The 139,599-nt window shown below is 43.0% G+C and overlaps 3 protein-coding genes across 5 annotated transcripts; 2 read left to right on the forward strand and 1 right to left on the reverse strand.

The window, feature by feature from the left end:
• The first annotated feature begins 12,338 nt into the window (after positions 1-12,338).
• SGPP2 (sphingosine-1-phosphate phosphatase 2) lies at positions 12,339-45,702 on the forward strand. Of its 2 annotated transcripts, XM_032119903.1 has the most exons (5): positions 12,339-12,591; positions 26,100-26,258; positions 36,956-37,135; positions 39,310-39,399; positions 44,854-45,702. In XM_032119903.1, exons 1-5 carry the CDS (start codon positions 12,379-12,381, stop codon positions 45,394-45,396), a joined length of 1,185 nt encoding a protein of 394 aa, XP_031975794.1. In that variant the 5' UTR covers positions 12,339-12,378; the 3' UTR covers positions 45,397-45,702. The 2 variants fall into 2 exon arrangements, with proteins under 2 accessions (XP_031975794.1, XP_031975796.1); XM_032119905.1 differs by lacking the exon at positions 36,956-37,135.
• Positions 45,703-52,984: 7,282 nt separating this feature from the next.
• On the reverse strand, positions 52,985-90,000 carry FARSB (phenylalanyl-tRNA synthetase subunit beta). The gene is made up of 17 exons (XM_032119762.1): positions 89,899-90,000; positions 88,856-88,911; positions 87,800-87,954; positions 87,210-87,282; positions 86,821-86,936; positions 86,234-86,384; positions 85,150-85,258; positions 82,840-82,910; positions 81,460-81,521; positions 81,322-81,373; positions 79,781-79,842; positions 79,173-79,380; positions 78,671-78,751; positions 75,687-75,779; positions 73,508-73,625; positions 68,135-68,287; positions 52,985-53,264 (listed from the first exon to the last, which is right to left on the reverse strand). Exons 1-17 carry the CDS (start codon positions 89,954-89,956, stop codon positions 53,113-53,115), a joined length of 1,770 nt encoding a protein of 589 aa, XP_031975653.1. The 5' UTR covers positions 89,957-90,000; the 3' UTR covers positions 52,985-53,112.
• A 979-nt stretch (positions 90,001-90,979) lies between these two features.
• Positions 90,980-114,067, forward strand: MOGAT1 (monoacylglycerol O-acyltransferase 1). 2 transcript variants are annotated; one of them, XM_032119438.1, is made up of 6 exons: positions 90,980-91,169; positions 101,141-101,319; positions 101,714-101,915; positions 104,519-104,693; positions 108,233-108,432; positions 111,417-114,067. In XM_032119438.1, exons 1-6 carry the CDS (start codon positions 91,076-91,078, stop codon positions 111,569-111,571), a joined length of 1,005 nt encoding a protein of 334 aa, XP_031975329.1. In that variant the 5' UTR covers positions 90,980-91,075; the 3' UTR covers positions 111,572-114,067. The 2 variants fall into 2 exon arrangements, with proteins under 2 accessions (XP_031975329.1, XP_031975330.1); XM_032119439.1 differs by having other exon boundaries at positions 101,144-101,319; positions 111,417-111,613.
• Positions 114,068-139,599: the final 25,532 nt, after the last annotated feature.

Here is a 139,599-nt window from a genome sequence, read left to right on the forward strand (position 1 = left end):
GTGACATAAAAATATGTTAATCTCTTAATGTATATAATAGGAAAGATGCAGAAGTAGATGCAGGAATACAATGTTTGACACCACTTTCCCCCCAGAAAAGCCTTTCTTGTGTTGTAGCTGCTAAATACAGTCCTATTTCAGTTGCCTCAGGAAATGAGAAATGTGTGAAGGACAGACCTTCACTGACCACTCACCTCTGCTTTCTCTTTTCTCCTAGGTTAAGCTTTAAGCTTCTCCTCCTCACCCGATGTTGACCTGCAGACCTAAGCACAGACACACCCTCATTGGCATCACTCTGATTCCAAATTATGCGACAGGTTTATTGGCAATAAAAGGATGAGGGCTTAAACCTGGGGGTGATGCATAATTTCTGATGGGAATAATTTCTCGTTGTTCCCATCCATTTCTTTTCCATAATGTATTTTCATCACATTCCAAACAGGAACTGCACGACAAGCTTCTGTTAAGAAAGGGTGAGGAACCATTTGAAATTGTGAGGGTATGTCCAGTAGGTGTATATCCTTCTCAAATAGCTAAGCTTGAACAAGGAGATCCCCACAGACGTGCTATCCATAGGAAACCCAACTCAGAAGTTTAAGCTGATGGCAGACATGGGCTGACTGCAGTTTGGGCAGAGGTGACTCTGGCTTCCCTGTGCACACCTGGGTTTGATCCAGCCAGTGGGAATATTGGGATGGATTGTTTGGGCTCCAGAGCTGTGCACCCCTTGGTCCCTTGGGGTGCAGAGCAGTGACACACACCAAAGGAGCCCCCATCTCTTGTGGTGGGACACTTTATTAATGGCTCCTTGGAGCAGCAACTGTGTTAGGGCAGATCTGCCCTGGGTGTTTGCAGGGATTTAATGAATCTTTTAGAAAACAGTATTTAAATTGGAGCAGTCTTCCAGCTTGTCTGCAGCTTTAGGTACAAATGAATTTGTATAAAATTTACCTTCTCCTAAGATAATGACGCTTCTTCAAACCCTTTGGTGATGATATAACTGAATCTAGAATCCAGGAATTTGATTCTTGGATTTAACTGTTGGGATTTTTTCAAAAAGGACCAAGCTAAAAAGAGAAAAAGAGGGAAAACCTCAGGGAAGTCCTTTGTTTTAGCCAGCACTGTGTTTTCTGCACTCCAGAGTAATAGTGAAAATTTAATCCAACATCAGGTGCTGATTTAGGTATCGGTGTGGGGCTAGCAGAGCCTGTTTGGGCTTGTTTGGAACAGCAGCCTCTGCAAGGAGAGAGATTTCTGCAGAACAGGGCATTTTCAGATGCGGAACTGCTGTCTCTCAGTGGCACCTTGGAGCTCAAAGTTACAGTTGTGTTGGCCACAGTAAAGCAGCTGGGTGGGAAAAGATAAAAACAAAATGAATAATTATTGTTAATGGTGATTAGAGTAATTAGTGAATGCCAGCATGGCTATTAGCTCTTGGGCAGTTACTTACTGCTACCCAAATATCCTTGCATTGCACTGACACAGTCTGTGGAATCACTTTAAAAGATTACTTAGTCCTTTGGGAGCTCTGTTTAGAAAACACAGTACACATTCCGGTCACTGCTTTTGTTACAGGATATCATTAGTAACCTTGAGTTAAAATAAGGGTGGTTATCGCTGAAGTGAAATCCTGAGCCAGTGAAGCTGGTTAAGATTTTTTGTCATCAGTGTCAAAGTGGCCAAGTTTTCGTCCTTGATAATGACAAGAAAATTTTTTTTTTAAGACAGCTTGGAAATAACTACTATTGCTCAGACCACAATATTATGCATATGTGCTTGAATCAATTCAGAATGAGAAGCAGGTGAAGAATTTGGAAATTTTTGCATTCATACTATTGTGTATATTCAGATATTAAAAATATAATTTGTTTGTTTTGAGCTGAAGTGAGCACATGGAAGTTGGTTTGTTGGGGTTTTTTTTGTGGTTTTTAAATAAACTTTAACATCTTCTCACAAGAAGTAACAAATTTAAGCATCACTTGACATGAGCCTAAAACCTACCCGGATCTTTGCAACCCTGGAGAAGCCCAGTCTCTGCTTTTAAAAGAGATATTACTCAGAAAAGCAAAAACCAAGCATTCGGGGTGAATTAGGAACAACTCTAGATGACAACAGAAAACACTGTTTTGTCACAGTATCAACCACATACCGAGCACTGTGTGTGCTTTGGTGCCTTTCCTCTAGGAAGGAAAATGTTCAGGCAAGAGCAAGAGGGAGCAGGGGTTGGGAAGATCTTCCTTATGAAGGAAACCCGACAGACCAGGACTCCACAGCCTCTGGAAGAGGTGGCTTAGAGGGGATACAAGAGCAGTGTAATTGGCTCTGCTGAACAAGCCAAGTGGCTCAGACACAGTGAAGAGATCCCAGCACTACAGAGGGATGGAGACTGCCAAGGGGGATGCTGCCAACTTCTGAACTCGCCCTGCCAGGGGTGACCGTAACTCTAGAAGGAGAGGGAGATCTGATTTGTTCCTTGGCATACTCCTACTGTATTGTCCCTGCTGCTGGCCCACTCATTTTCATGGTATTGGTAAGGAAGTTGCAAAGTTTGATTCTAATGGGTTGATTAGATATTAAATATTTTGTAGCAAAAACAACATACTACTGGGATGTCTTTCTGATGGGGGTGAGAACTCAGGATGTAACCTTTGGAGAGAAAACTCTTCAGTTACCTAAAAATGTGTTTCTAACTGAGTCAAGAAAGAGATTCCTTAATCCTAATTTGAAATCTAAATTACATTAATTGAAGAGTGTATGGTTCCTGAGTTTTATGAGTAAGAATAACTGAAAATTGATTAAATTGCCATTTTTTTGTTCACAATTGTTTTCCCCACAAAAACGTTGACTAGATTTGTAGACCCAGTAGTAAATGCCAGTTTGGAAGAATTCCACTGGATTCATTGCAGTTATTCCAGTTATACCTTCCTTAGCGAGTAAAGAATCAGGCCCTGCATACACAAGTTTCCCACTTTTAGACCTGAGGGAATATAATCAGGATCCAGGCTGAGTTTCCATTACAGATCAAGCCTTTCATATGAAGATTATAAAATCAGTAAAAAACAAGCTTAGTTTGGCAGTGACTTCAAAAGAGACCTTTGGATGATTTTATCAAAAACAGAAGAGAAAATTTGTTTTTCCTGCTAGAAATCAACATATGTCTCATTTTAGGAGATGTGATCTATATTGACTAGGGGTTTTTGTGTAGAGAGAAAAATACCATATTTGAGTGAATTTTTCTTAGGGCCACTTCAGGTCTCTGTAAACATTTCTGCCCTCAAAAATCTTATCCCATAATCTCAGAGAAACATTTTTACCCAATGTATTTAGATCAATATTTTTGGTTTATTTATTTATGTTGTCTTGTCTCTTTGACTGCCTGAGGCTTCAAATAAGATTTCAGAAGTTTATCCCAAGTTTCTGTAATAATTTTGCAGGAAGCTTGAACATTAAGAGTTGTGGTTTGGATTTGTAGATGCTAATGCAAGAAAGCACCCAAGGAATGCAACTTCTCTAAACTCTTGCACTGCAAGAGACCTCATAACCACTAAGGAAGGGAGTTAAAACCTGATTTTCTCTTCAGCCATTGCCAGGAAAGCTGCCAGCCAGATGGATAATCTGTGGTGGATGGTCAACAGTCATAGTTTAAAGTTCTCTGTATGTTGCCATCGCTTTTCAAAAGTGCATATTCCCCAAATGAGCGCAAATATATAGAGTGATAATGGCATGGGCATTGATGTCTTCTCTAAAACAATCACTGGATGTCTCAAGTCTTATTGGCTTGCACAGTGTGTGTGCAAGAGCCATGGTAAATGCTGCCCCAACATCCATCCTCCCAGTCAGAGGGTGTAGCAGCTCCTCTCAGGTGTGGTTGAACACCTCTCAGATGACATCTGACATTAAAAAGGTTGATGCAGAGGAAATATTTTACTGAAATAGATAAAAATAATATTAAAATAACCATACATGTAGTTGATAGTATCGGCATTAAAGGGAGATAACAACGTATGGCCATATTTCTCTCCTGCAAAAAAAAAAAGCTCAAAAAACCCCTTAGCCTGCCATTTGGTGGTGTTTAAATACATTTCAACAGCAAAATGTTTGGTCTGGAATGAGGTATAGTAGAAAATCACTCCTACTATAAGTTATTAGAGGTGAAACATCATTTATGACTCTGTTCTGAAGAGGGATGAGGGAGCTGCCTAGGCAAGTCCCCTGCTCAGTCTGACTGCCCCCAATTCAGTGATGTCTCCACAAAGAGGTCTCTAAATGGAGCTTAGCTCTGTATTTCTGTCCTCCATATGGGCCCCGTTTCCTGTTTTCCTTCCACTAGTCCAAAGATGGTCACATTTTTAAGGGTTTGCAAACTGCTTCAGAAAGGGCAGGACAGACTCGAGCTCTGGAATCACACTGGTCACACCTGAAAGAAACAGTCAGCTTCATTTATCCACGTGTAAGAACAGCAGTGTCCCTGCTTCATCAGAACCTGAGTAGTCGTTGCTAGAATCAGGGCAAATTCACAGAACATTAAAGGTTTTTCCCACTGCCCTGTACAGTTAATTTCACAGCTTCCACTATTTGAAGTGGCTAACTTGTATTATTTTTAATGAATCAAAGCAAATGCTGTCAGAACTCCTAATGGTTGTTTCTATCTACTATACCTTAAAAAATGTGCATATGTATCCTTCCTGTTTTACTGCCAGTCAATCAATGTTACAGCGCTGACATATGGATGTGGGATTTTTTGCTGTCTTTAAAATAGGATCAATGGCATTAAGGTTTGTCATGTAAATAGTAGAAATAAAGCAGAAAAATCCAAGAGCTATTTATGGTTTTAGGATGACATCTGTAATGTGGGTGGCATAGAATGAAAAGTAGAGAATTTCAAAGCTGTTCATAGTTGAATGAATTGACTGAGCATATATTTTTTAGTGGTTTAAAAGGCATTAGTTATACAAAGTTCATGCGTGCAAACAAAATTAATATATGAACTAAGGATAAAATAAATCTATGAACTGGCTGCACAAATCTCAGTCCATTTCTTTGCTCATTTTCCACTCCCGCCCTTTTTTCTCTGGTCTGTTCACTCCTGAACAGGCTTTTTGCTGAAACTCATAAATAGCCTGAAAAACAATAATTTAAGAGGTCAGCAGCTCCCAGCAAAAGCTTCTGTTGCCCTTGACAGGATGCTTTTGGTTGGCTGAGTCTCTGCAGGGACCAAACAATCCTGATGGCCAGGTTGATCTGCCCTGGCAGTGCCCAGCTCCGTACTGCAAATAGATTTTAGAGGAAAGAAAAGAACCCTCCGTCTGTTGCATTCCAAACAAGTGTTTGGCAGCAGTGACTCATGCTGCCATAATGCAGGGATAAACATTTGGAAGACATAAAGCTGCAGCTTTAGAGATGATGGCAGGAAGTTTGATCCATGTAAGGCGCCACAAAGGAGAAGCTCTCAAGGGGCAGGGCAGAGAGGCACCTGGCTTTCAAATCCATCCTCTGCTCTGAACAGGAGGGAGAACCATGGTGAGCGTGCTGTGTACAGAGGGCATTTGGAAGTGGTCTCTGACAGGGGAAGATAAACCACTGCTCCCCAGCACTGGTGAGTATCAATTACTGTGCCCCAGAAAAGCCTCAGGGTTAAAATCAGGAGCTCCTTTCCCACAGTTTTAGTTCAGTTTTGTATGCAGCTGACTGCTCAAAGGCAGCACACTGTGCTCAGGCTTCCTGCTGTGCATGTGGGCTGGGAGCAAACCTGATTTTCCCAGAATAATGGCTTTCTTGAAGGGAAAGGCAGTTGTAAAAAGTAGGGTATTACTCTGTATTTGATAATAATTACTCGAGAATTGTAATCTTGTCTCCATTTTTACAGTTGCTGAATGAGGATTCATTGAAGAGCCCATGCCAGGAGATGTCTCAGAATAAAGCAAGCAAAGGGAAAGCATGCTTGCTCAGCTGTGCCCTTCCAGCAGTGCTCTTGACTCTTCAGCAAAGGTGTGCTACCAGCCTGACCATTTCCAGGGGAGCTGGTTGTAAGGATCTGGAGCTGGTCACCCTTAGCAAAGACCCTCCCAGACGCTTTTACAGGAATGATTTACAGAACCTGCTGAATTCCCTTGTCTTTGTGCCACCCCTTCAGTGCAGGCACTGACTGTTGTAAGCAGAGATCACCAGATCATGGGAGCGGCTGCAAAAAAAAGACTCAAAACCCTTTCCACAGTTTCAACTACATTGAGGCAACACTCAGCTCAGAGAAAGAGAAGTTTTAACCATTTTAAGCCTAGACTGTCATTGAGACAATAATTTTTTTTTTCCAGAGGGCTGGTATATGGTATTTTCAATAAGATAATTAGACAGGTCAACTCTTAAGATAGTTAAGTTTTTAAAAATTCTTAGGGGTTAAGTTTGTCATTTCAATACAGCATTATTAATTCTTCTGCTGCTGTTGTTTCCAAAAACACTGCAATAGCAAAGGTCTGGCATAGCCTACAAATAACCAGAAACATTGAGAATACCTCTAGGAATTTCACAGTAGATGTGCATGCAATTGAAGTGTCCAAGTGATATGGTGCAGAATAATTATTTAAATAACATGCTAATCTTTGCTGGAAATTAGCAATACCATTTCAAGCAAGGCAAATCATAAGCAATTACGTAGAATTATCTGGTTACTTGTGCTGCAAACAGAAAAGTCAATTATTTCTACTCAAGACAGCAGCCACAGCTTCAGCACATTCCCTTTCTTGCAGTTTCTGGAGATGCATTCATCTTCCCAAGTTCTAAAATTTGCTTTGCTTTTGCACTTACGTTCTCTAAAACTGAAAATATGACCACACATATATAAAATAACTGTATTATAATAAAATTATGTGAGAATTATTAACAAATGGGTCTACAGTTCCATTTTCCTCCATGCCTAAAGTCAATGACCAGTTTGGACCCCAAAGGACTGATGTATTTAACACACACTGTGTGCTGGAGCTTTACATTTTCAGACCACCTGTGCAATGACAATTGCTGTGTGTTCAGTGCATCAAAGGCTGCAGAGGTATCACAGGTTCCAATCTTCCTGTATCACTCAGCTAAACTAATGAAGGTATTGGCATAGAAAACATTTTCTCTTAGTCAGAAAAGGCCTACAAAACATGCAGACTTGAGACCCGTTACAGCTGTTCAGGCTCCTGTTGAGTTTCTTTCTTTATTGAGCTTTCTTGAATTTTTTTTTCTAAAAACATTTCTTCAAATTGGATTTTATTTAACCTTTGATACGCATTAAATCAAAAGCAAAAAAATCAGGTGCTGTGAAAACCACAGCTCTCATGTGCTGGTTTCCAAGGGCACTTCCTACAGAATTTTTTCATCTCTCAACCATATTTCAAAATCTTCTGTTCTTCCAGCTAATCTGAGAAATCTCCATTTTGTTGCCTGTGAGGTTAGTGGGTGGCTGGGTCTGACATTCAGTACTGAAAGTCTCAGATCCAAAATAATGTGTTCAGTAGCTTGTCAACTAAGTAGAATGAAAAAGCAGAAGTCTTACAGAAAACTTTCATATACTTTGTGGTATTAAAACATAAAAATTTAAATGGTTTATTTCTCAGTATAAACAATAAAAAATGCAAATTGACAAAAAATGGTGAAGGAAGATGAAAGTAAGAGTTGGGCTCTAAGTATGCTGAGAAAATGACTGAGGATAATGAAAACACTGAGATGAAGTTGAAGAGAAAATTTATTCAAACCTGTTTAAATGCAATGTGCTGTGGAACTCCATGAGTTGGTGGGAATTCTGTATTCACTGCATGGCCAAAGGATCTCTGTGTCTGGGATTTCTGAGTGCCACCCCTCTCTCTGGTACAGCCCACATCCCACTGCCAAGTTCAGTGGTCCCAGGTCCCAGTGTGCTGACATTGTAGCTCTGCCCTGCCAAATCTTCATCACCCCTCCAGGTATCAGAGATACTGCCAAGGCCTCTTCCCGGTACCAGAGACATCTCATCATGCAGTGGCTCTCTGCCTACTGAAGCAGTTTCAGTGGAGGCTTCAATTTGTTCATGTTCCTGTCACTTCAGTAGTTTTTTGTTTGCAAAACTGTGATTCTGACATTGTGTTTGTAGCTAATAAGCCACAGCCTCCTCAGAGGGATCTCAGCCGAAGTAACTCTGAGTATGATCCTCCACAGTGAAATGTGGTTGCTGTCTGTAGAGTGACAGTAAAAGTTGTGCTCATATTTTGCTCCTCCAGACCCATTCCCTCAGCTTATGAGGGAAAACAAGGCTTTTCTGGCTGTCAGGATTGCAAACTCAGGCTGACACCTGAAAACTGAGCTATGTTCTCCCAGCATCATCATCCACCCCCAGCCCTGGAATTTGTATTTCACTCTTAACTTTGTTGATGCTGAAGGCAAAATTACCCACCATCATGACAATGACACCCATTGTTGTTAAGGAAATGCCTTCAGCACAAGGCATTATTCTCAGCTTTCTCAAAAATTATTCTTTGTATTCTCGTCTTTCCTTCTTTTCCTCAGCCCAGGGGTGATTTTCTTCCCTTGTGAAAATGTAGCTAAATACTAACCAGCTATTAATGAGATAGTTTGGCTCTGGATGAGGCACTTTCACTAGAAAAAAGCTTTAAATGCTTTTGTTGCTATTTATAAACTTAGAGTTTATAAATAACTTCTTTTAAACACTCTCAGAATCCTAGTCATCTAGTCTTTTGCAGTGACATTGATTCCACTGGTTTTACAGAAAGTTGCCTTTCTAAATTTCTGGAAATCTGTATGGGCCACACAAAGTGTGGGACAGTTCTTGAATTTTTTTATTTGTTAAATCTGGAGGGGGGAGGGGGATTGTTTCTAAAGCAAATATTTCAATAAGCCATATCCTGAGTATTTTCCTTGCCCATCAGAAATAATGGGAGGTAAGTCTCAGACAAAGGCCATTAGAACATTGTTCCATAAAGGGAATAGAAGATGAATGAATCATACTCTTGCTTTAAGCAAGAGTAAACAAGTCATTCTGTGAGCAGTAGAAATGGTAAAATAAGGTTCCTATAGATTTTTACATTTTTACATTACTAGACATTTTCAGTCTTCTGCCCTTGCTTCTCTCCTCAAATCCTTCATCCTCTCCGTGGCCCAAACACCTCCCACTCATGTGCTGTGGTCCTTCCTATGACCCTCTGCTCCATCCTGGAAGCTTGTCAATTTCCCTCTGCCTGGTCCCCCCACAACCATGCTGCTGTATCCTGCAGCTGTGTCTGTTTGGTACTGGATAGACAAGAGGTGGAATTGCCTGGAAATAAGTGTGTCCTGACTGGGGTCATCAGGCAGCTCAAGCTGTGTCTCTGCTATTCCACTGCAATTTTTCCCTAAAACCACAGGAGCGTGAGTCTGGGGAAACCTCTGTTCCTGTAATCAGTGTAGTTTGTATTTGCCAGTTGGTTAAAAAATTGGTTGAGGGGAGGTGTTAGAGGCAGTTTGATCAGATTGATCATTATCTTCCTAAGAAAATGTCCAAAAGCCATTAATGAATTTTCTTTGTGTCCTAAACCTATGAAAATGGTGAATGGTCTAGCAGGGAAGCCATGTGAGAAACAGCTGAGGTCTCTTGGCTTGTTCATCCTGGAGAGAAGACTGGAAGGAGGCCTCATCACAGTCTGCAGCTTCCTCACCAGGGGAAGTGGAAGGGCAGACACTGATCTCTGCCCTCTAGTGCCCAGTGACAGGACCCGAGGAAACAGCAAGAGGCTGAGACAAGGCAGGATTAGGTAAGATACTGGGAAAACAGTTTTCCCCCAGAGGGTGGTTGGGCACCAAACAGGCTCCCCAGGGAAGCAGTCACAGCACCAAGCCTGCCAGAGTTCAAGAAGCATGTGGACATTGCTCTCAGGCACACGGTGTGACTCTTGGGGCTGTCCTGTGTTGGGTCAGGAGCTGGACTTTGACAGTCCCTGTCAGTCCCTTCCAAGCCAGGATATTCTATAATTCTGTGAAACTGGACCTGAAATGTTTCCTTCACTCCAGAAACCAGTCTGTATTAGGAACATAACTCCCACAAATCCCTTCACTTTCCACAGCAAAAAAAAGGGTCGCAGACTTCCATTATCAGCTCACATAATACTTGTAATTACTCATGTTGATTCCAATACATGGAAAAGGCATATCAAAATTAACAATAAGTAGAAATTTCCCCCTTATTTTTCCCTTCTATTAAGTTTAGAGTAAGTTTGATTAATAAAGCTTGAATTCTCATCAGCTGAATGCTGACATGCTCACTGAGATGCACTCCCACTAACCTAAGTGCGCACCTGAAGAGGAATTAGGGAGAAGATGGCTGTGAATGGTTAGTTCTATTTTAATACCTATATTAAATTAATACTGGGAAGTATTATAAGGACATAACTATGTAGGCAGATCAGATAAATATTGACTTGTGGTTGACAAAGAGATGATTTAAAATACCCACTGAGTGCTGGCCCTGGCCATGCATTTTCATTCCTGCTTTCCTCTGTGTTCCTGGGTGAGATCCTATCCCACTGGCATCAGTGGCAAGGCTCCCAGCTGCACCAGCAGGGCTGTAATTTTACTCTTCAAATTAACATGTTACAAACTTTTGTACATGTTGTCATATAGGTGGACAAAATAAGAATGAAATAGTTTTGAAGACTCTTTCTGTAACACAGCGAAAATAACCATGAAGGGACTATGATTTGAATGCATCCAGCTTTACTGAAGTCAGTCTGTATAGAATGAATTAAGCATATTGCTTAATATGCAATTAATGCATATTTTAAATTAAATGCAATTAATGCAATTTTAAATTAAAAGTCCATGCTTGTGGATTTTTCACATATCCAAGAAGCAGGAAAAAGAAGATAAATGTTTCCCAGATACTTATGAGTGCACCTAGTAAATTTTACAGCTATTAAAAAACAAACCCAGAAGCAAACAAAATAGTTCCCCCAAGTAAAAGGGTGCAAACACATAACCAAGTGGGCTCAGGCTGCCTCCCTCTTCAGTCCCTTTGAGCTGGTTCTGCTGACAGAGAAACCCTCTCATCACAGCCAGGGCTGAGTGTGCACATACCAGCAGTGAGGAAAGCACCTGAAACATCCTGTCACCTGGAGGCTGGGCAAACCTCTAACGATAGAAGATTGTGTTTGGAGAAGATAAAAGAAAACGAATCATGCAAACAATTAGATGAGATCTATGAAGTCTGCCGTGGCATGTGGATGGGGGTGATGGAGAGCTGTCCCCGGGATTCCTCACAGACGCCACATGGCCCATGGCTATGGGCTGGCCTGGCCCCAGCCCAGGCTGGGTGATGAGATGTCTCTGCCATCTCGAGAGCAGTGGCACTCACAGGGCCTGGGTGAGCATCTCCTATGAGCAGCCCAAACTGTGGCACAGGGAGACACTGACTTGCTAAAAAGCAAAGGAACACAGCTTTGGTTTCCAAGAGCTCTGGAAAGAAAAGCCTTCATGCAATCTTGCATAATTTGGGATATTTGAGAATGAAAAAAACCCGAACAAACTTTAAATGAGTCTATGTTGAGCAAATGATGATTGTGCAATCCTTGTACAAAATATATATCTGGGAATAGAACTGGGCTGTTCGAAAAAAAAAAAATGCACTGATGGAACTAAGGTCCTAAATGTTTCAAAAGTGGGAATCAGCAAGGACCACCTGTGGAAAGGTTTGTAGCCCCAGAGCTTGAGGGGCATCTTCCAAGTGATAACTCCTCTGTTTCTGTGGGAAACTCCGCAGCTGTATCCAAGGGAGAAAATATTTAAAGATATATCCTTATAGGTGTACGTGTATGTGTGATGTACACATGTAGGTGTGCAAATAATTGGGAAAGGAATTAAAAGCTGATTCCAAAACTGGACAAAATGAAACCAGGGACAACTCAGGGCATATTTTACACCCAATAGATGAATAGACAGGAGATGAGCCCATGATGAGCCATGGGCATCCATGTCTAAGTGTTTTTCCCCAAAGATCTCGGTGTGATTCAGGGCATTCTATCTTCGAGTTAAAAAAGCACCTTGTGGTGCTTTCTTAATGAAAGAGAAACAGATTATATTCTTCTCTGTTTTTCCTACCAAGGCCATCACGGCAGGAAAAACACCAAAGAAAGGAACACGCTGAATGTCCTGTCCTCGCCAGGAGGGGCCGCGGGGTTGGGAGCCCGGGAGGGGAAGCGCAGGGCCCGGCCGGCAAGGGGCGCTCCCGGGCGGGGCAGCGTACCTGTGCGGGGCGGGTCATGGCACCTGTGCCGGGGGCGGGGCGGGGCGGGCGCACCTGTGAGGAGGGGCGGGGCGGGCGCACCTGCCCGCGGCCGGCGGGGCGCGCTGGGGCCGCGCTGCGCGGAGGCTGGCGGCAGCATGGCCCGCCTGCTGGGCACCCTGCGCTGCTCCCAGCCCGTGGCGCGCTTCCAGCGCTCCTGCGGGCTCTTCCTCGCCGGCGACGAGGGCGGCGGCGACCCCGCGGAGGGGCCCCGGGACCGCGGCGCCTGCAATGGAGCGGGCGCGCTGCGCTGCCCGGCCGGCGCCGGCCGCGCTCCCCCCGGCGGGGTGCGGAGCGGCCGCGGCCCGCAGGTGAGTGCGGCGGGGGGCCCCGGCTGTGACTCAGCAGAGCCTCCCCCGGCACTGTGCGCGCAGGGACGCCCCGGGAGGGTCTCTCCGCATCCCGCCGCCTGCCCGGGCCGGTGCTGGGAGGAGGGAAAAAGGGTTTGGGCTGCGAACGGGGAGCGCTGTGCAGTGCCGCAGCCCATCCCGGCCCCGCGGGGGCGGCGTCTTTGGGTTCTCCGCGCTCCCCCATGGTTGACGCCCCCGGAATGGGGCGGTCGGTGCCAGCGGGAGCTGCCTGTAGAGGGGCCTGCGGGACACCGCAGCCTCTCCCCGGGATGCGGCTGGGAGGGAGCAACTCTGTTCCCCGCGGGTCTCTCTCCGTGCGGGGCGCACCTGCGGCGGTGCTGGGCTGTCCCCGGCCCCTGCTGTCCGCATCGGGTGGAGCTGTGCCCGCAGCCGGCCCCGCCCGGCCTGGGCTCCGAGTGGCTCGTCCCTGCTCAGTGCAGCCGAGGTGCCATGGAGCCTGGCTCAGCGCCCAGCGCTTCCCGCTGGCCAGGCAGGTCGCGGCGTTTCCCGGCACGGTCTGTAATTCCCTTGCGTATCAGAAGGGAACAGGGAAGATATGATGCAACCCATGTGTACAGGTCGGACGACCTGCTTTTTCTCTTACTGTAATGACTTGAATTCATTAGCAGATCGCCTTGTGGTGCCTTTTGGAAATCAGGTGTGATAATGGGCTTCCAAACTCTACCTGCAATATAAACATGGACCAGCCGTGAATGTCACAACTCTACCACTCCTTCCCTTTCATACTATGTTGCCCTTCCCTGTTCCACATCCAGTGCCCAGATTCTCATTTCAAGCATCTAAAATTCTTCCTTAGCTGCTTCTTGATTCTTTCTCAACTAGATGTTGCTCAGTCTGTTCACTTCTGAACTACAGTAAGCTCTATTTCGGGTAAATTATGCAGATAATTCACTAAAAGATTTATTATCACTGCTTTCTTTTGAACAACGACGTAGTTCACGTAGCAGTGTTGATACTAAAATCCCGTCGAAGTTAATGCTCCGTGAATGTAGCTGTTCACCTTGAGCTATTGTTTTGGGTTTCACAAAGTAAGGCACAATTACTTTTATGTGAAGGGTGAATGGGTTCCAGGTGAGACTCCGTGAAACTTGGAGATAGTAGCAGAAGGGTTTGTTTCTGCAGAATTAGGACACTCACTTCTGAAATACGAAAGCTGGGTTCAAACATCCCCAAAATGCAGATGGGAGTAATGGCTTGAACAGTGTTTCAATGAAGGACTAGAATTATAAAAGACAGGGTCTCTCTGTTCCTTTTTATCGAAACTGGAAATGAAAAGTCCACTTTTACAAGGAGGGTCTTCTGCAACCTGACAAGAAATGTGAAAAGTGAATTTGGATCTCCCTTAGGCTAAGGCTCAGACCCCCTGCTTTGTTGCTAAATGACCTGGGGTTACCCTGATGTATCTGCAAATAAGCAGGTTTAGGAATTTCATTTACATGGGAAATTCCTTGCCCATAAATTCTCTATGGACAGTGGCATTTTCTTGCTGTTAGCTGCACATGTTTGCATAAAGGTGCTAAAGTGCTGCTCCTGCATCTCCCTCCTGGTGACCTTGTGTGGCTCTGTGCTCATCCATCCCTTCCTGAAACTTGGGAGTTTCAAAGTCCTTGTCAAGTTGATTTCTATGAGGTAGTAACTTTCACACTGCTTTGTCTTTACTGTCACGACTGTCTTCAAGGTTCTCAGGTTCTCCCATGTAAGTTCTTGGACAATCACTAAGGTATACCTGTAAAAACAGAGTATATTGCATGCAGTGAAGATGATGTGAATGGCTTACTGGATGATGGGACTGCCACAGCTCCATCTCTCCAGAACATTCCCCCTTTCTTCAGTGCCAGGTCTCAGGTCCCTGCATCTGACATGGGCTGGATTGTGTGCCAGGGTGGCCCAGCTGGAGAGATTTTGGGGAGAGGGAACTGAGGGCTAGTAGCTGGTGGCAGTTTGGGAGGGGATGGACACACCTGGTAGGGGGAGATGCCGTGGAGAGAAAACAGGGTGCCTCAAGAGGGTAAAAAGACAGAACAGCTCTTCCTCTGGAAGAAGGAGGCTTTTAATTATTGCATACATTTGTGCCAGAAGTGCTGCTCGTGATTCTTCAGCATCTTCTTTAACCTGGAGATTAAATGTTAAAAGAAAAAAAAGGCCACAAGGCCTGATTACAGTGGTCAGCAGCAGCATGAGTGGCTGTGTGTCTGAATCTTTGTAAATCAGTCCTGTCTGCCCACAGGAGTTGCCATGAGATGAGACACGGAATGAAATGCTTAGATGTGAGAGCTGTGGCTGCATGTGCTTCTTAAACATTGAATCAGTCACCTAGCTCATGTTCTTGATGTTCCTTGGTTACCAGACCATTTAGAAACACTTTTTAATACCTCACATGAGAACTCTGGTATCTGTGGAAGATACAGAATGGTGCTAGTCCAACACACTAACTGGGTTTATGTCCTGGCTTGGACTAGGCATTGAATCTATGGGCTTTTAGTGGAGAAACTGACTTGGTTTACTACTACAGAAGACAAGAGAGAAACTGCTTGTAATTATCCCGTCTCTAGCTAATACTACTTTCTTTTCTGTGCTGCTTTCTATTATTAGTTTGTTTCACAAGGAATTTATTTCTGGAACAGCTTAAAAGGTATCTTTTCCCGACACTTTGTATGAAATCCTCAAGTTGTGCTCTTAAAAACACCAACTTACTACCTGAACCCTTCTCTGGTGTCCTGTGAGCGGCCAAATAAAGGCTACATATTTTTAAAAAGTGGAGCTTTGCTTATCTCTAATCTCCTGCTCCTGAAATTGATAGCCTGAATGAAAGGGAACAAAGAAAAAAAGTAATCTTCTACTCAAAGTTCTTTGTAGAGATTTGTTTGCCTTTCTCCACTCTTCCTTTCCCGGATGCTTTATCATCTCAAGATCTGTCTTCCTGCCTTTGAGTGAGTACAGTTCATGTTTACATTGTAGTTATTCCTTAACCGTCAGAACTGCTCCGAACTGGAGCAATGTTTACAACCTGCCTGATGATGATTAGTGATTGCATGGTTCTTGCTCGTGCCGTAGGTGAGGAGGATAATAACCAGGATAACAGCCAGGTGATGGTAACAGAAACAGAGAAGGTAGGTACAAACTGCACGTTCATCTCAGCACAGTCCCAAAAAATGTCGTGAATTACTTGCAAGATATAGATGAAAACACTGCTTTTGCTGTGATGGGATGGCTGGTAATTTGAAGCATGCTTGCTCTAGAGTCTGAGTCAAGGTCTGTCTTCTGTGGTGATTCCTTGCAATAGATTTTTTCATCAGCCTCAGAGTCTTGCATTTTCTTTTAAAATTGTTTTGCAGGCTTACTTGGTTTCACATTGTGTCTCTTTCCGTGCAGCAGTAAGTTGGTGGTAGGTTCAGCAGGAGAAGCAAACCCTTATGAAAAAAGCCCAGGAACCCTGCTAGGAGGACAGGCAGCAAGGCATTTCTGCCTCAGGTGCTAACACTTTGTCCTCCTAGAGAATACAGCTGAACTTTTGGAAGCTCCTCCATTTGGAGCTGCAGCTGGGGAAACATGAGATCCGGTTTCTTATTTCAATGGGCTGAGCGCAAGGCTCACGTTCCCCAGCATCACTCCTGTGTTCTGGTACTCCATGTTCAGATCTCCCCTACCTGGTGTGGTTGCCAAGGGAGCTTGACCGTCCTGCATGTGTCCAATTTTTGGTTTAAGGTTTAAACCTCTCTCCAGGGAGCAGCCTGGCATCCCCTCCAGAGAACAGGCTGCAAAGACAGGTGTGTGCTGTTTGTTACCATCTCATCTTCAGGATCTTGCTGCAGAAACACCTGAAGCTAACAAAAGTTTGTGAAGCTGTGCTGATTGCAATAGATATCCTGTGTAGTGCCTGCTGCTGAGAGAGTGGCTGCTGGTTGGGTGGGTGCTGGCACAGGGGCACACGAGGGGCGGTGCTGGCACAGGGGCACACGAGGGGCCGTGCTGGCAGCCTGAGTCCTTACACCAATGATGATGATGTGCTTCATGACTTAGTGCTTCCTGGCTCACAGCCTGAGTCATCTTTTTGGAGGCCACTGGACCTTGTAATGAGGAGCTGTCAGGATCCTAGGATTAATTCCAGTGCTTGGAGGTGAGCCACTTACTTCTTTATAATTCTGCTGAATGTCTTGGGCCATTAGTTCAGATATCAACCAGAATGATAAAATCTAATTTGCAGTCGTTTTTCTCCTTTGGGTCTCTGGAGAACAGGAGTAGATTTAACAGATAAGAAGACAGAGAAAATGTGTTCTGGGAGATTCCTTTGGACAGCCATTTCTTTCACTTTGCCTTGTGTTTCTGCTCTGCAGGGAATGTGTATGGGTCATCTGGGCAGTGGAAGGTGACTAATGACTGCTATGGCAAGTAAATCTGAGGTCTAGAAGGTACAGGTAGTGTTGTCTAAATCATGAAACTTTTGTTTAAAATGTCTGTTCACTTTCCTGATTTAAAGGGTTTCATATCAGTTCAGTGTAGTTAGCACCTGTAATTTAGTTTCCCAAGGTAAACTCCTATTGGTCTAGATGTAATGCTTTTAAATGGAGCTAAATTGCTGATTTATTACTGTTTTATTTTATCACTAAATTTTGGAATATTTATTACTAGATATAAAAACAAACAAAAAATGTGTTTAATCTTTCCTTTCGAAGACAGCTGGCAATTGCAAACCACTGTTAATAGGGTTCCGTGAGCCTGTGGGTTCTGACACACAGGAAGTGGTCACTATCACCCCAGGCCAGGTCATTGTTACCCCTTTGCAGCTTGCTCCACTGGATGGCATTATAACTGCTTACTTATATCCACCAGTTTAATGAGGTGTATTGCCTTTAGTGTTTCCCATTACCATCTCCCTTTGCAAAGGGAGAGTGTTGGGGTACTTTATTTTACAGGAGGAGTCAGTGTCAGACACCTCAGTTGTGCCACAAGAGTGAAGCCTGGATGTTTGCAGGGGGAAGGGCCCAGAGATATTAGTGAGGAACGTGTTCCCTGACAAATATACAGCCCACCCACCAGGATGAGTGGCATGAAGCAGAGGGCAGGGTAAACCAAAGACTGAAGGAAGGGTCTAGGGAGGAGAAGGGAATCCTTATGGAAGGGCAGCTGACCCCCATGTCACTTGCAGGTGTGAGGTGCCAGGGGGAGAATTGAACTGGCACTGACTGAAGTATTGAAGCTTGCAAGCACCTGCCAAATAGTTCCTACAGTGCTGTGCCAAGGGGGCTGCAGCCACAGAGTGGCTCATTCAGTGGGGTAGGAGATCCAGCAGAGATCCTTGAAGCAGCAGTTGCTGGCAACATCAGGTTACATGTCAGTCTCCTTGTGTGTTTCTCCATCAGAAACAGAGCTGACATTGGCATGGCCTGCACTAATTGCAACTAATAATGAGGCAGCAAGTGAGTTAAGAACATCTTATCTGCAGCTCTTCTCCCAGGGGCAGGCTGGCTGCTGAGGTGTCCTCCCATTTGCCTTTCCACAGCCACAGCTGCAATTTGAACATGTCCCTTCCTCCTTACAGGGGTCTTCCAGGCTGTAGTTAATTTCTGAAATAAAATCTTAGAGCGAGAACAAGCTCTTTGCTCTGAAAAGAAATGTAACAGTGAAGTCCTGGTTCTCCATGGTCATTGGCCATTCCTGTAAACTTCTGTTGGGTTGGACTAGGTTAGGTTAAGCTTCTGTTGAGGATCTCGTCAGACCTGGTGTGCTGAGGGAAAAGCGAGCGAGAGTCTTCCCATTCCTCCCTCTCAGTATCTCTGCAGAACACCTTGGGTATCCAGCAACCCTGGTAACACCCTGACTCATTTGGTTTTGGCAGGAAGCCAAAGCTAAGAGGTGGTGGTGCTTGAGGGAGATGGGTAGGTGTGTGGGCAGGGGGGCCATCTAATGCTGTGCAATTGGAAAACTGCTGTTTTGTGGCACATCCTTCTACCCAAAACCAGTTTTAGTAACACTGTACCTTTGGAAATATGAAGTACAGTTGAGTTTCAGAGGAATCTGATATCTATTTTGAAGCTGGAATCCCCATCTTTCTGAACCGCCTGTAATTTGCTTTCTCTGTTTCTTAACTTGTGTTTTCCTCCCTCTGTCCACAGACACTGGTGCTACCTAATCCTTAAAATACCTTCCTCAGACATTTCCAGGTGTAAGCTCTGTGTTGCACCTCACAAAATTGCAGTCTAATTCTCCTAAATTAAAATGAAATTAAATAGACCTGTTCTTCCACTGTAAAACAGGCAGGAAGGAAGGCTTTTCCTTCTGCCCTTCCCTTTCCTGCCTCTCTTGCTGTATTGCTTCCATACTGCATGAATTGGCCAGTTCTTCCTGGAATGTGGGAGGATGCTGAAGTGCACGAGAAGCTCACCCACCACATCTGTCAGGGCAGCTGAAACAGTAGTGTCCAACCTGCCCAGCCTCTGCCTGGCGAAGCAGGGCTCAGGGAACGAAGGAGGTGAGCTCCTCAAGGAGAAGTGCACAGCCCTATTTATGCTGGTGTTGTGCAGCTTTCTTGGCAGGAAAATGCTGCCAACACCCATCAGTGATTCAAAACAAAAGTGCAAGAAGTGGACGTCTCGGGAGTTATTCCAGCAATGGGAATGACCATAAGAGGAACAGCTTTCCATAAAGAGCAGGCAAGGAAATAAACGCAGAGGCATTCCCCTCCACGTCAGAAAGGTGCGTACAGGTGTGTGCTCAAAAGTCTGAAGATCATGGTGGAAGGCAGACCTGTTGGAGTTGCTCAAAATTACACTGCGAGAAAAGGGGTGAAACATAAGTCTGATCCCATGACACCACTGTGTGGAGAAGGTCAGATTGTCTTGCCTTTTTAAGAGCAACAAGCAAAAGCTCCAAAGTATATTAGCTGGTAGGTGTGAGGGTTTGACTAGATGATCTTTAAAGGCCCCCTTTCAACCCAAACTAATCTATGATTCTCTGAGTCATGGATGTCAATTCTCCAGGCATCTGCTAAGAAAGGAATATAGGAAGTTAAATGGCCTGTGAGTTTGAGTGCCACGATGGAGACCTTTTGATGGAAAGTGATGAGAGTCTCTTCAGAACAGGTTTCATAGCCGTGTGGAAATCACTAGCTGGAGCTGTAGGCATGAGAGGCATGATGACTGTGAGATGAATTTAGAAGAAGCTGCAGTTAGGCTGGAGGATGAGAACAGAAGTCAAATAGTCTTGTTAAGCTGAAGGTATGGTTGAAAATTTACCTCTATTCAAGAGGTGCAGATACTTATTGAAGAAGGTGTAGACTCAACGGTAGAATGGAAGACAACAGATGTGGTAGAGATTTCTTGGAGGAAAAAAGCTGATATCACAGGTTTGACGTGGCTCACTGGTGGCAAACCTCTGAAAACTGCCCACAGAAGGAATGACATTGTGCAGGACTGTTCCTTCAGCATTGCTGAAGTGTCACATCTAGTCTTTGGGCTCTGTAATTCAACACAGGCATGTTAGGTGCTGTGTCTGGAAAATGCTCAGTATCCCCTGTAAGAATTACCAGGTGATTAGGGAGTGGAAGAGAGGACAGTTATGTCCTTTTTGAATGCTTATAACAACCTTCTCCTGTGTCAGCCCTCCGAGGAAGGAGACAATTTGTTCCTTGTCTGCAGTAGATAAGAAAATAGCCATAGGTTTAAATTTCAACAAGAAAGTTTCAGTCTAGGTGGCAGGAGAGCAAAGCACTTGGAGATTGCCTGGAGCAAGCAGTGGAGTTTCCACCTCTGGTTCAGTAAGGACAGGTTAGACAAACTCCCACCAGAGTGATGGGAATGTAAGCCATCATCCTTGGTGGGCAAGCTGGACCAGCCTTGGTTTAGGTTGTCTGTCAGGAAATGTGAGGCTGTCCGTCCAGTGACTGCAGGCATGTTCCTTCACAAGCAATGTCAATCTCCTTAGCAGCCACTCCCCCTTGTATCTGAAAGAGACTTACTTTTGTTTCTTGAAGATGGCTTTCATTTAGGAAGACAACATAATCAATTTTTCTTTCCTTGATTCTTCCTATTAATTGTCTAAACAAGTTCTCTGTCAACTCTAGTCTTACGTTATTCCACTTTAAATGACTTGGCAGATTCTGGTACTTCTATATGTGTTCCTTCAGTAGAAGGAAGGAGGCTAATCATGTTACTTCTAGAGCAAGATAGAAATAAACCCTATAATTCACTCTACCTCCCAACTACTAATCAGAGTGGAAGGGAAATAATAATAAGATTAAAAAATGAAATCTTCACACATCAACTGAGGTGTCTTAACGGTGTTCTGGACCCATTGCAGCTTCAATGTGCTGGGTGTGTGTTGATGTACAGATGTGTGTATCTGTCTCAGCTGACCGTCCTTTACAGGCTGAAGGGGAGACTTTGGATGAACACATGCTGATGTAGAATGTGGTGGCTGGTGTGAGGAATTAACTGGATGAGCATTGTGCCCAGGGGGACAGTGTTGGTGGAGACCTGCATGTACCTTTCCCATTTTCTATTTGACTGATCTGAGCCTTTGGTCTGGCAAAGCATATCCCCTTTTAGCGTGACAGCTGTCCCTGGTGCTGGTGGCTGTACAGCACTGCTCTGCTGGGGTACCTTGCTGAGGGCTTTATGTAAATGGCCTTTTTTGGTACTTCGAATGAGTTAAGAAGTTGCGGAAAGGATTCTGCCTGGTTTTTAGGCTCCCTACTGGTTCTTTACCTGAGACCACTGAAAGTGCTGTGACACTCTGGCTTGAAGCTTGAGCATTGCTACATCTCATGCAATGATTGTCTTGCTTCTGCATCAGCTGATGGTTCCAGGCCACATCCCTGCTCATTATGCCAGGAGTGCCTGCTGCTGCCATTGTTTGCACAACAGCTGGGAGCTGGATGTGTCCTCTCTGTGTGCTGGTCAACAAGGACTTGCTGCCAACAGCAGAGATGGACAAAATTTTATGGCATTTAAGAAGGATTTTCTTGTGATTTCTTTTTGTCTCCACCTCCACATTTCTGAGGGTTTGGTTGGCTCTAGGTGTCCCTCCAAGAACACTGTGTAAACCTGGACAGCTACTGAAAACTGGCTGCCTCATGTTCTGCAGAGACTAAAAAATTAATTACTTGTTTTAAAGCATTTAAACAGAGTGGGAATCTGCACATATGTATGAGCCTGGTTAGGTGTATTTTTCATGCCTTGGGGCTCCTTGTGTGTACTTTGTGGGCTGTGTGCTTTTGTCCTGCCCCTGCTGTCTCCTGACACCTCTGCAACCCATTCCATGACTCTGTATTCCTCCTTTGCTGGCTCCCCCTTCACCTTACCATGGGTGCTGTGCACCCAGCAAGGGGTTCATGGCCACACCAGGATCTCCTACTGGGCCACAGCCCCTGTTTCCTGGCCACCCTATTCCTTCCTCATGGAGCCATGGGTTGCAGTGTTGGTGCTCCCAGGAAAGGTGAATGCATAGGTGCTGGAGTGTTACTGGCTGCTCTTGGCTGCTTGTTGGATCTTCAGGAAACGCTGAATGTGTGTGACATGAAGCTGTGCAGTTGGGTGGAAGAGCTGAAGCCTTTGATAATGAGTTTTGCTTTTTATTTTCCAAAATCTAATTACCGATATCTAATTTTTTTGTTTTGACTTGACAGATTCCTTTATTAACTGGGTAGAGTTAATAAAGTGATGTAAAACTGACTGCTTATGCCAAATACTGCAGTCCAGAAGACTTTTTCCCACTGGTTTTACTCCACACAGTGCAGTCCTGTGGGGCTGAATTGTCTGATTTATATTGTCTTTGTGTACAGCAACAACTAGATTGGATCTTTTGGCTTTTTCTTTTGTGCCTGATTTTTGGTGGCTTCTCTTATTTTCTTTTTTTGCCACATTAAAAATCCTTAAAGTGATAAGTATGTAATGTGATAATTAGGGGCTTTGGGAGGGAAATTCCTAATCTTTTGCAAGGCAATTCTGTTGGAAGGGAAGAAAGGGACTTCAAGAACTTCAATTAAACATGTACATCTTCTGAAAGATCCGAAGTAATTGAGAGCTGAGAACAGAGTGCTGGTTAATGGGATCTCTGGGTCAGACTTGGAGCCTTAGAAGTCTGATGCTGCACAGCTTGTCTCTAGAGACAGGGCAGGAAAAGCTGGGGCCTGTTTTGCTCTCTGACAAGAGATCTCCCAGAGTAATTGTGAGGAGTGGTATCTTTGCACAGATACAATAAAAATGTACTTTTAGGGAAAAAAAAGTATTATGTTAGTGGTTCAGCTGCTGTTCCTCTGCTTCAGCCTTGAAGGATAAACATCACATATACACATTGTTTCTAGAATGATGGATTCCTCCTATGCTGTGTCATTGTGTGTTATTGTCTCCCCAGAGCCAACATAGTGTTGGTGTGCCCTGCTCTGCTGGCACTGTAGGAATGTGTTGGGGATGTTCCCATGCTCCAGGGAGATTGGGTGGGTGCTGTGGCAGCACCTGGTGTGGGTGACCCACCCCTGTGCAGAGACTGCAAATGTGGCATGACCTACAACAGCCATTTGCTGTGCCAATACTTCAGCTGAGTAGTTTATTTATGGAGACTCACACATCCATGAGAGTTTCTTGCTGTCTGAGCACTTGAGGTTTTTCAAAATAGATATTTTACAGCTGATGAGAAGGGCCATTTTTGTGGAATTACCCGTCTTCTGTGTCTTTTACTGTTGAGGCTTATTACATCTTGCTTCTGAAGTGCTCTAAAAATTGTGACTTTACCTACAGCTTTAATCACTGCCCATTAAAACCTCTCTGATCCAGGCTGAATAGCAATGGAGATGGAGGGCTGAAAGGACTTCAGGGATTGTGGAAGTCATCAGGTCATTGGAGTGCATTAAGAATAACCAAGTCTAAAGATAGGAGTTACTTAAAATTAGAGATTGAATAAATTTCTGGGAATGTTGAAGATGTTCACACAAATAATAGTGATGGATTTTCCTGCACTGGGGTTAGAATGAGAATAAAAAGGGAAGACACTTCACAAAGCACTGCACTCTGCCTACTCCAGAAATAGTGGGTGTAGATAGTAAATGTGAGCCAACTGCAGTCTGAAGGTGCGTGGAGGAGACTGCTGTACTTACAGTGCTTTAGGATCTCAACAAGTGCAAACATCACTTTATTACCCCGCACTACCAAACATCAAGTGCATTGATTCTGTGGCACCCTGTGTGCCTGACCTGTGGCTGTTAGCATTGTGTCACAAACAGGCTCTGTTTCTCCCCTGCCACTCATTGGCTGCGCACAACTGCTGGTGTCGAGTTAAAAAAAAAAAAAGGTGTTAAAAACCCAACCAAACCAGTGTGTGTGTGTGTGATTTCTGATAGAAAAGGAATGGAAGAAAGAAAAAGAAATGTTTTTAAAATCATGTGGAAGGACTTTTTTAAACTCCATATTTCTTTTAGAACCTGATAAACCATACTTTTCTGTTACTGGAATTAGAAAGTTTTATCCCTCATCCCATGAGGCTGCAAGTATAAAAGCATTACCTTAGGGATGTGTCTGATCCTCTCTGAGCTAAAGCACAAAAGCACATAATTCTCAATACCTTGGAGACTCATGTTTAATTGAGGAGTTAGCGGTGCCAGAAGAGGGCTTTCTGTGGGGCCGTGTTAAATGTCACCAAATACAGTTTCAGGATCTCAGGCAGAAGCATTGGTGTTGCTAATTGCTCTGGGGGTGTTTTCTAAGTGAGAGACTTGAGACACGCAGACTGATTGCTCTGTCGTGCAGCCAGCTGCAGCATAGAGCTGTTATCCTAGAGGGATGCTGGGAACTCATCTGTGACCTCTGTGACTGGTGGATGGGGGAACACTCTTCTGACCCTGGCATTTCAAAAAATGTTGACTCATCTTTTCTGTTTATTGATGCAAAAATCAATTTAAGTTGTGGGGTTTTTTATGATAGTTGAATGGATGCAACTTCTTTCCATCTTGCTTTTGTCATCTCTGTGCAGCTTGCCTCATCTCTGCGCAGTTTGCCTCATCTCTGCTTTAAAAGCAGATGAAGAGACTGGAATTTCTAATAGCTTTTGCAGTGAGTCACAAGTGCATGTCTAGAGTCCTTAGACAATTTTTATGTTTTCTCACTAGCACGTAGGATGAGAGTTTCTCTTTAGTAGTTACATAGTCAGCTCCAAGCACAACAGTTTTCCTATTTGGAGAGTTTTGCAAGCTTATGTCAAAGCTATATCTTAACTTACTTTGTCCACACTGAGACCTTCATGATCCCTTCTCAGTTCTCATCTTTAGGAAGTTCTTTCATCTTATATTTACATAGCCAACATTCATATTTTTAATTTTTTGGGGGAAGATGGAGTGAGACTAGATTGGCTCCTTTGCTCCTCCCCTGAATCAAAACTCCTGTCTATCTATGTCTGTCTGTCTATCTCCTTATTTCCTGAAGTGACAGGTGTACCTACAAAACGTAGTTCACTTGTCTGTTGCTCCTGCTAACAGGGTGTGAGGCTTCTCAGTGGTGTCCTAGTCCCAAATGGCAGCAGCAGCAGCAAACCTTTTCTAGACACATTCAACAAGTGGCCAAAGTCATGGCCTAAGCAATGTGTGCTGTTGTACGGCCTCCCAGATCTGGAGGGCTGGGTGTCACCTTTTGGAAGAGGGAAAATGAGCATGTTAGGTGGGGTACATCTAATGAAATAATCTAGCTGCCAAATCCAGAGACCGAACAAAATCTCTAGCTTACTAAAATGAATAAAGTGCCACTGTTTGCAAGGTATCTGCTGGTAATGCTTAAATAAGACAAGATGGTGGTTTTTACTTAAAGATATTGGAGTGAAAATCTGGTTGTGACAGGGCAGCTCTTTTCTCTGCCCATTCAGAGCCTTGTGTTCCCCTTGATCTGCTTGTGCAGCTGTGGTTGCTGAGCCCAGTCCCATGTAAGAGGGGAATCTTCCAGCTGTGGCGCTTCAGTGTGGGGTGATCCCATGAGATCCTGCCGTTGGGAGCCAGGGGCCAGAGACACTTGCAAGAACTAAGTGTTGTGGGCTGTTGTCAGCTGCACCTGGCAGCAAATTTTAAATTAATTGGTCCAGTAATTGCAGTTTAAGTCTTTTATCTCAAAATGCATTTCCAGGGAAAGCAGTGGTGGCTTTGTCTACAGATGTAGGAACTTCAAACTTAGCACATCAGTACCTTTTATGAAATACACCTGATTACCCTGGGGGAAAGGCTGATCCCATCTCTTGAAAGTCTCTGTCCATGTGACTGCTACCTTAATTAGTCTGAATAGATTTCTGCTCTGCAGGAAATGTAGCTGCACTATCACTACAGGCTTCATTCTAGTATAAAAGTTGAACTTCATTTCTTAACACTTGTTATAACAAAATGTTTGGTTTAAGGACTGGGAACTGCAGCGGTTAAAATATTTTAAATGTTTGTGATATTTTTCCAAGTCACTAAAATGACGAAATTCTCTAATTTCCAGAGTTGCACACAGAAGTATATTGTGAAGAACTACTTCTACTACTACTTGTTCAAGTTCTCAGCTGCCTTGGGTGAAGAGATTTTTTATATCACTTTCCTTCCATTTACCTACTGGAATATAGATCACTCTGTGTCTAGAAGAATGATCATTGTTTGGTCTGTAAGTATATATATTCTTAATTTAAACCTTTATTCTGTATCCATAGCAAATGAATATTTGAGAATAAGAACAACCCTTCAGACAAAAGAAGGACCAACACTATTCATGTATAACTCATGTTTAGGAAGCAGAGGCATTGCAATACCAAGACGGGAGGCAAGAGGCATCATCTGACTCAGGGTTTCTTCATCTCTGCCACATCTTGGACTGACTTTTTTTCCAGCACAGTCACTGATTGAGCTGCTTTTGATACAGTTTGCACAGAACACTTGGGAAAACACTTCCTTCCCAATGTGTCATAGTATTTTAGGGATCATTTTTCATCACTTGATAAAATCTTTCTCTTATTCTCATTTCTTCTGCCTAATTTCATGTAGTTCTGGCTTGGTTGAATTACTATAAACCTGATAGTAAGGGGATGTGCAGGCTGCAGTGGAAGAAGCAGGGTGCTTCTGCAGTCACTTGAGGGAAAGATCAGGTTATCTGTTGGAGGCTAAGACTTAAAAGCATTGATTTTTATTAATGTGAGAGCATTCACAAACTAACTGACTTTGGCAGTGCTTCAGCCTTCACAAATGTGGTTTGGGGTATCCAGAATAATGTATTTCCATTGTAGCACCAAAAAAACAGGAGATAACCAGGCACTTTCAGGCCAAGTCTGGCTGCTTTGTCACTGCCATTGCTCATCTTTGTATTGATCAGATATTGCTGCCCAAATAAAACCTTTTTAAAACAGAGAAGGGAGGCAGGGAGCACCTCTGCCAGGTGGCAGAGCCTGGAGGTTTAGCTGTCAATCTACACTGATTCAAGAAACTGAAGCTTGGTATAAACTTGAATATGATATCCAAGTCTTTTTATTTACAGTGAAGCTTCTCCATGAGCTAGTCAATTCTGGTTAATAATATTCTGTCTTTTGACCAAGTAATATCATAAAAAGTAATAAAACCAATTTGAATTGGGTCATACCCTTCAAATGCACCTGGTCTTGGACAGAAGGCATCAGTTGCTCTGTGCCAGTAACCTTAGTCAATACATTTTATAAAGAGAACATGAAAAATAATTTGCAGATGAAATTTAGAAGTAGGTGGACACAATATAACTAGAGCTGGCTTTTGGCCAGAAGTACACCTACAGCTTCTGGAAATGTGCCACAGAAGATGAAAATTGGTAGTCACTGCCTTCTGGGTTTGCATATTGCTCAAAAAAATGAGCCTTTGGAGTTCTTTACATGCATTTCTGCAGACTTGCCTTGCCTTTTCCTTGCAAGGAGTTCATCTGAGTATTGGCCAGATCTAGTCTGACTTAATTAGTACGTGATATTACAATAATTAATATTATTTTTCACTTACTGAGTTGTGGAATTGCATTTTATACTGAAAAGGGGAAACATTTAAATACATGGGCTCGTGACAATCTGTATTTTTAAAACACATTAATTGTATGTAATTGTGAAATGGCTAAAAATGGTTGTGCAGGCCATGTGTTATTGTCATGGCATGCTCAGCTGGGGGTGTTTCTTGCTGGTGAGCAGGGACTGGCACTCACGGTGCTGTAAGTGGTGTTGGTCTGTCTTACAGAGTCATAAAATCATGGAACAGCTTGGGTTGGAAAGGATCTTAAAAATCATCTACTTCCTTCCCCCCTGCTGTGGGCAGGGACACCCTCCACTAGACCAGGTTGCTCCAAGCCCCATCCAGCCTGGCCTCCGATGCCTTGGTCCTGGATGTGACATTTGGCTCAGCTGCCTGGGAAGTACCAAGGTATCAGAGGGACAAAGCTGTGCTTTAACTAAATGGGAGGGTTTTGGTGATGGAGTTTTGAAGAAATGCTTTTGAATGAATGATGATGATGTGAGGCTATGAAGAGCTGTGTTAGATGAAAGTAAAAATCCAGGCAGTCTCTGACAACAGCTGCAAGTGGAAGGCTGGGAAGAGCATGAAGGGATAAATGCAGGATCCAGGCACGTTCTGCAGAAGGCTCATATCCGTCTGGGGAAAGGAGCTGGTATCAAAGGGAGAACTCTAAGAGAAAGGTAGCAGTAATTCCCCTTTAAAGGGCATGCTCAGGATCTGGAGAGGTTGTTGGTGAAGCTCTTCAACAGGGAGAGAGAGTGGACCAGCAATGACTTTTTCAAGAGCCTGGTGCAAAGCACACGGGTACATTGGGAACACGGTTGGCAGGGATGATGGTGACAGAAAGGGTGACACCACTGGCCAGGAGAAGTGGCCTTATCTGAGAGCTCTGGAGAAACAGAAGTGGTGCTGAGGGTGGTACATTTTATGCTGTTTCCCACTTAAACCTGTGAGTTTCTGCTGCAAGTTGGAAACGACAATATCAGTGTCCTGGGATGAATCAGGGGAGTTTCTTCCCTTAAAAATTAAAGCAGCACTAATGCTGTTTACAAAGCCTTCCTGCCATCTTATCTGTAATAGTTTATGTGGAGCCAGTCACCTCCATTTGAGAAAGGTAATTTCAAATTGGAGCAGGGCCAGGGATGATTAAAGAACAGACTATTTTCTGAGCAGAGACTGAAAGCTTGAATAAATCTCTAGCAAAATGAAGTTGGAGAGAGGATGGGGCTGGCTGCAAAAACCATGGGAAGGAAGGAGCTTCTTAAAATGAAAGTACAGTCACAAGAAGAAACATGCATAAGGCAGTCATAAATAATTTCAGTTGAAGCCAAAGGTTGTGAAATAGCTCTAGAAGGGTGAAGGTCAGTAAGAAAAATTATAAAGAGTATGTTTCAGCAGCAGTAGAGGGGTGGACTTGGAACCCTGGAATGTCTTCTCCCTGGGTCCTCAAAGCCAGTTGCCTGTGCTTTTCTGTTCAGGTGGATGGCTGTGGGAAATGCTGACTGTTGTTGCATCCAGATGCTCTGGCAGCTTAAAAGCAGCATGTTGTGCTTCCATGGTGCCCTGCCTCGGAGGATTCAGAGTATATATGCAGGCTTTACCTTTGTGGACAGATGGAGGAAATAACTGTATGAAATCTCTGGGCAAGGTGCTGAGTCAGCAATGAGGGTACCCTGGTGTCTTTGCTTCTCTTCTCCAGCAATTTGAAATCAAACTCTTGAAACTGCACAGGCGAGGCTTTGATGCCTGTGACTCTTTCAATTTCAGCCAGAAAGTGCAGAGACAAAAAATAGCTTTCACACAGGCCCTAAAAGTACTTTAAATATACTCCACATCTCAGCTCAAGAGGTAAAAGATCACTTTGTTTCTGTTTGTTTGGTTTTTAGTTTTTACTCTGCTTCAGGTTTAAAAGCTTTATTTTGGTGTGGAATTTCAAAGGCAGAGACCTGGAAAAAAACTTACTGTTTCAGTTTGCTATTCAGCATGCCTGGAAATCTCATTTTCTGGTTGTGTGGGGTTTTTTTTTCTGCAGGCCACACCTCCTTATAGCCTATAAAATTTTAATTTATGCAATATAAATAAAAGCTGGCCAGCCTGGGCTTTGTTGGGCAGGTGTGGAAGCTTTTGGCATGTGACAGTGATAAGCTGCTGACTCAGGGGTAGGTGGCACCTCTGAAGGAAGGCAGAGTTTGGGTGTCTGGTCATGCCAGGCTGTGCGCGCCTCTTGGGGCTCCCTGAGCAGCACTGGGTGGGGACATCTTCAGCAAGTCTGGGAAGGTCCTGGGTCTGAATCCATAGTAGTTTAGCTTCCCATCTTGCTTTTCAGAACAACAGTTTTCTAAAGGCTGTCAGCACTTAGTTACTCAGCAACGATGAGCTCTGAACTCCCTCTCAGGGTAACCAGGAGTTTCCTAATCAGCAGGAGTTTACCTGCAATTGCGGTGCCACTGATATTGCTGCGCAGTGATTGAAAACACACTTGGAAACAAACTTTGGGTTTAACAATTCTTATGTATTTGTTAGTTTTAGTGCTTTTGCAGCATTCCACTGGAACAAGCCTGGAACTGCTGATAAACACAGTCACTTGAAAGCCAAGCTTTTTAAAGCACCAAATGTTGCACTGCACAAGAACATGTAAAACTGTATTCAGGCACATAAGTAACTACATGTCAGAATACAAAAATAAATGGTGTATGCAAGCTGATAAAGTGTTGATTGAAAGGGAATTTTGCAAGAGCTGGTAGCTGTACTCCACCCTTGAAGGAAAAGTGCCAAAAAGGCTTTCATAACTGAGACAAGCTGTGAATCATTTAAGGTGAAGTCTAAATTGGAAACCTTTTGTATTTCAGTAGAACTTTTAGGTGTAACAGTTTGCCAGTTTTAGATGTTAGATGACAAACCAGATCAGTACTTTTGCCTGCTACCAGGAGCCTGGACCCAAATTTCTTTCTCTAAGCCTGTTATAAGATAGTCAACTACCTTATAGTTTTGTCTAAAGGCTTCTTTTAAAGACAGAGTGCATGTGTTACAGTGTTGGCTGGTTCTGCTTCTGGAGGCTCAAGGTTCTACTAATCTTGTTCTGGTGTTGTGTTTCTGAAGCCTGAATTAAAACCAAGTCCTCCCTCCTTACGTGTGTGTGTGTGTATAAGTATACGTATATAACTTTTTTAGGAAGCTGTCCATGCTGTCTCTTCCCTCTCCCTGCCTCCTGCTGCCCCTTGCTGTGATGTGAATACTGTGCTGCTTGTGGTGGGCTGGAGACCTACTTGCTGGCTTTGCTGCTTCCATCGTGGCTGAGACAACCCAAGGATTTGAGCATCCCACCAGCTGAATGCGACCTTGAATGTCCCATTGATCCCAGCCAAACCCTTGGTATATGTGAAAAGTTCCTGTGCAACCAGCACAAGGTTGGTGTATTTTCTGGAAAACAGTAACCATGCTGGAAATGGCAGGCCCTGGAGCTCTCAGAGCCAGCTACCCTCTCCCACAAGGTGTGTGTGCCTCGAGGAAGATCCCAGCCTGGCTGCTGCTGTTGGCACATGGGGAGGAGCCGGGTGCTTTAGGAGGGGACAGGGAGCAGGACGCAATCTGAGAGTGGCTTAGGGCCCCCAGGCTGGGAGTGCCTGCCCTGCAGGGCTTCCTCCACCTGGGCTGCTACCAGGGCAAGGGGCCAACGGTGCTGCTCAGTGACTTTCATGGTGTGCCTTCCTGAAGCCAAGCCTTAGTTCCTGACATTGACTTGGGGGTAGGAGGAGTATCTCCGCAAGAACACGCTCTTCCTTGCCCTGCTCCTCTTTCACTCTGAAGCAAGTGATGCTTGAGAGACACAGTCACAGCTAGTATCTGCTGCAGTGTTTATCTGGTCACTTAACTTGGGGGATGCTGAGAATAGAACAGTGCAGCCTGGATGCTTGGCTTAATTTCTGTATGGTAAATCAAAGTCATACCTGCCTCGGCAACCACATACAGTCTTTGCTTCTGCTTGACTAATCTGCAAATGCTGGTTTATTAATAGTGCATCCTTCTTTTTTTTCTCCAGTATGCTTGGTCACTCCTATCAGTGCACGGTGCTTGTGAAAAAACCCCAAAGTAACATCACTTTCAAACTGTAAATTTCCTTTCTGGGAAGATGACATAGTACTGCAGGCCAGGGTTTCTAGAGCCAGATTATACAGTTTCTATTTTACAGCTAAACCAGCAGATTCAAAGTCAGGCTGCCACACTGTGAGTCTTGGGGAAGTTGTTGTCAAAGATATTTGACTGTGTGTCTTCTCTAGAATTTTGTCTTGTCCTTTTAATAGATCAATAATGAGAATAAGGAGAGCTGTAAAATCAGAAGTAGAAAACAAATATGATCTGGTTTCCTGCTGTTAGCTGAAATATTACAGGATACAAAAAGAATTGTTCCTCCTGATCTTTTTATGCCTGTGGGAGGGTCAGGTGTGTCCATCCCATGCAGAGGTTGTGGCAGGGGAGGAATGATGGAGGATGTCCACACACAGCACACCTGCAGCACTAAGCCTGTTTCCTCAGTCCTGTCAGGCTCGGGGTCTGGGCAGCTGCCACAGGAATGTTCCACAGGGGAAATTGCACCCTGCAGCACCGGTGCCATACCTTGGCATAGGGAACTGGCTTGGCTGTGTCTGTCTGCTCCATGTGTGTCTGCACTGTTATGGTAAATCTGCTTTTGGAGCTCTTGCTTCCTGTCACAGTAGTGCTGCGTGAGAGGAGTGAGGGGAAACCATTGCAAATGCCAGGCAACACCTGCAGGTGAGAAAATCCTCCTCTTAGATGGTTGATTTAGACACCAGAGGTATGGGAATGTCAGGGAAACAGGTCACTTCATGGTGCTCGGAGGGAGGGGAGCAGCCCCTCACCACAAACGGAGCTTCTGTAGATGTTGGAACAAATGAATTGGTATTCACACCTGTGTGGATGTTAATGCCTCAAATTTGGTTCTATGATTGTTCACTAAAGCAAGATCTGTTAAAACACAAAGACTTGTCTTGTTTATCCTGATGCAAAGGCTCAGGTGAGGAAGTATTTTTGGAGATAGACCATATATATGACTCAGAGCAAATCTCAGAAAAGACTACAGAGGCTGTCTTGCTGCTATAGCAACTGCCAATTGCCTTTGTGTAGTAAAATGTAATACCGTTGGCCCAAAGTGCCAATAAAGCCTTGCCTTTCCTTCACCTGGAGTCCTGGCTATTGCCCTCAGCACAGGCCAGCCCAGCTATAGTGGTAGGCACCAGAGTTTGAGGAAGGTCTTGATTCTAAGGTGCTTATAGTTTTGGGGGGGTTTTATTGCCGATTACATTTGTTGCAAGGATTTAACCCGTAATCATTTCAGAATGATTTTTATTGCATTGGGAAGGCATGGATGTGCATGAGAGAAGGGTGGGGGTGGGCACGGCTAGGTCAGTCCCACTGGAGCTGCTCCTGCCCTGCTCCTGCCCTGCCCCGTGGCACAGGGCTGTCCCCAGGGAGGGCACCCCACTGCCCGCCGCACGCAGGTCTGGCAGATGCGCTGTTTGCTTTGCCGCGCTGTGAGCAAGGAGCCCGAGCAGAGCCTGGGCGGTGCCGTGCTCCTCCAGCCCCCGGAGCCCGAGCAGAGCCTGGGCGGTGCCGAGCTCCTCCGGCCCCTGGAGCCCGCACGTAGCCTGGGCAGTGCCGTGCGCCTGCAGCCGCTGCGAGCAGCCCGTGGGGTGCAGGTGACACAGAGCACCACCTGTGCTGGGTGGGCTCCAGGGGTGCACCTGCCATCATTCTCCTCTCGGGAAGCCTGCCAGCTCATCTGGTGGGGGGTGTTTTACCCCACCCACAACTGCTGCTTCTGCCAAATAATCCAGGACAATTGGTGTAAAGTTACGTGCACGGTACCCAGGTAAACTAAAGGCAAAGGTCTGGTGCTTCAGAGATCAGCGCTTGGTCTGAGCATATTCTGGAGTCCCCGTCATGTTTTATGGAGGTTGTCTCATCTCTCCTTACTGTCTATACAATGTGTTTTTAAAACTTAGAAGGGTCAGAATTAATTAGGGGTGTCAGGAAGGGGAGTGTGTTGTGAGGATGCCTGGTATTTTCGCTTACCCATCCCACCTCCAGCATTCAGTCTGTTTTTCACCATCAGAGGAGTCCTAGCATAGCCTTCATTTTTGAGATGACTCATTTCCTTTTCTGCAATGCTCTTATGTTCTAGTGCTAATAATACTTCCACAAGTGGAAGTCATTATTATAGAGGACTGCTGATAAACTGGTCATCCTACCTTGCCTCTCAGATGGTATCACAAGTGGCAGCCTCAATGTTTTATGTTCTGCCCGAGAGAGTAATTTTTCTTTCAACCCTGGAATTTAATTAACTTAGAAACATGTGCCTGCATCCATTTGGAAACTGATGGCATTAACTAAATAAACCCACACAGTAGGTTTTTAAAAGACGTTTGTTTCCTGAGCCTTTGTTTACTGTGAGCAGTCTGGGGCAGGCTGTTCACTGTCTCCTCTGTGCTGTGTGTGTCTGTAGGAGCAGCCAGGTGTGTGCCACCTGCTGCTGATAATAAGGCAGTAACGTGATTCATATGATGAGGGATAAAGGCTGCAAAGTCACCAGCAGTCACTTTTCCTGGCTCTGGTGCTGACTGTAAGTCTAGCACTCTCTGACATGTGCTGTGCTGTAGAGAGAAGGATGAAGGAATGTGACTGGCTTTTTCCTGGACTTGTGAATCCTGCCATCTTTCTTTTAACATGAAGCCCTTTTTTAAATGGCTGATGGGAGAGAGAGAGATGCAGTGTGTCTGGTGACAAATGTGGCAGTGGGTGATTGTGTTGCTGTTCCAGCAGATGGCTAACACCAGTATGGGAAGGATGTTATTTTAAGCCCCCTCCTCTGCTGGTGGAAGCATGAGAAGCAGAAGAGCGAGCCGTCTCACACAGCAACTGAGCTTTCATGATAGACACCAGTTAACCTGATCTTTGTATTAAAAAAAAAAAAAGAAAAGGAAAAAGGTTTGCTTTGTTTTAAAGAGCCTCCTCCGCCTATGTCTAGCTACATTATTGTAGCAGGTTTGGTTTGTAACCAGGCAGAAACACCAATTTAGTGTAGTGGCTTGGTCCAAAATACTCATTACTATTTACCTTCTGTGAGATAAGAATTAGGAGAAAAACAAAGCAGGCACCAAGAATATAAAGAATATAAAGAAGTTTATTAATAGACCTAAAATAAGGAAAAAGAAAAGGGGGGGGAAAAAAATCATACTACACCTTCAGAACTCTTCTCCTCCCCCCACCTTTCTCCCTTTTCCCACTGACAATGTAAAAAGACAACCCTTGAGATGTTCAGTCTGTTTACCACTTCCATAATAACCTTGTTCAGTTCATTTAGGAAGAGGAGTCTCTCTTGCCCATGCTATGAAAACATTATCACAACGAGGCAGCCACCTGGGTTGGTTCTCTGCTCGCATGTGAGTCCCTTCCCACAACTTGCAGCTTTTCCCACAACAGCTTTCGAGGGTCCACTCTTGAATTACTGGGGTACAATTTTAAGGTTGAGCCGTTCAGGAACAAAAGTTCTCTTCACCCATCTCTGGGAGCATTTAACCTCTAAGAACAGAGGCCCTTCTCCTTCCCTGGGAGCAAAGGGTCTTCCTCATCTTCATCTCTAGGACTATCTCTGGGAGCATCTCTAGGAACTGAGGTCTTCTCCTCTTCCATTTGGAGCAAAAGTCCTCATCACTTCCATCTCTCCCTGTTCAAACTTCTCATCAAATTACAGCTGCTTCAGCATCTGCTTATCTCAGCACAAGTGCTTTTGCTCACAAGTACAAGTTGAACGCTCCACCCCCCATGCCTTCATGAAATTACAACGGGTACTCTGATACATCATAGCTTTACAACAGAATTTCAGCTTTAAGCATCTCCTCTTTCTTCTCCCTCAGGTTTTCAGCTCTTCACAGCACTAAAAGGGTTAATCTCACCCAGGCCTTGCAGCTGGAATGTGGCTTATCGCTGTTGGTTACATGATCTTTTGCCGGACAGCAGTGCAGCTTTCAGCCGGATCTTGGCCGCACTGGAGAGGGGGAGCTGAGCCGCTCCAGCTGCCCACAGCAGGGATGTGGGGGGGTTCCGCAGGTGGAACAGGGCCCATCGGCTCCAGGATGGCCGTGGCCTGGCCCGGCCGGAGCAGGGCCTGGGCTGGGCCCGCCGGCCCCCACACGGGGCCCGCAGCCACCTGTCCCAGCACTGGAAACGAGAGTGCTCTGCCTGGGGTTTGTCTATTCTTAAGTGTGGATCACAGAGGCAGTCACAATTTTAAGTGGCTTAAAAAATTGTCCATATTCAAACTGGCCATCTGATAGGTTCTGTCAGGTCACAGAAGAAGCTGTAAGCACCCCTTTGCAAGAACATCACTTCTGAGACTATGCTTGCTAACCCATGACAATTATCTAAAGGGGGAGGAGGGTTACAACAGAAAGCAAATACATCCTACAGGACAGCCTGGCTAACTTTTCTCAGATCTTGCCACTGTGGATGCTGAGAGCCTGCTGCCTTCAGGAAGAGGGTGCTAAGGAGCCAAGGATGTCCTGGGCGTGGCTGGATGGGCAGCACCTCTCAGGGATACTGGATAGCATTGCCTCTTGCCTCTACTTCCCTTGCTGACCTGAGAATGCAACACTTCCCCCAAAAGTACCGTGTTGCTGTGCTTGGAAGCTAATTAATGGAGCCCTTGCTTAAGCCTCTGGTGTCCCAGGCAGGGAATAAAAGCCCTTTACTGGGGAGTTAGGCAGGAGAACTGGTACCTCATGTTGCTTGTCCAGTTTTCCCTCTGCTGCCTCTGCAACGATGCCGAGGTTGTCATTTAATAACCACAGAGGTGGTGCATCCCAGCAGGGCTCCTGCAGCACCTGGTGCAGTGGGAGCTGCTGGGAATAGGGGAGCTGGTGCTGGACGCAGCTGGGCAAGGCAGTGATTCAAAGGTGGGGGTGGAAAAATTTCTCTTACAACAGTTTTCTTACAGGAGAGGGGTTGGGAGGGTTAGGGAGGAAACTTAAACTTCTCTGGCATGGGGTGGGAGCCAGCTGTCTGTCTCACACTGTCCTGTGTTGCTGAATCTCATCAGCCAACCCTCCTCTTGGTCCCACTTCTGCTCAGGTTACCACACAGTGCAGCAAAACCACTGCTTCCTTCGCTGACTGAGCTAATGGAAACCCCTTTAATAATTCAGGGGATAAATTCTGCACTTGGAGGGGTGGATTCTGCAGGAAAAAGCACTGAAATGCAGGTGGTTCTTGGGTGGGCTGCATGGGGATTGCCTGTGCTGACTGACAGCCCTGTGGCCTTGTCTGTCCCCAGATAGTGATGTACATAGGCCAGGTCTCCAAGGACATCCTGAAGTGGCCTCGGCCCCTGTCACCACCTGTTGTGAAGCTGGAGATGAGGACGAATGCAGAGTATGGGATGCCGTCCACCCACGCCATGGCAGCTACAGCCATCTCCTTCTCCTTTTTCATTGCAACCACAAACCAGTACAAGGTAGGGGGTACAAAAAGAAAACAAAAGAAGAAAAAGAAAATACATTAAAAAAAAAAAAAGCATGTGTCTGCTTCCAGTAAGCCACATAAAGCTTGCAAATCCAAAGCTGTTGCCACTTCCAGAGGAGCTCTGCATTTATTTTCACAGATGCGTATTCTTTTCTGTGCTTACCTGTGGCTGGTCAATTACAGACACAGAAAAAAATTTAGTGGAAATATCCTTTCTTTTGCACAGACTCCTCTCGGAGCTGCTGTCAGGCTGCACTGCCCTGCTGTGGTGTGGTGGGTCCACTGTGTTTTTGCACGTGGGGTGACCATGGAGGGAAGGTGCCAGCATTTTGTGCTCACCCCATGCCCACCAAGTCAATGCTGCACGTTGGGACATGCTGGCTCCCAGGGCAACCAAAGGAGCTCTGTGTCACCTGGTTTCTGTATGAAAGGAAAAGCATCCTTGGAAATCCCCTGGCCCTAGCCTGGGTTAGACTAACAGCACACAGCATGACTGGAAAGCCTGCTGTCAGAGAAATAACAGCAACTTCGCTGCACTGGAGCTGTGGGCTGCTTGGGGAAGTCTCATCATTTTTCCTCACCATCTTTCTAAGAGGTTTATTTCCTGAAAACTCATTTCTCCATGATGATTATTTTCATTCTGTTTTATGAATCCAAGCATGTGTTTCCTGTCCTCTAGCAATAATAACTTCCTGGCTGCATTGTATTTAAGAATGTTTCTTAGCCCCCTCAAGGAATAAACCCATATAACCAAGAGGGCTCCTGCTCCCTGTGTGGTAACTGGTCAGAGCAGCTTGACAGTGGAATGGGGACAAGGAGCCATAAGAGGGAATATTTATCAGTCCTGGAAGGCCAGATCCTCCCATGTGTCAGAGCTTCCAAGAAGACCTGGTCAGCATCACCTTCTCCTCCTCAATCTGCAGGTGCCCAGTGGGACATGCAGCTCTTCACAGGCTGTCTTGTGCTTCTTGGAAACTGCCACGAAACAATAAAGCTGCTGTCAAATAATTAAATTGTTTAATTGCCTCTATTAAGATGGAAAAATCTCCCAGTACATTATGCTGCTATCTTCTCAAGCTGCCCTAATCATCAATTACTGATCTGGACTAGCTCCCAGGCTGCCTGCTGAGGGAGGAGTCAAGTGGGTGTAAGTGCTCCAAAGGCTTAGAGAAATCAGGAAAATTAGTGTTTTACGAACTGGGAGCGATATCTGCAGCTGGGTCTGAGCTGTCTATTCAGGGGGCTGGAGTATGTTGGGGGAAAGGGTCAGAAGAGAGCTGTTACGCTTAGAATTTCCACAGAAGCATTTTTGTGCTGATCTGTGGCCACCCTGGCCAGTCGTCAGCTTCTGGCAGAAGATGGAGACTTTGTGTCAAATTGGATGAGTTAATTGCATTTATTTATATTTTGAGTTGGTTTATTTTTTTACAAAAGATCTCCCTTACGGACTGAAAGGAGCCCAGCAGCCCACTCAATTTCAGGATTTGAATGAGTGCATTAAGGGCTAATATGTTAAGCTTATTCTTTACCAAATAGGTTTTTTTTTCCTTTTTAAATGTTGATTTATTTAAATGCATCTTTCCATGTTTGTAGGCTACTCAGAGAGGGCATTAAGCAAAAACACCTTCATAAGATGACTAAACCTTTAAGTGTCACAGGGAAGAGCAGTCCTGACTGCTCTAATAGCTGGACTGTGGTTTCAGCCCAGACATTGATTCTCCCCACTCAGCCCACGGCTCGAGGACTATTGATCACACTTCTGGTCAGACTCCGCAGCTGTCACAATCCCCTTGGCTGAGCTGAGACTGCAGTGCTACCTCAGGCATGGCTTGTACAGCATGCTGTGCCTTTTTTCTTAAGCTCTTTAACACTAACATGGTTTTTGCAGATAGGTATTGTAGGGAACAATTCTGCAAATACCATCTATTTCCCACACTTCCCCACACTGAGACCAGATCTTCCAAAAGCAGGCACCACAGCTAATGAAATGACCTTCTAGCAGGGTTGCATGTTGACTGGGGCAGGGGGGGAGGTGTCTTGTCTCAGGTCACGTTAATCTCTTGGGGAAAGTACAACTCAGGAGCCGCTTCTCGCATGAGATCCTTATGTCAGTCCAACTGCTTGGTGTAATGTGTGTATTTAACTTATTTTTTTCCCTTTTCACAGTATCCATTCGAGCTTGGCCTGGTAGCAGCGTTTGTGTTTTCAACGTTGGTGTGTCTGAGCAGGCTCTACACAGGGATGCACACAGTCCTGGTAAGGATGTGCCTCCAGCTCTGCTTTCCTACAGCAACTCCCATCTCCCACTCTTCAAGTGATACATGACGTGCCTTGGTCTGCCCCTACAGGAGTAGATGAGTTGTGCCACTGAATTTCAGGCTGAGCATTCAAAGGAGCTGTGAGGAAACCCTCGGGCTATTGATATTTGAGTCCGCAGGAAGTTTATAGCATGGAGAGGCTGCGGTGTGCGTGGGCTGAGGGAGCCAGGTGAGGTCAGGGTGGCATCTCAATTGGAGCTCTCCATTTCGAAATTTTAATTGCGAGGAATGCACTTGGGCAACTGACGCTGCTCCTTAGCTAAGCCCTTTGTGCAATAGTATCACTGTTTTCAGCGAGAAATGCTCGGGGCTGGTTTAGACTGGGAGTGCCGGGGAGGAATTGCAGGTTGGTGAGTCACAGGTGAGCTGCCCTGGAGGGGCTGGGCAGCAGCAGGTCTCCTGTCACCATACAGGCACAAGGCACTTAAAAATATTATGACAAGTTTCTTGTTTTCAGCCGGAAGGAAATTAATTCTTAAGGGACTGAGATGCACAAATACTTTGAAAATAATCATAAAATATCGGTGACTTTATATGATAGACTTGCTGGGCACAGTTGCTTAGAGACATCAGTCCTGCTTTAGGAACAGATTTCAGTGTGCCTGTGATAGCTGGTTCTTTCCTGACAAGAGGAAACTTTATTGATTTGTTATATATAGTGGTCAAAAGGGTGGCCCAGCTTCCCAAGTATGGACAAAAACTCCTGGCTATTTCCCCACAGGAGTTTGATATGTGTTGTTAGTTGCATATGCATAAAAAATTGAATCTTTTTTACTAAGTAGTAATTAGGTTTGTAATGAGACTTGATAACTGTAAGAAAGGGAGCCCTCATGAGATTAAGGTTAGCTATAAAATATAGCCTGACCTTCCCTTTCAGGACCAGTGGATCAAAACAATATCTTACATCGAAGCTGCAGACACCCTTTCTTTGCTACTGACATTAAGTCAATCAGTAAAAATTCTTTGCATACTTCTCTTGCTGGCCATCATAATGAAAGACCCCTCTAAATTGAGATGGATTTTAGGGTAAAGAAGAAAAAGTCCTTTGTGCTTTTGACATGATAGGAAAGAGCTGTAAAATAAAATTTAAAAAAAGCTTCTTAGCTGAAGTGTGAGCAATGCTGCTTCTCAAAAGGGCAAATGTCCTTGGCTGGGGTCTTCACCCCATGTGTGCCATGGTGAGGATGGAGCTGGGGAAAGGCCCAGTGACCATGGCTGCCACATGCAACCCCTCTCTCTGCAGCAGCAGCTTGTCACCCACAATGACGGGCTCTGCTGTCCCACCTGCAGTGATGGTTCTTTGGGGAAGAATTGCAGTTCAGAGCTGTTTCTGACCTTTTGTGGGATGGGTCCTGCCCTGAGCTGTGATGTCATAGGGCTAAGGCACAGCAGTGCCCAGCCAAGCCATTGGCTCAAAGAGCCTCTGGATATTTAACTGAGGCCTTAAAAGAAAGAATATAATTATGTATTAAGTGGTCATAGCATTTTAATAAAGCAAAGAAATGGGTAACAAATATCCATGGACTTGGTGTAACTGATTTTTCCTGTTTGAGGTACCAGAGGAGGAGTGACAAGGACAGTTGCATTGTGCTTTCCTGCAGCTCTGTTGCAGAAGCTCATCTGCTGTAGTCTCAGCTCTACAAATCTGTCTGCATTTCAGCACTGCTGGCCTTGCTTTTGAACGAGGAGTGGTATCAGAAAGCACAGTCATGTCAGTAGAAGAGATGTTACCATTAAAGACTTTCTGGGGAGACAGTCAGCTGCTATGGGGAGCTATCTGCAACCTTCCAGCTGTACCAGAGCTCAGGGAAAAGGGGTGTCAGTAATGCACTTGCACTGCTGACAGGTAATTTAGTTACAACTACCCTTCTCCACCACCTCAACATCAGAATGTCCTGTGTGTGTGTAAAAACAGGGGAAAGGCAGAGTCCTTTCTTTTAGGTCTTAAATGATGGAGTCTGAGGACCTGGTAAAGAAGGGATCTGGAGTTACCTGGAAAAGGCAAAGTAAAAAAAAGTAAAAGTTTGGACACATTTTGAAGCAGTGAATCTGTGGGTTTTTACAGGTTATTTTTGAGAAACAAAAAAACAATTGGAGACGATATGACTGGTAGTTGTTGTTTGCTTTCTTTCCCCAGAGAGCCGTATTTTAGAAAATATTACTTTGCTTTCCATTTAAAACATTGGCCCAATTTTTGGTCCCTGCCTCAATGCAGTGAACAAGTTTTCCTATCTCACAGCTGCTGGAGCCATTCCCTCCAGAGCTACAACTGATGTGAGAACCTCACTGGCACTGCAACTACTCTGAGTTACAAGCAATAATGCCCTGTGCTGGCCAGCATGGTCGCTTTTTTGCCCCTGAGATATACCCATTCCGTGTTGATGCGTTTATTGCTGGAGGTGGTGTTCTGGAGCTCCCACCCTGCCCCTTTGACGGGCTGTATTTCAGGCTTTTTCACGCTACCATTAATCCTGAAATTATCTTAAATATTTTAAAGCTGATAAACACACAGCGCATTCACAGTACTTCACACGCTGTGTAGTACAGTCCTTGGGGGATGAAATAAAGTAACCCTTAGGAGTGGAAACCAAGTAAGATATTTCTGTTTAGGAGAGTGAACAGTGTCTCACACTAAATGAAAATGTAGAGGAATTTACAAAAACGCAGAATAGGAAAAGTGTTATTTTTGCTTGGATTGGCAATATCAGGGAAGCAGATATTTGGCACTGTGTGGGAGCAGAGCTGAGCTGCATAGCAGCGGAGGGGCTTTAGGGGAGGTAGACGGAGTCTGGGGAGGACTCGTCTGTGCTGAGGCAGCTGGAGCATCCCAGCAGGGCAACAGGAGGTTTTAAGTTTTGCTGGTAGTACTGCACCTTGAGCAAAATCCCGTGCCTGCCTTTATTTAAAAATTCCTTGATAATTGCAGGCTTGGCGAGACGCTAATCTGTTTACACAGGCAGACAGGCAAGAATGTGCTTCCTGGGAGTGCTAAAGCAGCTCCCCCCCCAGGGAAAACTCAGGTCCTGCTCCGGGGGACACAGCAGGGAGAGTCCACAAAAGCAGCTTTTCTCGCAGAAATCAGAGCCATCTTTCCTCTTCCCATCTTCTCCTTAGTTTAGCAGGCAAGGGGGGAAATAATTCATTCTGCACTGCTAAATGTAGGTGTTGTTGTGGATCTTGCCCACCTCCTCTGGGTGTTCAAAAGATCAAACCTGCCCATCCACATCAGGACTGAAAGGAGTCACCACAGACAGCCGTGGCATGTGCTGAGCTCTCCAGCAGCTTCTAGTGAGGAATTTCCAAAATGAGAAGCCCACATATTGGTGGATAGGGGAAAAAACAGAATAAACCACTGGCCTCCAAACTTTTTTGTTCAGTAAAAAAAATCTGAATATGCACCCCCTATATATATGTATATATATATTTACTTACAAATTGTATACATGTACTACTGTACCAATACATACATTATAAAACACATACAAAATATACTCTAACAAACATAAGATAAGGATGAAATAAGCACTACTTTTAAAAAATGCGTATATGTTGTTTTACTGATGAGTGGTGCAGAAAGTATGTTCTCCCCCCAGCCCAAAGGGTTGCCTGGTGCACCCAGTTTGGAGACCACCGGTACAGTGCCACTGGTCAGGGGCAGAGCTGATTGTCTGGGTCCTGCTTGAAACCTCTAGGAGCCATGTTACTGTACTGGGGCTGAATGGGAGGATAATAAAGTTCAGAAAACTCTAACCAGGTTTGTAGGTAGGGACTGTTTGGAGCTGGGTTAGGAACTGCTGCAGTCAAATCTGACTAAATCTGGGTAAACCTGAGCAAAGTTTTCATGAGGGAATGTTAATGTTTGGTTACATTTCTTTAATTGAAACAGAAAAGCATGTGAACAGCTTTTGAGTTTTGCTCCTTGATCACCTTGATCAAGTGTATCAAGGACTTTTTCTTCTAACGTGAGGTGGACAAACAGCTAGGTGGGAAATGGAGGTACAGAGCGGGGATGGGATTTCTGAGCATTGGTGCTGGGAGCAGCCCTCAGCTCTTTTGTGTTGAGGCAGTTACTTAGTGTTGGGCCAAAACATGTTTTGTGTGTAAAGGTATCATCTAAGAATTGATATCAAAACATGAATTACTGTGAAACTTTGACACATAATGGTATTTTACATCCTAGACAAGTTTGTGTATTCCCATGGCTAGCCTCATGTTTTGGATGAAGGAATAAATGGAAATTTGTATTAGGAATATGCACAATGGCTGTAGGACTTGCTTAAAACCAAATGTTCTGTGAATCTAATGCACGTTGTAAACAGCTGAAGTTCAGCCACACAGTAGTCATGCATTTACCAGAAAGTCATTAAATATTTCTGTTGTGAAAAAGTCCCCTCATTCCTGCCTAGCTCAAAGTGAAGTTCACATAAATAATTTTCAGACTGTGACCAAGCATGGTAGTAGTCAGCTGCCATGACTCGTGAAAAAGATACAATCTTAGAAGAGGACATTCCTGTCTGTGACTAACTTCAGCTTTTGCAGAGCATTTTGTGGCTGTTCTAACACTGCTGCCTCTTGTGACACTGGAAGGGCAGCGTGGGGAAACTTGTTTTATTGTTTTTTACCTGGCTGCTCTCATACAGATGGCTTTTGTTAGGGGTTACCTCCTGTCTCCTTTCTCAGCTTTGTGGCTGACAACAATCAAGTTCTCAAAACACCTTATTTGCCTCTGTTAATAAATTAGGGTTTAACTATGTGCTTGCTTTGGGCACTGTACTGGAAACCGGATTTCAGAGACTTGGGCAACAAATTTCTCCTTGCTGTATCCCTGCCTGGAGGTGCCTCCCTCCCACTGCTGGCAGAAACCATGGCACATGCACCATGTCCCACAGCTCTGCACTTTCCATCCCTGGAGCTTGTGTTCCTGGGATGGGAACCTGTCTCTGACAAAGGACAGCATCTTCCCCTTTATGCAAAGCAAGCAAGGGATAATCACACTGATGTGATGAAATCGCTTGTAGGGTTATGGGAGGGAAAGGGTTTGTGTGAAGGCAGCTCACTGCAATATTGTCCCTGAGATGGAGTTGTGCAGGTGCCTTTTCTGAGGTGGAGAATTGGTGGGGAATGCCCTCAAAACATGAGAGCAGATGAGGAGGAGAATGTGTGTCCACAGACACATGCTTATGCATAAGCTAAGGTTAGGTTCATGGACTGTCACGTTTTATTTAGCACAGGCTTCAGGTTGTCCCTGCATGGAGGTAATGGCATCACTGAATTCAGGGCGTTCCTCCACTACTGGGCCCCACCAATGCAGATACTGGTCTTTTATGATCACCCAAATACCCAGTTTACCTTCCAGATCTCACAAAGCCTATTAAATGTGATTTATTTACAGGATGTGATCGGTGGAGCACTGATTTCGGCTGTGCTGCTCATGCTCTTGTATCCTGCATGGGACACGATAGATCACTTGCTCTTAACCAGCCCCTTCTGCCCACTGTTTTCCATAGTTGTGCCTCTTGTCTTATGTTACAACTACCCCAAACTAGACTATTACAGCCCTACCAGGGGAGACACCACTACTATCTTAGGAGCAGCAGCTGGAGCAACTGTGGGATTTTGGTTAAACAACCAGTATGCTGCTCCAGCCTACACCAGCAAAAGTTTTCAGCCTGGATTTCCTCTGGTCACCAGTACCATGGTGCTCGTGCTAGCCAGGTTCTTCGTAGGGATCTTGGTTGTCCTGCTGACACGCTGGGTCATGAAGAGCGTGATCCTTGGCTTGCTGGGCTATCGGTACAAGTTCCCCATCCGTGACCTGGAAGCCCAGAGACGCCTGGAAGTGGAAGTGCCCTATAAGTTTGTGACGTACTCCACCGTTGGCTTCACAGCCACCGTGATTGTGCCGCTGCTGCATGAGCTGCTGGGACTGATGTGAGCACAGCTCCTCCTCACCGAGCCACCTGCGGCACCCGTGCTTCGGGGACACAATAACTCAGTCCAGGCTGGTGACTTGACCGAAAAGTGTTTTGTGCCTTTCTGCACTGGTGTGGTGGGTTTGGCTCTGGCTGGATGCCGGGTGCTCACCAAAGCTGCTCTATCACTCCCCTCTCTCCAGGGAGAGAAAGTATAATGAGAGGATCATGGCTCGAGACAAGGGCAGGGGGAGATCACTCAGCAGTTTTACTGTCACAGGCAAAACAGACTCGACTTGGGGAAATGTTTAATTTATTACCAAATTAATCAGAATAGGATAATAAGAAATAAAACCAAACATTAAAACTACCTTCCACCTACCCCTCCCTTCTTTCTAGGCCCAATTTCCCTCCTGAATTCTCTACCTCCTCCCACCCACCATCACAGGGGGATGGGAATGGAGGTTACAGTCAGTTCATCATTGCTTCTGCTGCTCCTTCCTCCTCAGGGATAGGACTCCTCACACTCCTCCCCTGCTCCAGCGTGGGATCCCTCCCAGACAAGACAGCTCTCCAAAAATATCTCCAAAGTGAATTTTTCCCATGGGCTACAGTTCTTCATCCAGCATGTGTCCGCTGAGGGGTCACAAGTCCCACCCAGGAGCCTGTTCTAGTGTGGACTTCTCACACCCTTCTTATGGCATTACCCTGCTCTAGTGTGGGGTCCTCCACTGATTGCAGGTGGATCTCCATTCCCCATGGACCTCCATGGGCTGCACCATGGGCTGCACCATGGGCTGCAGGGGAGTCTCTGCTCTGGCACCCAGAGCACCTCTTCCTCTTCCTTCTGTGGTCTTGGTGTCTGCAGAGTTGTTTCCCTCCCATATCTTCACTCCTCTCTCTGCCTGCAGCTGAGCAGGTTTTTCCTCCCATCTTAACTGTTATCCCAGAGGTGCTGCTACTGTCACAGATGGGCTCAGTGGATCTGTCTGGGAGCTGGCTGGCATTGGTTCTGTTGGACACATTGGTTCTGGCACCTTCTGAGAGAAGCAATGCTTGTAGCTCCCCCCCGCCACTACCATGCCCTTGCCACACAAACCCAAAATAACTGACCTGAAATATCTGACCTGGAAGAGTCCTGGGAAGGCCTGTGCACAGATAACTTTGGGTTAGAAATCACCGACCCCACTGTGTCCCCACTGTGTCCCATAACTAGACACGCTTCCCCCAGGCAACTGAAAATGACAAGCACACAGCCAAAATGCCTGCCAGAGCAGCAGCAATGGCTCGTTTCCTGTGTTGGGGTTGCTGGGGAGCAGGCCTGTACCTGCTCAGCTGAGGGCTGCTCCTGAAGCAGCAGAGCAAGCTAAGGAAAGGCTCAGGTTTGGGGCATCGGGGAAAAAGCAGCTGGTGGGGTGGGGAGAGAGGTGTCCAGCCAAGAGCAAAGTGCCATCGTTGGGCAGAGCTCATAGTGTCTTCTGATGGCACTGCCAGACCAGGCTAGTTCTGTGGGGATGGTTTTACTCATTATTACAATAAAAAAAAAAAAAACCAAAAAAAAACCCACAAAATGTAAAAGAGAAGGAAAATCTAACATAAAATGTTTAATGTGCTTTGCAACAAAGTTACCTTGGATATTAATAAGAAAGCCTCCACTAAAGGATACTTTGCCTACAAACAACTGAGCAGAGTTATTACCACAGCATTCCGGCTTGAACTCAGACTGTTTAACTCTGATTTAGTTTTCCTGGCTAGGGCAAAGGAAAAAGTCCTTCCTGTCGTGCAGAGGTGACAAGTAGCGTCCATAAACTGCGTTGTGGAAGGAGCTGAGTAGTGACTCTGGTGACTACAGCGCATGGCAATGATAAGATGCCATCATTTTCTGCTGCTGCACAGCATTACAGTTGGTCTTCCATGCATCCTGCAACACTTGTAGAATAGCAGGGCGGCATGTCCATAGGAAGGTCGTCCCTATAACTCAGGCCGCTTATTTAAAACAGAATATATCAGCTGTTGGACCAATGAGCTGTTGAGAAATACAGCATTGAACGTGGTCTTCTTGGCTAGGAAAATGTACCGTGCTATTGCTGCAGAGCTTCAAGTATGGCCCCCGTGCCTTGCCTGGCAGAATGTACAGTGAGAGCCAGCTTTTTAACCATGTCCACTTGCCTTCCTGGCTGCGAGAAAAATGAACCTGAAGAATGTAAAGGAGGTGCTTTGCCATCCATTGACTGCTTGGATAAACATAATCAATTCCAAAACTGTGGCTGGGAGTTCTGTCTGAGGAGTGCAAGGTGTGCACGTGAAAGAGCTGCACCACTTTAAACCCAGGCTATCAATCTCCAGAAGAAACGCAGGCAGAAATTTTAACCAGTTTTAGATTTGCTCAGGCTGTGGATAAACTGTTTCATAACAGGTTGTGTGGACTTTACACATGCATGCAAACAGCTCCAGCGAGCCTTTCAGCAGGGCACATGCCCGCTCACACCTGCCCCTAGGTGAGTGCTGAATGTGAGCCACCATAGCCGTGGGGTTCCATCCTCAGCCTCTCTCCCTCCTGTCACAGAAGCGCTGCCATCAGGTTTAAAACACCTTTAAACCCCTTGTGCTAAGAGTGCTGCATGACACACAGGTGCAGTGCACAACCAGAGCCCTGAGGAGGGGCCATATCACAAAATTGAGAAAAAAACTTAGCAGCAAGCTGAGTGTTTAAGCTGGGGATTGGAATTACTCCTGAGAAAGGCACAGTTTGACAGGGAAATTCATGCAGCTTTATGTGTAAAATTTCTGTTCTGATTCACAGCTATTTTATGCTATGAAGATTTTATAAAATATATATAAATGCTGCACAAGTATTTTTATAGTATTCACTTGCATGTGATTCATGCAAAAAATGCAAATTCTATTTCGTTCAAATTTTAAAATAAACCTATTTTGCAGAGTTTGGTGTCTGTCTGTTCATTTTGCATCCTCTATTGATACTTGTAAATGACTGATGTAAAGGCAATGAGTCCCAGCTAAAAGAGCTTCCCAAGTGCAAGCACCCACCTCTCTTCCCAAGCTGTCCCTCTTGTGGCTCTTTGTCTCCTCCTTGGTCTAGCTCCACACTTTGGCTCCTCCAGAAGGATCCTGCTTTTTAAAAAACATTTTAAAAAAGTCTACTGGTCTACTAATGACTATTTGTTACAACCCTTGCAAATGGAAATGAGTGAGTTGCATGTAATTGGTGCTGGGGGACTTTTGGCCACTGGAATCTCCTTCACCTGCAATATCTACTTCTAGTAGACTAAACAGTTAACTGAAAGCCAGTTTAACATGTGCAAAGATAGCATGACAACTCATGAACTGCAGAATATTTTGCGTTAGTTGAGGTACCTAACAAGGTTTTGTGGTCAAAATGTGTGTTTGAAACCAGGTAGGGCCACATCCTCCCCTCAGCATCACATCCTGCCCACAGCTGATCAGGGTGAGCCCAATTGCTGCAGCATCCCTGGGCCAGCTGGGTTAGGCAGGTGTGTCAGCTGGGCTCTGTGCTGAGGTTGTGCTCATGGGATGCTCACAGGACCACAGACACTCCTGCAGGGCCAGGCTTGGAGAGGCAAGTATTCTGACAAGGTGAGACACATCACCCTTTCTGTAGTTCATTAACCTGAAGCACCAGCTCCTCATTACAGATCTCTGTGTGTCTTTGCTGTCTTTGGAAATGCTCCCCACCTCTTCATCCCTGCAGTGAAGCTGCCTCTGCATTTCCAGGGTGGTGGTAGAGAATGAGGTTTTGTGGTGGGTTTGCTGGCCATGTTCTGTACTTTGTAACACAAAGGCTCCAACTGAATCCTCTCAAGTAAGCACACTTGCATTTTAGACTAAAACACTGCTTTTGATGTGAATGGAGTGGGAGGTAACTTCCAGAGTATCACAGCCTGGGCCGTTCTCTTCTCAGTACTGTCTGTGCTGTCTGTCCTGGTCCAGCGCTACAGCTCTCCCTCCTGTGCCTGCCCACAGCCGGAGGGGTGATGCAAGACAATCCAAGTTTCCTTTGTTATGCTGTCAAGAGGGATGTAGCAGGCACCCCACTCTTAGCTTAGTCAGCTCTGTCCTGCCTGGAGGCTGCCCTCTCCTGGCCTGCTTACTTTGCAAATCGCTTTCTGGGCATGCGGTGCCAACCCAGGCTTCCTCCTGTCTGGGGCATCTCTGTGTGCTGGTGGCCCAGTGCAGAACCAGCTACTCTGTCAGACGCCACAAGGCTATTGCACTTTTTGGCAGGGATTAGGAACCAAAGCAGCAAGCACTGAATTTCCCTGCTTTAATTTTCCAGCAGTAACTTTGTCATGACCCCAGTCTCCTAACCCATCCAAGTTCCTATGCAAAATTGCAAGCAAGCTTGTGCCTTGCTTTTCTGGATACAGTTGATGTAATCTAGGGAACAGAAGAAAACAGTCTCAGTTTCAGTTTTGACCCTTCTCAGCTGCGTTACAAGGAAGAGTTAGAAAACATGGGTGCCTCTCTGAACAGGGTGGACGTGCAGCTGGGGAGTGGGTGGGATCTTGCACAGTTGCTAAGCCATGAGTAAAGGAAGGCCCTTGCTTGCTGCCAGTTCCTGCTCCTGTCAGATCTTCCCCTGCTGTCTCACTGTCTTCCCACCTTCCCACTGTCCCACGGCCACCCCGCTGCCACCCCACCCTGGCAGCAGGCTCGGTTTCAAGGTCACCGGGCGGTCAGAGGTGTCGCGTGTGCCAGGCCATGATCCCCTGGCAACCTCCTGGCAGCGCTTTTGCTCAGTCTATTCCATACTCACCTGCCAAACCAAGGATGATTTAAATTTCAAGCAAGCACAGTGCCAGCCTGGAGATGGAAACAGTCCCAGGCATCACCTTTCCATAAACACCCTTGTGCAATAGCAAGGGTGACCTGCAGGCACCGGGGCCTGTGCCGGGAGCTGCAGCCAGGCTGGCTCAGGGTTCTGCTCTTTGGAAAATCACCACCAAAGCACAGCAAGGACAAAACCAGAGCTCGTGTCCAGCAGAATGAACCCAGCAATCACCCAGACAGCACACTAAACCACCTCTGATCTCTCTGTCACCAGCTCTCCAGACTTTTCTGCTTGTGTTCAGATCTCCAGCAATGACCCATTACCCACAGGCAGCAGGAGCAGGCCAAAAGTAATCCATAATTGCAGAGCAGTAGTTAAAAATCCCACTTCCAACTCTTGTCTAAAAAGAAAACCCAAGTTCAAAAGATGTTAAAAAACTGCTCAGAAGTCCCTACCAGCAGCAAAGGTTTCCTTTGCCAGAGCCCATGGCTACAGCAAAGGATGAAAGCAAATTTCAGTGCTCACAGTGGCTGGCTCCAGCATGAAGCTGTGTGATAACTACCTCAAGTACTGCACACAGCTATGAGCAGGCTGTAAATACCACATAATTGCTTTGGAGCTATGAAAGACAAAGCCTCGCAATAAATACACCAGACTTATATGAAGTGTCCCACTCATCAGGAATCACAGTTAATCCTGAGCACAGCACTACAGCAGAGCTTGAATTTCATTGCAAGGCTGCTGGCACCACAGTTAACTGGAGGGGTCAGGGACTCTGAAGAGGCTTTTTAACCATTTTCTTGATTCTCATTGTCTACTTCTAGCAAGTAATGGTACCTACCTGGGACAAAGCTCATGTTTTTGGAGCATTTAGCTGCCAATGCAGGAGCAAATGGTATGAAAAAGAAGAGATCCCTAAAAGCCTCACACACATGCCACCACAGCTCAAGCCCTTAGTCTCAGCTTAATCTAGTTTTTACACTCAAAGGACAGCTAAATTCTCAGGAGAACTGGGACACACAAAGAGTTAGAAAATCTTGTGCAGAGAAATATATTTAGTGCACACAGATATGCCTGCACTCTGCTGCAATGCAAATCTGCCTTATTGTCGTCCTAATCCCCATGCATGACACACCAATAAACAGGGGGGGTTAATACTTTCCATCTGCGTTACACATTGCTTCCCACACTGCAAGCCTGCCTGGTTACAGTTGTGTGGGCATTGTGGAGAGAGAGATCCTGCAAACGCCAAGCTGCCTAATCTCTTGGGAGGTTTAAAATGTAAGCTGCAGTTTTCTCACTCTCCGTGGGCACCGGAGTCAGTCATGCAACGTATGGTGATAGCTATATTCTCATTTCACGTCTGTCATGCAGAGATAATTAAAATCTACACTTCCATCTGAGGGGAACCATAGGGTTTCCAGATGGGTAACTGTAGTGCATTTTTCATACTGAATTATCACTTGCACCAAAAAGCATTGCCTGTTGCCTTCCCACCTGTTGAGATTATTGATGGGGCTGCCATTGAAAAGCCCTTGTGGGCCCAGTGATAGGGGTCTGTGCAGCTCGTAAAACTACAAGCTTACCTCACCACTGCACATCCTTCTGCTCAGTGGGGCAGTCATTGTGACACCCTTCTCCAGCAACTCCCAGATGTCCACTCCTGGACAGGCCCCTCCTGGGATCAGGGTCCATCTGGCTCTCACAGCAGAAAGAAGCCACAGTGCATAGGCCTAATACAAAATACTGGTGGCTGTTAGCCAGCAGCATTAGCAATGGTTATAATATTGCAAAGGAGGGACAGCCAGCCCCACAAGCCAGCCAGTCAAGAGCTGCTCCAGTGTACTGAGCTGACCACCCACTTGGTGACATTCCTGCAGAAAGGAAGGATCGGGCATCACTGTGCTGGATGGAGCTTCTCAGTTTAACAGAGAGCAGAGGCACAATGCACCAAGCTGTGACACAACTGCTGCCAGAAAGCCACCTAGAAGGAAAAGCCTGATCCATGAGAGGTTCTCATGTACTGGCAGGGGCAGAACTGCCAGAAAAAGAACCCTGCCCAAAAGCTGCGTGGTCCTGCTACACAGCTGGGGTCCAGAAAGCCCTGGTGGGGCTGGGCGTGCAGCAGGCCCACGCTCACTTCTGCAGACAAACATGCCAGCCTTAGGCAGACAAAGGCTTTGATAGTTTTCTGCTCCTCATGCAAAAGACCACTGGCATATGCTCTTAAATGCATTTCCCCATTTGGTTTGGAGCTTCAAAAACCGCCAGGCTGACATCAACAATGGAAAAAGTTTAATTCCACCCCCTCCCCTTTCTGAATTTAGAATGATAAAGGACCAACAGTTATGTCTGGAGCGGGGAAGCAGATATTACACACATCTTGCTTACAAAATAGCTCTGGTTTTCATGAAACAAGTTTATTTTCCTCCCCCAGCCATTGATGAGCACATGACAACCGTACAGAATAAAAGCTCAACTCCTTAGTTCTGCTCACATTCACTCAACATTTGCTCTAATCAATTATCTTATTTCATGCAATAAGAAAAGAATGAGATTCCTGTTATGCAGCCATAATCAGTTACAGTATGAAGCTGTGTCTGTGGAACGTTTCTGATTTTGAAAACTAATCATGTGCTCTGCCATTACATTTCTCTTGTAAAGCATTGGGCTTTGACCCAACTCATTTCTTCCCCCCTGCCCTTTGAAAACATTGAGGGCACAGCCTAGTCCGAGATCCCACATTCCTTCCCTGCAGAAGCCAGCCAGATCGCACTGTAAAGAACACATTTACTCACGGAGACAGGATCTGTTTTTCTGGTTTATTGGAACATAAAAGCATAAGTGGATGTCCCCTGGGAGGCAGACAAAAGAGGAGAGGGTGCTGCATGTGACAGTGGACGGCTGTCGGAGGATAAAAGTCACGTCTTCACACGAAGGGCTCAATATTGATCTCCAGGGCAGAGCACGGCATGGTGAGCTCAAACTTGGTGATAACATCAGGGTGTACGACTCCAAGTTTCCCAATGCTTTGACCTTTGGCAAAGACCTCAGCACAGCGACCAGGAAAGAAAGCAGTGCCTGTAAAGAAAGAGAGAAAAATCAATATTTCTTTGGGCCGGAGGAGTCAATAGGCATTTAACATGCAGAACAAAGCTCTCAGTATTAAACTGTTCTCTGGGATGAGATGCTAAGAAGGGGCTCTCACTTTCTTGCATTAAGAGTTGTCATGATTGATAGAGAATGAGAAAACACTAAGTTAAAAATAAAATGTAAAGCCCAAAGCGTGGGCATTTTTCACACTCCAATTGTTTTGACTAAATTCCTCCTGCAATGGAAATTAGCACAGCTGAGTCAGAGGGCTACTGAAATGAAGAACCTTTGCAGCCTTTAGGCTATTTAACATCTGAATGTCTCCCACCTTAGTCTGTTTAAAGAAATAAAGCTTGCTGTCATCTAGAGGGTAAGTAGGCATGTCACCCTAGATTGCCTGTCACATAATTAAAAACAACCTGCATTCCTCATCTGGAGAAGAACTTTTTAAGCAGTTTCCCATACACCATAAAACTGTGAAACAATGAATACTCAAAGGAAAGCAAAGACCATCTTCCTCTCACCTCAAACCAAGTCCCAATATTTAAATGTTACATGGAAGTTTTTCTTCTAAAAAATTAAAATTAGTTAAATTTGCCATGAAGAACTTGGAGCAGCTGTGCAGACTTTTTCATGTAAAGCCTTTCCTACCTGGGAATTTCCCTGTGTGTGGTGGCTCTACCAGCAGCGTGTTCAAGCTTGTCTATAGCAGCTACACTTGCACTGTTTTGGCCTCTGTCCTGAGGTGAGTGGCATTTTTACCTGACAGCCTTTCTAAAGACAAACCCAAACCAAGCCAGCAAGTTGCTCCTTCTGAAAGCACCACTTTCCGAAGGAGTGTGAGGAAGCAAGGCACCATCTGTGGGACATTCAGTGAGCGGTGCTGCAGGCAATGCTGTGATATCAAAGGGGGAAAGGGGAGAGCATGAAACAATGCCACTGCATCCTACAGATTCTGAATCCTCAGAAAGCTCCTCCACCCTGTTTTTAATGCTGCTGCCTTCGGTGTCCTCTGCAAAAGGATCACAAGAGTTCCCAGCAACTTACTCTCTGGTTGCTCCAAATGCTACTTAAGGTTCAGGATCAGCCCAGGACATTTTACTGTGTGTACAAGGAGCTACTTAAAAAGGCAATAAGGGTCCAAATGAACCTCAAACCTCAGGAACATTTCCATGAGACTCTTATCACTAGTGGTCAATCCCAGAGATATATTCTCTGTTAGTTCTCCAGTGGAAATAATTCATTTAAGAAGTGTTTCCCATGAGGTTTGTAGTTGTAACTTGCAGCTACAAGAACAGCAATTAGGTCTTTTTCTTGCCCAAGTTGCTGCATGTGCAAATTAACTTCAATGTCCACTTCAATTTTGGCTACCTTGTGAAATCTGACCACAGTAGTAAATGACCACAGTAACATTACTTAAAGGCTGTTTTAAAAAATATTCAGAAGCAGAATCTTTTAAGTTATCCAGTTCCAGTCCTAGCTACAAGCACAAACCAACTACTTACAATGGATGTACAACAGTGACATTACCTCAGCCTGGATGCTACTGGCACGTGACTCTAGCCAAAGAGACACTTGCCACTGCCAAGCTGCACTATTCAAAACAAGATGAAACAAATTTAGAAAAGAGTCAAATGTCACACATACAGATCACTCTGCAGACTGTGGGTGAAAACATAACCTAAAAATAAAGTTGCCTTTTACTTAGTGGTAAAGGCTTTCCTATTTGTAAATAAAGCTGGTATTGTACCAGCGATGGGAATAGCACACAGAGGCTTTTTTTTAGACACTTGACTGTAAGCTTGAACTGGCACAAGAGCAAGAACCAAGCAGAAGTTCATAATGTTGGCATGGTACCCCACTATAAATCTATAGGAAAAAAGAGCTTTGACAATAGCATCAGTTAAAAGCTGTGAGTCTGACTTGTTTGTTCTTCTGAGCTTCCTTCTGTGTAGTCTTGGGAAAGTTATTTTATCTTCTTGCACATCTAGACCCAGCTATGTCATGAGACTTTACTGTTTTTAAATTTGTTGTAGATATCTGATAGGGTCTAAAATAATACTGTACTCAGTCAATCTAACAAGGGCATTTTCCCAGATCTGTGCCACTTCCCATTGTGTGAAACAATGCTGTTTTCACACACAACAAATGCTCTGCTATCCAGGCATCACCTCTTGTCGGTCTCCCAGTCCCAATGAGTTCCGAATACGCTGCTCCAGGCTATGGCTTAGACACTGAGCAGCATATTCAATCTCATGCAGCAACTGATGCTGGACAATTATGTTACTTTTTTTTGCACTTCCTTGCAGCAAAGAGGGAAATATATAATTAATATCAAGGGGGAACATTTAGGTCCCCAAAGTTCAGGAAATGGGACCTTCAAACCACATCTCAATTTCTAGTTAAGCTGACCCTGAAATGTTGGCTGCTTCACCAGTGTGCCCCATGTTTTGCAGACATGGCAGTTACAAGGCATAATTCTGTGGCTGGAAAAGATCAGACAATAAGCAAATAAAAATGAAATAACCTGTTAAGAACTTTAGACCCCCCATCTGTCCTGCCAACACATGGCTCTTGCACCAAAGAAACAAGAGCTGAGAAACAGGTTTACAGAGAGTTTATGAACTCTGGTTAATAATGGAACTATTATTATGGTAATTGGCTGCACTACAGAATGCTTCAAAGTATATTCCTGCCTGCCAAAAGGGCCTCTAGACTGCATCCCACAAGGGGGAATCTAAAGCCTTCCTCATCTTAGTGACTCTTCCTTTGACCACACAGGTGGTAAAGGAAGGAGTTTAGCTCAGACATTGGACTGAGTGGTGTTGGTCCATGTGCCTCTGCCAGGGCACCAGAATTTGGAGCAAACCTAAATGCCAGTTAAAAAAATTCAGACATTGACATGGAAGCACATAAAGAAGGAAAAAAATCTCAGAAGAAACATGAAAAACCTGAGCAGAAAGGGGGGAAAGAGAAACAAGCATTTGCAGCTGGGGGAGAGCTTTGACTGAGGGACCAACCACAAGCACAAAAGGAGACCTGAGCTAGAGGAACCTGCTGTGCTGGGGCAAGACACAGGCTTGCATGAGGACTGGGCAACCCACGGAGCAGGGCACCAAACCAGGGGGGTCATCAAAGTAACAAGGAAACAAAGGTAAGGACTCTTTTCATCCTAATTTGTGTGTTTCTTGTATTACCAAGTAAATACAAACTGTGATTAGGATTTCTAGCAAAGCTTGTGTTACAGACTGGGCAGTGTTATGTGACTTCAACTCTTGAACTAAAAGCTTCAGAGTGAGGGTCAAGGCTGTATGAAAGATGTACTGAAGCTACTTGCACGCACAGAGAATCAGCAAAAAGTGCACACACTGTTACCCTGTCTGTATAAATCACACCAGAAGCTGAAGCCCAGTGCTCTTAAGCTTCAGTAAAGCCTTGATGCCAAAAGGAGCCTTTCCAGAATCATTGGCAGCTGTGACCTGCAGCTTTTGAGGAGTTCACCATAGTTTGTCCTGCCTGTCTATGCAGTATCATCAATGTTAGCATGGCTGTGGAGGGCATGGTCTTCCTGAAGAAACTCTCTCTAGTCAGGTAGGCACAAAAGCACACCTGGAGGCCCCACTCTGAGCAGGTGTGTTGGGAAGGGACTGTGTTTGCTGCTGGTGCAATTATCCTGAAAGGCTGCTGCTGTAGGTCCAACTGGTTGGTTGTACCATCAACTACATTGAGAGTCAAAATTTATTTAAAAACTGTAGTTTACTGTACCTTCTGCTTTAAGAATAACATATTTATCACTCTTGACATAGTAAATCCTTTCTGCTCTGCACACAAACAGTACTTCATAAACTTCACGTTGAAATCTAGTCAGAGATTGCATTGTCCTTGCTGATAGAGATGCAGACAATGCCAGAGGAAGCCCGAAGGTCTAGCAGTGGAAATCCATCTCTTAGTATGTCAGGTGTGTAAGTGGTGGTTAGGACAAGGGGTGGGGTGAAATCCAATATGCCTTCCTAAAGAAGGGATGCCAAAGCCAGCCCTGTCTTACGCTGACACACTACACGCAAGGGAAAGACAAAAGCTACTTCTCATGGCTGCAAGTAAGAATTTCTAATGCTCAGTGATGTAGAAATAATACCTTTAATTAAGGCTTCTGTAGCATGTCCTCAAAATCCATAACTGCCTTTCTGTATTCAGGCAACAGGGCCACTTTGATTGCTTTGGGGTAATTCTTTGGCCAATAATCCAATAGAGCATGTAGTCTTTAGCACATTTTCTGGCTAATTGACCCTCAAAGAGCTCTGAGTTCCCTGCACTCTTTGTTGTCAAACACCTTGCACAGTTTCTTTCTCTACCTCACTCACCCTTCCTTTCAAAAAGAAATAGATTAAAGTTGTATTATAGGCCTGCAGTTGCACTAAGCCTTCAAATCCACTTGTTTGTTCCCGTAATTTGAAGGAACACTGGAAGCTGAAGCTTAAGAAGGTAACAGAGCAGAGCTTATCTGGCCTCAGTGGTCTTTCATCTTAATTCTCCTCCCTTTAGTGACTCCAGCTGCCCTTTCACTACCTCATCCTGACTCACCTGGGGAAGCATTTTGCCTGTGCTACACTGGATGGAATTCAGTTCTGTGAGGTTAGAAGTTGGGTTTAAGATGAGGTTCTTCACACTTTTGACTGATTCCTTCTTTTGGCAGATAATGCAGATCAAATGCAGAGTCAGGGGGCACTATCACACCAGGCAGTGTGTTAAAAGGCAGCCACCTCTTTCTGCCCACACATACAGCACAGTAAGGCTCCCAGAACCTCATGCAAACCAACAGCAACCTCAAAATCATATCTTGTTGTGGAATGATTTACCTTCAGCTAATTCTTACAATCACAGACATCTTAAATCTTGCACGATTTTTGGAACATAGTGAGAGACCAATTGCTCTCCTAAGCTGCACATTATCGGCAGTTCTTCTCCCTTATATTCTCAAGACCAGAAAAACCATACTTTGGGATCAGTGGGATATTTATTAATTTCAGTCTCTTGATTTGTAAATCCTGACTAAAGCTGTGTCAGAACAACTGCCATTCCCCAGATCACACCTAACAGTAGTGACACATCAGGAACTTCAAATTAGTACAATTAAATTTAAGGCATGTGCCTTAATTACCCCTCTTAAGAAAATAACTAGCACTTGACAAAAGTCACAGAAGCAGTATCTGTGTTATGTGAATGAATGTGTTCTTGTCTAAAGGGCATCTTTCATTCTGATCTCCTCCTCTGTTTTTCCAAAAGCCTCCTCATATAGGGCACAGCAGAAGAGGGTGAAGTGACAATCAATTATTTACTTGGACTGCTACACTAGATATCCAAAAATAGAGTTGAATATTAGAATTCACTGGATATCCAAAAATTGAGTTGAATATTAGAATCCTTGTGCAGACAATAAGGCTGGGAACATGGAGAATCACCCACAAATTTGCAGTGGTCAGTCAGTTAATCATCTTCTCCTCTTACACCTAAGTCAATGGCTGAGTTTTCATTAGTTTGTATTTTGTGAGGAAAACTTACTCTTCTATCTTATAAGAACCCTCATATACTACTCTATAAGCTGGATCTCTTTTTCATTCTTGCTGTGCAGTGTCCCAGGAGCTTTGACAGAGGGTGTTTGGTGTTGCTGAATGTCAGAAGGTGGTTCAAGAATGCAGTAGGTTTGAGGCATCTCTTTATTCACCTGTGCTATCCTCAGGATTACAGCAGCCTCAGACACTTAAAATTATCTGGCTAAAATCACTGTGCTCCTGCCTTTCCTAATGGAAGGTAATATTTGGGTGGATGCTGAGGCTAAGGAATGCAGACATTTTGGGTCACTGATCTGGATAACAGCATGTCTCTAACTCAGTGCTGAGTTTATCTTATTAAATACTGTGTGCAGAAAAAATTAAGTAGGAAGCCTAGAAAGAAATCTATCAAATTCCATGTATTTCTCTAGAAATCAGTATTTGTGTATAAAGCTCAAAAAATTTGCCTTTGTGGGGCAGTTGTGAGAAACAGCAACTTTCCACTGGAGCTCAGTTGCATTGCAGAGTTACCATTATACAGCTAATCCTTGCTGTTAGGCTGGTTTATCTGATATATCCAGATTTATCTGAAATGTTATACTTTGTCTAAAAGTCACAAACCTAAGCTGATATTATGTCACAGCTATTTTGTCTATAAAATGAAGGAATTCCTAATCCCAAATAAAGCTCTTTTTTTTTTTTTTGGAAGATGTCTGGCTATTTCACTTGAGTTAGAGAACACTAAGCTTTGAATATTAAAAAACTTACTTTATTTGTGTTCCATGAATGTTTTTATCACTCTTTGGATATCTAAAAGAATGATTCATTCTTGCAAACAACAGAATCTGTCAGAAACTAGCAAACAATAAACCATATGCTTTCTGGCAGGGGGTATAACATACTCTGTGTGCACAGCAAGGCAGCAGGTTTTAGCTTTTTAGGCTCTGCTTTCATACAGGCACTGGAGAATAACAAGAACCAGCACTAGGCCAGTCTGCAAGTCTGCTTTAGTGTGTCACGTTTGGTTTGCATGTTGTTTAATCACTCCATGTCCTAGACCAAGCTGCGCTCCCCTCCCAGTGACTTGACTGAGGTAACCAAGAGCCACCTGACACTCTGCTTTCACAGCTCCCCCATTTCATGCCTTTCAGAAAATGACTTGACAAACTGGCATGGAATACTACAACATGAAACAATGAATCTCAGCAGTCACTGGAACTGTTAATCACTTAGTTTTAGCAACTAAGACTTATGTTGCAAATCTGTTCCTGGTGGCTGAAGCACACAGTGGCTCCAGCAGGAACAGAAATGCCTGAGCTGAGTGCAAGCTCAGCACTTTTGTGTATCTGCTCTTTTCTAACATATGCACCACAAGCAAAGACGAAGTCAGTTCCTCCACCATGGGCAACAGAAATCTTTGTAGCCTGCATTCACATTGATCTAAATGTTTGAGCCAGTATCTTGTAAATTCATGTTTAAAATGTTATTGCAGAAATAAAAAGAAGAAAAATTAAGATTAAATTTGAAGCAGTACCCCTCTGCCTCCATATCACAGTTGAAAAATCACACCAGACTGGAGAACTGCTAAACTATGAAGTATAACATTGACATGCTCACATTTGGTGGCACTAATATCAGTATGGTAGTGAAAATGAATGCAGATGCATGCTCAGTTTGCCTCCAGCCACAGCAGGCTATGCAGGTGAAAACAGAATTGAAGGATGGAGCTGTGGGGATGGGCAAATGCAGCATTTCTCCAGAGAAGCCAGACCTGCCCATGCCCCTCAATGCTTAGACCCCTGCCCCTGCTCCCTGAGAAAGGAGATGTGCTATTGCTGCCATTTCTGCTACTGCCTTGGATGAATCACTTCTTTTATAAAGAAGGCTTTGCATTATGGAAATAGAGTTGATGATTAGGAAATAATTTTCTATTTAAAAATGTAAAAAGTTGGAAACTACCTAAATCTATAATTTTACAATGCAAAGCTGTGCCAGACATTTAAAATTCTTGATGCAAGGAAGACTTTTATCTGTTAAGGCTTGTTATGTGATTAAAAAGATAGTTGCCTTTGGGGGGCAAAAAAAAAAAGGAATTAAACTCTGAAGAGGCCTCTCCAGTAAAGGAACAGCAGAAGAGCAAAGAGTTGTCAGGGAGAAGACATTGATACCTTGAGCTGGAGGAATTCAAATGCCAGTGATTTAGATGGTTCTGGGAATTGGCAAAAACTGATAGAAAATGAAAACCCTTAACTGTCAGGAGAAATGCTGCTACTCCGTGGAGCATCCCTAACCTGTCAGAATAAAATGCAATGGGAAGAAAAATACTGTAATCTTTAATAGTTAATACTTGCAAAAAGAGGCACTAGAAGAGAGCTTGACACTAGAAGAGAGCTTGTGTCTCTTTTCAAATTGACGTGACACCTTTCCTCACAGTGTTTTTGCAGTTGCCATAGATTTTTTCCCCCTTCCAACTACAGGACACATACTTCTAAATGAGTCAATTCAAAGGAGTTTCTCTTCTAAAATAATCTTCTGGATTTGAGAAACTAATACTTTCTTTGTTCTCTAATTGAATTTCTTTTAGTTCATATGTGGGGAAAAAAAGTGTGTCAAACATAATTTGGTGATGAAAGTTTAAAAGACAAAGAAGTCTAAGCCTGTCAAACCTTTTATTATCCCATGCTATGCTAAAATAATGTACTTTAACTCACACACCCTTCTGGGGATAAGGGTGTCAAGAAAGAACATTCAAGAAGTTTCAGAAAAGAGCTGAAATGACCACAGGAATGGAAAAAGCCTGTCTCAAACTCACATCTGAGAGCCTCTTTTTCATACTAAAAATCAACAATATAACACAAAGCTAAGGAAATGAGATCTACTTCTAAAATTAAACTATGGGTTTTCCCGCAAACTGTGTGCTGCTTGACCTACCTGCATCACTTCCAACAGCAAGGCACCTCTGAGATGTCCAGTGCCAGAGCATGCTGGCAAATTTTGATAAACCAGGTTTCTCTGGAAACACTCCAAACACTGTAGACTCCCACCTTGGCTACAAGCAACTCCCCTGTTTCATATCTTTCCTGGGTACCACCTTGGGTATTAATGCAGTCAAAATCAAATTCGAGGCATTAATACCAGAGTGGTAAGACACTTGATAGAACAGAAATAAGCTTGGCATAAATTTATAGGGATTTAGTTCCTATAAATCTGAAGACCTGCATTACATAAAGGAAATATAGACCAGAGATAATAGACAATTAAAGGAAAATTAAGTGAGCAGCCACACCCACTTTATTAGATAATTTTGAGTTGTTAGAACTGTAGTTCTTCATGTAACTAAGCTCCCTTGATGCTACAGAAAAATCTGTTCATGAGGAAAGGATGAGAAATTAATTAGATCACAAAGTAGTGGCCAACATTGGAAAAGCAACAAGAACTAATGACATCCAAGTTTGTAAGATGATTTACAATTATGCCATCTTAATGATTGGTGCTGGAACTTCTGAAACTCCTTGCAGAATTAGGGTAATACATTTAAAAGTACTAAAATTGGTCAGGTTAAAAAAAAAAAAAAGCAGCTGTCCTTACCTCAGTATTAATTCATGAAGCTTACTGGGAGATAGGCAGGGGACTGAACAGAGAAACAGGAGTGGAAGATCATCAAGAACAATTCATTTGATAAATGAGTACTACCAGTTTCACAATAAAAAAGGGGAACATTTTTGGCTAAAAGCCTACCCGTATTTAGTACTGAAGTGAATGTTGTCAAAAATCAGAAAAGCTCCTTAGAGACAAAAATGAGGAAAATAGCTTGCACTTCAGAAAATGTGAATAATAACAGTGGCTGAAATTCATCAAGGAACTGAAAAAATTAGGGAAGATTAATTACTGACTGCAATAAAGACAGCATTCAAAAAAAAAAGACTAAAGAATATTGGAAACAAATTGTAGGTAGAGTACTTTCATTTACTAACAAGACTGGCTGAACTTTTATGAGACAGAAGTGTATTAAGTTTTCAATAAATATTTCTTTTCATCTGGGGTAAGGGCGGAGGTATTGTTGAGTAGAGTAAGGTGTTGCCCAGTCCACTGAAAAAAGGAAGAATATGCCTGGTTACGTCTACCAGGATTAGGATGTTTCTGAGACACCAGGAGTCTCAGGCATCAGAATTGTGGTGCAATTCTCAGAGCAAATATGCTGCCTGCTGCTATTAACTTGGAGTAACAATACTGGGAATTCAGCAGTACTAGAAAAATGTACATGTGGTGCCAGTATTCCAGGGTGGATGATCTAAGTTGATCCTCAGTGATAAAAAAAACGGTGGGAAATTGGCAAATGTGAAATAACCAGGAGTGGAATACAGTGAACTACCAGCTGATGTGTTTTTATTGAGAATGGATGTTTTCAAACAAATGTGATTATCTACCAAACATGTAATTTGAAAGACTATAAATATAACGAAGAGGATGCAATAGCACCTATAAAGTATCTATTTTTGAATGCCAGTTAAGTGGACTAAGAATTGTCTGATACCTCCCAGCATATCAGAAATGATATTTGGAGGCCTGGTAAAATTGGCCCATTCCCTTTAGTTATCTATGAGTAAATAGACAATTATTGACATTTGTGACCAGTGCAATGGCTGCCAAGACAGGCAGCTGAAAGGCCAGGATTGCCATTAAGAGCAATCAAGCTACAATTTCTTAAAATAAGCCAGGTATTAATAATGCTAAGCTCAATATGAGCACTAAACATCTGTATATATTTCAGTCTCCCAATTTAAGCTGACCACCAGAGATAGATGCTGCAGTTCAGTTCCACACATCTAACTTGGAATTAGTCCCAGATTTCCCTCCTCTTGTCTTGTGAATTGAGGTTCACAGCTAAATCTTCTTTTAAAGTTGTTTATTGTGTAATAATTATTATAAAAGCAAATGTTTATTGATGTTCTTAGTTATGGAGATAATTATTACACCTCTAATTTCACAGCTAAACCTTACTAAATGAGAAGCTATTACTATGATTTACTGTGGAATTAAAATTTTCTACACTTTACCACACCTTTCATTTAATTAAATAAGGGCAGTAAAAAGAAGGGAGTGCAACTTCTGTTTTTTTGGTTTTTGTTTTGAAAGACAACTGTCAGTTACTGAATGAAGCATGAGTTAGTATGCATTTATGTACATATTCATGATGAACACAGACTGACTTCCCAGCTTTGCTAAGATGATGATTACCTTAAAAGAATAAATGGCATGAACATTTAGTTAAAAAAAATAAAATTCAAGAGTTAGCTGAAATCCCTGAGAATCAGTAATGTAGAAAACAAACTCATGTCACAAGAGGTTGACTCTCTTTAGGGGTTGCTTGTTTTCATGAGAATGCTACTTCAGTTTTGTTGTGAGGACAGTGGGGCAGACAGGGGAGCAGTAGCCATGCACAGATTCCCCATAACATTTTCTGTGAACCTGTCAAGTTGTTTTGTTTTTATAAAATAGGGATATTATTTTCCCTTTTCAAAGAGTTTGTGCTCAGTTAAATTCCATGTGCAAAGTATGGAGACTCTTGAAAGATACTGCAAAACCAGGGGCTTCTTCCTTAAATAAGGGACTCTTAAGTGTTACATTAGGAGTGAAGATAATTACACCTTCCACTTCACACCACTCCTTTGAAGACTGTGATATATAATCCACTGTCAGTATTTCCTAAGCCCTTCTTTATTCTTTTTAGCCTAAGTAAGGCTTTATTATGGACCCAAACCCCATGATTAACATTATCCCTGTGATTGTTTTCCTAATTTCTGGAAGAAAATTGTCATCTCAGATGGTCATCCAAATGCACAAGATCACTAAAATACTGCAGAAAACATACCCATTCCTGATTAAAACTTGAAATTAAGAATACCTTCCAATATAATATTCAGAGTGCCTCTAGTTTTCAGGTCAAGGGAACTGAAACCAATGAAAGTGAACTAAAAATTAAATAATTTTATGACATTACTTGAAAACATATGACCGAATTTGTTGTCCCTACCCGTATTTTTATATTTTTAAAAATTTGGTTTTATTTGTTTACCTCCTAATCACATACATCCATACTGATATTCATATTTTATTAGTGGTATGGAATAGTTAAAGTCTCAAAACATGTATGCATATTTTTTTTTATTATGTAGCACATACAAGTTTGAGGATTGATCATACTCTTTTCCATCTATATTTGATTATGGATGCCTGTGCCATAAAACAAAGAGAAAAATCAGAAGGCTTTTCTAGGCCAGTAAGATTCACTGTCAAAAAGGTGCATTTTAAAGCAATAGAGAGCATTTCAGAATTCTGTCTTTAAAACTTAAATTTTGTATGTTTAGCGGTAATAAGAAAATAAAAAGGTTCCATTAGTAACTTTTAAGAATCTGGAAAGCATTGAGTGTCAAACTTATGTTGAAATCTTCAAATTCAGTCACTCAAAAGCCTCTCTTCCTTAAGGCTGCTCTAAACAGCTCTTCTCCATTTATTACCTAGCTCAGATTACACCAAAGCATAGTGCAAAGGCCAGGGGAACATCACAATTTCACCCATATTTTCTAGCATCTGTACTTTTTTCACAGGTGTTGCTAGAGAGGCAAAACCACTCTGACCTTAAGGTCAAATCACAGGGCACTTAGGTGTTGGCAGAACAGAAGGAGCTCAAATAACCATGATTTGCACATATGGACCAAGCAGGACTATAGCACAGGCATTTCATTTTCCAGAGGGAATTTGGAAAAGTGTCAAATATGTGCCCAATACAACTCTATCTATCCTCTGCTGCTCATTTAAAGCAAGATTTTATTCCCTGTGTTATTTTTCAATAATCAGTGGAACTATTTTAATCAGTTACACAGGGAGTAAAAACAACTGGCCTGGCCTAAACCCCACCTTTACACTGTGTTGCTTACTGGTCTCAAGTTCTGTTTAAGATTATGGACAGAGACAGTACCTCTAAATCTCTCTAAATCAGAGCCCTAGGATAAACCCATTTCTCCCTGTACAAATCTGTAATTTGGCACAGGCAATAAACCAGCTTCATGCAGATGCATCTAAAAATCTGTGCCATGTGTAAAGTCCTGATTTCAAACCTCTGAAGTAACTGGCATTGTTCTTATGAATTATTTCAGTATCCTGAGGTCTCTAAGATGTTACAGGGTATCTTTGTTTCACTGGGCAGTTATCTTACTCCATCATCTGCTGACATCTCTCTCACACATGCTTAACTGACAAATTGTGAAGCAAGTTAAAAAAAACAAAAAAACCCAAACAAATAAGCAAACCAACCACTAAAAAACCCAAACAAAATTCTCCAAGTTACTCTGACTTCCAACCGTCTCTGCAGTGAAGGTCTCTGGAGTTAAGCTGGTGCAATGACACTGCATTTGCTATAGCACCATAGTATAAGCCATCTGCATTGATACTAAGGTTAAATTCCAAAGTCAAGACAACTGCAAGGAATCCATGTGCCATCCCAGGAGAGTTTCCGAATCACTGGTGGAACAGAAAGTAGTAGATGCTTTTCTTTTCTTTTCTCTCTCTCTCTCTTTTTTTTTTTTTTTTTTTTTTTCCCTATAACCAAAAGCCACGAACTGCTTGTAATATATTGCACATGACAAGGCATAATCCACCCTCTGCACTAAATGTGTTGTGGAGTAATGTTATGGGAATGCAGGGATTTTGAGTGAGCATTGTAAATCTCAAAGCATCAGGAATATTGAGCAGCACTAATATCTAGAAATAACTTCTTGCCTGTGCTAGGATTATTTTGAGGTCTTTTTCCAGTTTCTTGAAATCAGCTGTCATGTTACAGCACAGAATATAAAACACTTGCAAATATTTTTCAGTACTAAAGTAAACTCTTGATATGTCTATTCAAAAAACAGCTGCAGAAGAGTTTTGAATACGAATAGGACAGTTCAGTTTGACTTCAATGGCAGCTGAGTACCCAGCTCCCAGAGGCTCTTCAAACTCCCCACTACCACACCCCCCTTACAAATAAGAGGCTTTGCTATTACATGTTCTGTGCTTGATAGAATTAGAACCAGAAGTATAATTGTATTAAACATTCTTCTGGTCAACCTGGGAATCCTATTAACGATATTCTAACAAACCCATTGAGAGTCTGCCTAAGTAATACTGAGCAAAATAGTACTTTCTCAAAAAAAGGAGGGAAAAAAAGCATCAATATGTCTGACACAAGTGTGCACTGAAGTGCCAGGAGACTACTTAGCTCAAGTGCTCTGTTCGGCATCTTGGCAGCACACCACAGAACAGGGAGACACCTGACAAATTTTCATTAAAGTTCTATGAACAGGACAGTTAGGTCAGGCTGCCAGGGACCCTGTGTCAGTGCCACTGTTCCAGGAAGTGCAGAATGGGGTGGCACTTCTTCAAGCTGAGTCAGTTTGAGTCAGTGTCTCGTATCTCTGAACACCACTTCATGACATGTAAGTAGAATCATAGTTGCCACCCCTGCAGCCTTGCTTTTCTAGTCTGTATTTTCTACACTGTTATTTTAGGTAGCAGAATAGATGAGTTGCTGGTGCTGCTCTCTTCCATCAACCTATGTTCTTGCAATGAAGGAATCAGGTCAGCCTGCTTGCTTTCTCTCTTACATGCACAGGCACATACACAGAGGAGATTCTGCACTTAAGGATGTTATTTTTAATTCATGTGCAGCTCACCCTGTATGGAGAAGGAAGAGGGCTGTTATACAACTATCTAAGCAGCAGGATCAGTCTCAAAGATAGCAGGTCTTTGAATGAAAGATATATGAGGCATACATCTTCACATGAATGTGTAAACTAAAGGTACCTGTAAAAAAAAAAGCTATAGATAAAGCTAGAAACTAAAAGATAAGGTGTAAGAAGTTGCCTTTTCCAGGCTCTGTTAGTCGAGGAGAATACAGTCAACATCTGACATATTCATCAGTTCAGTGAATTCCTATGTACCCTTGCCATCAGCAGATTAAATCATTATAAACAGTCCATGAAATTCAGGGTATATGCTGTATTATAAATTCCCTTAAAAAGCTGTGAACTCACAAACTACATTAAGCTACTCAGGACAGCTCACAGAAAGACAGCAATACATTTTACAATCAGTGAACACAGTGCCTTCTCACTATCATTCCATCATGCTGCAGTATGACAGCACATATAATGATATTCATCCTTAGTCTCTACTGCTGAGAACAACCAAAAATTCTCCTCAGGTTGTACGGGAACATTTAAGTTCCAGAACAACTTCTGCTGTACACGGTAGTTCTTTCTTCCTTACCTTCAGCTGCCTTGATGGTGTAGCCATTCTCTTCATTTGGTGGCACCTCCAGGAGCTGCATGACCCTGTCCAGCAAACCATGGATGATCTCAAAGCCCGGGCTTTTGTTGTAATAAATCGCACATAAATGTCTGTAGTTTCTTGCCCCTACATCTGCAGAAGAAGGAAGCAATTATGTTACCTGGGAAACTTTATCACACTTCTAACCTTGCCTTTTGCATCACTTTTCTTCTGTTGCCCTGTGAGGCACTTGTGGCTGAAAGGAGAAATAAGTATGTAAAATGGCTTCTCTGACAGACCTGTCACATAGCCTGAGGAAATAATGGAATTTATTTAACCCACTAGACTCTCAGCCAGAAATGCAAAGAAAGATATAAAGTACCCTATGCCTTGAGCAGGAAAGAGGTTTGTTATATGCAAGTATCTTCTACGCAGTGACAGGTACCAAGCATAAAGCTAAGTGTTAAAGAAATTTAAAACAGACAAGCCAAAATGCAAATCCCCAGTAGGCATGGAGAAGCTTGTGATGCTGGTGGGAAAGCTAAATATTTATAGAACTCGGCTGTAGAACAACTACCAGCACAAAACAACCAGCCCACAACCTGAAATGAGTATAATAACGTTAGCATGGTGATCTGTGAAAAGACCTTAACACAGAGGTTCCCAAATCACAACTGTTGCTTTTTGGGATCATCTTGGACATCCCTGCAACCAAGTGATTATGAAAAATGTGCTACACTGCACAAACTCAAACAGTGACATGAGTATCTCCCACTTTGGACAATTCCTTAAGTCAAAATCCTGCCTTATGCCTTCTGGTATTATTGATTTCAGCAAAGTATGTTCCCCTTCTTTTAAATTTTCAGAATGAGTATGTAGCAGTATGTTGCTATCCTTGTACCTCGAGGCTACCCCATTGCAATGCATACTGCCTAGGACTAGTGTGGCCTGCTCTTGAGGCTTTACTCATTGTGGATTTCAGCATTTTGATCAAGTCAACAGGAACCAAGCCCAAAGGAAAAAGAAAAGGAATGGGTTTTTCAGGTAGCACAGTTAAGTAGTGAAACTTCTTCACCACGGTATTTTGTGGATGCCAGGAGTTTGCACAGCTCTGAGGAGGCAGATGAAGTCCATAGCTGATAAATCCACTACTTCTTACTACAAAGAACCACATTTATGCTGGGAAGTCCCTGAGCTACTCCTGGCCGTAGAGCAGGGGAGCCCTCTGGCAACAGCATCCACTTGTACTTGCTCACCTGCTCCTGCCCTGACAAGCACTTTTAGCCGTCAGTTAAAAGTTAAACTACAGTCCCAGGGCATTAATGTCTACCACATGAGAAATTAGAGATTAAATGAAATTTACATCTTGTTTATTTTCTCCAGCTAAACAGTAACAGAAAAATCTGTCAGGAACTAAACAGGAAAGCATCTAACAAGTGACCAGAAATACACAGGTTAAAACAGACAGTAAAAGGCAGGAGCAGAGCCTACACACAAAATGAATGCTCAGCCTTTTTGAGACAGAACTCATTCAAAACTTCTAGGGCAGCTACTTGGTACCACAGCTGCAAGTTCTCTCATCAGTCACTGAAAGCTGAACTTACTGTGGCAGTAAGTCTGCATTTGTCACTCAGCACTTTTTCCCTGTCATTAATAATGTGCAGTGTTAAATAATGCCGGAGAATGCAATCCTGAAGTTAAAATGGCAACACAGGAAAGTAAAGGCTACAGAGAAAATATCAATAAATGCAGCATCTGATTTTGGGTCTGAGCACTCTGGCTGCTCTGCCCCTGTGTCACATGTGTCTCTGTTTCCCAGCTCTACTGAGATACCAATCAGTAGGCACTCATAGATGGTCAATGATTTATTCTCATGTTGTATTGAGCAACAGAATAGAAAAAAAGTATTTTCCCTAAGACAGCACGTTCTTTGGGCTACAGGTTCAGTAAAATGGTTTCCTTTTTTTATGAGTAATTATGGTAGCAGAGTTTGTGACAACTATCTGAATTTTAATTTCATTATGATTAAGATAGTGCTGCCTTCAGACCAAGCATCAGAAATAAACATACACAACATTTTTTATACCTCATGCTTTCAATTTTAGAAAACTTTGGTAAAGGAAAGGTTGCTTTTTCAAGTGTATTAAAACTTACTCCTTTACAGAGTTATATCACAAGAGAGGAAGTTCATTCACTACAAGTGATAGGAAGAAAAAAAGATCTTGGGAATTGTAGGCACAAGCTGGCAGATGTTAGAAATGCTTCAGTTCTTTATAACTCACTTAGGAGCTCTCATGTCATGCCATGAAACATTTCTATTTTTCAAACGAGCCTGCCAATTCATTCACTGTCAACCTAAATTATATATAAATATATTTGTGTGTATATACTTCTGAGACTTCAAAGCACTTTCTGGGGATGCTGCTGGAAAACAATCCAAAGGATGGGCAGCTGCTCAGGAATATGTGAGCCAAAAGAGCACAGAGGAAGATAAAGCAACCTAGTACACTGTTCCTTTCCAGATTAGAGATACTTCAAAAAAATGACCTGGTGATCAGAAAGGGGGACACCTGCTCATGCAAAACTTGTCTTTTAGCCTCCAAACTATTTTCTGCAGATAACCAACACTTCCAGACAGTTGGAAATATGCTTCAAAAGGTGGCAGCAGCTGTGTTCACAAATGATGTAAATTGTGCTAAATGTGTGCTACCATAAGCTTGCCAGATTCTCCAAGATCACTGGTCAGAGGTGATTTTCTAATGGATTAATTCCTTTTATTGTGGTAGGTGAGAGGAAGGGTATTCTCTGTTAGGCCTGGTGGTAAAGGTGCTGACTTACACCGTAAACTAGTGTTAAGTATCCTACCAGAAGTGATTACCTAGTGTTACAAATTAACCACACAAGTGCTGTGCAACATTTCCTTTGCCTGAGAAAAACCGTTTTTGCTCAGATTTGGTTCCATTTAGTTATATTACATCTGCCACACATTTTTCTAATTTAATATATCAAACCTTTCTGCCAGATAAGTCTGAAGAGAAGTATGTTCAGTTCACCTTGGTAAGCAAAAGTTCTGTGTAAGAAGGTGCTTTATTAAAACCCAGTGTGTTTTAAAGACCTAGGTTCATTCACACATGGATGACTGCAAGATGCCATTTAAAATAGAGTTAATGTCAGTACTCTTTTGACCCATACTTTTGAAATTATTAATTGGAAATTCTGCATGCCAAAATCATGAAATAATAAAATTAAATTAAGTCAGTCTGATGACATAAGCCTTGTGCAGGAAATCTCATTCCATATGTGAGGACAACCCCATATTTTTCAGTTTGCAGTTGCCTTTCTCTGCCTCCAGCCCCCCCCTTCAAAATGGTTATTAGGCAAGTTTAATTTTGGAAGTCAATTTGGGAAAGACAGTAGTTATTCTAAACATACCATTAAAACCCATTCCAGATACTGTTCACAGTCTGTAAGTGCTCAGTCCATGAGAGGGCTGCCCAAGAGCAGAGAGCACAAAGCTGCTGCCTTAGAAGTCTTTGTCTGTTACAATGATTCCCATCAAAATGACATACACCACAAAATCATTCTTTATAAAACTGTTAAGCAGCCATCCACATAAATGAAAGCTTTCAAGAGCTACACTCGACACACATGGAATAAAAGTAACAATTTAACTCACAAATTTTATAATGCCAGAGTAAATGTGCTCCTTAGTCCAAGATAAACAGCCCCACTCTTGGTTCTGAAGAATGCTGATGTTATTCTGCCATCTGTTCCACGTCTTTTGCATTCTAGCTAACTGCATGCCCAACAAGGAATGAGCTGCACCACTAAACTGTCTGTATTTAATAAAAAAAGAGCCTACATGGTTTGCTAAAACTGCTTGTTTTGCTTGGCAAGGCTCTTTTTTCCTTCAAAAAGGAAAAAAGGTAATCTACAAATTAAATTCATCAACAAAGCAATTTACTTGCCATTTTGTTTATGCCTTGTATAAACCTTTGTTTTGCAGATCCCAGATACTTTAAACACAACCACTAAAATCTGAAACCAGATAATGAAACAACAGAACCATTTCTACCACTGAATTTGAAGTAATGTCAGCTTTTTTACTGAGAGGAAAAACTCCATTGAGAATTGCAACTCTTCCCAAAAGTTGTACCTTGTGCACTCCTTTTCCCTCAACATACCCTAGAGAAAGAAATGAATCAGTAAAATTTAGGCAAATTTTTAACATTTAAAAATCCATTTTTACAGTTTGTTTTACTGTGACATATTTTTCCAGATAAAGGTAATTTAAAATTTTGATCATGTACAGTGAAATCAGTGCAAAGAGGCCCCAAAACACAGGAAGGATTTCACTGAAGCTTTTGGAAAATGAACAAACTGCTTTGGCTGTTTCACGTACAACAATTAAGGCTACAGAACAATTCCAAGGCAGCCACGCTTTCTTAGCATAGCTGGATCAAGTGGAAAGATAAGGCTATTATTTTTACTAATGAGAGAGGAAATTTTATACTGTGGAGCTTTTTATTTACGGATACAGTTTTTTTACACAGACTTGCCCCATTCTCTACCCTCTATCTCTGCTATCAATCTCATTCTTTGTACTGGTTATCAGCTTCCCAGAAAATAATTTGGGAGAACAAATACAAACAATCTTGTTTAAAGATGATGGAAAAGGGATTCACGTTGAGACACGCTGACCCCAAAATCTTCCTCCGAATAACTGTTTTCTGGGATAGAATCTGCCTATAAATAAAAGCTGCTCTTCCCAGGCTCGAGACATTCTGCTTTACAGCTGGCACGGCCCTGCACATCACTGAGACTGCAGTGGTCTAAACAGGCTCTGGAACTGTAACAGCAGCATGCCTTCGGTATTTCTGCTTTCCAAGGTTTGTGCTACTTGGAAACACTACCAACAGGTAGTTTCTCTCATAGGTTACATCCCCAATAAGAATATCAATTACATTCCTGATAAGAATACAAAGGAGCACTAGATTAAGAGCAAGAAAAATAGGCACATCAACAGAAGCACTTTAAATCAGGTTGTTTTTTGGTGCAACATTGTCATGTGTTTATCCTTGCAGATTTTCAGTATCTGTGACAGATTTTAAGGAAAATTTAGATGCCTATTCTTGCACTTTTGAGAGAGTATCTAAAATAAACCACGTTTCCAGCCACTCTAAAATCCAGCCTGTTACACCAAGCTCTTAAATCTTGTGCTGTGCACATTAATAAAAAATCCCAGTGTAGTATGGAATGACTATTATTATGGAAATGTCTATTTTTAAGGAAATACAGATTTACTTACTATTACCATTTGGTATGTAAATGTATTTCCATTATCAAAGATTCTGAGGAACCTTCTCTTCTTACCTGTATTAGGATCTTTTACTACAATGTCAGAAAGCTCAAAGAGTTTGAGAGGCAAGGGCATCTTTCTGTTGGCAGCAATAGTTTTCAGCAGCCCAGGAAGGAGGGTTGTACGTGCCACCTGCAGGACAAACAGAGATGCTGCAAATCAAATACCTTCAAAAATATCTCGTGGTTTTTTTTTTTTTTTTTGTCCATTTGTAACAAGAGTTTAAAAGTAGTCAAGTGCAAATACTGCACTTATCTCTTATGTTTAAGCAACTTTGACTGAGAATTATTAAACATGGAAATGTACATTCTCTCCATGTTCTATATACTGCATTTTCTCAGAGAGTTTCTATGTGAGCTTAAGAACCCATACCATTTCACAGGTGCTTGAATTGCAGTGCAGAGTAGAAAAATAATACAGAAAGTGAAAAAAATTCACATAAATTTACTCACACATACAAAAGGCAACTTCTAAGTGCAGTTTGGGAAATATTAAGTGTTATCTAAAATGTTATCTTTATACTACAGGAAAATACTATGTAACATTCAGTCATGGGCAACCTGAAATCTATAGAAAATGTGTTCAAAGAACCAAGCAAGAGACAATCACACCTGTGAATGTATCTGTAAGAACAGTAATGTTTCCTGTGTTTTCCATTCAAACACTTCCTTTGAATTGCACCTTTTTTATTTGTCAGACTAGAAGAGTCTGATTCAGTAAATCTAATGTAAGAGGGGTGGCAGTGACTGTCTGCTCCTTAACTGCAAGTTAAAAGTCATCATTTGCTCACCCACAGTTACTTCTTATGCTTGGTCATGCAGCATTTCTGTCTATTTATCCTACTTTTCATAACCCATGAACAGTTCCAGCTGCACACTCAGTGTAAGACGGTCCCTGGCATCACCTTGCCACCCTTGCTGGCAGAGGACAGGGGATGGGGAGAGCCATCCTGAGAATCTCATCACAGCTACCATCTAAAGCTGAAAGTTTATAGTGCCTCACAAACAGCGATCCTTCCCAAAGTTCAGGGAGGCCTATAGATTTTAAAAGATTGAAGCTATTTTTGCCACAAGGAATTATCCATCCAGTAATAACCCTGCTTAGGAGCATTGCAACGGCAGAGGCCTGCCATCTTGCAAGAACAGGAGTCTGAAATTGTATCTGGCTAGAAGGGCTGCCATGTTTTCTCTTTTTGGTCACACTCTATTGTTTGTTGGTGGTACATTCTATACTGCTTGCTGTAATCTGTAATGGTCCAAACAGGTTCCAACAGTGTCTTGCACAACCGCTTATTTGTGGTACCAAGTAAAAGGTGTGCAAAAATTCTGTTCTTGAATCTCAGAGCAGCAGAAGACTGTCATCAATACTAGAGATAAGATGTAGAATGGTATTTTAGAAGCTCAGACAAATCAGATGTACTGAAGAGCTTAAGTGAAAAAACCCACAAATCACAAAATATTAATAGCCCACAGACTTCTGAAACTTTTCAAAACCTTTCTGAAGTGAGTTTACATTTGTATTTCTTAGGCTAGAAAGAAAGAAAAGGCCCTCTAAATTTACCTTCCTTGTACACTAAAGAAAGCATATTAAAAAAAGCAAAACAGCACTCTTGAAATACAAAACTTATGGGTGCACTCTTCGCTATTTTCAGAATTGTTGAGAATACCATACTTGAGCTCTCACTTTCTGCTCTAGCTAAGATCAAATGATCTAGAAAGGGGTATTAAAATACTTCAAGAGCACCACAGAATTGAAAAAAAAAAACCAAACCAAGAGTAACAATGATCAATAATAAAAAAAACCCAACCCAAATGTTTTCTACTCAAAGCTCAGGAAGTTTAGAGATTGCCAAGTCTAATAGTTCCTTTTATGTTGAATAGGTTTTCTAGATGAGGCAGTTGATCAACCATCTGGGATTTCCTGCAGTAAGACTGCTCAATTTTGCCACATTGTGCCACACAGAGCATGGTACTTTGCTTTCTTGAAAAGCTGATAGTATTTCACACTGGAAGAGAGATTTCTCAGTGAAGGAGAAACAGCAGATGACATGTTCAGCACACAAATATACACAAGCTCTTTAATGCAGGAAATGGAGCTTATAGTTTATAAATTTTATTTCGTGTAGGTTCCTTTCCCTCCTTTTTAAATATAGAATCCATGACAATATTGCTTTCAAGATATGAATGATCTCACCTGAAATTCTGCCGTTTTGGGGTTTGCTATGTGCACAGCGTTTGTTGCAGAGATATCCATGCCAAGTTTATCTGCAATATCTTCTTGAGAACACTGAAAATGAGACAAAAACCCATCAAGGTCAAGTAGTTTATTTTAAAAAGACAGTAAGCCAATGATGAAATTTGATATCAAGAATGAATAATGGAATTGTAGCACTGTCCCATAATATATGCTCTCACGTGTAACACTCGTAACACAAATCAAGCCCTAGTCTTAAGACTAAGTAGGCAAACAGATTTATTTACAAATGTTAATTACTAACCAAAATAAAGCTGGGTTTTAAAAAAAAAAAAAAGCTAGTGCCTATTTAGGCTTCTGTCATGGACTGCTGTCATTTATTTTAAAATCAGGCTCAGATTCCACACCCTGACTTGCAGTGGGTGAAGTATTTTGTTCTGAAAATAGCACTTGTAAAGGGACTGGTATCTGTTCTTTCACACAAAGTAAGACAATCCCTTGAGGGAAACTTCCAGAAAGTAAAGCACTGTCTATGAAAAACAGGTCATATGGCCAAGCCTTCAATTTTCAGAGCTGCGTAAGATTCTTGCAGTTTGCTCATGTGTTGGGGTTGGAATGTTTTTAAAGCCCCTATTCTAAAGGTGTATTTTTAAGCTGGTCAGTAAAACAATATGCATTCACTTTATCAGGCTCAGCCAATGTCTGTGCGCATACTGCAATAGATGCTCCGTCTAAGATCCACACTCAGATTTCCAGAATTTACAACTTTATTAGAGTAATAAAGAAACCAGTAGCAGACTAGGCATGTAATTGAGGATTTGCTTGTGTACTGCAGTCTCCCAGAAGTGTTCCCTTTGCACTGGCAGCACTCAAAAGGTATGTTGATAGACTAACTGTGAGAAACATGAGCAAATGATACCATCTGAAAAAGTTGATTATTGAATAACAAAAAAATTCCAAATAACACAAGGAATGCTGAACTTAGGAGGAGAGAACTGTGTTAAACAGTTTTCAGATGTGTATCTGAACTACAGCATGTTACTGTGATTTAACTAAATGCATTCTGGCTAAACTGGAGCTCCTCACAGAAGGCAACGTTATTGTGTACAAGGGTAATTTGGGGCTCTAACCAAGAAACAGACTGAGTGCATAAATATATAAGCAGTGTTTGTCATATAACACTGGGGTACAGAATTGTAGCCTAAATTATAGTTATCATAGTCATAAGCCTCACACTGGTGTTTTAATAAAGTGCTGGGGACACAGCAGGCTGTGGGTTTCATCCTGCCACAGCAGAAAAAAAATATGAAATGTGATATCATGATACACTGCATGACCTTCAAAAATTCTGCTGTTGCAGCTCATAAAGGTTCTCAGTTGTAGCAATGTAATATATTAAATGTTTCAAGCATATTACCTATTTGGTGCTGAAAAAAACGAACTGTATTAAGAGTAAGGAAAAACTTTATAAGTTTGATTACATGAATTATTTCTTCAACATGGTACTACCACAGGTCTGAATACCTCTGTCAGATATTAGCACTGCAGGAGGTAATACTACTTATTGTCCTGGTTATATAAATGAGTTAATAACCAAATATTAAAATTGGAATATATTTTTCAGAATGAGACCAAATTTTGCTTTTGAAGCTCTGTGAAATCTGAAGGTATTAAAATTTTATTTAGTCCATTTATATTACCAAATTTGATAGCAATAGCTGAACTTTTCAACTACCAGAAGTGTTTTAGGAGCCTGAAATGCTGCATCTTAAAATATTTGAGTAAATTATCAAAAAAATAATCTGTGAGCAGATCATTCTCTCTTTTAGGAAATTGTGTACTTTGAAGGATTTTTACCTCTGGCCATCTAGTAAGTTTTTAGGTTCAGGAAGAAGTTGAGAAATTCCACAGAGATTTTAATAGACTATGTGATGGTAGCTCCCCATATGCTAAAATGTACACAAATTGGACATTTAGGCAAAGGCTTTGAGCAGATCTTGCAATAGAAAGGATTTTTAAAAATGTGTAATATATTTTCAATAGCTGACTATGCCAGTCTCCACGTATGGACAGTTACCTTACACGTTTGGAAGGCATGGGAGCGTACTTAACTTTTTTGGTTTTAATCGTAGATCTCTGACAGGTTCTCTGTTTCCTACCATACATTCTATTGTAGCACAACAACCCTGCTGTATAATTTCCACAGTACAAATTATGTCAGCTGTTAGAACAGGAGTGGCACTTGCTGCTGCAGAGTCCTAATTTTTGGTCAAAGACTATTGGCATGGCTGTAATAATACCTAAAACCAGCGATAACAAATGTAGATAAAAAATATACAATTTTTATCTATCTATCTACTTGTTACCTATATTCAAAACCCTACCTGTGGTGACATTTACAGAGGATGTCCCCTTAGGGTCCGTGAATTGTAGCTTTTTAATGGGTATTCTTAAAATAAACTCTTTGCAGACTGAATTATCTAATGCAAGGAACCGTGGGCAAGTGACAATACTAAAGAAAAATATAGAAACAGGGAAATCTCAATACACTGTAGTAATACCCACCAGCAAGTACTAAATGTTCATGTTGGTTTTCCATTTTCCAGATTTCCATTTTCCATTTTCCAGATTATTGAACTATGATGAATTTCACATCTGGTGACCAAAGTCTTGAGAGAGATTTGCTATCTTACAATTTCATCCTATCAAGTTAAACTAAAACCAGTCTTCTTCAGTAGCTATTTCCTTCTCTATACTTAGAACTAAATGCCACATTAACAGTGACTCATTTCATTTTTCTGACCTACAAACTCACCAAATACTATACTATGATTCCAAAGCCCTAGTAAGCAATCAGCTGCCAAAACAGTACTGGGTGATACTGGTACGTTTATACAACATATCCTCAGACCATCCTCTGCAGTTTTGATTGCATCACTGTTCCAACATGCGACTGAAAAGAACATGAAATCAATGTAATATACCAGGGCAAAAGTGAGTGCTTCAGTGAATCCAGCAGCTGCCAAGTCCAGTCTCAGAAGTTCTGCGAGCTTATTGAGGGGGAGCTAAAATGAAACAAAACAGTTTTCAGCTTCCATCTAAAAGCATTTTGCTATTCTTTCCTGAGGTGGTTCTGCCTGTTACATGATGGTGAATTCACTAAGGAGGGAATGCTCGTGTGCTTAAAATTTTTGAAAGCATTAGCCAGCTGCCCTTAGGCTTGCCTGAGGAAATGAATCTCCCTGTTAGAGATTTAATACGGGCTCCCTACTTAAACCCTGTCTTTTTTCAAGTACCAGCAACCACTGGTCTTAGGCTTATTCAAATCAGTGGGGCATCTGTTTTGTATCCCATCCATGGTAAATACTTCTCAAGGCAAAGCATGTCAAAATATTTAATTCCTAGGTTCTGTTTTCCCCAAAGCCCTTCTGGCATGCAGCAGTCATTTACTGACAACAGAGCATTCATTTGAAGGGGCAATCTTACTTGATTAGCTATGGTGTACGTTTTCGGAATCACCATCTGAATGTTGTTATAACCATAAGCTATTGCTGCATCTTCTACGATATCACAGGCATGGATAATGTCTGCTCTGGTAGGAGGGATTTCAACCTCTATATGGTTCCCATTCCCTGTGACGTGTGACTTCAAACACATCCTAGTCAGCAGCTTTGCCAGGCTTGATGGAGTTTCCCTGAAACAAAACAAGAGAGTGGTAATTTATGGATTTTGCACTGTATTGACTGGCTTTGTAAAGTAATCAATGTTCCTTCTGCATTGCCTCATATCCTGAAGAATCTGCAAGTGCTTTATGGACTGTACACAGTCTTAGCATTCAAACAGAACCAGCTCAGATTCTCACTCATGAGATGGCCATTTTTCTTCATAACAGTTGTGTGAAGCCGTGAAGAATCATTCCCTGAAAGCAGGGGAAGAATTAGAGTCGATCTAATTACCCAAGATAACCCCTGAATTTTTGATAAATTAAAAAAAATCACATAGTCTAAACATTTTTAAAACAATGCAATAATCAATGTCTTCTAGTACCTTTGTCATGGTTAATATAAACTATGTTTTCATTAGCAGTAACCCACCTGATTCCTATTTTCTTGTTAATGTATTCAGGTTTCACCTTCTCTGTTCGATAAGCCAGCTCCTAAAAAAAAAGACAAGGATTTTAAGCATACACCGTGCCTCCATTTCTACCTAAGAGGATTCAATCTTAGTAATCTAGCTTCTAATTGCTATACTAAAATGACACCCACAGAAGACAAATGTGGAATATTAGACTAAATTTAGCATTCTAAAGTTAACAGGATTGTTGAAAATATACTCTAGTATGTGATGCAAAAGCTGTTCTTGGTTAAGCTGGAAGGGTGAATGCAGCATGAAATCCCCATTATTGAAACTTCCGATAATTTCTGATATATGCGAGCAACAGAGTCACTGAAAGTTTCTGGTGACCAGTTCATCCTAAGTCAAAGCCCTAAAGCACAGAATGGTCATGCATGAGATCTCATGGTCTTGTACAGATCAAATGACTTTTAGGATGAAAAAGAAAGAAAACTTTCTATTTCTTTATTGGCACACAAATACCTACCAGTATTTTACTTAGCAAGTGTGCAACATATTTAAGGAAGTTATTTTGTATGTATATAAGTATTTCATGTGTTTCTAAACTTATTGATATACAAATGCTTAAAAACCATAGCATCTGAAACTTTGGGGATTTTTTTTTTCTCTATTTTATCTAGGGAAGCTGCTTAGGTTACTGGAGAAATTTCTATTTTGTTGGCTATCTTTTCAGGATTTTACATCTTTCCTCTGGTGATTAAAACTGACATTGTGAAAAGAAAAAGCTAAAATGACACTAGAAAACCTCTCAGCAAAAAAAAGTCTGTACTTGCTTGATATATCCGATTTTATGAACTCAACCAGATCTGTCTTCAGTTACTTTCAGGAAACAGGAGGAACTGCTTTCTTTATACTTATTAAGAGAATAAAAATGTAAGACTCCATTACTGCAAAGAGGTCTGTCTGGGGCTCTGAACTGCACTTGAAGTCAACATTCGGCCTTATAGACCTCTACATAGTTGGTGTCTGTAAAGTGAAAGACTGAAAAATGCAGTGTTACAAGGTTATTTTAACTGAAGGGCATTAAAGCTTCCAGATCTGATAAGTACATTATGCTGAGGCTGATTTCAGTTGTCCATAGGCTTTAAGGCTGAAGGACCTCTTCCTGCATTAATTTTTCCCGATTTGGAACATGTAGGTTTTAAAAGCTTTAGACACAGATTATGACCTTTGATTGCAATCTTTACTTGTTTCTGAAAGAGTTCCTATCACATGCACTCTAAACCATAATAGTGTCTTTTTAACCTCATCATAATTCAGTGGAGCTTCAGAATGAGTTTCCTAGACAAGGAGAAGCTGGAGCTGGAGTTATTTTTTGTGGGGTTAGAGAAGGCTCTGGCTCACTAATACAGAGATAGTGCCAAGCTGGGTCTTTACACTACACCCCAGAACCAGCACATGCTGCCACTGCAGGAAAAAACCACAATGTCACTCTTACTAGACTTTGTGTAAATAAAGCCCTCTCCCTAAGGACACAGATACATCCTAATGCTGTGCTTACCGGATAGATGTGGGTCTTCCCATTGGGATAAACCACTTCTGCTGCTTCAACACTGAAAGAGACAGAAAAATATAAGTAAAAATGTTTTTAACACATGGCCCAAATGTAATGTCTCTCTGTCTGGAGATTTATACTCACGTGAATGGCTTCTCACAATATTCACTGAACATTGTGACTATAATATCAAGAACAATTTTTGCCTACAAAACAAACATAAAAATCACATTGAAATCTGCCATCTACTGTGTTCAAGTAGACAAAATATCTTAACAAAGAAACAGGGAAAATATCTCATCTTACACCCTCTTCATTCTATTCTATTTAATAATCACCAATTTCCCAGCAGTGTAGAACACTAGATCGAATTTTAAAAAACATATTCCTTCTGATGAAGACATTTGTGCAAAACTTGAAAATCTTTGGTTTTCAATGTTCTGAAGGAATTGTGTATCTTTTCTAAACTCTGTTCTTTAGAAACACAGGGGGTTTATTACTATTTGGAGCCGGGTCTTCCTAACTCTCTGTCTTATTAGTCATTTTACTAAAGTTCAAGTGAGAATGGAGAGGTTGAAGGACTGTGCATTGTTTAGCAATACATTATCAAATAATCTTGGTTTTTTGGTTATTTTTGTTTTACTGTTAATATTTTAAGAGATTAGTATAATGGAACATAATAATGAGATTCAGATGAACGTCTCAATCTACAAAGGGTTTTTTTTTGATGCCTAACAGTGTAATTTCCTTCATGTAAACAGAACAACACTATATTTATTTTTACTATCAAGACAAGCATTAGCAAGAAACAGTTATTTATTAGTTTGTTTAGAAGCCACTTCCCAACACGTAAATTTATTTGTGTTGTTAACATGTCATTATGTAGTAGGGTAAGTTAAAAGCAGTTTTGCTCTTAAGCATCAAGTTACACACTTTTGGGAAACTATCAATGAATGCACAACTTATATTCAAGAACAGGAAATTATAACTCCTAGGCTCTCATGCTTCAGCTTTGAGTTACAGAATTTGCATACGGAAAGACTTGAATTTAGCAATTATTTGTAAAGCATCCCTGCTTGAAAAAGATAACTAAGTAGAAAAATTGTTTACTTTTTTCCCTCAGCCCAAATTTTCAGTAGGAGACAAAATGAATCTTTACAAAGAGTATTCTGCCAAAACAGGCAGTCTTAGTAAATTTTACTCTTTTCAAAGTCTTTCAGATTTAGAAAAAGTGTTCGACAAGGACAAACAGTCTCTAATTTACTTGAATTATTTTCTCATACAAACTGAACACTTAGTGTCAACATAAAGATACAGTAAAATCAAAATTCAGTGGAAACACAATGCTATCTATAGAGCAAGCCTGAAACTGTGTCAAGGGAATTCCACAGTCCTACAACTTTTGTATTGGAAGGTTGGCTCCATACAGGAAATGCTGTGTTGTTGTAGGTCTTTGTATTGGAGCTCTATTATCCAAAGGGAAAACAATTATATTAATGCATATTAAAAGCTGGAAAGATTTACCTTTGTAATATCTGTGCCTGTACATTCAATAAACACATTTCTGGTATTTAGGCTTATTTTTGTATGATCTCCTAAAACATGTGAAAACAAAAACATGTTAAGAAATATTAGTTTTATTGCAGTAACACTGATACTCATTTTGTGTCAGAAAGATCACTGTCATCTTCCACAGCTTTAAAAAAACCACTGTCTACTGCACCAACATTCAGAGCTGTTGGCAGAATAGCAGTTCTTTTCATTTTTTAATTTAAGAATCAAATAAAAGGAAGAAGACAGAACAGACACTCTGACTGGGTTCTGCTTTACACTGCAAGAGACAGGCATCTACAGGTATCCTGGCACTCAGCTGGAAAGCCAGCAAACAGAACAGTGGCCATCTGCTGTTTAGGAAAGGGCTCTGCACTGCCACAGCAACCCATCTTCCCTCGGTTTAGTCTCACATTTGCATCAGATGTGTGATGTGTCATTTCCTTGGGCAGGAATAAATGAAATGGTTTTAAAAAAAGTGATTTAGACTAATGACTATCAATAGCCATTTTGTGATGTCCTGACACTGTCTGCTGATACACTACACGTTACTCTACGGTTGTGATTTAGGTCCTCTATGGGTCTCTTCTAGGCATGAATTTGCTTTGTGTGTACTGGGAGTTATGATGTGCGCATTGAAGCGCATCCCTGGTGCACTCAAAATTTTTTTTTAGTGTCTCTTTTGAAAACTGGATGCAAAGTCCCCCAGTAGCTGGTTCCCTACAAAAGTGGGGTTTGTTAGTAAGCCACAAGCAATCTGGAGCAGCTGTACAGAGATCTCATTCTGCCTGTTAGGTACGGATGGGCGGTGCACACCTGGAGTGAATTCCATTGCTGGGAATCATGCAGGAATGGGCGTGCACAGTCCTAGAACTGTTGTGGGATCATGCCAAATCCAACCTCTTTGTCCTTTCTGCCTTTCCTTGCACCATTCATTAATGAACATGCACCGCACCAGAGGCAAAAGAAAGCATTTGGATATACATGGGAATTCCTGCTTCCTTTGTTTGACCCTGACTTAGCTTCTCTGGTTTAGTTTCCTATCTGAGAAACTAGGTCACAGATAGACTGGAAGGTAGGTGCACCAGAGATCTCAGGACTGAGGGATCTTGTACTCCCTTATAGATGTGCTGTGTCTCTTTGCTGATGGAATGTATTCAGCATCTCTGGACTTGCTTCAAAGCAAATACAACCCTTCACTTCAGTGCTTGTAGATAATCCAAACAACCCATACAGATGTTTACATTGCACTGTCTGTTTAAAAAGGACCTCTAACCTGGAAGCCTCTCTTAGATACTGTTCTCTAAAGCACAGGAGGGTGCTAAATTTAGCTCAACCTTTTTAATTGATAAAATATAAACAATATGCTGTGCTTATACATGGAACACACCCAAGCTGGAATGAGCCTAACAAAGAAGGATCAGGCACAGTGGTTGACACCACCTTCAATTCAGAACAGTTTTTGTTACCAGTTCCTGCCAGAGAGTTTGAGCTGCCTTTTAAGAAGATTTGGGTTAGCTGGATAAAGGTCTATTAGGAAGCATACATCCAAAGAGATTATCACTGCAGATCCATTGGTCAGTGTAGGGAAATTTACTGATTCCTGACATATATTTCAGTATATAGGTATAACGAAATATCTTTCTTAAAGAAGTAATTCTTGTTATGCCATTAAACGGCTTCAATAAATGTAGTTCTCAAAAATCACCCACAGTTTCTTTTGCATTCAGAGGAAACCCATGTTTAGAAACAATGCAAAAGAAGTCTAGACCAATTTATTACTTTTAAGCCATTAAACTCTCGGGAAATCACTTGTGTGATAGCAATAGGGTCCATAAAAACTAGTTCACATTGCTGGTAAGTTCCCTGCTGTGACCTCATAAAATGGAGTACAAAGTTGCAGTTACCAGTTACAGTTATCAGTTTACAAAATAACCTCTTGCAGGCTTCTTCTAGCTAAACAAAATGCTTTCCTAACAGAAGTTCCCGTCACAAGGTACTTCGTTGAGTTGCAGAAGGGTATGAGAAGCTAAATGCAGAGGTTTGCAGTAGGACTTTTACATCCTTCTGATGAAGATGAGAAAAAGGAACACTAGCTGCCTAGGGAGGGAGCAAAAATGTGACTACCTTTAAACTGAAAGAAGGAAAGAAGACTATATGAAATTGTGAGTGAATCAGTTAAGAAAACATAATAATCGCTATTACACATCAGTGTTTCTGTCAGACATGAATTCACACACAAAACAGCAGTAACAGTACAAAGCAGTCACAAATTAATCTTACCATTGATGATTGGTGGCATGGACAGAACAACCCCATTGCTGTCATAAATGACAGGGTAACGTGGCTTGTTTTCAATCAGGTGCAAATAGTGCCGAAGGTGGCTGTCAGTCTGGAGAAACAAAGCACAGCCTGAATTTCACTTCAGCTCACAGGTGAACTTCCACAGAGCCACAATCCTTTGCCGAGTGATTAAGGGGAATTTTGAAGGTGGGAAGAATTGGGTTAGAATTAGGTATTTTACTAGCAAAGGGTGTTTGCTCCCAGCAGCAGGAAAAGCTTGAAATGAGAGAACTGCATTTTTGGTTTTCTTCAGAAGTATTGAAGATTATTTATGGATTCTCTCAAACATGCATAGTCCAGGCAGTCCAAATGACACCCCTGTTCAACACAGCAGACAAACATTGCCAATATCCTTAGTCTACAGGAACTCTACTTAAAAGTGATAAAAATTAGCACTACAATACTTTTAGTTATAAATTGCTGGATACTGACACATTTATACCTAAATTTGATTCAAATTTTACATTTGTTCTAATGACATAGGTATGTCCTGTACCAAAAAATTTCCTTTTAGTCTCTCTTGCTTCTGAGCTCTCTTACTCTTTAGTCAGAGATACTTGAGGATTTGTCTCTATGGCCAGTACGTGTTCCAGCAGAGCTGTGTATTGTAATGACAGTGATAAATAGTAGCATTTTCAAATACTGTCATTGGAACTGGCCCACAAAACACTGTCAAATCAGACCTGATAGAATCTTTTCCTAGCATTTGCCTGGTTTCATCAGGATGCTGGGCCAGGAGCAGTGCCAGACTTTACTTGATAAATCAGAAACTTACTACCAAACCCACTATTCTAAGAGTTGCTCTTAGCCCCAAATGTATCTTTCACAAACAATGAAAATAAAATATTACCATGCATTTCTCATGATCAGCAAAATACGGAATGTTCACTGGCTATGAAGCTACAGAAGATAACTGTGTTTTATTTGTAAGAACAACTTTTAATAGCAAGGTTATGAGAGATATTTAGCCTTGGAAATTTATCTTCCTACATTTAGTGCAACAAGTCTGAAAAATCTCACTTACCCTATACAGATCCATAATTTGTGAGGCTGTGTACTCCTTGGATTGATTCAAGGGCTTAAATTTAATTTCAGAAGGTGCTTTGGCTGTAAAAGTAAATGGACCCGAGATGGTGTCCAAGTCATGGGTACCTATTGCTACTAACGCTCTTTTCCTAGAAAGAAAGAAGGCAAAATAATGTTTTTACTAGTAATACTTGGAGTTTCTTAGAGTATGATGCTTTACACTTCTATGCATTCACAGAGCTTACTGAAAAAGTAGACAGATAATTTTGTGAAGCCTAGAAATTATTTCACTAATAACATTTTAATAAATATTATTACAAACTACAACACTAGCCAAGACAAATCCAATGGGAATGTTGCTAAACACTTCTGTCTGAGCTGTTGCATGATCTAAAACAGCTATTTATGTTGAACAATATTAGCAGCAGACAGAACAGGTAAAGAAATGAGAAGGATCAAGAGAGGTGCTAGAGAAGATTTTCCTTGCCATAACCATAACACCCCTCTGCAATGGGGACGTGCAGTCTCATCATGTGATAAAAAGATACACAGGCACTATGTACTACTTTAAATTTGAGCACTAACCTGCAAATATTTTGGTGCAGTTTCTCTTGGAGGTCAATGAAACTGTCGTAACGGTCCTTGGTAAAAGTTATATTTCGGATGACGGCAGCTACAGCATGAGGCCGGATCTGGGCAGTCTGCAATTTACAACAGCAGCATGCACATTTCAAGTGAGCATCTGAAACTTTGATTTGATCTGCTAATAGGTTCACCCAAAACAATTTGTCTATTGTTCCTCCCACTCCTCTTTCCTAAGAATAGATCACAACGAGCAGAGATATTTAAATTTCTTTAGCTCTTGCTCTGCACACAAGATTTCCAGTCTCACTGCTCTTACAAAATCATACTGATATGGATCTTGCTGCTTCAGCAACTCTCAGTATTTAGAAAGGTGCAGTAAACACTTTTACCTGTTCAGTGATAATCAGCCTCTGACCTTCACCCTCAGCTGGTATTATCTTTTCATATCTAGGGAGATTTATCCTAAAACAACAACAGAAGTAAGTCTGTAGCTGAAATGCAGGAAACTCTAGAAATGTAGCAGCAATTATATGTAGAAAACTTTCTTGGTAATGTTTCTTGGCATGTAATTAGTTAACTGTGCAAAACTTGTTTTTTATGGGATGGTAAACAGATTACTGAACTAGAAAGGAAGAACTCAACAAGTTATTGCAGAAAAGTGAAATAAATTATTTGGTTTGGTATTTATTACAAAGGATCACCAGAAAGCTTCTCTGCAGAAGCTCTTTACAGAGGACAAGTCTCAAATAGAATAGCAATTGAAAACTTTTTAGAACAGATCCAAAACCCAATAGCACTCTAGTCTAGTCTTTTAAAGTTATGCAATAGATCCTCTCCAGAGGAACATTTGAAGCATCTGATCTATACATCAAATCATACTCAAAATCCAAGCAAGTAGGAAGTTCTGTTTGCTGACCAGAAATGGCCCCATATTTCAACAAATAACAAATGACAAAGAAATCTCAGAACTCTGCCTTACCTTTCCTTAAAGACCTGCAGTCCTCGGACCAATCCTTCCAGGCAAAGCAGATCATAACGGTTGGCAGGAACATCAATTTTATAGAGAATGACATCAGATGCACCCTTTGCCTTTTCTTCACCTTTTTCTTTACTTATAATGTCCTTCTCAGATGTCTGAAATTAAGCAAAAATGTGGTTTTAACCTGATATATCTTAACGCTGACACGAGTATGACTGTGATATGACAGGAGAAACTGTTTTAATTAGAAGTTTAACAGTGTAATTTGCATCTATACAGCAAATGGATACACCAAATATGAGAAATTACATAAGACCTCAAACTCAGAAACTGTAAAACAGTGTACCAAAGGAAAAATTCAGTATTAAAATTTTAAGAAAAGAGATTAGAGAAGCAAGAACCTCCAGGCTGTCAGATCCCAGGAGAGATCTGAGACCTTACTTTTGGCAATAGATTGGCAAATGACTTGTCATAATCAAGTTTATTCTGAAATTAAGCATAACATATGATGTTCAGATGTCTTTTGATAAATGTCATTAAAAAGCCAATATATTAAAATTAAAAGGTAAAACCAAAACAGGTCTACTTGAACAAGATTTGCATGGATAGTTATCAGGGCTAGCAAATCTCCACAAGTACAGAATCTAAATCAAAATGTTAAATATAAATTAGTTACAACTCAGCTAACAATGTCCAGAACAAATATATTTTTTGTGGATATTGCACAGACGACTGCATATCAAACAAAACCAAACAGATCTTGTAAAATATAATCAATACGTGGTCTATGGCCATATTTATGCTGCTAAATAAAAAGGGGCCTGAGACTGAAGATCAAGGGGCACGGAGTGCTGACCTCCAGAAAGTACAGCACTATGCCATCTTGGAGTCTCTTGCTTCCAAGGCAGTAACTTTTGCATATCTGACGGGTTTTTTTCATATTCAAAACACCTGTGTTAGTACAGTCCATTATAACACTCTACCAGGGGATATGCTGGAAATAACGCTATACAAACTCTTACCAAATAGAAAGCAACAAATAAAAACGTTACTTACAATTTCATCAAGCTCCAAACCAAACTCAAAACAAAGCTCATCAAATTCTTCATCCGCTGTGAAGGAAGAAGGTGAATTTTGATTAATAAGCAGATCTCAGACCTAATTTTGTGTGTGTGTGTTTGGAATGTTTTCAAACAAGATAACAAATTCTATTTTAAAGAAAAAAGGAAAAAGTAATTTAAAGAATTTTCCTTGTATTTCCATCTGAGTAGCAGCTTCTCTAGTACGTATTCAATTTATTGATATGGTATTCTTACAGTCACAAGGGAGGGCTTCTGAGCCTTGGAGTTCAGGTCATCAGCCACGTTTGTCAGAGCAACTCTGGCCTGAACAGACAATGAAAACAGGAGGGAATAACTGGGCAGCTTCTGCCAACTGCTCCTATCTAATCAGTCAGGTTGTTCTACAGAGGTTGCATCAACTGCGTTGTAACATGTCAGTAACACAGCCCTGATCTGACAATGGAGATTTGCACCGGGCTGTCTGAAGAGCCACAGCTCCTGCCTAGTCTAAACCACTGCACGTCCCTCAATGCTGCTTCAGCCGAACAGTTATTAAATTTGTTTCCTGAGTCAGGAAGGAAGGACTGAATAAACCCACGCTATTCACTGCTCGCTTTGCCTTCTCCCACCTCTTCTCTCTCCTTCTTGATTTAACCAGATCCTAAAACAGACAGTGAAACTCCAACCAGAAACCGCCATTTCCCGAGAGATTCGGGCTCAAGCAGTGCGTGTGGGGGCAATGGGCTGAAGGGGCCAGGGATAACACACGGCTGTGCCTGGCGTGCCATGGGCTAGGGAGGAGCAGGCGGCAGGGGAGCCACCGGCGGACTGAGGCCTGGGCTTCCCCAAGGGTCCCAGTGCAGCCCCGGGACATGGGACACGCGGAGCGCGGAGGGTGCGGCCGGCGGGACCGTGCGCGCTCAAGGCTTCGCCCCGGCCGGGGCGGGCAGCGGCGGAGGCGCCGCGGCGGTGGCAGCGCGGCGGCCGCGGTGCGGAGCCGGCGCGTCCCGCAGCACAGCGGGGATGCCGGACACTCACTGTAAGTCCTGCCCAGCGCCTGGAACAGCAGGTCCCGCTTCACGCTGACGGTCGGCATGGCGGCCCGGCCCGCACCGCGCCTGCGCCGCGCGGCCGCCAGGCCCCGCCGCGTTCCCACCGCGCTGCCCGCGGGCCGCGCTCAGACCCCCGCCCGCCGCTCCCCGGCTCCGTGACACCGCGCCCGGGCGGCCGTGGGGCTGCTGCGCCCCTGTCTTGCGCCAGGGGAGGGGGCGGGCGGCGCACCGAGCCCCGGCAGCGCGGCGGGCAGCTACGGCAGTGACATCAGCGCGCGGCAGGGACCCCGCGCTGTCTCCGGCGCTGCGCGGGAGGGGCGGCCCCTGTGGGACCGCGAGTCCCGGCGGTGCCGCTGTGTCTGTCCCCACGTGGGGACCGCAGGTCCCAGCGCTGTGGGATGGTGAATCCCGGCGCTGCCGCCGTCCCCATGGAGAAGAGGGGGAGGGGGAGGAGGTGTCAGCCGGGGCAGCTCTGTGCAAGTTTCGGGGAGTGTTTTCTGTTTCACTCCGAAGTTTTATTTTGACGATCCCTGTCACGGACACCCCGGGCGAAGCGCCGCGGGCGGGAGGAGGCTGTGCGTTTGTTGGTTTAATTAGAAACGAAAGGCTTGACGCCAAACATTGCAGGAACTCTTTTAAGTTCTGGGTCAGCTCTATAAGCTCTTTAGTGGTAAGAGCCTTAAGCGCTCCCGGGAGTGCCAAGTCTCCGGTCGCTCCAAGGGGAAAAGCCCGCCCGGCCCGCCAGGGCAGCGCAGGTGCTGGGTGTGCGGACGCACCTGGCTCCGCAGGCGCGGGGCTCGCTCCGGCAGGGCGAGCAGAGAGCTCCCCCCGCCCGGTGTCGTCTGTGCGGAGCGGGGGGGAGCCGCGCCGGCCGCCTGCGTGAAGAGGGGGTATAGCAACCGCCAGCCCCCGCAGCCGCGCCCGGGCTCTGCCCGCTCCAGCTCCAGGATCAGGTTTCCCGCGGCCGGGGCGGGCGGGACCGCCTCCCCGTCCCCGCCTGCCGGGCCCGCGGCCGTGGGCAGCGCTGGCGGCGGGAGGGGCGCGTCCTGCACGGCCGGGGCCGCGGCAGAGCGGCGCGCAGCGGGCAGGTGCAGCGGCTGAGGCTGCGGCTGCGGCTGGAGCCGGCAGGTCCGTGCCTCCCGCGCTGCTCTCCCGCCGTCAGCATGAAGGTCGAGTTTGCCCCCATCAACATCCCGCTAAAGAGAAGGATCCAGACAGTCGCCGTGCTGCAGTGGATCTTCTCCTTCCTCCTGCTGGGTAACAGTCTTCCTCCTTCTTGCCCCTGCCCCAGAGAGAAAAGGGCAAGAAGCGGCTTTTTCCGTGACCAGCGTTACCTGTGGGTATCGCTCGGTGCCAGCCCGTGGCTGCACGTGAGTGCCGAAGCGGCCAGGGGCGAGCAGCTCCCGACGATCCCCGGACGGGCAAGAGCATCGCACTTCTTTCTTCCCTGAAAGCTTTGGATGGCTTATCCTCTTTTTGGGGTGTCTATTTCTTTCTATGGGTTCTTCTTCAAATACCATCCTAAAAAGCTAGTGTCTGTGGTTCCTCATTGAGGCACCAGTAGGTTTCTGACAGCAACTTTTTTATTGAACATGAGCATAAATTCTGGTACATGACTAATGCTGTTTTCATTTGTAATTTCGTAAAATAACTTTATATGCTGTAGGTCAATAAAAGTCTTATTTAACAAGGTGATGAAAATTAATGGGCATTGTCAGTGAATTGGCTCAAATGAAGACACTTCTATAAAAATATCTTCACTGACTTTAAGAAAGTGTTGCTAATTCTACTTGGTAATCTTTTTCCACTGATTGTTCCTCTATAATTAATGTTCCTAATATCTTAATAGACACCTATCACCAAGCACCTCTTTACTGCAGCAAATCTTATTCACATGGGTAGGTGTCTTGAACTTGATGAAATTAATCACTTGATAAGGTAAATAAGCCTTAAGCTCTATGAGACTAAATCCATGGATTGTATAAATTGGAAAGTGGTTATTGAATAGTCTGTTATGTGGTACAGAGCCACTGCTTAGCTGTGTATTACTGGAAATGCTGGAACACTTCAAGATCCTCTATGCTCTAGGATTTACAAGGAGAAAAGGAGTGTGCACATATCTTCCTTGTATGTCTTGCAAGTATATTATCCTTCAGATGGTCTGATGTCTTTCCGATTATTTTTTTTTTTAGCCCACACATGAGAGGCTTGGGGGAAGTATGGAGGGTATGAGGCATCTTCACAGATTAATCAGTAGATGTTCTGCTACCTCTAAATTATATGTTGTTAAATGATAAACAGTTTATGTTTGTGGCTACATTGTAAATAGTCTGTACTTTTAATTTTCTGTTATTGAATTAGGTCTTGGCATGAGCCATTATTCCAGTCTCATAAAGCAGTGGAAGTTCAGGGGCAGGTGGAAGAGAACAATTTTTTTTTTTCCTAACGTAGCAATACTGCTGCAGAAAAACACATCTTTCTGTGCTTACTAGAAGTGATCGGGTTGCAGAAAATCCTCTCTCTGTAGTTTAGCAGGAAAAGTAGGCAGCTGTCTTCTGCAGCTGGGAATGCCAAGGAAAATCAACAAGGAAATGGTCTTATGTCTGGTTATGTTGAGTATAGTGAGTTCATGTGATCGTGAAAAAATCAATTTGCGAGAATCCTTGGTTAGCAATTTGATTCTAATAATAATTATCTGTTTGTGCTTCATGGGGATGTTTATCTTTAGAGCTGACCAAGGTGACCTTGTCATTTTGTAGGTGGATGCCTTCAATCATAGGGCAGCCAGTGATCTGGCCAAAAAGTTTCACTTAGCTGCAGGAAAATTCAGGTGGATGAATCCTAAATGACTTAAAGCAGTGAGAAATGGGCTGGTTTCTGATGTTCTGGACTGCCCCTGTGTCTGGATTTTCCAGTTTGTTGTTTGTTTTTTTTTGTTTGTTTGTTTGTTTTTCCTGAACAGATGTTGTTTGTTTGTAAGCTTTTGAATTCAAAAGTGACACTTTCAAATCAGGGAGGGGATGCCCCACTACGAGTGAAATACTGTGTGAGTTCATCACAGAACAGATTGGAGGTTTAGGCATTCTTTGGGTGTTTGTGTGTGGCTGGAACTAGTTTATGCCAAGCACGATCTTACGTTGATTGTCTGTCTTGTGTTACATATCTGCATGTGAAAACTTGAACAGATAATGCCCTATGACAACTAATGATTCATGATATAGATAGAGGGATTCTGTTCAGAGCAGTGAATAAATGGGGTACTGGCTTAGCTGCTAAAGTTGCCCATCTCGGTATGTTGTAAGGTGCCATAGCTTAGTAAAATGAACTATAGGACTAACAGATGAAGTAAGATAACTCTGAAAATTAGTGCTCTGATTGACAAAAGCTGAATCAGTTAATGATAGGCTTCATATCTGGGGAGTGACATGTGAAAAACAGATCTGGCATACTGAGTAAGCTGAAAGGAGAATGTGAGCCTATTGCAATTTAGAATTCACAATGTGACTTGGATAGAAGACTCTTGGTTTCATCTTCCTGGTTGAGAAATGTAAAATGCCCTTGCTCTCCAGGCTTGCTTTATTGTAATGCTGCATGGTTTTCTGAGACTGTGGAATTGATGACTGAAAATGCCCTCTTGCTTGTGTGACTGACAATCTGGCCTGAAATACAGACATGCAATAGTTGTTGAAGCCTAAATCTCATCCCCACTGTAGAAAGAGCGAATCAGTCAACAGATACTGAAAAAAATATCAGCAGCAACCTGGTACAACAAAGTTCTGCTTCTTCATGCAGTGTACCAGCTTGGGCTGGATCTGCACTACAGATCTATTGCTTCTGCTGTGTAGCGTAGGCAGAGTAAACATGCCTCTGTCTCAAAAAAGCTGTACAGATGTGCACAGAATTTCATTATATACAAAAGGAACCTCTTTAAAATTCTGGCTGTAAGTTCCTGTGCTTCCTTGTTCTGTGCTGCAAGCTGCCAAAGTTCACCCTCAAAGGGAAAAGACAAGTTTTCATTGTAACAGTGATTTGCCTGTTCATTATCCAGGGGCATGACACCAGAAGCAAAAATAAGTTCTGAAATACTGGGATATGTATGTTTCTGGATGAGAGAAATGCCCATTAACAAATTCCCACCATGTGTTGGCTGAAAATGCCGTACGGCTTAATATCTTATGTTCTCCAAGTGCAGCAGACCAGAAAAGTTTGGGTATAAATTCCATGAAAGAGGAAAGTGTTTTAATTGGGCTTCTGTCTTTTGAAAGACAAGTGTTATCAGTCTTGAGTCCAGAAAACTAAAGCTGTTAAAACTGAAAACTGGCAAATGCTAAAATCATGCTATTTCTCACTGTATTAAACACAAATCCAAAACAGCTTCAGGCTGAAGCACAATGTCAAGCCATTAGTGTTATACTGCTGAAACAGCAAATACGTGAAGTTTTGCAATTTCATAGTGCCTACTTTGGCTAAAAAGCCAAACTAGACAATTTTCTATAGATGGTAGTTTTTTATGCTTGTAATTACTGTTATTAGAGATTCACTGGCTTGGCCAGGGCTGACAGACCTGGGGCAGGTCTGGCCCTGTTCCGAGCTCGTGCAACGCCTACACCGTGTCTGCCTTGTGAGGCTGTGTGCTGTCTGCTCTTGATCACTCTGTGCCGTTGTCCAATGCAACTTCAGGCAGAAAGTCACCTGGAGAAATGAAATCTCCAAGCCTGTAAGTGCTGCTGGACTGACAAAGCAAAGAGGTTGCATAACCCCCATTTTTGTGTCATAGGTTTCATGGTGCATGTGCTCTAAAGAAATTGTCACTGTCAATGAGTGCAACAGATGTGCTTGGTGTTTGCAGGAAATCTTTGGTTTTAAGCTTGGAAATATTTTTCTTAAGAGCTTTGAATTAATTTTGCTGCATTTACCAGTATGTCTGATATCCTCTCTATTGGGAACAGGGGTAGGTTTTCTGTTTCTCACGCAGCACACTGCAGTTGAGCATTTATTCTTGGTGTGTGAGCTGTGTGCCTCAGTATTGCACATCTGTCAGTGAGGTTCAGTTTGTATCAGGAGGTGAGTAGTACCCAGGCAGGAGGTAGATCAAAGGGTTCTTTTAAAGGCAAAACCATTAAAACAAAGAAAAAAATCAGATTTGGTTGGAGTGTTGTTTTCCCAGTGCTTTAGCCTTTTGTTTTCTTTTCTCTCTAATGTACACAAATCAAATGACAGTATTTTTGAAGAAAATAAAGATAGAAGGTGAGTTGGTGACCTATGTTCCTGCTAACTTCTGTGCCCCTTATGTGAAAAGGGACAGTGGAGTTTGAGCATGTACAAAATCAAATGCAAAACTGAGTAACTTGAGTGGAGTGGTGGTGTCTTGGGCCAGACAATGAGAGAGGGAAATGAGAATTTAACCCTACAGCAGGGATACCAGGGTTTTTCTCTCAGAAAAAGTGATGGTAGGGGAGAATGGTGCATCTTCTAAGGCTCACCTTTGGGGCCCAGCAGTGTCCCTGGTCTCCTCACTGGGGGTTTAGGAAGTGACTGTTGTGCAGGCACTCCTGTGTTTATTTGCAAAACCCTTAGTAATACAAAATCACTGTATAATACAAGGTATCCTTTAATATGCACGAAGACCTTGGTATATATTAAACTACATCCTGTTCTCTAGTGATTAAACTTCTGTGCATGTAGGCTGAAGCAGTCTGTTAACTGAACTTGCTGGAGACAGTTTTGAGTTGTGGATCTGGCTTCCCCAAAAGAATAGAAATGATGAAACATTTGCCACAGAGTGTGAGATTACTGCTGGAATAATAAGTGATTTCTGTGTTGAGAAAGCAGGTGTCAGTGTAATGTGCTAAGGCAAATATTAGCCTTTCCTGCAAACGCCATGATGGTTTGTTATCTGGTGCTGATTTAATTCTTCAGCTATAGCTGGATAACTAATATGGTTTTGTTTTTCCTCAAAGCCTTTTTAAAAAAAACTCTTTTGACACTTAAGAAAACTCAGCTAAGCTCCATGAGTCTTTCCTAGCAAGCTGGCTGGTATTGCTGCTTGTTTTTGAATACTCTATATTCATCTATCCATGAAGTTTATTGGTGGCCTATGGGTAGGGACGGAAGTGTGATTGCAGAGAATAACAGGGTACTTACTGACTAGTATGTGTAGGAATGCTGCCTCTGTTACCTATGTCTTAGGGAGGGAATTTAACTATGTGTCTATTTGTTTGTATTTCTCAAAAATAAGAAGAAAAACGGCTCTTCTGTGTCAGGCCAGAGACCCTGTATCTGAACGTAAGTGATAGTGAATGCCTAAGGAGAAAGAAAAGAAGTGGGAAATATGTAGACTAAATTTGGCATTCTGTCTCAGGATTTGGCAATTAGTAACTTGGGGATTTATGGTATCCAGACCACTCTACCTCCAAGTCAGTTGTCTGTAATGCTCTGTATCTCTAGTTTATCAGTATTTGCCAGTGGAAGATCTTGGGAACTAGAACCAAATTTCAGCATAAACAGGCCTCCAAAGCTTGGCATCTGAGGGTTTATGTTTGTTATCCTAGTGCTGTTGAGATACTGCTTCCTTGGTAGGAATGCTCAGATATCCTTGTGGCTCCCAGTTGTAACCAATAACCTGACAAAGGCCCTCACAGGAGACTGATACATACTCAACAAATGCTGGCTGCCCAACCACCTCAGTTCTGGACACCGCTACCAAATTCCTGGGGCTGCCAACAGTTTTCCAGTGCAGTTAGTTTAAATAAACTCCCTGCTTTTTCTTTGCTGGCAAGTCCTTATCTGCCATGGATAAAAAGCGTCAGCAGGTTCCTGTGTTACTGGTGGAAAACTGTATATTGACGGAATTGCACAGAGTAGTAGGCTTTAAACAGGACAGTAGTAACATTACGTCTCCATTTTTTAAAAAAGAGGCTTTCTATGTAAAAGCTGCAGAGCAATACTCTGCAGAGGCATGAACTTGCTTACTGTTGCTTTGGCAGGCTGCCTGTTCTCAGGTGTTGCCTTTTGTCTCAGGTCTTACTTTGGTGGGAATACTGGAGTCCATTTGCTGTAGTTGTTACTTCATTTGAATTTCTGTCATTTTCTTCATGATATATAGAAATAATTTAGAGAATATTTTCAGAAATTAAGGCTGATTAATTTTTTTTCCTGCATGAAAATATCCCGTAAGTGGGGAAAATAATTTTTTTAAATGCCAAAATCAGCTGATCAGTGTTAGCTTGAAGGATAATTGAGAGGAGCAAATGTTCACTAGGGATGAAAACATCACTGCAATTCTTCTGTGTTCCCTCCAAAGTTCTGTTCCCAACCCAGCTTAGGGACATTGCTGCTCTGAAAACTAAGGATGAGAAAAGCACTGGTTTTTTGTAGATACATCAACATGGTTGTTGAATAATGTAGTTTTTCTTTTTTATTTTTTTTCCCCCCATGTCTGTGTGGTAAGAAATGAGCTTTTCAGCTTGCTTTGTGTATTGGTACACACATGTACTCATAAAGCCCAGGGAGGGGCAATGCTAAGAATCACTTCTCCGCCTGTGTATTTACTAGGATGCCAGGGGATAAAGATGGGGGTTTTTACCATGTCCTTGGTGGGATGAGGTTCAAATTGCTGAACTCTGAATGCCTCCAGCTCTTTTAAGACAGAGGAGCATAATGTGTTTAGAGAAACCTTTGCTAATGGTATGTGGGACATGGCAGGAACTGGCTCGGAGCTGTCCTGAGTTGCTGGGCAGTCCTGAGGTTTTGGAGTGAGCTCCTTTGCATGGTTTTTGGAACACTGCAGAGAGCCTGTAGTGCTGCTTGGGGCGAGACCAGCACCCCTGGCACAAGGGACACACCTGCAGTGCCCAGGCATGCTGTCCATGACTGCTCTGAGCATAATGGGAGCCTTCTCTTCTAGGGACAATCTTACATTCGGTGGCTTTCACGATAGATATTAATTAAACATTTTTGATGCCTTGGTAACTCCAAAAGCATTTGAAGCTTCCAATTTCTAGATTTAACCTGTGCTGTTTTCCTGCTTCCTATCTCTGATATTTAACTGTTTTATGAATTTGGTGCCCCCAGCTGCAAACTCAGAGCCTGTTTAATGACTGAAGGATCACGTGTACAAACATCATTGGGCAGGATGGCTGCCAGTACTGATAGCTAACACTACATAGAGTGGTTTTCATCCATGTGTTGCAAAATATGAGTATCCATGTGTTGTAAATGGGAAATGGAGAAGTGACACATCAACATTGGCTCACAAACCCAGTGTTCAGAGTTCCATGGCAGTGATTTGTCTTTTATTCTATATTTCCTCCCCCTCCACCCCCCCAATCCAATATATCACAAAGATATTTTTCAAAGCTCTAATTCAAGTTCAACCAAAAAATTACGCTTAGAGCATACACTGTAACTACACCCAAGGACACAATGATGCAGTAGAGTGACAAATCCCAAGTTATTCACCTTTTGCCTGAAATTTTTTTATGAATTTAGTTAAAATGGTTGCTATTTATTTACTCACTGTCTTGTTTGAAGGAGAAAACATCAGGTTTGTGTTTATAGGCTCACTGGTTTTGAGTCATCACTGTTTAGGTCATCTTGCAGGCTCTTAATTCATTGAAATAATGAGGAGGTATGGCAAAAGGAATTTGCCTGGCATGTCTCATTGGGAATGCAGTAATCAACTTTGTCCTACAAGATGCTGAGCTCCCCTTAGGAAGCGCTAACAGCGTACTTATCTCCCCATACCTTGCATGCACTCAGGAATGTGTCCTAGCTAAAGCAAAGCAGCAAGCTTGTTGATCTTGTGTATGTTTGTCTGCATAGGATTAAGTACAACTATCTGGGCCTTCTCACTGCTGATGTAATTAGGTCTCACAGCAAGGATGCTTTGCTACAGAGCACTTTTCAGCTGTTTGCTCGGGAACTGATAGCAAAAAGCCATGTGATTCTGTGTTAAAAAAGCCCTGTGATTCTGTGTTAAGCTGAAAGTGCTTCTGAAAGGAAAGGTCAGAAATAGAACTACTTACCAATTTTTGCATAACAGCTTGAAATTAATTGATTTATAGCAGCTAAAAAAAACTTCTCATACTTGTTCAAACTTAAACCAAGAACCTTGGCATCCTGTCCAAATTAGCATTCCTAGAAATTTCTGTAGTTTCAGAATCTCTTCTTCAAGGAACAGGTAATGACTTTTCCTCAGTAGATTTCTGTGCCCTATTTTGGACTGATGATAGTGTGGGATTCTCTGTGAAATTGAGTGTCATATTTCACCTGTGTTACTTGTCTTGCAATAATGATGTTCCTTAGAATTTGTTTCAGTTCTTGTGAGCTTTCCATATTGACTTTGAGGGTCTGTGGGCCTCAGTTAGCTGTGGTGTTTTTCAAGACCTCTTACTCAAGTGCTTTTCTGTGGAAGACTGGGGTTGCTTGTATGAGGAGGAAGCAGTGAGCTTCTGTACTGAAGAATTCTGTACCGAAGAATGGAGTATCCTTGAAAATGGTAGATTTGATCCTGCTCCTGCTTTTGTTTATGGTAATTTCCTTCTCCCTTCCTCAGAGGAAATGCAATTCTTTATTTTTCTGATCGTATTCCTGCTAGAAATGTGGATGTTCATCCCCTTCTTTCCTACTCACTATAACCAGCAACTTTGCTTGCTGTGTCTGCTTCTGGATTCTGTGGTAGTTCTCAATTGCCCCAGGACAAGATATCCAATTCTATTCTGAATGCACAGTCAAACTAGGCACACGAACAAGCTGGTTGAAGTTCAGAAGAAGTAAATATTCAGGTTGGAGGAAATGCAAGTCTGCCTGTAGACCAAGTTAAGATCTCAATTTCAGCAGCTCAAAATCTGCTTAGTCTAGGGAATCTGCTGACTTTTCAACACCCAAGTAATATCTCTCTTGAATAAAGGTGATCTGAGCTAGGATGAGTGGGTTTTACTCTTGGTTCATCTGTTTATTGTAAAGTTTTCAGTTCTGGTGATATTTACATTGTGTGAGCCAAATTACTGCCTGAAGTATTTCTATTGTTTCTTTTTAATTCTGCTCTATTTAGTGGTGTATTTAGCTCAGTATGTTTCACTGGTGTAACTTCTTCTAGGACTTCACGGGATATTGCCCTCGTGAAAGCCAGTCAATTGTGAGACATAAAGTACTGCTTCTGCATTGTAAAATGTCTCTGAAAAACGCCAGGTTCCTGCAACTCTGCCCATTGAGTCTTCCAGTGAGAACTAGGTCCTGTTTTGCTTGCCATTTTATAAATTTATGATGCTAAAGCTCCCTTGCAACCTGGACTTCAGCATCTGATCCAGGTGCCTGCTGGGGTTTGTTCAGGAGGTGGCAGAGCAAGCAGGCTGCTGCAGGGGTACCACGGGGCAGAGAGCAGCAGGCCCTCCTCCTCAGACATCTCTGACCAGGGCTGCTCAGCGTGCTGCAAGACTGTAAAACTCTGCAAGTTCTACAAAGATAAAGTTTCCATAGGATTTCCCTGAGTAATTCTTTCAAGGTTGAGCCCAAAGTAACACACTGTATTTAACCAAACAACTTTTTCTTGCTCTTTGAATTGTGTATAATACAATTCTTATGTATCACTATTGTAGCATGATGTTACCCTTCTTACTAAATTGGGTTTGAAAGTATCAGGACTTACCTGCTGTTGTGTTCCCATGGCACCACTGAACTTCCCCTTTGACTGACATGTTTAGTGGCTGAAGCAGAACCTCTTAATGTTTTGGTCTTGTCTAGTGCATCTCCTTGGCCAGTGACAGCACTTTTGGCTGGGAGTAGAACTACCACCCTCATATTACAGGTAGAGAAGATGAGAAACAGAATAGAAAATGATTGCCCAACACCCCTGTAATTAGAAAAGAGATGTTGCTATGGCTCCCTTTCCCTTCTTTCCTTCCGCAGCTTTCCTTTCTTCTCACTCCCTGAAGCATTACATCCTTGTTAGCTCTTGCTGTCTCCTTTTATTTTGCCTTAGGTAAACCAGATGCTCTCTACCAAACGTCCAGTTGTTCAGTAGAGGGAGAAATAACAGACTGAGGTGATACACTCTTGTGATGTTTCACCCTCAGTGTAACAACACCGTGTGGAATAAGCTGAGTTCAACTTGTATGCATTTTGAGTGAATCTGTAAAAACATATCAAGGCTGGGCATTCGGGGTCTTAAAAGGACACAGATGTGATTCATGCTTGCTGTGAATTGAATCACTTCTTGTCTCTTGTAGCAGAGTTTTGCTGTGGATTCTTTGTGATCCTGATCCTGGGCAACTTCTGGTTCCTTGCTGTTCTGTACCTGCTGTGGCTCTACCTTGACTGGGAAACACCATGTGCTGGGGGCAGACGGTCCCAGTGGGTCAGAAGCTGGACTGTCTGGAAGTACTTCAGGGAATACTTTCCCATTCATGTGAGTAAAAGGTTTCTCACAAACAGCTTGAACAGACATAAGCATGGGCAAACATCTAAGACTCATCTTTGGTAAATTCTAATACTTACTCCAGGGTGAACTTAACTTCTTTTTAAAACATGGGAAATCTGAGATTTAGTGACAAAAGGGGACAGGGCCTGGTTTTGTACTTGGACTGTTGGGTCATAAGATAGTGCTTCAGCACAGCAAATGCTAGACATGGTATCCTGACATATCTACTTAAGTCTTGTTTATCTGTAAAGCAGGACAGTAGTTTTAAGTGCTCAGAAGGAATTGCATTGTCATTGCTTTGATGTCCTGTCAACGTGCAATCGCCATAGCTGTTGTTTTTGAGGTAAATATTATAATGTCCACCACTGACTCTATTTTTCAGCTTATAAAAACTTCAGAACTGAACCCAAATCACAACTACTTACTTGGCTTTCACCCTCATGGGGTCCTAGTAGCTGGAGCCTTTGGAAACTTTTGCACCGATCCTACTTTCAAAAATTTATTTCCTGGGCTTACTCCATATCTTCATATCATGCCCATCTGGTTTGGCTGTCCCTTCTTCAGAGAATACATAATGAGTGCTGGTAGGTAAAAGCAGAATGTCTCAGCTGTTGATCCATATTTTAGCTTCTATTACAAATGTAGAGTCTTTTCCTCTACTTATATATGGTAAGTAATTTCAGAAGGATCAGTGTTGGTGCTAAATTTAACCTCTATTTTATGATGAACTGTTGTGGCAAAACAATTTGAAGGTTTTATTAATAGTTTTGTAAACTATATCACTGAGTTGTTTTTTCTTTCTGAAAAAAATTGCTGGTTTTCCTTTGAACTGTGAGACAGCAGTCCAGAGTACCCATTATATACAAGAAGAGAAGGGCATAATAATTTGTAATGTTATTTAGTCATTGGGCAGGCACTTGTAAAACTAATTCAGGCTAATCTCTTACCTGAAGGGCTTAGTCTTGCACATTACAAATATCTTTCTACTCAGAACTTAATTACCTTCTTCTGATTGAAGTCCCATGATGCAAATTTGTGTAATTTTAATTGAGATGTAAACTCTAAGGAGAGGGACCTTTTTTCTCTGTTCTGAGAAGCATGTCATAAAGGGGTGATATTCATGACTGGTGCTGCAGTAATAAAAGATAAAAATAACAACCAATCAAGTTGGGGGAACAGAAGGATGAGAAGAATTAAATAAGGACGAGTGTTCCACCCCAGTGGTTTAATCCAGGAATTATTTTACTTAATTTCACTCAACTACAGCATTTAAGTATGTTCTGATGCACAAGACTAACTTTGGGAGACAGAGATCTAACTTAATTCCTGACTGCAACACAGATGCTGCAATCTCAGAGAAGCTGTTCCACTGCTCCATTCACAGAACCATGCCTAGGATCCTGCCCATATTAATATCAGAATTACTTATCTATGTATGCTTCAACATACCAGAGAATGCCTTTCCATGCAAATGTAATTTCTGAGGGTGTTCTTTGAGACTTGCTAAGTGAGGGATTGGCAGTGTTAGACCATTGCAATTTTAAACACTGTCTTTTAATCATTGTCTGGAAGTCAGATTTATATGTTTTTGGCATCTTGACCAATGGGAACAAATATTTACCTGCAGGATGAAAAACAGCTGCAGTAAAAAGCACACTAAAGAATAACCAGCACTGGAGCTCGGTTTTCACAGGTATGCAGCTGATAAATGAGAGGGGACCTTTGGTCTAATACATGTTATCAGTCAAAGCATAAAACACTTGCAAAATCCTCCATGTCCTGAAAGCCATGCTCCTGGCACAGTGTTTCATCTCCCCCTCTTTTTCTCCCTTTCTCCAAAACCTGCAGTTGCTGCCTCAGGAAGCGCAGTTGCGGCACTCCTGGGCTCCGGTGCGAGCATGGAGCAGTGCCCTGCATGCAGGCTGACAGCTCAGCTTCGGCAGGAGACAGATTTGTCCTGGGAAAGGCAGCAGCTCCTGCTTTCCTTTCCAGGGAAAATGCATGCTGACATGAATGAACGTCACTTGAATTATTTGTGAGTCTCAGGTCGGCTGCATTTTCAGAGTAACAGTGACTGTGAAGGCATATGTGGCAAACGGATGTAGCTTTTTACTGAGGTCTGAACATGCTCCAGTAACAAGCTATTCCTCTTGATGGCCAGCTCTCAAAAGTAGATCACAGTCATCTTCCCTCTCTTATGAAATTTTTATAATCCACATTGTAAAGTCCCTATTAGAAAAAAGACCAAGTGGGTAACAGGATATCCAAAAGGGTGTTTTGATACCTGTAAAACCAACAACAATGTAAACTAGACATGATCTCTTAATTGTCACTCAGAGTGTATGAATTCAACACAGTGTAGTTAAACATGGCTTCTGGTAAATGGGAGCAATATAAGCCTTTGAAATAAAACTTAGGGCAAAAAGGAACCTTTGAAGGATTAGGTGCGTATCTGTTAGAAAAGGGATTTTTCAAAGCACCAAGTCCAGAGCAAGATCTAAGGAGATGATAAAGTCTTATACAGCAGTGTGTGTCTGATGAAGTATCTGGATCAGCAGGAGTACCAGAAAAGCTTCATATAATCTGCTATTTTAGCCTAAATGTTGATGAGTGCTGGGGCCTGGTTACTAGAGAATGAGCTGATGCAATCATTGAGAATGGTACAAGTGAGTCTTTTCTGCTTCTTCTAATGCTGTCATGACTTTTCCTTAGATGGAGCTGCTGCTTTAAAGCTTTGAAAATAATGGAGAGCTATGCTTGGCACTGTAGCTCCATGTTTGAGTTAACAAGTCTTCTGTTCATTCTGTTAACCCCTCTATGCCTGTATTTATATGCACCTGCTTCATGGCTTTAGCTCCTGCCTCTCAGCAGTGCCTGCTGCCATTCACCTCTTCTGCTCTTGGGCACAGAATCTCTCTGAAGGGGAGTTAAGTTGGCAGAAGAGCACACCCTGAAGAACTCAAAACTCTTGCAATAGGCAACAGCATTTAACTCATCAGTGTGAAATCAAAGCACGTGCCCAAAACCAAATCTGTTGCAAATTGAGGAGGTTGAACCCAAATCTTTGAAATATGTTCTGTGCTGTTATAATTTTGAAACACCATTTATAGATTTAAAAATATTCTTAAATTCCACTGTACTTGTACATGAAAATCCAGTGGTCACTCTAAAATGTTTCCTCCTGAAGGAATGGTTTCTGCATCCAAGGAAAGTGTCTCATATGTGCTGAACAATGAAGGAGGTGGCCATGCATCCGTCATTGTGATTGGAGGAGCAGAGGAATCTCTGAATGCACATCCTGGAAGTCTAACATTGAACATCCTCAAGAGGAAGGGCTTTATTAAAATGGCCCTGAAACATGGGTAGGTCTTCCATTAAGCATGCTTTGAATGCAGATGGATTCTTAAATATAATTCATATTATATTAAATTAGAGAATTTGAAGGAGTTATTTGTCTAAGAACATGCAGATGTCTGGCACAGGAGCCAGTCTGTCCACCTAGATCCAATCTGGGACTGTTGAAAACTCCTTTGACTTTCATAATTTGTAAGAAGTAGGTGTTATTAGCATATCTTGTTTCATTTCTGTTGTTTCTTGCACTAGCAAAGAGTAAGAATTATGAAACAGTATTAGTGAACCTTGGCTGGTTTTGCTGAGTAGAGCAAACATTGTGCTTTCTACTCTGTAAATTGAAGATACGTTAAGGTAGAATTTTCTGATCATTTTAAGCAAACAAACAAAGAAATTGGAAAGCCAGGCCCTGTTTTATTAAATCACTGAAAATTATGGTCTAGGAAGATTTGTTTTCACTATTATTCTCAATACTTTCTTTTGAAGATTGCCATTTGCAAAAGTAAATTCCTGGGAATTTTTGGTGAAAATCTCAAGAAAAACTAGGTAACTTTTTACTATCAAGCAGCCATCATGGTGTAATTAAACAGAGATGGTATCAATATCTTTTGAGTGATTTACATAGTATAAGCTGTTGTGTTTTTCCTGGACTGATCTAGATGGTTTGTATATTAGAAATATTGGAACCAATGATTTGTTCCTGCTACACTTTCTGAACAGCTCCCAGGATTATGCATTGACATGTGAAGCAATGAGAAAAAAATACTAGTTTTGAGAAATCTGTAACAGCTTTTTAAGCTATTAACTGGAGAAAAGGTCATCTCTGAGAAGAGGAGCTCTCTGCTTTTTCACGGCATGCAAAAAACTAGAAACTGTTCTAGAAACTGTTCTGTGCCAAAATTCCAAGGGCACACGTTTCTTATACATATCACTAGGATTCTCATAAAGAATTTTTTTACTAATAGAATGTAACATTTTAGTATAATTTGTACCCAGAAACAACTCTTGTGTATTTGAATTAGGACTTTCGTGTCTAAATGAATCTTTACTCAATTTTTGCTCAACTGTTGATTAATTCAGTGGGATCCTCAACACTCTCACTAGCTTTTACTTATTTTAACCATAAAGTTTAGAAGAATAGTTAGGTACTTTTTTTTTTTCTAAGCATGTTGATAAATGTCTGCTCTGTCATATCAAAAGTTGTTGGTGGTTATCTCTTACCTAAATTGATTTGGATTGAGAAATCAGATATACCTGTGCCTCTCATGACCTTGATTTCAAAAGTATCTCCAACACATAACAACAAGAGGAGAACACTTACAAAACACAGGAATGGCCCCTTTACTTACTCACTTACTTTGGTTCCAGTGATGGTTCTTCTCTTTCTGAAAGGGTCGTAGCTGTCTAGAGCCCCCCTCTGGGTGACAGTGCCTGTCTCTGCCTGAGTGGCTAAGGGCTACACGTCACATGGCCACTGTAACCAGCAGGCTACAGGTCATTTGTACAAACACCAGCACAAAAACCTCCTTCTACATGAAGCCTAGGAATTCTGACTTCATATCTCTCCAGCAGGGCTGTGGGACAGGGTGAGTCTGACAGAGCTCTTGACCAAAGATTTGGCATCCAGTAATTGCTTCTGGTTTTAATGTTTTCTTTTTAACAATTAACAAAATGGGAAGAAAATTTCCAACTCAAGTGGAAATGAAAGGGCAAGCAGGGCTTGTGGGATGCAGATGAGAAGATCCACCTGCCATCAGTGCCTGCACACATTCGTGGTGCTCATGATCTGCAGCAGCAAATACCAACACAGGAAGGAAGGGGCAATGCAGAGATTTGTGCTCTGGCCCTGGCTCTTGTGCTGCCAGCACAGAGAAGCTGTGTTCCTCAGCTAGGAGCTTGTCAAATGTGGCCTGAATATGTCAGCAAAAGTCCTCGGCACTTCTGCAAAAGACATTTTGGTCCAAGGTAGTACAAATATCTGATATGAAGAAATCCTAAAGACACAAAACAAATGATGAATCAGCTAACTTATCTTTAATTTCACAATCTTAAGTTACTTATTTCTGTGTCTCAGCCTCCTACATAGCATCTTGCAAAAGCCTTCACTAGATTAAAACAAATCCCACAGTGTCAGGATGCTATTGCACCACAAGATGTTCCTGTTTGTCTTAGTGTTGTAGTAAAAAGTGGAGTGTTTACACAGCCACAGTAAGTACCAGGCTTTATGATATCTCCTTTACAGGTGGCTAGGTGATAAATCCACTTGAGAAAGAAACTTTGAGCAGACACTAGTCAGAATAGTATGTGGGAATGATAGTCTGTCTGAGTCGTCAGGCTAAAGAAGCTGTTGAAGCCATTGCTTTTTTCTGTATAGGTAGATTTTGACTGTCCACAGTTCTTTCTAGCCAGCTCTGTCCTCAGTGCATCCTCCTCAGGCATTCACAGCTCTGCAGAAATTAATTCTGACAATGTTCTGGCAATACTGCTATTTTACAGTAAGGTTTTTCTCGAAGACAGTGGGGGCTGAATAGAGCTAAGATGCAGAAACTAAGATTTAAGTAAATCAAATAAAACATCCCTGAATCCTTTGGAGACTATTTAGGATTACCTTGATTTTTTTTTTTCTCTAAACTCTGTAGAATATTTAATGAATCTAAGCATTAATCAAAAACCATACTGCAGCCAAGTTTTTAAATACAATGCTGGGTTTACCTGCTGGAAACAACTGCACCAATTCCATCCACTCAAGTAGTTTGTCCAGGAGCTAGTCAGTGCCTTTCCTCCCAAGCCAATTCATGAACTGAACAAGAACTGAATGAGAATTCATTAGGCTGTGCAAGAGCCAAAGTGAGTTCACATAATTTCTGTGGGTAGGATTTGACCCCTGGTAATACCGTTATTAAGGCTACTGTTTTCGAAGAAGTCCAGAGGAAGCAGGGTTTCACTGGGAATTGGACAGCAGAGGAGGAATTTGGCACTGCACTAGTGTCTGTGAGGGTGTCTGGTTTTTATCATGGTTTTTGTGCTGAAACCAAGGGCACGCATTACTCCGGTCAAAAGACAAGGCAAAGCCAAGATCTGGTTTTGATGCCACCCAGCTGGGAGCACTATAAGGTTAGCAACAAGGCTTCTTTGCTTGCCAAGGTAAAAAATGGAGTGGAACAAGGGTGGACTTGCTGTAATAGTGGTGGATAAAGTCATGCTTATGCTATATGCAGTTATGCGTTTTCATCATTCTGAACAGTACAAATTGCAATAGGTTACCAACTAACCAAATAGGTTACCCAATAACCAACCAACTAAATACTGCCAAAAGCAAGTTGATAGCTGTGTGCCAATCACTTTTTTTTTTTTTTTTTTTTTAACCACAAACCAGCCAAGGCATTCAAAAAGCAGCTGCACGTGAGAAGAGTTGAATGCCTGTTGCTGATGAAATCTAAAGCTGCTGAAACTTTCTGTGCTGGTCGTTGTGAAACTATGTGATGCTGATGTGAACTGCAGTGCAAGTGCAGGCTGATGTAGAATTCTCAGTGTCCTCTTTGTTTTATAGGGCTCATCTGGTTCCAGTGTTTTCCTTTGGTGAAAATGAACTATTCAAGCAAGTTGCAAACCCAAAAGGTTCATGGCTCAGAAATGTACAGGAGAAGTTGCAAAAGATAATGGGCTTTGCTTTACCACTATTTCATGCTAGAGGAGTATTCCAGTACAGTTTTGGCTTAATACCTTACAGGCAACCTATTCATACTGTTGGTAAGTTCCCAGCACCTTTTCTAACGTGTTTGCAAATGTTTAGAAATTCATCAGTGTGCTGCTAATATCTGTAGATTTATAAATCTGTTCTAACAGAAAGAGTTGATTGCTGTGCATCTCAAACAAGTATGTGAGGTTTAAATTTTTTTTTGATTGCTGTCCTTCCCTGTTAAAAGGGGCAGTTCTTTTCCCTCTTTCCCCTTTCTGTCCCAGGCCAAATCTTAGTCTTCATTCTCAGTTATCCATAGGCTTTTATCCTAGGCAAGCCATAAAGAAATCCAAGAGTTGTCCAGTTTTTATGAGAGGGCTGCCACAGCTCTGCAGCTGCGGCTGTGGTTTCTGGATGCTGTAGCTGTTTTGTGAGAAGCCCAGACCTGCAATTTCTTATCTCTATAGAGAAGTAGCAGTTGGATGTTGCAGCTGACGCACAGCCACTCCAGCAGAGCTCTGGAGCAGGGCTACTGGAAGGAGCTTGTGTGGTCCTGACCTGCTGCTCATCAGGACAGAAGGAGAGATGCAGGAGGAAAGGGAGAAGACACAGTGTGATGCCACAGCCCTTGGGCAGGCTGCCACTTAGATGTCTTTGCAGGTCTTTAGGGTGTTTCCTTCCCTCTTGGTTTTCTCCCTTGGAAAGATCCAGTCATGTTTAATTGTAAGCCTGCATGCCATGGTGACAGGCAGTTCAGGAGAGTGTTTTTCCCCAAAAGCTTTCATTACTGCCCATCTACTCTCACTGGAGTGTGGAAGTGAATGTATTTTTAATGGTTTTACTAGTGCTATTGACAACCACACCTTTACAAAATAGGTGATGCTGGGTGTCATGCAAAGGCATTAGCTGTCTGTCTGTATATTTTTTGATAAATCATTTTTAGCCAGATCCTGACCTGAGTGAACTAAAGAAAATTGAGCTGTTCTGGTGTTCCACAAGGGACATTGAAGGTGGTCCTCCCTTTAGTGGGGGGATGATTTGATTATAGTATGAAACAAATAAAAATATTTATGACAAAAATGTAGCTCTTTTTATGTTAAATTTTATGCAAATCTCTGTTTTATCCGTTCATGCAGTTAAATATTTTGAAAATATTTAGTTTTTAAAGCCCACATTGTATTCAGACAGGCTAAAAATGTCACTTATTTTAAAGCCAAAAAGTTATCAAAGCTTTGGAATGAGATGTATTGAATGAGATGTATATGCAGCAATTTTTATTTGGGCTGATGACACTAGGACTGTTTTGAAGCTTAAAATGTCTTATTCTTTGAGGCATTTCTTCATCATGACAAGAGCTCAGGAGTGCTACAAATCAGCAAGACCAGAGTCTTGCAACAGAACTTGTAAGAACTCATGAAATCCTTTGCCTTCTGTGTCTCTTTCCCCATGTTTGATAACTATCACAATGTCCCTGTGTCCTTGAAAGTGTGTGGGGTGTTCTTGGTATGGCTCAACATGACTTTGAAAGCATTGGCTCAGCTCCTGAGAGCTGCAGAGGCACAGTGAGCTCACCTGAGGTAATGAACTGTGCTGTCAACGTAGCCAAGTATGGGTGATTTCACTCCTAGTTCAGAAGCCATGGATCCAAGAGCCATTCAGCTAAGCCAAGATCTGTGAAGTTTGTGTGTTTTGGGCTTGATGAATGAAGTATTTTTGGCTTTCCTTTATGGTTTTTTTTTTTATTACTGCTTTTCAGAAATATCAAATATCAAATTAAGCAGGCTCCTTAAAGCTGCACATAGAGAGATGAGTTTAGTTTTCAATTCCACAAGAAATCTTCACTCTTGAGAGAAGAGACTGTTGCAGAAGGGCTTGGGGACTGTTTGCTGTTTCCAGTCCTGCCTCTGGAAATCCTGTATTATATGTGTATTGATTTCACACCCCTCTAAGGTATTGCTCAATCCAGGGCTGGGTTCCCACCCCAGCCATGTAAAGTCTGAGTTTCAGCACCACACAGGGCCCGAGAGCTGTTAGCAGTTGGAGCTGCAGCAGGAAAATGCAGGCTCAGCTCTTTGTGGTTCTGGCTAGGCTTCCCTTTAGTCATCACTATCCAATCTGAAGTGGCAACATCTGTTGAAAGGGATTTTTAGGTGCCTTTGGAAAAGCTCCTGAAGGTGCTTTTAGGTCTGTTTTTCCAGACTTCCTCTGTAATCCCAGTCAGGTCTGTTAAGGTCTTGGTGCTTCCAATGCAAGAACAGCTGTCAAAATCTGGTGATTGAACAACACAGGAAAGACTGAGGTCATGGGAAGCTCCTCTTAGCAATCCACTTTTTAGCCATAGCTTTTTGTGGAAGAGAAGGCTGCCCGCTGGATTTCCATGGAGTCGCCTCCCATGGAGCAGGTAGCAGGCTTTGCACAGTGCATGGAGAGCATTTTGGTTCCAGTCACATTAGTGGGCAATGGATGGTTCCAAGACCCCTCGCAGGGTTTAGGGGATTTGCATGCTACCCTCCCTAGGCTGAGGTCACCAACAACATTTCTGTGCAGTAATATCCATTGTGAATAAATTGGAAGATAAATATTTCCTTCAGTCCTGTTCATGAGACTGTGTGGTTGAGGGCGCCACTGTCCTCTTAAGCATGTGCCTCACACTGAGTAGTTTTACTATTCAAATCAGAACAGAAGACAGAAAGTACATTTTTTTAAATACTGTGTTGGACTTGTAGACAGCACGTAACCCATGGGATTGCATATTGCAGTGTAAATTGCTCCTTCAAGTTAGAGCTTATCACTCTTCTCATGTGCTCTTTTGCTGGCAGACTGAAATGTTGGGCAGGGGGGTTAATTCATTTTACCTGAATGTGAGCAAAAGGAAGTGGAAAACCAGACCCAGGACTCAGGCTTGTGAAAGGCAGGATCAGGCCCCAGGGTAAGAAAATTGTGCTGTGATTCTGCCATCTGGCTGGGAACTGTGGTGGAGCTGTTACGGAAGGGACAGCAATTCTGCTTAAAAAGAGATGTCAGCGAAGCTAATGCTGTTGTGTTTGATTTACAGTGGGAAGCCCCATCCCTGTAAAACAGAACTTGAACCCCACCAATGAAGAGATCGATCAGCTTCATGCATTGTATCTACAGAAACTAAAGAAATTATTTGAAGAACATAAAAGCAATTACGGCATCCCTGAGCATAAATCTCTCATCTTCGAGTAGCAAATTACAAGTTGTAATTCCAAATCTCATGCAAAGAAACAGTGTCTGCTGAAAGATGTCTTTCTTGCAATCCATATTTTGCAATCTGTAATTATCCTTATGTAAGGAATACTTTTAAGAAGGGAATATTAGATGATTTATTGATTTTTATCCTATTGGGCGGTGGGGGGAGGGACCTTTGGGATGCAAGCCTTGAAGTCAGTGCTGTTTTGAATGTCCTTTTAGGTTCATATGTGCCAGAAATGCGAGTGAGAGACTCCACACAGGTATTCTTACCACCATGGTACCTACCCATAGCTTGAGCATAGGAAATTGCCCCAGCATGAGATCACTAGCAGAAGTAAAAATCCAAGAAGTATTTGATTAGAGGTCGAGAGACTTACCAGCATTTATCAAACATGACAACAGGTTGTTCTCTGAACGTCAGAAACCCCTGCTGCTCTTCCACGGAAATGAAGGTGTGTGTTTTCAGCAGATGGCTACTGTAAACTACTTACATGAGAATTCAAGACTAAATAGGAGCCTTCAGCCCTGCATAGGATACTGGCAAAAACAGTTTGTCCAAATCATGGAGCAGAGCAAACCTTCTGTTTGGGGAACTGTGTTGAGTTTGTTGTGTGCATGTGCGTGCTGGGTGGTGGGAAGCACTGAATGATGTGACTTTTCTGGAAAATCTGTGCTTTGGCTCGTAAGTTTGGAAGATGAAGCAGCTTTGGTAGTTTCAGCCTCAGAAGAGATAGCAGGCACAGAACAGGAGAAGTGAGGGAATCATGGGAACTCTTCATCCTGTGCAAATTAAAAATGATCCTATGTCAAGCACTTGCACAGAAGGAAAGGGAGCCCAATTTGTTCAGTCAGTTCTGAAATTTCACCAAGGAAAGTGTACTTGATAATGCCTTTTTTTTCCCTACTGACAGCTGTGGGGAAGTATGTGTTATGCTGGTGCTGCAGGGTGACACAGTGTGAGCATAGCTCTAGGGTGCAGCAGGTTAAGAGGCTGCATTGTATATAAACTCAGTGCCTGAATTTGAGAAAAGATTTATCCTTAATGTGGATATCCACTTCAGAAAAGAAAAGAAAAAAATCTTAGCCAAATACTTTTTCAGTGAAAATTCCTATGTCTTGGGAATTATTGTGCGTGGAAAGAATTGTAGTATATTCCTGAATTTTTATGAGATAAATTCTTGTATTTGTACGTGCCTTCTGTCTGCATGCAAACTTTTCAGATCTGATGTCAGTGAAGAGTTTGCTCTGCTTTAAGCTGTTTTGGTGCCTGAATATTACATCAGTTAGGTGGTCTGACAGGTTGTGCATGGGCTTATCAGGCAGCTTGGGCATCTTCATTTGGCTCAGTTCAGCACTGAGATGCTCCAGGAATAGCAGCACTGGACACATTGTGTATTTGATTGGCTGGAGGCTCTTAGAGGAAGCACAGCTGGGGCTTTGGGAGCAAGGTAGAACTCTGGGAAGAAAATATCTTAGCAAGATGAAGGTGTTTAAAGAAAAGAGTAGACATTACTTCTACGGAGTGAGCTCTGACTGAAGCAATGCCCCAAAGCCAAACAAGTATTTGCCAGACAGAGCGGATGTATGTGCTCCAAAAAACCCTCCAGCAACAAGTTGGTTTCCTTAAGAGGGCTCTTCCTTCTAGTGACTCTTTGTCATCCGGATGTAAACAACCCTGAGCCAATGCTGAATCCTGCTCTCATTTTCTCTACAATGACACAATCACTCTGGGAACCAGGGCTGGAATTTGCAGTGCCTGAAGAAGCCCCTCTTCCCTGACAGACTGCTGCCAATGTGCCCACAATTCACCTCTACCTGAGCTTTCTTGGTGCCATGTGTGCTTGCCCTCCCTTCCCACACCTTTGCTGATCACTGGTGATCACTGTGGTGTAGGTATCTTGCTTCCTCACTCTTTGTCCACCTTTCCCTGGGTTGAGATCTCTGGTCTCTATGCATAGAAAATACTGAGTGGTGGCTTATTCAGCAGAAATGGGGTTTAGGAGCAGGGTTTGAGAAGAGGAATGTGAAGGATTGGTTACGTGAGAAAGGGCATATAGATTCTTTGCAGCTTACTGATCTGAGGAGCTGGCTACATGAGAACGGGCACATAGACCCTTGCAGTTAGCTGAGCAAGGTCTCACAGAACACTGCATTACACATTATGTGTAACAACTGAAGTTGCAGAATATCACATGTATCTTGCTCAATAACTGAACCACCATTGAGTCTTATTGCTGAGCTATGGGTTTATCTGCAGAGTTAGCAAGGATAGGTTTTGGCAGCAAAACAATAGACATCTGTGGTTAGAAGGCCAGAGGAAAAGGAGAACTGCTGACCACAGAAGGGGGACTAAAGGAGGGGTTAGAGATCGGCTTAGACGACGTGAACCACTTAGAATGCGCCTTTTACGAATATGCATAAGCCTATTATTGATAGTCTATAAGAAGCTTTGGTACAATCAATAAAGCAGATTCCTGTTGTTCACTCATATTGAGTGTCTGGGTTTCCCCTCTATCGCGACAGAGGAAGCACAACAGCTGTGCATGTTTGACACCGGCTTAAGATCAGGATGGTTTCAGCTCTGGAAAGGGCATGTTTCTAAGAAGGCAAGTTTGTTACCTGGGAAGAGGTTTCAGGGTCCTGAGGATTGTACAAAGTGATGATCCCTGAGCAGTTGCTTTTTCTTAGCCAGCTATGTGAAATTTCCTTTGGATTTGACTCTTTGCTGCCTGCCCTGATGAGTAGTGCTGATTATTCATGAAAGAAGAATTTGGAATCTATGTCAGACTGTTCTCTCCTAGATCATCTGCTCTAATGAGATACTTCCTCTCATTCTCTGTTCTTCTTCCATTACCTTAATGATACAGAAGATCAGGCTGTAAATTTAAAAATACTAGCATTGGGTTGAGGATGGGAAGTAACAATGGTTTTTTGTTGATCAAATTAACCAAAACTTTTAGAGAATATGTGGATACCGATTTTGGAACAGTATCTGGCCCAAAGGGTATCCTACAAACAGGCTTTCCTCTGAATTCCATGAGAAAATTTTCTGTGGGCTCTGTGTACCATCTGTAACTGGCTGAGGTAGAACAAGTAGGGATTGTGTTACTATGGCTACTGATACTGTCATTGCTTTGTAACAATGGTGATGGTAAAAGAAACAAAAAACCTAAAAAACCCAACAAAAAACAACAAACCAAGAAAATCTCCAAACAGCTCAAGTATTTATTGTTGCTCAGTTACCACTGCATATTGCTTATGATGGTCCTTCCAAACTACCTTTTATTAACCAATTGTCTAGTGTACCTAGGACTATTTTAAAATAGAACTTTTGTCTCTAAACGTGATAGACATGGTGTCATCTAAAATATTTACATCTGTGTTAGTGTGTGGATCTGTAAAGAAGCCCTGCAATCCACAGCCCTGGCAGCCATAGACCCATTTTGGCTACCACAGGCACCAATCCCAGCACTGCTGCAGCCGCTAGGAGGCTGCCCATATTTGTTGGAGCAAGAGTCTCCAGCTGCAGTTCCTGCTGGACAAAGCAAGAGCAAGGAGCTGGTGAGAATGGTGACACCATTTCCCCCAGCTGTGACTGGAAGAACTGGGGAGCACTCACATTCCTGGTGGGATGCCCACACTGCCTGGGGCCTGCTTCGTGGGGTGTTTCTCTTTGTGCCTTTTAATGCCACACGTAATCCCAGGAAAGCCAGCCATCCATCAACAGGAGAAGCTCTGCCTCTGAAACATGCAAACACTGCCTCCCTGACGTGCTCAGGATGAAGTACCTGCCTGTTCTCTCATGTGTGAACACCTCTGGGCCAAATTCAGTTGGCAGACAGTCAGTCCTGGAGTATTTTTACTTTACTACACAGCCTGGTTTACACTTTGTAGCTTTTTATGGTACCTGTATAATATGAATGTCAGTTGTTTCAATGATAGCTGTGACAAGGAGGTGTGAGATAATAAAGCTTTGTACCAAAGTGGGCTTGTGCTGACTGGATTTCAGATACTCATCACTGCTGTTGGGTGAGGATCCTGGCTGAACTTGAGGGGTCACATTAGCCTGGCTGTCAGGCTGTACTCTTATTATGCTGAGAAATCTGGATGGATTGCTTGCTGCAGTCTCCTGAGGAGAGCCTGAAGCCAGCTTCCCGCTAGGATTCCAGAGGGTCTGAGGAAGAAGTGACCCACAGCAGGGAAGGGCTGGGCTGTAGCAGCCCACAATCAGTGCGAAGGGGGCACAGCTGGGAAGCTGGAGCATGAACGGGTGGGCAATCCTCTGAAGAGCTGGTGAAATAACAGCTTTTGGAGTTGAATTCAATTTCAGTTAAAAGTTTGAATTTTAAGTGCAAGTTGCATGAAGGAGTCCAGATCTTAGTAATGGTACCCTGGAGAGAAAAAGCCTGGCAGAGACTCTGCTTCACTGTAGGAACTGGGGAGCTAAACAGCTGCTTGGAGTAAAAAATGTGTTGCACTTGCCTGTTGGGAAGAGGAAAACTACCCACCTTACAACAGTGATGTATTTAATGGGGTTTGTTTGTTTGTTTTAAAGTATGGCAATATAATGCAGCACTAACAGCTGTAGTGACAAGTATGAATTCCAAAGCCTGGGAAAGACTAATTGTATTTTGTTACCAGTTCAATACTTTTTTAATGGAATGATGCCACCTTGCATCTTAGTATGGCACAAAGAAGAAAAATGGATTAAAAGTGGCCTTGCATTGTTTTGAAGCAGCCCCATTATGTGTATGCACCTGTGTAAATTGGAGATGTGTCATGGGTCATCAGTGGATCAACACCACATCCTGGCTTTGCTGAAGTACAAAAAAAAAAAAAAAAAAGAAGCAAGTTATACCTGTAAAGCAAGAAATGGAAAAAACAGGGAATGGAGAGGAACTGGACATTCATGCTTCTCAAGGTGCTGCAGCAACACTCATCCTGATCACAACTGGTTGTGATAGGTAAGTGATGCTACCTCCTTTGCCAGGTAGTGGATTCTGAAGGGATTTGGGTGGCCTGAGGGATGTAAATGGTTTTTCAGCTGATGTTTCTTGAGATTGGTATCAATTTCATGTCAGCTGAACTGCTCAAGCAGTGCCTATAGAATTCCCTTGTATTTTCTGTTTAGTAGACAGAATAGAGCTGCAGAAAAGGATGAGAAGAAGGGGGGGGGGGGGGGAAAGGAAATTAGTTTACTTAATGTAGTCATATGCTGGAGAAATATATCCATCTAAAAAGATAACTAAGAACCATAGGTGAGGAACCATATCCTTTATGGCTGCTTTTCATACCCTAATACTGAATTTCACACATAGAACAAGCTTGGGAAAAGCCTTTTCCAGTGCATAGAGGAAGAGGCTCCCTTAAAGCATGAAATACTTCTTGCCCAATTTTCCATCTTGGACAGTAGTAACAATTAAAATCAAGCTTTTCTTGGCTAGCATGAATCAACAGTGGGCTTGTCTTTCCCTTCTGCAGTCAGCAAGCAGTATATAATCCTAGGGAATAGGCGTGTTAACTGGAAATCTGGCATTTTCCCTATGTGCAGAGCAGAGAGTGTCCTCTAGAGAGGTAAATTATAGTGTTTTCCAAGGGAAATTGTTTAGGACTAATTCTTACACATAGTAATAGGGATATGTATGTGCTATAAAACACTCTGAGGTCCACGTTAAAACAGAAGCCAGGTGACTGATTCATTGCTAAAATTTATGATATTTCTCGTTTCAGTGGCGTTTCTGGTAAGTGACAGCACTGGCTTCTGAAGTTTCTAAAAGTAGGGAATGCTGGACTGCGCGGGGTGCACGGGCAGAGCTGCGCGGAGCAGGGGCCGAGCGGAGCAGGGGCGGAGCGGCGCGGGGCGGGGCGGGGGCCGAGCGGCGCGGAGCAGGGGCCGAGCGACGCGGGGCGGGGCGGGGGCGGAGCGGAGCGGGGGCGGAGCGGCGCGGAGCGGAGCGGGGGCGGAGCGGGGGCGGAGCGGAGCGGGGGCGGAGCGGCGCGGAGCGGGGGCGGAGCGGGGGCGGAGCGGCGCGGAGCGGGGGCGGGGCGGGGGCGGAGCGGCGCGGAGCGGGGGCGGAGCGGCGTGGAGCGGGGGCGGAGCGGCGCGGAGCGGGGGCGGAGCGGCGCGGAGCGGGGGCGGGGCGGAGCGGGGGCGGAGCGGGGGCGGAGCGGCGCGGAGCGGGGGCGGAGCGGGGGCGGAGCGGCGCGGAGCGGGGGCGGAGCGGGGGCGGAGCGGCGCGGAGCGGGGGCGGAGCGGGGGCGGAGCGGCGCGGAGCGGGGGCGGAGCGGGGGCGGAGCGGCGCGGAGCGGGGGCGGAGCGGGGCGGAGCGGCGCGGAGCGGGGGCGGAGCGGCGCGGAGCGGGGGCGGAGCGGCGCGGAGCGGGGGCGGAGCGGGGCGGAGCGGCGCGGAGCGGGGGCGGGGCGGGGCGGAGCGGGGGCGGAGCGGGGGCGGAGCGGGGGCGGAGCGGAGCGGGGGCGGAGCGGCGCGGAGCGGGGGCGGAGCGGCGCGGAGCCGGGGCCGAGCGGCGGGAGGCGCAGGGAGCTCGGAGGCCGCCAGGTGGCGCGGGCGCGCCGCGGCCCCGCTGAGGGGACGGATGGGGCCGCCTGCAGCCGCGTGCAGCCGGGCCCGGGACTCGGGGCCCGGGATGCTGAGAACGGCCGGTCCTCGGCTCCAAGGGGCGGGAGAGGGTGGGATGCTCCTGAACTTCCGTCCTTGGGTAGCAAGATTTAGGTACATGGTCGCTCACGCGAAGGCGGAGGGACGGAGTCGTGCCCTCCAGTGCGTGGCTGCAGAGTGGGTGGTTCGGTGTTCCCCTCCCTGCCCGAGCAGGCAGAGGAGGCGAGTGGGATGGGAAGGGACAGCGAGGAAACGAGTTTGTCCTCCTTCTCCTGCCAGGGGGAGCTGTGGCGCTGGTGGTTGCTCGGGCTTTGAGGAGATAAATGCAGGCTCTGCCTCCCGGATGCCCGGCCTTGGCGTGTTTGTGTTTGTTGAAGGTGCTGCTGCTCGAATGCCTTTATTCACTGCCTGTTTGCCTTCTGGTTCAGTGTCTCACCTGAAAAAAATTCTGTCCACATATGACTTTGTAGCCTGACATTTTAATTCTTGAGGCAGGGAGGAGGAAGGAAGACACAAAAAAAGTAACACAACTGTTGCTGCTCTGGAAGCTATTGAAATATAGAACTGCTTTTTGATCTTCAAGAAAAAAAACCTCTGTGATAAAAATGTTTAATCTTTTAATCTCTCATCTCTTTTGCTTGCAAAATCTAATTTTTTAGAATACAAACAGCTTAGGTTTCTAATGTAAACAAAGGATTGATGTGATTTATATTTAATTATACCCTTTTTAAAATAATGATTAAATTTTACTGCATCTGTAAGTCATGTGGAATAAGAAGGGATTTTAAAAATGTGGAAGTTTAGTGTCCCATGCCCTGACTCTCAGCCAGCAGCAGACCACCTTATCACATATTATGTCATTATTACTTCCATCAAAGTTTTATCAGCCACAAACCAGAAAGAGAAAAGTCGGTACTTTGACCATAAAATCTGCTGAGGTGGAAAGTATTTGTTTAACTGTGATGTAATGCATGAGTTGAGAAAATTGATGTTATTACTGTAGCTGGGTTACCAATGGTGTCGTGTGAAATGCTGTACTCCTGGCTACCTCTTACAAATCAAGACAATCTATATTATTTCACTCTTTAGAACAGGAAAACTTGAAATCCTGAAATACAACATGCCATTAATTTTTGGGATGTGCCATCTGAATACACTGTATTTGCACTCTTCCAGGGAATAAGCAGGCCCTAAACACACATTGCTGCCAAGGGGCATTTTACCTGAGTAATGACTGTAAATTAATCCTATTAGATTGGACTCAAGTTGTGAGAAGTGGAAGTTACCAGTAAGGCCTCCCTCCACTTTTCCACCTTCTCCTGGCTGGAGGGATGATGGGCCTTTCAAACTGGATGTTTTTCTGTGACCTATTGGTGCTTATTTTGAAGGAAACATGTATTAGGGTTTTTTGTTTAATATGTAAGTAGTGTCTAGTGGCTTGACTTCACTATGGCTCACGTCTTGATGTAAGGATATCTTCTGTGGATCTGTTCTCTGGAACTTAAAATTTTTCATCTGAAGGTGCAGAAGTGGGGCACAGGGTCAAAGCTCACAATTTCCTCTTGAAATGAGGGGGGTGATACCCTCTTCGACCTTGCCTTGGTTTTCATATCCAGCTTTTGTGCCCAACTGCTCCATCCTGACAGCAACTGGGGAACAGCACAGGAGGTTTCTGTTCCCAGCACTGGTCAGCATCTCCTTGCCCTTGAGGAGAGTGGTTTCCCTGTGGAAGGGCCAGCCCTGTTACATCAACTGCTCTCCCAACAGTAGCTGACAGCACTAATCTGCATTACATGGGATTAAACAGGCACGGTAATTAACTTGCATAAGCGCTTTAGCAACTTTTGGCCTTGATTTGCAGCCTGTCCTGTATATGTGGTGCAGGGCCTCTATAGGCTGGACACAGCATGGGGGGAAGCTGGGGAGAGGCAAACAAAGCTGAAATTTCAGCTGCCAACAGTGTGCAGGCAACAGGAAGCACACAGGGTGACGATGAAATAGCTGTTGTCATTTTTTCAGGAGCCAAGGTGTGCTGAATATCATACTGGTGTTGAAAAGGTAGGTTGGGCACTGGTATCCATAGCTCTCACTGAATCCACACAACTGTGGAAGAAATGGCTCCATTTCTAGTCCTATGCTGTGTTATTCCTATGTGAGAAGTGAATCTGTACCCAGGAATTTACTCCTTCAGTTTTATAGTTTTTATTCATCAGGAATCATACCTTTAACTAATTCTTATTGCTGTGCTTGGGAGATTCTGTTCAAGTGTGCAACCCTAAGCTGAACCAAAATGTAGATATGTCCATAATCTCCACTATCCTTGGGTGCTGGATTCTACTCAGTGACCAAATGTCTAAAGAGTTTACGGCATCCATCCCAAGAAGTACTACAGAAATAAGTCCAAAGCAATGTGTCTTTTCACTCTTAGATATATCTGATGCAGCCAATTCAGATCTGCTTTGAATCAGAGGAACAGCAGGGAAGGCTGAAATGCATTGGCCTGCAGCGATTTCTCTTTCTTTGAAAACAGATGGTACCAGGGGAAAGGTCTCAAAGTCAGCAGGAAAACTTGAGCATATTTCACTTTCCCACTATACAGTGTGTTATCCTGGGTATCATGTGTGAAGCTTGTTTCACTTTTGCGTGAAATAAAAGTAAGGAGTCACCACCAGGTCAGCTGAAATTTGTACACCTTGAGGAAAAAGGGTTTATCCAGTCTGACTTGAAGACCATGTGGGTTTCTTGTTTGTTTGACTTGCAGACTCAGGGTCCTCTTGCAAACCTCTCAGGAATGTATTTTCAAGACCTTTTTGCCTTTCTGGGTGTTTTGTCTTCAGACATTTCAGAGCAAAGCACTGCAAGTTTTCTCATCACCCAGATAGTCCCACAGCAGTGCAGATGCCTTAGGAACTATTGAGAAATATGTGCTGCTGAAGTAAACAGAACCCTTAGGTATGATATACCTCAGAGTAGTGTCACAAACCCTGTGGGCATGAAGCACTTCAGACAGACATTCAGTCTTGAAAACCTGCAGTAATCTTGGGAGAAGTTACTGCCAATGAATAATCAGCTCAAGAGCTGATCATTCATTATTATTAATCACCACTTACATGTGCTGAAAAACTTACCTGAAGCATGTGAAAGCAAATACAAAAGGGAAAATTGTCCTGTCCTTTTAACCAGGTAACAGTAGGTCTGGCCCAATAGTCTAAACATGGTCTAGAAGTCAGGACAGTGGGTTGGCAAACAGGCAACAAGTTCACAAAGGACTAACCATTTTGTAATTAACAAATCAGAGTTCATTAACTGATTGCCTTGGAACTGGAAACAGGCTCTCATCCTTTGTAGCTGAGTTAAATTCTATGGCACAGCATGATTACTGCTTCCCAGGTACCTACTGCTGCAAACTGCTGGAAGTTCATAGCCAGATCCCAAATCCTGCTGGCACTCACTGGCAGGTCACAGCCTGTGTCACAGGCTGCTTCCCCGGGGCACCTGGAACCACTTCTAAGAACCAGTCTGTACAAACACTGGTGTACAAAGTAGAAGAGAATAAGGTATTTTAGTGGCTGATTTTGCTTGTCTCTCAAAATCCAGTGCTGAAACCCTGACCCTCACTGCAGGGTGAGCAGTCCTACCTGGAGTATCTTGAGAAGCTCATGCCCATCTGAAGAAAACCACTCATGGGTGTGAAATGCTCTGATTCTTGTCTCAGTCTGGGCATGCTGTCAGTGGAGGTAAAACTAGTAAGTGATACTGTCATCAATTTGGACCTTCTTTTCTGAGCATTGAAATTTACTTTCATAAAAGGGAGAGTTCCTAGATTCCTTTTTTAGACAATAATTTTTTTTTTAAAAGCTGGTATAAACTCCGTATATGCTCTTTTCCATAAGAGATGCAAAAATTAAATGGATACATTTGCAGTGAATCCATTAGTAAAACACAAAATACAAGAAAATGATCCACACTTGAAAGAACAAAACCAAAAGTATTAAGGTAATAACATTAAATGACTTTGAAGTTCAACTAATTATTTTAGAACTGGAATCCTAAACCCCATGTCTTGTTTCTACAAGAATATCTTCACCTGATTTTGTTTGATGATAGCCTGGCACTCTAAACCTTTGGGAAAAACATAACTGGTTTGGATACCTGCATGGAAATTACCAGTTCTAAAACTGTTTATCACACTATTTGTCTTAAGTACTTCATGGTGGCAGCTGAATAATAATGATGACCTGCTTTATATTTGTATGGCATTATTACAAATTTTGCTAATATATGTGATGGATCCTTTTCAGTATTGGAAGGATGTTCTTCTAATATTGCTCGACTGTATTGCTGTTTGCTGTCTAGGATTTCACAGTGCAGGATGGTAAGAGCTAGAAAATATAGAGAAGACCATGAAATTGATTCTTTCCCTGTGAAATTGCTAATCACATGCCATTGCAGTTTTTACACAGTTGCTTAAAAAACATCTGATTCTGCTTCCAATGAAGATTCATATTACAGGAGCCCTGTGACACCTTCTGATATAAATACAATTTCTTTGCTTAAGGTAGAGTGGTATTTGTGAAAGGGCATCCTTTCAGCTGTGTGCTGAGATTTCAGGTGCTCCTCAAAGGCCATGTTGGGTACAATGTTTTCTGCTTCATTCAAATTCCTGTTCAGCTTGCTGCCACTCCTGACCCATCTACGCAACAGGAAGGCTGCTCTGCCCTGTGGTGGTTGAGGAGAGGTCAGGCATAGCCTCCCTAGCTTGGCCTGACTACAAAGGCCTCTGGATTGCCCTTGCCATGGTGGTGTCCCACTGGAGTCACTTGCGGCTCCCATCAGTGGGTGGAGTGGGAATGGGGCTGAGGCACTGACATCAATGGGAAGTGGTCTCAGTGGGCTCTGGAGACTGATTGGCTTTACTTAATCTGGGAGAAGGCAAAACCAGCTGTCTTTGGGCAGTGCAGAGCGACAGCTGTGCTTTTAATCACTTGCATTAAAAATATATATGAAAATTAATTGGCAAATAGTGTACAACTGTCCCCAGTCACGGTTCCTGGGCTCCACTGTGGCCACCTGCTGGCTTGTCCCCTATCTAGCCCAGGCTGCAGAGGAGGATTTGATTCCTTCTCTGTTTGAAGCTATACCCTTGATTGCACATGACGACTGCACTCTTGGCCACTGTCCAGAGTTGTAACCTTGTTGCCAGAATTTATTAAAAAAGCCCCAGCCGGCCCTTTGTATCACTTAATCTTTTCTCTGATCATGAACAGTACAGAGGTACCTTTGTAATGCCAGTGCTGCTATGGGCTTTCATTATTACTTGGGATAACCTTCAATTTAATTTTCAACAGGAAAAATAGCTTTCTATTATGTGTTCTCTGGCACAATATATTTGAATTTATCAGGTACTGAAATAAACAGTATTGTTAAAAAAACAGTCTGAGCTTAGGTACAACATGATTTCTCTATAGCACAGTCAGCTAAATCTCCTATTCTAATAATTTATAAACATTTGAAATACAAAGAATTAGAACATGATGCCCAGGTCCTGTTAATGTTTGAAAAAGGATGTGTAGCTACCCCCGATTTTGGTTTAGGGGATTGCAGCAAAGGAGCTACAATGGATGGGAGATGTAAAAACTTAATTAATGAGTAAATAAGTAGTTCTACATGCATGTGTGTGCATGTATATAATAAAATGACAGAACTTTCTGTAACTGGTTTCCACTCCTAATAGCTCTTAGAAATTCTGAATGATGGCTTTACATATCTTGGGTTCTCTTAATTCTCTCATGAAGCACTTAAGTCTAATTTACTGGAGTATAAAGCAGTCTGAGGGCTGTGGTTGCTCTACAATAGCTCAGATCAAATTAATACTGAAGGCAAGGTTTTTATTTATAAGTGTGCCTTAGTTCCATCAGCACTCTCACCATCAGTCCCAGGCTTGTTCCATCTTTTTACATGAAGTGCATATCTGGATTCCCAAAACTATTACACTTAGTACAGCAATATTGATGACATTAAGGGGAACACTTCAGAATTTATATATACACAAAATTCACCTGCATTTCTGTTCTGCTTGGATACCTCAAACATTTCCTGATTGATCAGTAATTTCAAACAAATCTTTGCAACAGTGTAAGCAGGCACAAAGAACTAGAGAGGGTCTGACAGAGGTTTTCTGATTTTAAGTTTGAAGAGCACAAATCTAAAATCTGACTTCACAGCTGAAGCCCATGTGTAGTTAGGTGACCTAATGCCATTATTTCAGCTGGTTTCAAATTATTCCCCTCGACTAAAAGCAAGTGAAAGAGGACTGAACAAATTAATTCAGTGTGACTGATTTGTGGCTTTAATTACATGTGATGTAAGGCAATACCAGTCCTGGGCTGTGACAGCAGGTTGCTGGTATTCTCACTGCTCACCTGCTGCTCATGCCTCTCCCCCAAGGAGGAAACTCCCTTCTGTTTATTCCCTGAGCTGAATCATTTCAGAAATCTGGCTGGGAAGGCAGCCATAGCCAGAGGAGCTGGAGCAGCGGAGAGGGTTGACCAGGGCTGAGGGCACAGCAGCTGAGCAGGGTCTCTGGGAACCTCCTCACTGGAGGAGAAGCTTGGTGGAGCTGCAGCCTCAGATGTGGGCCAGGAATGCTGCTAGGACGCTGAGGAGCAACATCATGGGTTTCAATAAAACTTGAGAGCCACCTCTGGATCTGCACCCACCTGAACTCCAGAGGTATTTGGATATAGAGTGAAGTCTTCATCCAACAGATGGTGTATTGGTTTTGCACGGCCTGGTTTTTGGTAGCAGAGGGGCCACAGAGGGGGCTCCTGTGAGGAGCTCCTGTATGTTTCCACCATATCCAGCAGAGCCAATCTCTGATGGGTCTGAAGATGGACATGCTGCTGGCCAAAACTGGGCCAGTGAGAGAGGTTGGTAATACCTCTGTGATGACATATTTAAGAAGAAAATAAAAATAAAGTCACACACAGTTTTGGCTTCTAGTCAGAGAAGAGGAGGAGGTGAGAACATGTGAGGGAAACAACATGGAGACACCAACATCAGTGAAGAAGGAGGGGGAGGAGGTGCCCCAGGAGCCGGAGCCGAGAATCCTCTGCAGACCGTGGTGCAGCAGCTGTGCCCCTGCAGCCCATGGGGATCCACGGGGGATGCAGAGATCCACCCGCAGCCCATGGGGATCCACGGGGGATGCAGAGATCCACCCGCAGCCCTGGGGATCCACGGGGGATGCAGAGATCCACCCACAGCCCCTGGGGATCCACGGGGGATGCAGAGATCCACCCACAGCCCCTGGGGATCCACGGGGGATGCAGAGATCCACCCACAGCCCGTGGGGGAGGTGCCCGTGCCGGGGCAGGTGGATGCCTGGAGGAGGCTGTGATCCAGTGGGAGACCTGTGATCCAGGTGGAGAGAGAGGGCCCTGCTTCCAGGCTGGAGCAGCCTGTCCTTGGAGGACTGCACCCGTGGAAAGAGAGACCCACGGCGCAGCAGTTTTGGGAGGGCTGTGTGCCCGTGGGAGGGGCTCAGGCTGCAGCAGGGGCGGTGTGGCTGCTGCTCCTGAGAGGGGACCCACGCCAGGGAAGTTAACAGAGAACTGTCTCCCGTGGGAGGGACCCCACGGCCTCACAGGGGAAGGACTCCTTTCCCAGAGCAGCTAAAGAGAATCTTGGTGATGAACTGACCAAACCCCCGTGCCCTGTCTCCCTGTGCTGTCGGTGGGAAGGAGGGAGGGGCTGGAGGGTGGAAGGTGTTTTAAGGGCTTATTTTACTTCTCCTTATCCTCCTCTGATTCTGTTAGCAATAGATTCACTTTGTAACTTTAAGTTAAGCCTGTTTTGCCCCTAAAGTGTTTCCTCCCAGTCCTTATCTCAACTATTGAAGCCTTTGTTAATTTCTTTTTTCCTTTGAATTAATTTTAATAAAGAAAACTCAACAGCAAATGTTAGGAAGGGCACTTGTGGAAGGTTTCTGAAGCGTTCAGCTGCTGTGCACGCACTTCATGGAGGAGTTCAGGACAGCTCAGCTACTCAGAGCCTGCCCAGGGCAATGGCTTAGTTCTGCTGCACCGAGGTTCTCTGGGCATCACCCCCAGACTGCCTCAGCAGCAGCAGCACCACGTTGGAATCCAGCAGGGATGTTGCTGCCCCGGGAATGAGCAGGCACTGGCTGAGGCAGAAAGCTGCATTCCCCACAATCAGCTCAATCCCTGACTCCAGCAGCTTCAGCAGCACTTGGAACCTTTTATCCCACTTCACCAGTTCTTCCTGAGCTTGCCTGCTGCTTTTGGTGCAGATGGAAAGGGTCTTTATGGCACAGCTGGATGTGAGCTGCCCCACAGCTTTCAAGAATTTGAGCATTTTCTTCACCACTCCTCCTTTCACTCCACTGCTGAGGGAGATGCTGGCACCATGGTAGAGGCCACAACTGGCTGGCTGGAAATGTACCCAGTAAAGCATGCTACTGCCAAGAACATGATTTCAGGTATCAAAGGACACATTTTGTGGTGACATGGATCCCCAGATAGAATTGAGTCAGACAATGGGACTCATTTTCGAAATAATCTTATAAACTCCTGGGCAAAGAGGCATGGCATTAAGTGGATATATCACATTCCCTATCATCCACAGGCCTCTAGGAAGATTAAAAGATATAATGGGCTGCTGAAAAGTATGTTAAGGGCATTAGGTAATGGGACATGGAAGCACTGTGATGCGAACTTGGCAGAAGCCACTTGACTAGTCAATACTAGGGGATCTGCTAACTGCCCTGGTCCCACCCAAACTAAGCCCTTAGACACTGTGGAAGGAGACAAGGTCCCTGCATTACACACAGGGAAGTGACTGGGGAAGTCAGTGTGGGTTTCTTCCCCCATGGGAAAAGGCAAACCCATTCGTGGGATTGTCTTTGCCCAAGGACCTGGGTGTACTTGGTGGGTGATGTGGGAGGATGGGGAGACCCGGTGCATGCCTCAAGGAGATTTAACCTTGGGGTAAGAATAACCTATAATGTTGTGTGTTACAGGAGGTAAAGTAGCAGGAGGGACATGAGTTAGCAAATAATGAATTTTGGCAAGGAGCAAAAAGAAGGTGATGATGAGCAGGGACAGTGTCGGTGCCCAACTGTCAACCATCAAGTGTACTATTTCTCCTGTCCTGACCCCACATCCTGCTGGAATGGAGACCACCTGCAGGAATGTGAAAGGACAGGTGATAGTACTTAATAAAATGTATGTTTTGCATAGAGATGGCTTGAGGATTCTAGTAATGAGAGTATATAGATTATATGGGATCTGAGCACAATGCAAATGGTAAGGAATAAGGGATGGAGAATGTATTGGGTCTGACCGAGGTAAAGTTCACAGCATTTACAGTGCTGTGCTTTGCATTGGTAGCTGGAAGGGTGTTGATAACAGAGCAGTGTTTTGGCTACTGCCAAGCAGCGCTGTCCCTCTAACACTCCTTCCCCCACCAAAGGGGATGGGTGTGGGCAAGAACCTGGGAGGGGACACAGGCAGGCCAGCTGACCCAAATTAGCCAAAGGGATAGTCCATACCATGTGACATCAGCTCAGATATATCAGCTAAGGGAGAGAGGAGGAAGTGGGGGTATTTGTGAGTTTTTGATGTTTGCTTTCTGGAGGAACTGTTATGCATGCTGAAGCTCTGCTTGCTGGGAAGTGTCTGAACATCACTGTTAATAGGAAGTAGAGGCTGATTTTTTTTTCTCTTTAGCTTTTGCACATGCAGATCTCTGCTTATTCCTTTCTTTTACTGTAATAAAACTGCCTTATCTCACCCTGCTGGTTGTGCTCTATCTTATTCTCTCCCCTGTCCCAGTGGGAAAGAGAGTGATAGAGTGACTTAGTGGGCACCTGGCACCCAGCCAGGGTCAACCCACTACAGATGGTAACAGAAATTCTCTGACTTGTAGAGGAAGGGGGTTTACTCATGCTGGTTTTAATGCAGCAGTGGGGAAAAGGGGGATCTGGCTTCACTCTGGAGCTGGCCATCACTGCCCAGATGAATCTCTAATGTCTGTCAGGGGCCCTGGCTGATGCTTAGTCCTATAGCCCAGCAAGAGGTTTCCTGAGCTAGGTCCGGAAACCTATAAAGGTGTTGGGATTGGGTTGTTAGTAAATACAATATATCTTTTTGTTTTGGTATGCAAGTATTTTTATTTAACGGGCAATAATATTGCATGGGGACCTAGCAATTAATTTAAAAACCCCAACCTCATAAAACAGTTTAACAGAAAAAAGTCCCATAGATGTGTTAAGAGCATTTTTGTTTTGTTTTCCTTTTTGCAAGGTCTTTGTTTCTAAGACCTTGTCTGCAGCGGACTTTTAGTCTCTGCTTGGATTGTAGCAGTGATGCAAACTGCTGGTGCAGATGTGCTGCCACTAAATACACAATGGCTGGAGCAGCAAATACACACTGCAAGTGCAGAGTATGGAGGGAAGAAGGGAAAGGAGTGTGCATGGGCAGGCTGTGAAGTGTAGAGTCCAGTGGTAGTTTCTGGTGGTGCATTTGTTTAATTTTGCTCAGGAGGTGAGTAAGAGAGAAGGCAAACAACCACCACCAGAAAGCATGGTGGTGCCAGGCAGGCAGTACAACAAATGGTGCAGTCACCTGCCCTCCCACAGGCAGGGATGTCAGGCACTGGCATGCAGGGGAGTGTCTGAAGTGAGGCTGCTGTGCCTCTGCTGAAGCAAACAGGCACACAGGGCATGTCAGCCTCCCAGGTATTTACCCACATACCTCCGGCCAGTCTGTGAATTCTTCAGTTCAGCAGCAGCCAACACCCACTGAAGCCAACAGCAGCCTGCCTCAAGTGAGAGGGATGTGATTTTGCTTTTTAGTTACCAAGTATTACATCTAATTGAACCTGCTGCAGGGGAGAAAGGCTGATCTTAAGCTGATAATTCCTTGTTTAGATGTGACTTAAAATAACTGGCTTTGGGGAGCAGGAGTGCCTCCACTGATCCCAATGAGAATTGTCATCCTGCCAACACTGGCTGCAGGTCCCAGAATTACCACTGCCAATGACAGCAAAGGCCCACTGTCCTGTGTTCCTCATCACCCACTGAAGGACTGACTGAAAATCAGGAGCAAGAGCTGCTCAGAGCCACCAAGGCCTGAAGAAGCTGGCTCAGTTTTAACTCCCCTCCCTGTCTCATTTGAGCAGAAGCTGTCAGCCACCTCATAGCCAGGCTAAGGGGCCTGGAATGCAGCTGGTGAGAGGTGATCACCAAACCTGTGATGTAGAGAGGCTGTTACCACAAGTAGTGCTGATGAAACAGGATACACATGCATGAACTTCCCATTTTTTTATATATATCTGGCTTTCTGCAAATAACTTGTCAGTTCAGGACATCCATAACTAGCTCATACTGCCAAACTTCGAAATTTTAGCTCACGATGGAAAAATAAAGGCACATAGTGGGAGGTGTCACTAAAAGCAAGTGATGAATCCTGGCACCATCAGCATTTTGGATGATGTGAACACATTTCCATGCACTCAAGAGCGAGTGATCTGTATCCTTATTATTCATTATCACATATCTAACCATAACTATGTTTTCTGTTACATGGCAGCAGAAGTATGCATGTTGTTTTTCAAGTATGAAAAGGCCTTTTCCTTGTGGCTGGAGTCCCACATGCTAATTTGCCAGCTGCTAGACTTTGATCCTAGTCTAGCACAACTGCTGTGAGATCAAGGGCTGTGTTCCACTTACCACAACAAGCACTGGGGACGATGGAGAGCAAGGGCTACAGCTGAGTTGTGTGATGTTGTGAGTTACATGCTGGCAACAGCCTGCTCCAGATAAAGTTGTATTTGATGTCTACAGCTCTTGCAGAAAGGGAAAAACCAGAACTTTCAGGGGACCCAAATATTTAATTCAACAGGAAAACTACCTGTGTTTTGGCCTGCCCTTCCCCAGTGCCAGCTCTGTTGAGGTCTTGTTGAAATACGACATCTTCTTGAAATACCAGTGGCAGTTCTCCTGCCTGCATTTCCAGCTGGCCACAGCTGGGCTGCCCTGCAGCTGGCACCTCAAACATGACTTTTTTGGGACTTAGGTTAGCCAATCCCCTATATATAGCCATAGCATATATGTATCTCCTAAACCAAGGACTGGGTTCTGTAGGCAATAAGTGTCTCTTGAAAGCCCCACTGCAAGCCTCAATCTAAAAAAAGAAAACAAAAAACACCTTTACCTGCATTACAGAAAACTAAAAAAATATTAATAGCAAATCTAAGATTCATCCTTCTGGATTCAAAGACTGTCATGACTTCAGACTTTGTTTATAGAAACTGATGTCTTATTTGCTGGGATTTTTTAAGGTGAAGATGAGTTTTTCTTTTGTACTTGTCTCTGGCAAACAAAACATAGGAAAACTGTGGGCTTCCCCAAGACTGACTCTGAGGGCTAGAAGAGCTTTGGGAGTGGTGTTTTCAGGAGGCTGGGAGATCATTTGATTCCTTAGAATTGAGAGTGGCTGTTTAGTATTCCTCTAGGCAAAAGACATTATTAAATATAATATCAAATTATTAAATAAGGGTGATCGGGTGTATACTTGTTCCACACTGCATGATTGTGTTTGCAGAAAAGTACCAATGAATTTCTAAAATCAAACTGCAAGCTGGATTTTTTCCTCACTTAAAAAATAACTGCTCCTTTCATGGTATAATGACCATGATGTTGATTGTTACCTTCAGTGCTGGGTACTGAGGAAGGGATGGATGGAGTAATAAAAAAGTATAAAAGGCTTCATGAATTAGCGTTGCGAGCCGCTAAGTATAGAAATAAAAATGGATCGGTTAAACATCTTTTTTCCAGGAGTTTTGTCCTTTCAGATAGTCAGAGGAAACTTAATATTGCTATAAAATCTGGAATCTCAAGTCAAATAAGGAAGTAGTAAGGAGAGTTGAAAGCATTTTAAAGTAAGTTTCTTAATAAATATTAGTTCTTAATGGTTTGTATAATGTTTTGTTTGCCTCAGATGGAACAAAGCAAATAACACCTTCTTCTAGCTGATCCTATCCTGAAGGTATTGAGATTTCACACGTTGATTTGTTATTCCACAGTATACTTTCAGTAGCAACATCCATTATTCACCACCACCTTTATATCACAGTAATTACAGTGTCAGCTGAGTAGTCTATTTGTCTATTGCAGACTTAATAAGTTGAAAAAATCGTGCTCTAATGTATTCTAAGAATACTGGACACTAAACCAGCCCTATAGTTTCCAGACACATACGTCAAAAGACACATACCAAATTTCTAACACATCCACATACCTCAAAACTATTGCTTTATTTTTTAACATAAGAGATGAAATAGAACTTTAAGTGTGTAATGACTCAATGTTTATCAGGCCTGAGATTTTGCATCCATGCATCTTTGCAAATAACTCACAAGACTTTTATCTAGGTCTCCAGAAAACATCATTCATTTCTGCTTGTTTACGTAAGAAGCAATTACTGCCAAACCCTTCCCTGGTGAACAGCAATACCTTGCTTCAAGCAAAAACAATGCTGCTGCTGTGTTAACATCCTATTCTGGAAGAAAAGGGAGCTGACTCAGTGCATGCAGTCGAGCCCTCAGAGCTCTCTTACAGGAGCAAAACAGGTTATGTGAGAATATGACCTTGGTGAGCTGTGCTAATGACTGTGATTTAGAATTCCAGGCTTTTGTCTCAAGTAGAGAATTAGATGAGACAAAATGCCTTTAAAACAACCCAAATAGCACTAAGCAAAGTGCAGATACAATTAAAAAATTTACAGTGAGTAACTGGGTGATCTCCAGCTAAAGTATGCTCAGTTTTTCCCAAGCTGGGATGTGTGGGAGCTTACTGTACTAAACCCACAGAATATGTGGTATTCAAGGAGGTCCCTTGAATACCTGTGCTGTGGTGGTGCTGGCTGACAGCACAGAAACAAAATGCTCCTTGTCCACTCCCACTGTGGAGCATACTGGCCCAGTAACTTAACTGACTGGCAAAGACCAGCCCCAAATGTATTTTGTGAGTGATTTGTAGTTTGTGAGGATAAATTCATTTTCATTGTCTTCCTGCCAAAGGTAACAACTAAAGAGATTGGGGTTAGAACTTCTTGGCATGGGCTGTTTCCAGAAAGGTCGTGCATCAGCATTCAGGAGCAAATGCTGCTTGAGCTCAAACTGGACCACCATTCAGAATATAAGATTTCTTTGAATTGTGGTGTTCTCCTGTGAATGTAGCCGAGTTTTTGTTTCCTATGTGAAAGATTTGGGAGATATCCCTTAAAAAACATTCACAGCACGTACAAAGCATTTGTTCTTTCCAATTTTTACACCCATTGCATATATTCTACTTTCATTTCTTGGAAATGCTCATGTCTTTGAAATATTAGAGGAGTGATGAGGTACAGAATGCAGTGTCTTGAGGAACACACATATGTTCCATTAGCTGAGAAGTGAATATTTTGGAGCGATGCAGATCATGGTCTGTGTGTTGTTAAGCAAGTGTGGTTGTACTCTTCCTCACACATAAACTGTCTTCCTTAATCTTAATCCTTCTAAGACCTTTCCTGTGTCAGGTGAGGACGAATGCTCCATGTGCTCCCAGCTATCACTGGCCTAGTTTCCCTAAAGCCAGACCACCCTATATCTGAACTCAGAGTTGTATCACTTTAATCATCAAAGAGATCACACTGTCTTCACTTACTTATGCCTTCATAGATTTACTTCAGAATAATGCCAAGGTGTAGGAGGATTGTAAAATCATACATTCATTATTGCACCTTCAGCTCTGAAATCCTGAATGGGACCTTACTCTTAAATCCTCCTGCCTTTATCCTATGCATAGTCTCTTTTTATTTTCTGTGTATTTTCTAATTGTACTTGTTACTGCAAGTTCTCAGTTCTATATGTTTCCTAATGCTTTCTAATATGTTTTTTAATATGTTTTCATGGTATAGAATGGAATGTTACTGTATGTAAGTATATTTGTATTTAATTTAGAATTTTTTTTAAATCAGTGATCTCTTTCTCTAGTGCTACAGTGGGATAGCCTTAAAATATATTGAATTTTTCAAGTACTATTATTGAATTATTGAATTTTACAATTACTTCATTTAACATACAATTATTTTCTTAGGCATATAAAACCCATCTGCTAGAGAAGTTCTGTTTCATAGTGTGTCGTTCCTGATACCAGATTTTGAATCACTGAGGAATTGCTATGAAGCAAAGGAGTATGTCCATCAGTCAAAACTTAAATCAGCCTCCTCTTATCATTGCTGAGGAGTGGTTTGGAGAGTGAGGGCTCCCTTAAGCAGTAGGTTGTGCAGACTGTCTGGTGCAATCACAAGGAACACTGTAAATGTAAAATTGAGCAGATCTGACATTCAGCTCAGCATTTCCCAGAAGAACCCATGGATGTGTAAGCCCCTGAATAATCCCTGTTTTGACACATGTACAAATGTTTTAATGAGGCTTTAAGGAAATAGTTCACTTTTTTCTCCACTCTGCTTGGCACATATCTGCTACTCCACTCCTGCGTAGCTGCAGTGTCTCCAAAGTGCTCTGCAGAAGGATGATGGACAAACGGCACTAAATAGAGCAAGCCTCAAAGCACTGCCTTGCAGGAACCAAGCAGTAGACAGCCTGGCACTGACCAGCTCAGCCTGCCAAATCAGACACCCCTGCTATAGCCCTGATTTCTTGAAGAATTCCCTAGCTAAGCTTACTGAAATTGGGATGGCTTCCTTTCCATGTCTCTGGCAGGAGAAAGATGTTGTTCCCTCCTTTATAGAACACACGGAAAGCCATTCTTTTGAAGTTTGACAATTTTATGGAAGCATTGCTGTACTATACTGCAAAGGAAATCCAAGTGTGTTCAATGAACTTAAGTTTTGCAGACTAAATTTCACGTGACTGATTTGTTATGCCAAAGTGAAATGAGATGCAACTATTAGGATGCAAGCAACCCCAAATTCAAAATCAGTTTTATGTATGAATCATAATGCTGTTTGAATAGTCATTCCCTGAGTGCACTAACAGCACCTTGGAGTCTGTGAGTCACAAAACATTAACACTTGTTTTTTACATAACAGACCCGGGACTTATTGCAATATCTTTCTTTTTAAAGTGTATACTCTAGTTTTGGCTTTTACACACCCCAGCTGTGAGGGGAAGTTCCACCACGAATGTGGTTTGCACAGAAGACAGGATAAATGGAAGATGTTTTCCCAGAATGTGTCTTGGGTACATTTGGGCACTCACCTAAGCCATGGCATTTCTCAAGCTGCCAAAGATGTGGTAGTTTACCTCAATTTTCTCAAATAACCCTAAACATCCCATCTGTACAAGAACCCAAATTTAAGCTTCTATTTTAGAAACCCTTGGCCACATTTGTTTTCTGGTTGAAGCCTTAGACAGCAAAACATTTTTGTTTTATGAAAACACTGCACAGTAGTTGACTAAACAAAACCCATTGAATAAAAGCAAACTATTCAAAGTCTTTGCAGCCTTCCCCTGGTAGAGTGGGAAAGCACTCGGATGGTTTTAGCCACTCACTGTCATGTTACAGGGTTTATAATTTGCCATCTCTATCTGTAACAGTACTTGTTTACCATGTTTATTTATTCAGAATTGAAGAAGAAAGCAAGTCTGTCTTGAGAAGGGGCCTTTCTCCATCCTTCTCAAATATCAGGTGCACACAGGGTAATCCAGCAAACCTGGTGAGTCTTACTAGGGTGGTCTAAAAAGCAAAAGGGTTCTGTGCTAGTGCTGCTTGAATGAAGAAACACTCTTAAACCTGTGCTGCACCAAGGTGGGAGGGGTGTTGGTGGGCTGGGCTGCAGCATGCCCAGCACATCCATGCCCATGGAGCAACACCTGGGCACACGGCAAGCTATGGGGGAGCCCAGTCTGCGCAGCTGCTGGGGTACAGTGTGGAAGGCTCAGACATGGACTTAGGCCTGGGCTTGGATGTTTTTAAGGTCTATTTGATGATTAAATTGTATTGTGAGATTCCCAGGATACCACTGTCTTTGGAGCCCATAGGAATGAACGTTTTTCTGCAGGTTTGAGACACCATTCATTGTTTGATCATTTGATTCCTCTTGGCTGCCTTTGACACTTCAGCTCCACTGTAACGTTTCACTGGCCTAGAAAACAACAGGCAGCTTTTGAGCAAGAAAGTTCAGGAGCAGAAATAAATTCTATTTTTAATCCTTCCTCTGATTTTCCATGGGTGACATAGTTTCTCATGGCATGGCAGTTCCAGGGTGTGGCAGTGTTGCCGAATGTGCCTTGCAGCTTGTTTTACAGATTTAACCCGTTTATATGCTTTCCCCTAATTAGAAATTTCAGGTTTGAGGGGTTATCCTACTATTAATACCTGAATGACACTGATTTATCTCTGCGGGTTGGCAACAGATCTGTAGGATGAGAAAATACAAGCTTGGAATTTAAAGAAGTACTTTAAGCATTAACAAAGCTGAGCCTGTGTCAAGTGGTGATAAATTTTCCACTATACCCTTGATCACCTTATTATTAATGCCATCAATCTCTCTGTGAAAAGTGGCTCTGGGCATGCCCATATGACCAAGTGTTCTACTAAATAATTAATCATTGGGGCATGTTGCCAGAGTTTGCTGTTTTCCAATTTAATCTTAGCAACTTACTCATTTGTTTCTTTATTTGGATACAGAAAGCTTCACAGATAAAAATGAGTCAAATGTACTGATATGTACATGAGGACTATTTAGCATTGAAACCTCATGTTGCTTGCTCTAGAAATGTTTTTCCATCTTTTGAAGCAACACCCCAAAATTAACAGCTGTGAGAATGATCACTTCAGGAACACAAGCTGTTTGTGCTGCCAGAACCTGCATCCCAACTGGCTCTCCCTGCCCCTTCAGTAGTAGCTCAGCCCTCTCTATGCTTAAAAGGGCATTCAAAATGCCACACTAGCAGGATATCTTTAGAAATAAATTATTACAATGTCAGTTTGATTGCTTAATTAAAAATGACCATGAATATGAATCCCTTTGTTGAACAGGTTATTGTCTGTAGCTAAAACAAAATAATTCTAAGCAAACCATTTAAAAATGTTATCTTCTCTTTAGTTACAATTAATTTCATTTAGACTAACACTGTATTAACTTGTAGCATTCAATTATTTAATGAGCCATGAAGAAAGTTTTCTAATTATAGAGTCATTCATTTTTCACAGGTTTGAAGGTGTACAATGAAATATATTCTGTTGAGACCATGAGCCTTTGTCCTACTCAAGCCCTTAATGGTCTCTGTTATTTCACATAAGAAGTCAATTTGATTTTAGTTTAAACATATATACTGTCCTGTACTCCTTAATTTTGTGTCCCTCCAAGGATTTTTAGTTGAAAGCTCTCACATCTGTTATATCTGTGACACTGTTGGGTGTCACACCCTCTAGCTTCTTCCCAAGAATCAGTGGGCAGCAGCCTGTTCATGAAAGAGTAACGGCAACCTTTCACACATATTTACCCATTCATAGACTCTCCTCTTTCAGTGTGGCTCGTGGTTTTGTTTTTATTAATTCCTCCTGGATATTAGCTAGAATTGGCCAAATATAACATTGGCTTGCTGTTCTCTTTCCTGATGAGTCAGTTGACTGTACTTCCAAATCAGTATTTTCATAAGATCACTTGCAATCTTCCCTGCTATTTACTGCTTGCTATTCATCCTCCGTTGTTGAACAAAACATATGGCAGTGTTTTTTTTCCTCTTGACTGAATGCCTGAAACTTTTTTAAAGGGAAAGTGAGAATAGTTAATGAGCTTCTCCTTCTGCAAATAAAAAAGAACCAAGCCAAACAAGTATTTGTGAATATTAGGAACAGCCATGAATGTTTTCCCAGATACTCCTTCCCTGCCTGAATTCTCTAGGGTGATACAACTACTTCTTTCCTGCCTTTAAGTGTGCTGTTGTGCCTTTTAAATGAAAATATAAAGAAGCTACTATTTCAATTTCCTATCATTATGCATAACTTGTGTAGGAAAGGCCGCTGTCCCCCGCAGTCACTAGTGTAGTGTCTTGTGCAGGTTAAATTTCCAAATATAAACATATGTTATCCATAATTTTATTGGTGACTCTTACATGTACCATCTATCCCCAAATTCTTTGGTTTGTCCATGGGATACTCAGCATAGACTCGTGCAGCATAAGTGCTAAAGTGACACATGACACCAGTATCTTCCAAAGCTCTCCTCTGTAAAATCTACATTTAAGCAAAAGGTGTGGTAATATCCCTAATATCATGAAAAGCTTTACTTCTGCTGTATGTAAACATAAGGAATCTGTGAAGAACCTCATGAAAATACTGCATACATGTAAGAATCTTTAAATCTGCATGTTGTTGTTTGTGTATATATGTATACTTTCTTAAGCCTTAGATGTCTGTAAAGTTGAAGTTGCTTTATCACTGTCGGCTGCAGTTGATGTTTCACTTCTGATGCTGAGCTGAATTAGGAGCCATCAGCTCCTCATTTACCCTGAGGACTGTCAGGGATACAGCCAATAGCTGTGTCTATTTGGAATATAATATAAAAATATATTCCATATATTTATATATTTATAAATATATAATATAAAAATACCCAGTTACACAGTTAGTGTTTGGATTTCAAATGACTGAAAAGTTCAGGTAAACTTAAATTGATGCACCCTGTAATAAAGGTGAGGCTGAAATACAAAGTTTACAACAAACCTGTATTTGAAATTAAAGTGTCTTTGAAATCTCCTTTTCATAAAACTTGATAGTATTCAGATCTAGCAGTTTAATAAGGATCACATTTAATCCCAAGTTACAGATTCCAAGCATTTCTCAATGTGAGGATTTTGTCAAGGTGTTTTATGGCTCAGTTGCTGGTGATTACCCAGAAGTAAATAAGAGGAGAACATCCAACATGAGATCTGATGCTGAGCAGATCAGCTCTGTGCTGTCCAGTGCTTTATCTCCCATCTTCCTTTACATCAAATCACTTTTGTAGTTTTATCCTGAACCTTTCTTGCCTTGAAAGAAATGTGAAAGATGGTGTAACACAAATCAAGGACTCCTTTCCCTGTAGTAATGTTCACAACATATTTATTAACTTTACTCTGTCTCTACCAACATAAGTAAATCTTTTGGCAGACAACCCCTGAATTCCCTTCTGTTGCACAAATACCTGCATTTTCCATCTTTGAAAAATGAGTTTCTTCTCCTTCCATGTCTGTTTATCCTTTTTCACTTTTTTCCAGTCTGTGTGCAACTGTTTTAAATATGCCTCCATAGTCCTACCCATAATTCAGGTAGCATCCCATTTGCTCAAGCAGCTCATGACCTTTATAGCTCAGATAACTCCTATGGATAATGTTTTCCTGCTTTTCAGAACAGTCAGCAGCCATCTCCTGTGTTCCAGTTCTAAACACTCGGAAGTGTTTTTTTCCAGTAACTGAGGTGACTGACTCAGTTGGTCTTTGGATTAGAAGTATATACCCTGTTAATCTGCTCTTAGTGAGTACATTCCTATTCCCTGCCATTGAAGTAATTCTGCAGATGACTGGAGATGCAAACAGTGTTTCTTCCTCTGAATCGTGTCCGTGAGGGGAAGGAGGAAGGGCTGCAGGTGGGACACAGCCATGGGCGGTGGCAGCTGCACGGTTTATAAATAGCTCAAAGTAACTAACTGCTGATGATCTGTAGATACATCAGTGTCCAGGCTCCAGCCCTCAGCTCTGCAATCCTGCTTTCCCCTTTCCATGTGCTGTGTCCACAGACCCCTGGGCTGTTCAGCCCAAAGGCTGTGCCAGGGGCTTGACCTGCATGAACTGAGCGAAACAAACCTACCCTTGTGACAATGGTGGCTGTCACCACCGCAGAGGCCACCCCGGCACCCGCGGTAACTAAATCTTTCCTCTGGGCTTTGGAACCTTCTTCCCATTTGTTGTTTTTATTTCGCTTATCTTTGGGAGGTGCTCATTTGGTTTGTTTCAGTATTGTATTACGCTGGTTAAATGAAAACCTTTAATTCTGAAGGAACATTTGTAGGGCCCGAATGAGTCAATATTGGCAGAAGATCCTGAGGAATTATTAAAGAGGAACACAGCCTTGAGCAGCACTGACCAAAACCTTTCCAGGTGACGCCAGCTCAGGTTACAGTGCATGTCAAATGACTGCTCTCTGTTAGCCCTGCCAGTAGAGATCCAGGCCAGGAAGCTCTGCAGCAGCTGCCACGGGTGACACGCTTCTTTAACCCTCAGAACGGCAGCCTCGGGCCCTGCAGCGGCGCCGGCTCTTACAGCGACCCACGCCGGGCGGCTCTGGGACACGTTCATCCCGCTGCCGCGGTCATTCTGACCGGGACACTTGGCA

Source organism: Corvus moneduloides, chromosome 10, assembly GCF_009650955.1.
Source record: "Corvus moneduloides isolate bCorMon1 chromosome 10, bCorMon1.pri, whole genome shotgun sequence".
Taxonomy (NCBI): Eukaryota; Metazoa; Chordata; class Aves; order Passeriformes; family Corvidae; genus Corvus; species Corvus moneduloides.

Bases quoted from the DNA above. Each gene is read 5' to 3' on its own strand.
- SGPP2 (XM_032119903.1), top strand. From the start codon at position 12,379: ATGGCCCGCCTGCTGGGCACCCTGCGCTGCTCCCAGCCCGTGGCGCGC. The intron at 37,136-39,309 runs GTAGGGGGTACA...CCCTTTTCACAG, and splicing joins CAACCACAAACCAGTACAAG to TATCCATTCGAGCTTGGCCT. The intron at 39,400-44,853 runs GTAAGGATGTGC...ATTTATTTACAG, and splicing joins CAGGGATGCACACAGTCCTG to GATGTGATCGGTGGAGCACT.
- FARSB (XM_032119762.1), bottom strand. From the start codon at position 89,956: ATGCCGACCGTCAGCGTGAAGCGGGACCTGCTGTTCCAGGCGCTGGGC. The intron at 88,912-89,898 runs GTGAGTGTCCGG...CTTCCTTCACAG, and splicing joins GGCGCTGGGCAGGACTTACA to CGGATGAAGAATTTGATGAG. The intron at 53,265-68,134 runs GTAAGGAAGAAA...CTTTCTTTACAG, and splicing joins CACCATCAAGGCAGCTGAAG to GCACTGCTTTCTTTCCTGGT.
- MOGAT1 (XM_032119438.1), top strand. From the start codon at position 91,076: ATGAAGGTCGAGTTTGCCCCCATCAACATCCCGCTAAAGAGAAGGATC. The intron at 101,320-101,713 runs GTGAGTAAAAGG...TCTATTTTTCAG, and splicing joins GGGAATACTTTCCCATTCAT to CTTATAAAAACTTCAGAACT. The intron at 104,694-108,232 runs GTAGGTCTTCCA...TTTGTTTTATAG, and splicing joins AAAATGGCCCTGAAACATGG to GGCTCATCTGGTTCCAGTGT.